The sequence below is a fragment of the Bufo bufo genome, chromosome 3 (genome assembly GCF_905171765.1).
Source record: "Bufo bufo chromosome 3, aBufBuf1.1, whole genome shotgun sequence".
NCBI classification, from domain to species: Eukaryota; Metazoa; Chordata; class Amphibia; order Anura; family Bufonidae; genus Bufo; species Bufo bufo.
Window position 1 is genome coordinate 554,313,922 of NC_053391.1, and position 144,179 is coordinate 554,458,100.

Consider the following 144,179-nt stretch of genomic DNA (forward strand, 5'->3'; position numbering starts at 1 on the left):
GCGTACAGGTCCCCTGTCTCACACGCATCCACTATAACCCACTTACACGCAGTTGTGGGCCCCCACGGACATCAGCAGTCATGGCTGTACATGCCCCGTCCCGGGGTTCACAAGGTGGCAGGGGGTGTTAGGGTACACGAGTGTGGCGCGTTATTTCCCTCAGGCACAGCTTGCACGGTTAGTCTTTCTTCCCTAACTAGTTCACCAGGGTGCATGGTACAGGCAATCGTCACGTTTAGCTAGCCATCGTGTCATGCATTTCATGTATTCTAGATGGAGCTGCCACACAACCAAGTTCCGACTGCATCCGCGTCATCCCAAGCCAGCGGGGACGTACAGTCAGAAAGAGGCATGACCACCTCCCTAAGGTCTTGGACCATATCCTGGATAACTACGGAACTGTTACGCAGAGGAATTCCCTTCCCTGCAGCTGCTAGGAAGGCGGAACTTTTTCGTTTGCTACAGTCCGAACCAGGCTTCAGTCAAGAGTTGCTTACGCCCAACACCATACAGACTTCCATCACCCAGTTACATGCGGCAATTAATAACATGGCGTCCTCCATGTCCGGCTTCCAAACCAGACTAGAGGAGATTCAAAACAGGGCTTCCACCTCCAGCGCTGGTGCCCCTACACTCACGTCTCCACCAGTCGCCTCCACGTCTGCGGCGACCCCCCCACCCCTAACTTCCCTATTGTCGCACCATCGCATTTCATTCCGGCCAACGTTAGGCAGGATATTCTAGACGGTAAGGATGTCAATTTAGCCTGTCTGCTTATCGCTACACACGAGGTACCCGACAATAGGACCATCGCCTGCGGGGAGGTGTCTGTCATCCTCAAGTCACGGGACATCAGGCTAAACCGCAAACTCAGTATTACTGAGTTTGTGCTGGCGTTTAGCCTATACCGGGACGTCATCTGTTCCGTGTCGCCCAGTCGCCGTGAAGAATTTGACCTATACCTCTACAAAGTAGTAGACCTAGGCCACAAATACCGGGGCACGGCCTTCTACGAGTATCATAGGTCTTTTTCTGCAAGGGCAGCAGCCTTGCTCACACAGTTCCAGCACACCGTCGACTGGGCAGTGACGGACACCGAGCTTTTTTGCCGCCATTTTGCTGGCTTGAGAGCCCCCGCTTGTTCCACCTGCAGTTCACACTCCCACACCGAAGAGTGGTGCGCCTACAGCAATCCTCCGTCAGGCAGCTCCCAGACTAGGCAGGCACCCGATAGCGTCATGCCCAAATCCGCCACAGGGGTCGATAAATTAGGCAGGCCCATCAAGTACCTAGGCAAATCGCAAATTTGCAACAACTTCAATCACACAGGGTGCTTCTACAGCCAATGCCGGTTGCTGCATTTATGCACCAACTGTTTCAGGGCCCACCCCAAGACAGCGTGCCCTCAGAAAAGCCTTCACCCGGCATGACTAGGCAGGGTGCATGTTGACACGCTAGCCACATTCCTGGCTGATCATCCTGACCAACAGTGGGTGAGGTTCCTCCTAAACGGTTTCACCGTAGGTTTCCACACAGGCCAGATATCCCTACCACAGACCACGTACGAATGTAGGAATTTGCTGTCTGCCGTCAGGAACCCCGAGGCGGTCAGTGGCCTCATTCAAGCGGAGGTGGCAAAGGGCTACCTGATAGGTCCTATGCGCCAGCCCCCTTTCGATTGCTGGAGAATTAGTCCGATAGGCATGGTTGTTGGCAAATTCTCCAATAAAAAACACCTGATTTACGACCTGTCAGCTCCACATTCTTCTAACGTGCCTAGCCTCAATGCTCTAATTCCCTCCGAGGAGTTCGGCATGAAATATGCGTCCATAGACGAGGCAATTCAGGTCATACTGTCTTTGGGGCAGCACACGTGGCTGTCAAAAGCAGATATCACCGACGCTTTTAAATTGCTGCCCATTCATCCCCAACTATGGCAGTGGCATGGCGTCAGGTGGGATGGGCTGTATTATTTCGCTAACTGTCTCACTTTCGGCTCAAAATCAAGCCCTTGGCTGTTCGATCAGTTTGCCAGTAGTCTACACTGGATCCTGGAGCACACCTTCAGTGCCCATCACGTCATCCACTATCTAGACGACTTTCTGCTGATCGAACCTCCGGCACGGCCTCCAGGTGATCTAGGAGTTTTGACCGAAGTGTTCAGCAAACTCGGTGTTCCAGTAGCGAGTCATAAGCTTGAGGGCCCCCACACCAGTTTGACCTTTTTAGGTATCCAACTAGACACCGTTACGTTGCAAGCTAGTTTGCCTCCGGACAAACTACATAGAATTAGAGATAAAATCCATAAGTTAGCTTGAGCAGGCATTTGTTCCAGAGCGGAGCTCCAAAGCCTGCTCGGCATGCTCAATTATGCCATGAGGATCATCCCGCAGGGCAGGAATTTCATCTCCAGACTCCTTAGCCTTCTTCCATCAGCCTCCGACCAAGATAGCCAGGTGAGGCTAGATCAACAAGCTCTGGCCGATCTAGTGATGTGGGACCGGTTCCTTTCCAACTGGAATGGTATTTCATTGTTTATTCCCTCAGTGTCCAGCCACTCCCCCGTCCTCCACGCCGATGCTTCATCAGCTCTGGGCTTCGCCGCCATTTACGGCAACCACTGGATGGCCAGCGCTTGGCCACCCGAGGTTGCTTCCATACCTGGGTTTTCTCAGTCATCCTCGTTGTTCGAGATTTACCCCATTGTCGCTGCAGCACAGGCGTGGGGAGCTCACTGGTGCAAGAGCACAGTGCTGATTCTGACCGATAATAAAGGTCTGGCAGCACTGATCAATAAGGGTAGGTCAGACTCCAGTGAAATCATCGCCTTCATGAGACAGTTTATCTGGTTGGCTCTACAGTACCAGTTTCATTTTGAATGTGCACATATTCCTGGCAAGGTGAACGTGGCAGCAGATGCTCTATCTAGAGGTAAACTGCAATTTTTCTTTCAGATTTCACCAGAGGCGGACCCCGTACCAACCCCTACACCATCGCACAACCTGTTAGTCATGCCTTGAACACGCACCTGGCCACTGCCAGGCTCCTCATGCAGAGGTCCTTGTCCGAGAACACGGCTAGGACGTACAAGACGGCGTGGTCCCATTTTTCTAGATTCCAGATTAAGTGTCCACAGCTGGCCATGGACGATATCACATATTTACTCGCATTTATAGCTTTTTGCCACTCAGACCTCAAACTAGCACACGGCACGATCAAGTCATACTTAGCCGGTATACAACACTACTGGCACATCTCCTACCCAGATAGACCCTCGCTATTCTCCGCTCACCCTGTTAAAACGATCCTCAAGGGCATTCAGAATTCAGCAGCCGTTAGCACAATTTCCAGGAGACCCTTCTCTGGGGACATGTTTAAATCCTTAGTGGCCATCCTAGATACCAACCCCTTCGGAGTTAGGACTAGCGCCTTAGTTAAGACCGCCCTGTATCTATGCTTCTACGGCTTCCTACGACCCGGGGAATTTACGTGCCCCGTTTCCCGCCATACTTTCATACAGAAACAACATTTACAACACTCAGGCTCCCACTATGTGCTCACTCTTTATCATACCAAGACGACCAGACCCGGCGAGACCACCAAGGTTAAGTATTTTCCCACAGGCAATGTATGGTGCCCGGTCGCAGTGTTTAATGAATGGTTGGCGCTGATCAAACCCGACGCACCTCACTCCCCATTGTTGGCTTACGACTCCGGCCCACTCTCTATACAGACCTTCCTTAGGTTCATCCGCACCTTACTGCCAGGAGTAGGCGTGGATCCATTGAGCATCACCGGCCATTCATTCAGGATAGGCGCGGCATCAGCCGCCTCTAAAAACAATGTACCGGGGCACATTATAAAGAGGTTAGGGCGTTGGAAGTCATTGTGCTACACTCGCTACATCCCCAACCCTAAACGCGAGATGTCTTTAGCTTTCCGTAATTTGTTACTGTAATATGTGTCAATACAGTATTTTGTTCACATTACTGTGTCGTGTATTTTTGGCCCCTTTAGGCTACCCTTTACAGCAGTTCCGCCACTACTCTACTGCTACGCTTAGGCCACGGCAGTTCTGATAGTCGATCCGAGCACAAGTGTAGGCAACGTAGTTGCCGTATTTGTGGGAGGGGAGGCTCCCGCTCTTACTATTTAAGGCACCTCTGTGCCCTCCCCCCCTGGCGGCTTCCTCCACGATTCCCGGCTCGACAGCGTGTGCCCCTCCCACCCTACCCCTTTTTTCATCCTTCCCATGGGGCGGCCCCCTTTAGGCTACCCTTTACAGCAGTTCCGCCACTACTCTACTGCTACGCTTAGGCCACGGCAGTTCTGATAGTCGATCCGAGCACAAATCTATTTAGCGGAAAATTCTAAATAATCTAAAAAAATGGGCAAGAAGTATAAAGGTATGGCTGAGGCGTGTGAGTGGTCCGGACCTGAGAGTGGGTGATTCTGTGTAGCTGTCCACAAGAAACATTCAGTTGAAAGTACCTTCTTAGAAGTTGGGCCCACGATTTATTGGTCCATATAAGATCTCTGCTATTAACCCAGTAACCTTTCGTCTTGAACTTCCGCAGGCTTTAAAAATTTATAATGTGTTCCACAAATCATTACTGAAGAGATATGTCAAACCTGCTGAACCGTCTTCCCTGCCACCCCCTCCTGTCATGGTGGACGGTAATCTTGAATTCCAGATCGCCAGAATAGTGGACTCCCGAATTCTCCGTAGATCCCTCCAGTATCTCGTTCACTGGAAGGGTTACGGCCCAAAGGAGAGAATGTGGGTTCCAGCAGCCAACGTTAATGCCAGTCGCCTTGTGAATGCCTTTCACAGGGCTTATCCAGATAAGGTCGGTCCTGGGTGTCCAGAGGTCACCCGTAGAAGGGGGGTACTGTTACGGTACCTTCTGTGATAGAGGTTAGAAGAACAGAGAGACTGACTGCACGTGAGGCTAACTGACAGCCTCTTGATTCTCAGTGTTGTTGTCTGGTAATGACCACACCTCTTGTCAGGTGCAGCTGGCAGTCATTATTGCTTCGCTATTTAGTTTGGTTTCACACTTCATAACTTGCGGTTGATATTCTCTGCTTGGATTTGGAGGAGTTGGTGTGTGGACCTTGCTTGTGTTCCTGCTCATCCATTTTCTATAAGATAAGTTGTACTGCTCTTGTATTTGGTTGTTCCCTTGTGCTTGTTGTTACTAGGCCTCAGGGAGACGCTGGTTCGTTCACCTGGGAAGGAACCAGTAGTCTCATTCCCTTTTACTACCTTTAGGGCATCTCAGGGCTCCTAGGGTTTAGGTTACGGCGTATGTATTTTGACACCTTCATGGTCTATACATACTGACAGAAGTCAGGGCCAGATATAGGGGTTTCCTAGCCTTGAGGCCTAGTTCTTTGTCCTCTCCCTTCTGTTGTCTTTTTGGTGTCCCTCCTCTCCCCATTATTCGTGACAATGAAATAACTAGGTTATGTAGGGCATAGTGCAGGGATATAATATCACTAGTTTGTCTCCATTCGAAAAGAAAAAAAGGTGAGTTTTTTTCTCCCTGGCTGTGAGGCTCTCCTCTGCAATTGGACAGTGTGGTTACAGCGTAGCAGCCTTAAAATTAGGCTGTATCTCTAGTGAGTCCATGTCATGGTCTTACCTTCTTGCTGTTCTCCTTCGTTTGACATGTGCTGGCGGCCATCTTGGTTTCTGGGTTTCTTGTAGCCTTCCACCCTGCGGCTCCTCCTTCCCACTGGGAGGAGCTGGATGCCTAGCTCATATATATAGGAGGTCTGTGGCTTCAGTTCCTTGCTTGGTCCTCCTGTGTTCACATGCTTCTAAGACTGCTGCTGCTTCTGGTTCTTGATCCTGGCTTCGTCTGACTACCCTGCTGGTTCCTGATCCTGGCTTCGTCTGACTACCCTGCTGGTTCCTGATCCTGGCTTCGTCTGACTACCCTTCTGGTTCCTGACCTCTGGCCTCTCAAGACTCTGCTTCGGTTTCACCATCCGTTTGGACTTTTGCTTTACAGCTTTATTTTCAATAAAGCTTTCTTATTTTCACTTATCTCTTGTTGTACGTCTGGTTCATGGTTCCGTGACATTAGGACCAAGCCATGAATTCTGACGGTACAGGGCCATCCTCGCTACCCATGCTGGTTGCCAGACTTGATCAGCAGGATCACCTGTTGGGTCGGTTCGCTGTGGCGTTGCAAACCCTGCTTGAACGCACGGCTCATTTCGCTTCCGTTGCCGATGGGTCGGTTGTCGCTCCTACTGCCGCTCCGGTTGTTGCGCCAGAGTCTACCCCGACACCTGTTGTTGCGCCTGCGGTGTTTCGGGGTATGTCCGGTTCTGCCCCTCTTCCACAGCGCTTTGGGGGAGAGCCAACTCAGTGCCGAGGTTTCCTTAACCAGGTGGGCATTTATTTCGAGTTGCTGCCACATGCCTTTCCTACTGAGAGATCAAAGGTGGGCTTCTTGATCTCGCTGCTCTCGGACAAGGCCTTGGCCTGGGCCAGCCCTTTATGGGAGAACAACAATCCGGTGGTTGCCGAGTTTTCCGGTTTTGTTGCTTCTCTTCGGAAGGTATTCGATGTGCCGGCTCGTGCTGCCTCTGCTGCGAAGCTCCTTATGTCCATCAGACAGGGTTCACGATCCGTAGCTGAATACGCCATTGAGTTTCGTACCCTGGCAGCAGAGGTGGGCTGGAATAATGAGGCTCTGGTCGCTGCTTTCTCTCATGGTCTCTCGGATGCCTTGAAGGATGAGGTTGCAGCTAAGGACCTACCAGTGGAGCTCGAGTCTCTTATTTCTTTCCTGATTTTGATTGACACCAGACTCAGGGAGAGACCTTCCTTTAAGGAGAGCCTGCGGAGGTCTTCTAACAGATTGGCGCCTACGTTTGCTGTCCCACCCGTGCCTCCCTCTCCTCCCACGCCTCCTGGGGATGACTTGTCTGGGGGTGAACCCATGCAGCTGGGGTTTGCTCGCCTGTCCGAGGGGGAGAGGGTACTCCGGAGACGCGAGGGCCGATGCATGTACTGTGGTCTCGGTGGGCATTTTCGGTTAGCATGTCCGAACCGTCCGGGAAACGCTCGTACCTGAGATCCTGTCGGGGGCAGATCTTGGGTGGAGTCTCCTCGTCCCCGGTTTCCCGTGTTGACAAACCACTGATCACTGTTGTCCTCTCCTGGGTCGGGGGCTCGGTGACGACCCAGGCGTTGGTGGACTCTGGTGCTGGTGGTTTGTTCATTGATAGTGTGTTCGCTGCCGCCAATTCCATTCCTCTGCAGGCTCGAGGTTCCCCACTGGCTCTTGAGGCGATAGACGGCAGACCCCGTCTGCCGCCACACGTGACTCATGAGACCCTTCCAGTGGGGATAGCCATTGGTGCCGTTCACAGAGAGTCGGTCTGCCTCCAGGTTATTTCGTCTCCACACTACTCGGTGGTCTTGGGGTACCCCTGGCTCCAGAAGCATAATCCGACTTTCGATTGGAGATCGGCCGAGATCCTCTCGTGGTCACCGCAGTGTGGGGCTAGTTGCATCCATGGGTCTGTCAAGTTGCTGTGTACTTCCTCGGACTCTCTGTTGCCTCCTGAATACGAGGAGTACCGGGATGTATTCGATAAGGTGCGCGCGGTTGCCCTACCTCCGCACCGCCCATACGATTGTGCCATAGAGTTACAACCTGGTGCCGTTCCTCCTCGTGGCAAAGTCTATCCACTGTCGGTAGCGGAGAATGAGGCCATGGAGGAGTACGTGAGGGAGGCGCTTTCACGCGGACACATTCGCAAATCCTCGTCCCCGGCAGGTGCTGGATTTTTCTTTGTGGAAAAGAAGGGCGGTGAGTTGAGGCCTTGCATCGATTACAGGGGTCTCAATCGCATCACGATCAAGAACGCTTACCCGATACCCTTGATTTCCGAGCTGTTCGATCGCCTTAAAGGGGCCACGGTCTTTACCAAACTCGACCTGAGGGCGGCATATAACCTGGTAAGGATCAAGGCGGGCGATGAGTGGAAGACCGCGTTTAACACCAGGACCGGTCATTATGAATCCTTGGTTATGCCCTTTGGGTTGTGCAATGCGCCCGCAGTCTTTCAGGAATTCATCAACGATGTTTTCCGTGACCTGTTGCAGCAGTGTGTGGTGGTCTATTTGGATGACATCTTGGTATATTCTGAATCCATGGAGGCCCACATTCTGGATGTCAGACGAGTGTTGCAATGGTTACGAGAGAACAAGCTGTTCGGTAAGCTTGAGAAATGCGAATTTCACCGATCCCAGGTAACCTTCTTAGGTTACATCATTTCCGCTGAGGGGTTCTCCATGGATCCTGAGAAGGTTTCGGCTGTCTTACAGTGGCCCCAGCCCAGTGGTCTTCGTTCCCTGCAGCGCTTTTTGGGCTTCGCCAATTATTATCGGAAGTTCATCAGGGACTTTTCCATGCTGGCCAAGCCTCTCACGGATCTGACCAGGAAGGGCAGTAATTCCCAGGTATGGCCGCTCGAGGCCATCCGAGCTTTTGAGGCCCTAAAGTCCGCTTTTGTGTCGGCTCCGATTCTGTCGCATCCCAACCCTGGGTTGCCCTTTGTCCTAGAGGTGGACGCGTCTGAGACGGGAGTAGGCGCCCTTCTGTCTCAGTGTAGAACACCAGAGGGTCCTCTGCTTCCTTGTGGGTTTTACTCCCGGAAACTGTCTTCCGCGGAGTGCAACTATCAGATTGGTGACAGGGAGTTATTGGCCATCGTGCAGGCCCTTAAAGAATGGAGGCACTTGCTCGAGGGTTCGGTGGTTCCGGTTCTCATCCTGACGGACCATAAGAATCTGACCTACCTTTCTGAGGCCAAGAGATTGTCACCACGTCAGGCCAGATGGGCTCTGTTCTTGTCACGTTTTAATTACGTGGTCTCCTACCTACCCGGTTCCAAGAACATCAGGGCGGATGCCTTATCACGGCAGTACTCCGAGCTGTCCAGGGAGGAGTCGATTCCGACTTCGGTCATACCTCCGAATCAGATCCTGGCCGCCATTCGCACCAGCCTGACCTCTCCCCTGGGTGAGCAGATGTTGGCGGCTCAATCTGGTGCTCCCTCTGGGAGACCCAACGGCAGATGTTTTGTGCCTGAGGAGTTGCGCACTCGGTTGTTGCGAACCTACCATAACTCCAAGACCGCGGGGCATCCTGGAAAGAATCAGCTGTCCTGGGCTGTTTCACGTCTGTTCTGGTGGCCTTCCCTACGTTCCGACATCGCCGCATATGTAGCGGCATGCTCCGTTTGTGCCCAGAGTAAGTCCCCTCGGCACCTTCCGTTGGGCCTTCTGCAACCCATAGCCACCGGGGAGCGCCCATGGTCACACCTGGGGATGGATTTCATTGTGGACCTCCCTGCATCCCGAGGCCATACGGTCATTCTCATGATTGTGGATCGGTTTTCCAAAATGTGCCACTGTGTTCCTCTCAAGAAGTTACCCTCTGCACAAGAGTTGGCCACGATTTTTGCCAGGGAGGTCTTCCGGTTGCACGGTTTGCCCAAGGAGATTGTGTCGGATCGGGGGAGTCAGTTTGTGTCCAGGTTCTGGCGCGCCTTTTGCTCCCAGTTGGGGATTCATCTCTCCTTCTCCTCGGCCTACCACCCTCAGTCCAATGGGGCCGCAGAACGATCCAATCAGGCCTTGGAGCAATTCATTCGTTGCTATGTCTCCGATCACCAAGACAATTGGGTTGACCTCCTGCCTTGGGCCGAGTTTGCCAGGAACACGGCGGTGAACTCTTCCTCTGGGACGTCTCCCTTCATGGCCAATTATGGGTTCCAACCTGCCGTGTTACCGGAGGTATTCTCTCCCCAGGATATTCCGGCTGTGGAGGATCACCTTTCCGTCCTACGTGCTTCTTGGGTACAGATCCAGAAGTCCCTTGAGGCCTCTGCGCAGCGCCAGAGACTCCAGGCTGATCGCAGACGAGCGCCTGCTCCTTCCTACCAGGTCGGAGACCGTGTATGGTTGTCCACCCGCAACCTCAACCTTCGAGTGCCCACTCCCAAGCTGGCGCCTCGCTTTGTTGGTCCCTTCCGAGTGCTTCGCAGGGTAAACCCGGTAGCCTATGCCCTTGCGCTTCCTCCTGGCATGCGGATCTCTAACGTGTTTCATGTCTCCCTGTTGAAGCCACTGGTGTGTAATCGGTTCACTTCCTCGGCCTCGTCCGGTCCGAGTGGGCAATCGTGAGGAGTATGAGGTGAGCAATATCCTGGACTCACGCCTGGTCCGCGGTCGGGTGCTGTTTTTGGTCCATTGGCGTGGTTATGGTCCAGAGGAGCGTTCCTGGGTTCCCTCCGCAGATGTCCATGCTCCTGCCTTGCTCCGAGCCTTCCACGCACGCTTCCCTCAGAAACCGTTTTTTGCTCCGCGGAGGAGGGGCCCTTGAGGGGGAGGTACTGTCATGGTCTTACCTTCTTGCTGTTCTCCTTCGTTTGACATGTGCTGGCGGCCATCTTGGTTTCTGGGTTTCTTGTAGCCTTCCACCCTGCGGCTCCTCCTTCCCACTGGGAGGAGCTGGATGCCTAGCTCATATATATAGGAGGTCTGTGGCTTCAGTTCCTTGCTTGGTCCTCCTGTGTTCACATGCTTCTAAGACTGCTGCTGCTTCTGGTTCCTGATCCTGGCTTCGTCTGACTACCCTGCTGGTTCCTGATCCTGGCTTCGTCTGACTACCCTGCTGGTTCCTGATCCTGGCTTCGTCTGACTACCCTTCTGGTTCCTGACCTCTGGCCTCTCAAGACTCTGCTTCGGTTTCACCATCCGTTTGGACTTTTGCTTTACAGCTTTATTTTCAATAAAGCCTTCTTATTTTCACTTATCTCTTGTTGTACGTCTGGTTCATGGTTCCGTGACAGTCCACGGATACAATCAGGACTATTACTAGTTAGAGTGCAGACCCAGCTGATAATTTTAAAAGTGTGTAGTTCATTTTGGTGTATTATTTTAAGGACAGAAATAAATGTTAAATTTTAGATAGTTTCACAACACGTGTCAACCCAGAGACAATTAATGGTCCTAGTGACCAATTGTAAATATACATTGTGTTTCAAGTCTCAACACGTGTGAGTGGGTCAAATGTAAATAAACAGATTGGTTGCAACACAACCCCAAAGCATGATTGATCCATCCCCATGCTTAATGGTTGGAGAGTTCTTCTTTTCATGAAATTCTGTGCCCTTTTCTCTCCAAACATACCTTTGCTCATTGTGACCAAAGAGTTCTATTTTATCTTCATTGGTCCACAGGACTAGTTTCCTAAATGCATTAGGCTTATTTACATGTTTAATTTTGTGGTGAGGACGCAGGAGAGGTTTTCTTCTGATGACTCTTCCATGAAGGCCATATTTGTGCAGGTGTCGCTGAACAGTTCCTGAAGGTCTTTTGCAGTCAATCAGGGGTTCTGATTTGCATTTCTATCTCTTACATTTTTCTTCCTCCATATGAAAACAGAATTTTTCTCAGCAATGCGGGCACATATGAACATGGGACCAACACAAATGGCGTCAGCTACCAAGCGCACATACAAATCTGCTGACAGATGCCCTTTAACCAGATAACCCCTTTAATCACCTAATTGTGGGAAAAATACTTAAATGGGCTGTTTGGTCTTTTTCTATTGACCTATCCTCCGACACCCCCACGATCAGCTGTTTGAGGAGACAGTGTGGTGTGGTGTGGTGCGCAGTGTCTCCTCAAACAGCTTAAACAGCTGATGAGTGGGGGTGCCGGACCCCCGCCGATCTGATATTGATGACCTATCCTGAGGAAAAATCTATAGAAATACAGTGCTGGTGTGGGCGTGTAGTTTCGGCCCTGGAGAGGCGTGCTTGGGCTCTGATGGAGGGCAGGCTGGGCACTGGAGAGGGGGTGTTCCTGGGCACCGTTGAAAGATAATAACACCCCTCTGGGCACCTTACAGCCCAATTTGCATAATACTAAACTTGGATTTCCTCGAAAATGAAAGTTACAAATGCAGAATAAAGGGTACATCGAGAAATAAGGTATTTTGTTCTACATGGCAATAGTTGTACTTTCATTTTGGTAATCCATGTGAAAAATCTACAATAAAAAAGGTGACATTTTTGGGAGGGTTTTCCCAATTTTAAGGTGATTGTTAGGAGGTTAAACTGACATGTGGGCAACAGAAACCCATCAGCAAAGGCTGGACAGACTTTTATGGGACCCCACAGCCAGATAGGTTTTATTATAGCTGGCTTCACAATTCTTAGCAAGTGTGACCTGAGCACCGCACAATGTGAACGCCTTGTGAGGACAACTTGTGGTTTATAGGCAGAGAAGTTGCACTCCCTGGTGGGAGCAGCTATTACAGGCAGACTGTCAGAGCCGGGCACTTCCGTCCTGTAGTTCCTCAGTCATGAGGCGGGGGGCTCCGGGCACCTCACACCTGCTTACATGTTGCCGCGCTCTCTCACCACAGGAAAAGTAATGAGAAAACAAGGAGGACCTGCATGTACTACAGAGGGGGCGGCCACAGCGACATGACGGTGGCAGGGGTGGTGCGGGTGGCCTCAGACGCCCCCGTGCTGGAGTCTCGGGCACATAGCTATTTGCAGGCAGGGCCCAGACAGACAGGCGCTTTATTAAATGCCGGCAGACAGCCAACCCCAGGTAGCACTGCCCCTTTAAGGCGCGTACCACACACGACCCGAATAAGCGCGACCCAGCGACTTGAAACAAAAGATTCTTCAACTCACGTCATTTGCTGCTCCTCCCACCTAGTGAGTGGAGGGGGCGTGTCCAAACGTACCACCAATGGTTGCTAGCTGTTTCCCTCTACAGCGGTGGGTGGAGCGCAGTAGCAGAGAGTTGTGGAACGCAGACTTTGCGTTCCACGGCTGGAAGGAGGCCGCGCTGTGCGGCGCGCTCCCGTAGAGCTGCTCTGTCTGGATCGCTTGTGGTCGCGCAGTTAGTGGTCGCTGTGCAGTGGTTACTATGGCGGAGCTGCCGGCCTTCTTCATCGTCACCGTCAACATCATTCTGCTCAGCGGCGGCCCCAGTCTGACAAATGGTGAGTAAAGGCGCTTTGTGTGCGGTTCCGGGCGTACAGAAGCTTGGTGTCCGCGGAGAACGGGAGGAGGTGGAGAGTGTAGACACTGAGGAAGGGGAGGAGGTTACCTATACATACACAGTGCATGCACGGTTGAGTGCTGATGGTGGGGTGTATGGACGGGAGCAATGGCTGCTGCACGGAGGAGACCTGGACGTGACCGACGAGCCCGAGAACTGTGTGCATAAGGAGGGTGTACAGGAGAGGAGGCAGGCAGCCTGGACGGTGTGTGTGTGTACAGGAGAGGAGGCAGGCAGCCTGGACTGTGTGTGTGTGTGTACAGGAGAGGAGGCAGGCAGCCTGGACGGTGTGTGTGTACAGAAGAGGAGGCAGGCAGCCTGGACGGTGTGTGTGTGTGTACAGGAGAGGAGGCAGGCAGCCTGGACGGTGTGTGTGTGTACAGGAGAGGAGGCAGGCAGCCTGGACGGTGTGTGTGTGTACAGGAGAGGAGGCAGGCAGCCTGGACGGTGTGTGTGTACAGGAGAGGAGGCAGGCAGCCTGGACTGTGTGTGTGTGTACAGGAGAGGAGGCAGGCAGCCTGGACTGTGTGTGTGTGTACAGGAGAGGAGGCAGGCAGCCTGGACTGTGTGTGTGTGTACAGGAGAGGAGGCAGGCAGCCTGGACGGTGTGTGTGTACAGGAGAGGAGGCAGGCAGCCTGGACGGTGTGTGTGTGTGTGTACAGGAGAGGAGGCAGGCAGCCTGGACGGTGTGTGTGTGTACAGGAGAGGAGGCAGGCAGCCTGGACGGTGTGTGTGTGTACAGGAGAGGAGGCAGGCAGCCTGGACGGTGTGTGTGTGTACAGGAGAGGAGGCAGGCAGCCTGGACGGTGTGTGTGTGTACAGGAGAGGAGGCAGGCAGCCTGGACGGTGTGTGTGTGTACAGGAGAGGAGGCAGGCAGCCTGGACGGTGTGTGTGTGTGTGTACAGGAGAGGAGGCAGGCAGCCTGGACGGTGTGTGTGTACAGGAGAGGAGGCAGGCAGCCTGGACGGTGTGTGTGTGTGTACAGGAGAGGAGGCAGGCAGCCTGGACGGTGTGTGTGTGTGTGTACAGGAGAGGAGGCAGGCAGCCTGGACGGTGTGTGTGTGTGTGTACAGGAGAGGAGGCAGGCAGCCTGGACGGTGTGTGTGTGTGTGTACAGGAGAGGAGGCAGGCAGCCTGGACGGTGTGTGTGTGTGTGTGTACAGGAGAGGAGGCAGGCAGCCTGGACGGTGTGTGTGTGTGTGTACAGGAGAGGAGGCAGGCAGCCTGGACGGTGTGTGTGTGTGTGTGTACAGGAGAGGAGGCAGGCAGCCTGGACGGTATGTGTGTGTGTACAGGAGAGGAGGCACGCAGCCTGGACGGTATGTGTGTGTGTACAGGAGAGGAGGCACGCAGCCTGGACGGTGTGTGTGTGTGTACAGGAGAGGAGGCAGGCAGCCTGGACGGTGTGTGTGTACAGGAGGGGGGGACAGCAGGCTGTGTGGGTGAAAGCAAATAGTGGGGATGATATATACAGAAAGGGAATTTGGAAGGCATATGGGAGAAAGATGAGGTGTGCATGGTATATTGGAGGGGGATGCCAGGGGGCGGTGGTGCTGATCGCTGCCAGTGCAGGAACATTCTCATCTGGTTAGATCAGTTTGTGTGGGGGCTTTTGCACCTCTTCACACTGTCAAAAAGTTTCTGGAAGTGATCAGTTATGTTTATTATGCTGAAAAGACTGATTGGAGCTGGTGATAAATGAATGGAGGTTGATGGTCAGACGGGCTGCATAGATTATAGTCCTGGTTATGTGGAGTGGGCCGGCATGTAGTGCACAGATGTGTATGTCATGTGTCATCAGTTCTTGTCTCTCAGATGTGCCCCAATAATAATCACCAGTGCTATAGACCTTGTATAGGGAAAGTCCATATTTAGATCCAACTTTGAAATGTGAATTAGCTGTACAATGGCTGTGCACACTTATCAATAATCCTGCTGTAGAATTCCTTCAGTCTCTCACTGACCTACCTGGCAGGTGCCGGATTATCACACGGTGTGAAATATTCCTGGGTGACGATGATGTATAGGGTGACAGGGAGGGAAGAGTTTGTCCAGCAGACAGTAGCAGCTCTCATGTGTGAGATTGCAAAAATAATTTAAAGAAACACTCCGTAAAAAACGAGTTATGCCTAATACAGGGCTGAGGGGTTGGTACATGACACCAGGATTCACCCAGCACCGGAGGTGCTGCCAGGAGGGCAGGTTCTGAAGCCAAAATCGATGAATTTTTTTTTATTCCTTTTTTTTTTTTTTTTTTTTTTTTAGGTTTTGGTTAAAAAGAAACTCCATAAAATTCCTAAATGTGTGGCAGCAACTTTCAGCACTCCAGATGCTGTGAAACTACAACTCCCAGCATGAAAACTTACTCAGCTGCTCTTGTAACTCCCACAGAAGTGAAAGGAGGGTTCTGGGAGTTGTAGTTTCACAACAGCTGGAGTGCTGAAGGTTGCTGATCCCTGATCTAGAGTATTCATTTAATGTTCTTTGACCTATTCAAATGCTGGACTATCCCAATTTCTTTGATAAAGGTGTTGTCTTTCCTAGGGGCCAACAACCCCCCCGTGGTCCTCAAATATGCCCCATTTAAAAAAACAACCAAAAAAAACACACGCCTGCGCCACTGCCCCGTTCCTGGTTGCTTCCGATCCCAATGGGACCAGATAGTGGCTTGGTCTTGTGACTGCTGAAGCCAATCACAGGCCTCAGCAGTCACATTGTTAAAGGGATTGTGCAAGGAAGGGGGAAGCCCCTCCCCCACATTGCTGAACCTATAAAGTGAAGATTACCTGCTTCCCGACACTTGGTCTTCACTCCTTCTCCCAGCCTGCGATGCTCCTCCTCGCTGAAAACATCAGTTTTGACAGCGCCGTGGTGGTGACTGTATTACCTTGCATCATGTGACCTCTGTCATGACGTAAGAGGAGTCGGTTACCGCTGCAGCCATGTCAAACTGGATGTTTTCAGCCAGGAAGAGCAGCAAAGCATGACATGCCAGGAGAAGGAGCAGGCAAGCAGGTTTCCCTTTACGGGTCCAGCCCCATTCCTGCACAAGCCCTTTAAAACAGATGTGCTATGCCTGTGATTGGCTGCAGTGGTTACAGGACCAGGGCACTTCTTGGTCTTGCAGGGTAGAGAATGGGTCGCGGCAGATCCAAGGTGACTGTAGTTTAGTTTTTAGTGGGGCTCGTGTTGGGACCCTAGAGGTTGTCGGTTTCTAGACCGAACAGCCCCTTTAAGGGAATTTCACTCCTTTTTGATTTGACGCTAAATGGTGTATTTTTGTATGTTTTTAGTTTATATGGCAGCAACATAAAGTTACTTTCTGGGCAAGTTTTAAAATAAGATATTGTAGCGATTCCTCTTCTGCTGTAAGGCCTTTGATCAGAGCTGTTGTATTTGGATGGTTACATTATTAAACAGCGTGGTACGGTAGTTTACTGCTGACCAGAGGTTTACATGTGCGCCTTCTTTGTGCTTGCTTATATCTGTATACTAAAAAACATACATTAAATCGTGAGATTTACTTGTCAATGCACTGTCCCTTGCTGGGCCTTTACGTAAAAATGATTGCAGAGGGTACTTATCCTTAAAATGAGGTATTCCTTTGTCTGCCTACACTTAGTGCTCTGGTAGATGACGCTTGGCGGCGTTACATGGGTCGACCATGAGATCAGGCTGCCTGCAGCAATTTAAAACTTAATTTTGGTGATGGATCCCAGCTAAAGTCTAGACCAGACAGACACATTTTCCCAGCTGTCATACGAGGCTTTTAAGATATCATGGTTACACTTTTTAAATCTACAGAAATGCAAAGTTGTCTCCCCTCCCCCACCTTCCCTGTGGCTTTTTTGCTTTCTGAAATCGGATACTATTTTCAATCCTGTGTTTTCTTCTTTTTTTTTTTTGTCACCTTCCGGGGGGGAAAAGTATGTGCCTAATGTCCTGCAGCAATAAAAGTAGACCACGGCACTCGTGTTTGTGATTTAGAATATTATATTTTCATTTTTTTTCGTTATCAACATCCAGGAATAGATAAATGCAAACTGGCCAACGTTTCGGTCCTAACACGGGACCTTGTTCACGGCCTTAGTTACTTTGCAGCATATTGCCCATTGGATGTGGTCCTGAAGGACCCATGTATTTGAGAGGTCTGTAGATATATACTTGCTGTACGGTTTTTAGACGCTGGAATAAAGTCAACTATACTTCACCTGAACTGGGCTGGATATTTTCTTCACAATGTCCTGTCCTGGTACCTGTTAACACAGCCCTGAATTTAAAGGGGAGCCCTATTAAACCATCCATAATGATTGGTAGGGCTGATCCTGCTGATTAAAGCTATAACTTTCATCCCTAGATCCATTGCTAGTTAATGAGCCACACTAGTCTTTAAAAATGTGCAAATTAGAGCTTAAGTGCACCGTAAGTGGGCCTTAGATGCGCTTGCACTTTAGCGCCCCTGCTCTGCCTTTCTGGATTCCCCCCTCTTTACTTGATTGACATGACCAGGCATCTAGGTGGAAGGGGAGTGTCAAGGGGTTGCAGAGAGGAGTAGCTAAGGCTACTTTCACACTCGCGTTTTGTGCGGATCCGTTATGGACGGGTCCGTTCAGATAATACAACCGTCCAGATCCGTTTGTATTATCTTTAACATAGCCAAGACGGATTAGTCTTGAACACCATTGAAAGTCAATGGAGGACGGATCCGTTTTCTATTGTGTCAGTGAAAACAGATCCCTCCCCATTGGATTACATTGTGTGCCAGGACTGATCCGTTTAGCTCAATTTCATCAGACGGACACCAAAACGTTGCAAGCAGCTTTTTGGTGTGCATCTCCAAAGCGGAATGGAGACCGAACTGACGCAAACTGAGCGGATTCCTTTTCCATTCAGAAAGCATTAGAATGCAGACTGATCCGTTTTGGACCGCTTGTGAGAGCCCTGAACGGATCTCGCAAACGGAAAGCCAAAACGCGAGTGTGAAAGTAACCTAAGGTGCTCAGAGTAGATGGGTGCACTTAAGCCTCAATTTGCATATTTGGGAACAATAGATTAGTTGAAGATATAGGTTTTTTTATGAGCAAGTTCCGCCCTACCAGGCATTATGGATGGTTTAATAGGGTTGATCCTGCTAACAGAGGGTTTTAACCCCTTAGTGACCACCAATACACCTTTTACAGTGGTCACTAAAGAGTCTTAGGCTAGGCCACTGCCTTTTTACAGCATCCCAGTCTAAGTACTGCACAGGTCACCTCATGATGGCCTGGATCAGCAGAATCGCTAATGCCGCTGTCAAAAGCGACTGCTGCATCGAAGTAATGAGATTGCGGAAGGCTGATGTCTGTACTCAATGTATGCCTGTTAGGCTGTCTGGTATTGCCACAGTTGGAATGACCAGAACTATAAACTTAGCACATAATTTATTCTACTCAGTGAACCCTGCAAAGAAGAAGAAAAAAAACTAAAGTCTGCATTGCCTCCCCCCCCCCCCCCCCCCCCCCTTCCTTAGGCTACTTTCACACTAGCGTTTTTTACTAGATCCGGCAGGGTTCAGCAAAAACACTTCCGTTACTGATAATACAACCATCTGCATCTGTTATGAACGGATCCGGTTGTATTATCTGTAACATAGCCAAGTCGGATCCGTCATGAACTCCATTGAAAGTCGTTTTCTATTGTGTCAGAGAAAACGGATCCGTCCCAACTGACTTGCATTGGGGGTCATGCCGGATTGGTCCGCATCCCAGGACTTAAAGCAAACTACAACATGTTGCGGTTTGCTCTCCGGTATGGGAACGCATCTAAACGGAACGGAATGCATTTTGGAACATTCCGTTCTGTTTAGTTACGTTTTGTCCCCATTGACAATGAATGAGGACAAAACTGAAGCGTTTTTTTTTTTTCCAGTTTCGAGCCCCTATGACGAATCTCAATACCAGAAAACTAAAACGCTAGTATGAAAGTAGCCTTATATGGAAATAAAAATAAAAAACACTGTGTGCACCCCAAAATAATACCCATAAAAGCTACAAGTCGACACAGCTCCATAGAAATAAAAAAGAAAAAAAAAGTTTTGATAGATCTATATATAAATAAAATTTGGTATCACTATAATCGTACTGACCCAGACAGTAAAGTTATCTTAGGCTACTTTCACACTAGCGTTCGGGTGTCCGCTCGTGCGCTCCGTTTGAAGGGGCTCACGAGCGGTCCTGAACGCAGCTGTCCAGCCCTAATGCATTCTCAGTGGAGGCGGATCCACTGAGAATGCATCCGCCTGCCAGCGTTCAGCCTCCGCTCCGCTCAGTGAGCGGACACCTGAACGCTGCTTGCAGCGTTCGGGTGTCCGCCTGGCCGTGCGGAGGCGAGCGGATCCGTCCACACTTACAATGTAAGTCAATGGGGACGGATCCGCTTGAAGATGACACAATATGGCTCAATCTTCAAGCGGATCCGTTCCCCATTGACTTTCAATGTAAAGTCTGAACGGATCCGTTCAGGCTACTTTCACACTTAGAAAATTTTCTAAGTTTTAATGCAGACGCATCCGTTCTGAACGGATGCGAACGTCTGCATTATCGGAGCGGATCCGTCTGATGAAACATCAGACGGATCCGCTCCGAACGCTAGTGTGAAAGTAGCGGACTGTCCACCCCAATAAAATGTAACTTTTGTTACAATGTGTCATTTCATAAAGAAACACATCACATATAGGTTGCATTAAAAACATGGGGTCTGTGCTGATATACAGTCTGGAATCATGTATCAAGTCATGTCCAGAAGTTTTGAAACTAAGGCCTCATGCACACGACCGTATGTATTTTGCGGTCTACAAAAAACGGATCCGCAAAAATACGGATGACGACCGTGTGCATTCCGTATTTTGCAGAACGGAACAGCTGGCCCCTAATAGAACAGTACTATCCTTGACCGAATGCGGACAATATTAGGACATGTTCTATTTTTTTGCGATACGGAATGCACACTGAGTACCTTCCGTTTTTTTGTGGACCCATTGAAATGAATGGTTCCACCTATGGTCTGCAAAAAAAGGAACAGACACGGTAAGAAAATACGTTCGTGAGCATGATCCCTAACACAAATTTAGTTCAAAAGTTTGCTGCTTCAGTGTTGGCCCTTCTGTTTGAAGACCTCTGCTATTCGGCCCGGCCTGCTGGGTATCGACCACCGGACCAAGTCCTGACTGACAGCCCATTCTACCCTAATCAGCACTCAGTTTATCACAATTTCTGTGTCTTTATTTGTCCACTTACTTTTTGAGAATTGACCACAGGTTCTCAAAGGGATTGAGATCTGTGGCGTTTCCTGGCCATGAACCCACATTTTCAATGTTTTATTCACCGAACCGCTTGTTTATCACTTTTGCCCTGTGACACGATGCTCCATCATGCTGGAAAGATATTGCTCATCACCAGATTGCTCCTTGATTGATGAGAGAGGTTCCTCCTGGTGCATGGTTTGATACCATTCGTTATTCCTGGCAGAATTGTGAGTGAGCCCATCCCTTGTATGAGAAGCTGCCCTGCACATGAATGGTCTCGGGATACGTGACATTGAGACTCTTAAGGCCTTGGAGTTGGGGTATGTTCACAGTCCTCCCCCCTCCCAAGCTTCGATTTACACCTTGTATCGTTTTAGGTAATAGGATTACACTAAGATGGCGCATTAAAAGCTACAACGTGACCTGCTTTTTTGCAAACCCTTGCACAGCTAAATCGACTGCAAATCAAAAAAAGTTATAGTTCTTGGAATGCGACAATGAAAAAAATTGCGAAGGTGCAAAACAGGCTGGTCACCTAAGGGACTAAAGCGCATCTGTCAGCAGATTTGTACCTATGACACTGGCTGACCTGTTGTATGTGCGCTTGGCAGCTGAAGACATCTGTGTTGGTCCCATGTTCATATGTGCCCTCATTGCTGAGAAAAAAGATGTTTTAATATATGCAAATGAGCCTCTAGGAGCAACGGGGACGTTGCCGTTACACCTAGAGGCTCTGCTCTCTCTGCAACTGCTGCACCCTCTGCACTTTTACAGGGCCGGGTGTGATTGTTTTCAATCAGAGCACTACTTTCTTCCCAGCCCCTCCGCTCTGCTTTGAGGGACAGCTTTACTGGATCGCTCCCCTCTGCTCCGGGAAGCAGTCAGTGCTGAGACCCCAGGGCACTGAACAGCAGCGACTGCCTCCTTTGTGCTTGTGATCATGTGGGTCAAAACTGCTGACAGACTCCCTTTTGAAAGTTGAATGTTAATCGAAAGAGCTGGTGGTGTTTGTATGTAAATACCTATAGGAGCCTGGGTTTTGAGATTCAGAAGTGATCCCTGGAGCAGCATCTATTGCCTGGCATGCAGCCTCTGCCCATTCTGGCTGATTACAGAGAACAGTAGATTTCATTCCACTGCACAGTAATGTAAGCCTCTGATCACGGCTTCCATCCTCCCATCTCTTTTTAAACCTATCCTGATGGATCCCAGTGACTTCCAGGTCTGGGCAGATTATATATACTCTTGGGCATAGAGCCTAAGAGCACGTATACACATTGTTTTTCACGCTTTTTTCCACGCCAAAAACACCTCCTAAAAATCCTCCTGTTCATTTCAATGGGAGGCAAAGCTTGCTTTTTTCCATGCCGAAAGAACAGCGTGGGGAAAAAAAAAAGCGACGTGCTGTATCTTGGAGCGGAATCCATTACCGTTAAATTAATAGGAGTATTAATGGAAATGAATAGGAACCGGACCAAACCGTGAAGATAATTAGCACGGGTTCCACGCTAAATATTATTATTTAAAAAAAAAATAATAATATTTTTCCTGTGCGTTTTCAAAATCCATTGCATGAACATCCCCTAAGACTTTAGGCTTTAGCATGCCATACGGATCAGGAAAAAAGATGTCAGAACCTGCTGATTTTGATGGGATTTGGCCATCAGTCTCGAGTGTATATAGGGGCCTTCCAGCTGTCCCCTGACGCTAGATGTCTGGTGAAAGAGGGATCGGGCATGATGTATTTCAACATGGCTGATCCTTTGTTACCATGGCAGAAAAACCACTGCCAGAGGGACCGTCGGCAACTTATTCCTAGTAGAAATAGAGATGCATGACTGTCGGAGAAATGGCGGTGCAGTCGGCTGTCCCTGGTGTGTGGCTTGGCTTTTTATTGATAATATGGCAGTAATTGCCGTCCACCGCAAAAACAACTTCATCATTTCCTGAAGTATTTAACTTGTAGCTAGGGCACATACAAGCCAAGCAAGACTTTGTATAATGTCATTAAATAAACATTTTGTCAGATTTTTCTGAAATGTGTTCTGCCAAGATATGTAGGAGTCTACCTTCGTATTAACAGCCGCCTGTCTCTTATGTGGGGGGTTGTATTTGAAAGCCAGAAAAATAAGCAAGACGCTGATAAGATTAGAGGCCCTGAGATTTTCTAATTATTGGTACATTTCAGGCGTCGGTCTCCGGCTATGAAAACATGGTTTTCCACCCCATCCCCATATATTTATAACTGTTTCAGTTTCTCCTACTAATGCCCATTAAGGTTAGAACAAGTCCTCCCCTATGCACCAGATGGGGTACAAGGGCCCAGTGGTCATGAGGGTGGGGGTCTAATGTCCCACGCATTAATGAAGCTCAGGTTGAGCCTCCACCACGCCATTCATCTATTTGGGCAGGCTGGAGATAACAGAGGACACTGCTTGGCTATGAATGGAGCGGTGGTGAGACTTGATCAACTGTCGCTGAGTACATGGAACCCCCTTTTTTTTTTTCAGGAGTGCGAGTGGTTAGAAGAACCCCACTGATCCAACAGGTACCCGCTATCTTGTGGGTAGCTTCCAACCGGAGCGACCTTGTGCTCTCTTCATCCGTGTGTCCGTTACGCAAAGGGTAGAACATGACCTATACTTGTCTGCAAAGTGTGGAGCACAGACCGATTGAGGTCAACGGGTCTGCAACTAAAGGTGGCATGCACATGGACCGTGCCTATATTTCGCAGATCCGCGATTTGGACTGCATGAGGCATAAATGTGTGTAAATGTAGTTGATCTACAGGGAGAAGTATCATTAGGCAGTTGTCCATTCAGGTGCAAAAAAAAATTTAAATTGGCTGCGTCAAAATGTAAAGTGTGAACTGAGCGTTGCAGAAGTGACGAAGCAGCCACAGGATGCTGAGCAGGAATAGAGCTGTCCAGGAAATCGCAAGGTTAAAGAAGCACTCAAACAAAAAAAAAAATTATTCTCTGACATGCTAGAAACATCATTGATGTAAAATGTGGTGTAGGTTGTTTAAGTAAGTTATAACCTTCCTTCTGATCCTCAGCTGTCTTATGTTACCAGCACTCTGATCTCCAACGGACACAGGACAGGAAGTTAGTTCTGACATTGAGGCTCCTATAGGAATACGTAGAGAAACTGACTTCCTGTCTACACAAAAGATGCTGTATTATTTGGAGATAAGAGTGCTGGTCACATGACATAGCTGAGGATCAGAAGGGAGGTTATAACTCAAATACGATCACTGGTAAGAAAAGAAAATTACCTTCACTGCAGTATACATCATGTACCTTTCTAATGGGCCGGAGAATAAAATGTGTGGGAGTGCTTCTTTAATAAGCTTTTCCAATCGATACCTGTGTGTCTGATATAGCACCTCTTACATATGAGCCTGGCAGCGGGTGTATTGAATTTCGGTGTAGGTTTTCTGTATGAAGAACGTGGTCACTTGCGGCAGTGTTAGTACATAGCATGGAGCTGCACACATATGGGGCAGATTTATCATAAACCAGTCATCATTTATGACTAGGCACATCCGCTGGCGGTCCGTGTGCCTCAGCTCTGAGCTGCTGCAGATTTCTCTCTTCATTTACACTAGAAAACTGACATGTTCCTGGCCCGCTGGCCTTGACCTCACTACGCCCCCAGTAGAAACGCTACTTGCGATCAAAATATTATCGCAGTGGTGTATAAAAAGTTGCAAGTACAGGTTTGGGACTGTTTTAGCTCAGAAAAGTGGCGTGAGAGCGATAATAAATTCCCCCAACCCCCCAATAGAAGTATCCTAGTGAAGATGTCCCAGACGGCAAATATTCTGAAGATCTGATGAGAGCGGTAAAGTAAAAAGGTTGTTTAGGCTGCCGATTAAATATATTCGACTGGTTAAGCGTATGGACGGCGCCATGGAAAATCTGACTGATGTGCTGATAATATCTGCAGAGCTGATACATACGAAGAATGTAAGGCCTTTGATGTCTACACGAGTTTTGGATGTTTAAATGGCCAGTTTGTCAGCCTGGTACTCTCCTGACGTCTGTTATAGAAAATAATTCTATTCCGCATCCTATAACTATTCTGGAACATCTTTTCTTAGAACCGTTATTCCTCTGTTACTACCACTATAAATTTTATGACTAAATTGGCAACTGTTACCAGTTGTGGGGTGTCAATGACCAATCGGTGATAAAATTGACCATTGGATGTTACTATTCACCTATTCAAAAAAAATCCTATATTTCTAGAAGGAACAGAGGAACAACACAACATAGAATTATTCAAAAATAAAAGTACTCCAGAGTTGTTGTCATGAAGACGAGTTCAGGAGAGGTAACTGGGCCTCTTAAATTGTTAATTATTATTTTTTTGTTTTGTTTTTGTTCTTTCTTGACGTGTGTGCTAATTGCCAACCTAACTCATACTTTGCATCATGTTTGGAATTAAAATAAATGAAATCATCTGGAATCTACACTGAGCCTTCGTGATAGATTTTCCGTAACGAGAACTCTTGCCGTCGGTGCGCAGTCATAACTATGAACATTTACAAACCACGGCGATCGTTCCGATCTGCATGTATAAAAGATCCATCTTCTGAATGATAGATGACTAGGTCTGTAAGTTGCCTTTGTAATGTACATGGGTCAATAGTTAGTACAGACACTTAACTGGTCAATACAATGATTGTTACACATTAGGGCTCATGCACACAGCCGTACCGTATTTTATAGTCTGCAAAGCGCGGATACAGGCCACGGGCGTTCTGCTTTTTGCAGAACGGAAGGTCTGGCCCTCAGTAGACCAGTCATATCCTTGTCCGTGATACGGCCAAGAATAGGACATGTTCTATATAATTTTTATTTTTTGCAGGGCTGCGGAACAGAGTTGCGGACAGCAACATTCGTGTGCATGAGGGAACATATGAATTAGGAAAGCTTAGCACAGCAACACATAAAACACTGCTGTTCTCAATAAAAATTATAAAAAATAAATAAATATTAAAAACCGAATAAGGCTACTTTCACACCTGCGTTAGCTGCGGATCCGTCTGGTATCTGCACAGATGGATCCGCACCTATAATGCAAACGCTTGTATCCGTTCAGAATGGATCCGTTTTCTATTGTCAGTGAAAACGGATCCGTCCCTATTGACTTACATTGTGTGTCAGAACGACTGAACGGATCCCAACTGATGCATTCTGAGCGGATCCTTTTCCATTCAGAATGCATTGGGGCTGAACTGATCCGTTTTGGACCGCTTGTGAGAGCCCTGAACAGATCTCACAAACGGAAAGCCAAAACATGAGTGTGAAAGTAGCCTAAGGGCTCTTTCACACTTGCGTTGTCCGGATCCGGCGTGTACTCCATTTGCCGGAATTACACGCCGGATCCGGAAAAACGCAAGTGAACTGAAAGCATTTGAAGACTGATCCGTCTTCAAAATGCGTTCAGTGTTACTATGGCACCCAGGACGCTATTAAAGTCCTGGTTGCCATAGTAGGAGCGGGGAGCGGGGGAGCGGTATACTTACAGTCCGTGCGGCTCCCGGGGCGCTCCAGAATGACGTCAGGGCGCCCCATGCGCATGGATGACATCATCCATGCGATCACGTCATCCATGCGCGTGGGGCGCCCTGACGTCACTCTGGAGCGCCCGGGGAGCCGCAAGGTCGGTAAGTATACTGCTCCCCCGCTCCTCTCTACACTTTACCATGGCTGCCAGGACTTTAGCGTCCTTGCAGCCATGGTAACCATTCAGAAAAAGCTAAACGTCGGATCTGGCAATGCGCCAAAACGACGTTTAGCTTAAGGCCAGATCCGGATTAATGCCTTTCAATGGGCGTTAATTCCGGATCCGGCCTTGCGGCAAGTGTTCAGGATTTTTGGCCGAAGCAAAAAGCGCAGCATGCTGCAGTATTTTCTCCGGCCAAAAAACGTTCCGGTCCGGAACTGAGGACATCCTGATGCATTCTAAACGCATTTCTCTCCATTCAGAATGCATGGGGATAATCCTGATCAGGATTCTTCCGGCATAGAGCCCCGACGACGGAACTCTATGCCGGAAGAAAAGAACGCAAGTGTGAAAGAGCCCTAAAGCTGGTACTTTTAGAGGGCTTCTTGAGGTCTGGTATGTAGAAAACACCCTAAAAACTAGGCCATTGATCAAGTATCTACATGGCTTCAGCGGCGTGTCCAGCGCTGCCTTAGGACTGTCCGGAACATTGTCCATGTACACAAAGTTCTGATGGGTGTTACTTTTTTTTCATCTTGAGGATGTTTGTATTTTTTTGTACTTTACGGCTAAAAATGTTTTTGCACTATAACAGTAGTGCAGGTCACTGTCATGTGGGTAAATCCTGTGATTAATTCATTTGCAGGTTTCCGTAGGTACCACCCAAGCCTTGTGATTTGGTACTTACTGGAGTACATACTGACCACCGTTACTTCTTTGCCTATATCCTGAAGGATTCAAATTTACTACGTTCTCCTGCAGACCCACTGACCAAAAACAACCGAGATAATGCAAAAGATATGGGCCAAGATTTACTAATGTCTGCCCCAAAATTGTCTAAAAAAATAATAATAATAATTTGGCGCAATTCATATAGGGTTTTAACATATATTTTTTTTTTTCCCCCATCATGTTTGATAAAGTGGCGGGCTTAGCGGAAAGTGAGAATGGGGGTTAAACCTATGGAGCACCATTTTGCGCCAAAATTCCTGTATAGAATCGGAGAAAAGCCTCTGTCCCTGCACCGCATTTACCATCCAGCCTGAGCCCCTGTGATAAATCCGGTGCAGGTCTAGACAGCCGGTCTTTGCAAAGTTTGCATTATCAGAGTAATTTTTTATTTTTTCAAGGGTGGTCATCTTGTGGCACTTATCTCAAGATGGCATGAGCCAAGAGAAAAGTTGTCCAGACGCTTATACTTTTTTTTTTTTTTTTTTCTTTCTTTTAAACGGCATACAATGTACTCACTCTAACGATCCAGCACTGCATATGTTCTAGCGCTTCCTAGGGCAAACACTGGCCACAGCAATGACCTCTGTAACGTTGACATGTAACTGCTACAGCCATGGATTGGTTGCAGCAGTCAAATGTCCATATCAACATGTCCTTGCTGGAGCTGTAGTAATAATCACTTATGAAGGTAGCTGTAATTTTGTGATGTATTTATTTTACCTTTTTTTTTTGCTCCCGTCTTCCATTGTGGGCTGTGGTCACATGATCATGTCCATGCAGCTCGCTCTTATTTCCTGTGATGTAATGTCCAGGGGTGTGTCCAAGAAGGGGCAGTGATAGGGGAGCGTCTCTGTAACTAGCTGGGTGGGAGGAGCTATGAACTAGCTGGGCATTTGAGGCGGTCCTGGAGCTGTGTCAGAGAAAGAACTGCATCTTGGGTTTGGTTGGATACAGCAACAGGAAGTGCTACAGACAGGATGTGAACAAACTATGTTTACATGGTCAGGTTGGGTCAGGAGAGTCCAAATTGAAAAAGAAAAAGCAGGAGAAAAATGTACATGAGGTAAGCAACTACTTAAAGGGGTTATCCCACTTTGCGTTTTTATACTTACCTGCTGCCACCGCGCCGTTCACTTCCTGGATGCTGGGGGCGGGCTTCATCTTGATTGAAGTCTTCTCCCGGCCGGGCCGCGCGCTGGACTGAACGCGCACGCTGCCTCGCATGCGCTATGTGACTTATTTCTGGCCAGTATAGTACAGAGCCGGCGTGCGCGTTCGCAGCTCTGTACTATTCTGGCTGGGAAGAAGTCACCGTCGCGCATGCGCGGCAGCTTGCGCGTTCAGGACAGCGAGCGGCCCAGCCGGGAGAAAAGGAGTCTTCTGAACAAGCGCGACCATTGGGATTCTGGAGAAGAGCGGTGGCCGTAACCAGGGGAGACCGAGTCACAACAATGAGGTAAGTGGGGATGAATTTTATCCTAAACGGTGGGAATTTGTTAATCAAGTATATTTACAAAAATGATCACTGTCAAATCATTAACTGATTTAACAGTGATCATTATGATGGGATAACCTCTTTAAGCTGATCTGTTAAAAACCATAGTAATCCTGGAAAACCCCTTTAAGAAAGGGCACATCTGTATTGCTCCTCAAATCTAACCCAATATGTATAGTCGTTTCAAGAAGGCAAGCACGGAATACTGTGAGCGATCGGCTCACCCCCCTCTGTTTGATTTTGCTTGTCATAAATACCTTGCGTGTAGGCAGCACAACAATGTGAATTCCTTACATTTGCCAAGTTTATTTTTTTTGGGTCATGTGGGGTGCACCTGGGATCGTCTGGTTTTATGAGGCTGTCTATCTGGTGTCGGGACTGGAGTAGCACCTGCGTGTCTTTCATAATCAGTGGCTCAGGGTGATATTCCTCTTGCCATAAATACCGTACTCCAAAACTGAGCAGAACAAAGCAGCCATTCTTTGTCTGGAAACCTGACGTTCAGACAAGTCAAAGCAGGTCCCTGAAGGTCTGGTTTCAGACGCAGACACGCCAGCCATGATCTGTAGACTAGAAGTTGGCTGGAGTCTGGTAGACAGATGTTTACTTCTCTGCTGTGATTTCCCCGAGTACAGTAAGCTGGATCCTGAAGGAGCTCATAGTGGTTCCTATGTATGCGGTGTGCCCCACTTGTACACGCTTATCTGCACATGCCACCCCCCCCTTCTTCTCCCGTCTCCTAATTCTTGTCCCACAGACATATCTGGCTAGACCTCTCCCTGGAGCATAAGACTGAGAGAGGAACGCTCTGGCCTTGGTGTATCCATTTCAGTCATTGATCAGAGCTTGATGTATAGGCTTTGTTGGTAGGTGGATGGCGCATAAGCCGTAAACATGCAAACGAATGCAGCGTAATCTCCTGTCGCCGAATATCCATAGTCTCTGCCGCAATGTAATTACAATGGGCACCTATGAACCTTGCGGGGATGTGTAATTATTTTGCTGACTCTTCAGAAAATGGAGGCGCTATGTTTCAGGCTGCTTAGCGGGATCTATCAATGATCCATTGGTGTCGTGATGTAGTATAGATCTGGTATCGTAGCGGACGTGTAACCGATTGTGTTTCCTGCTTTTATGCATTGATGCATTGAGCTGTGTATTTTGTCTGCTTAGGCCAACGTGTTAGTGGCGAGAGATTGATAGGCGTGCTGTGGGGCTGCTCAAATATATTCGAGGCCCGAGTTTGGCCGCAGGCAACGCAGTTTTGGCTAAGGCTACATTTGTCATCAGCAGGTGGGGTGTAAAATCTGTACCGCATTTTAGGTGACGTTTAACTAGCTCGGTTTTTGATGAAAGGTCTTGGCACAGCAGTCAAAGTATAAAAATAAATGCAAAAAGTCCAAAATAAGCATAAAAACAGGCAGACGTACTAGAAGTGCGCCCCCATAACTTACTGTCAAATAGAGGCACTTAGGCTCGGACAAAGCTTGCTGCAAGAGAAACTCCCCCAGGAACAGCTACTGATGTATTTAGTCACTTGTCTACATAAAAAAACAAATAAAAAAAAAAACAAATATATATATTACACATACATACATACACACACACACACACACACACACACACATACATACATACATACATACATACATACATACATACATACATACATACACACACACACACACACACACACACACACACACACACACACACACACACACACATACACATATACATACACACACAAACATACACACCAAAAGTTTGGACACACCTTCTCATTCAAAGAGTTTTCTTTATTTTCATGACTATGAAGGCATCAAAACTATGAATTAACACATGTGGAATTCTATACATAACAAACAAGTGTGAAACAACTGAAAATATGTCATATTCTAGGTTCTTCAAAGTAGCCACCTTTTGCTTTGATTACTGCTTTGCACACTCTTGGCATTCTCTTGATGAGCTTCAAGAGGTAGTCCCCTACGGAACGGAACGGAACGGACCCATTTTGCGGATGTGTGAATAGACCCTTAACGTGTATGTTGACAGCTTTTTCCGAAATACAAGCTTGGTGTACATCACTATCAACATGTGAACAAACGCTTTGAGGTTTCCACGTAAAAAGTTGTTTTGGCAGACAATTTCTAAGGCTACTTTCACACTTGCGGCAGAGTGATCCGGCAAGCAGTTCCGTCGCCGGAACTGCCTGCCGGATCCGGCAATCTGCATGCAAACTGACAACATTTGTAGACTGATCCGCATGTCATCTGGAGAAACGGATCTGATATATACATATATTTTTTCACATTTTTACTGGTCTGCACATGCGCAGACCGGAAGGACTGATCCGGTATTTTTAATGCGGCACTAATACATTTCAATGTAAATTTAATTCTGGCAACTGATCCGGAATTTTGGGCGGAGAGAATACCGCAGCATGCTGCGGTATTTCCTCCGTCCAAAACGCCGTTCAGTGACTGAACTGAAGACATCCTGATGCATACTGAACGGATTTCTGTCCATTCAAAATGCATGGGGATGAAATCCCTAGGACGGAACTCGGTGCCGGAAAAGAAAAACGCTAGTGTGAACGTACCCTAAGTGTATGTCAGTCTTGGTTTGTGTTTTATTTCAATCATTCTATGAAGGTGCTGACAAAAAATTTGAAACGAGAAGGTGTTGAGATGAATGAAATACTTGTGGCTTATCAATAGATCTCGTTGTGTCTAGGATCACGAGAATGGGATTTAAACTGAACTAGATATCATCTACTGGGAACTTAACCCCTTAGTGACCAGCCTGCTTTGGGCCTTAAAGGGGTTGTCTCACCTCAGCAAATGGCATTTATCATGTAGACGTTGATAGATGCTAATGTATTGTGATTGTCCATATTGCCTCCTTTGCTGGCTGGATTAATTTTCCCATCACATTACACACTGCTTGTTTCCATGTTTACGACCACCCTGCAATCCAGCATCGGCGGCCATGCTCGCACACTATGGCCTCTTTCACACGGGCGTTGCGGGAAAAGGTGCGTTGCGGGAACATGCGCGATTGCAAAACATTCTGAATGCATAGTAAAATAGCGCTGGAGGGGTTAAAAAAAAAAAAAATATTATAATAATTAACCTCGCCTTAGTCCACTTGATCGCGCAGCCGGCATCTCTTCTGTCTCCTTCTTTGCTGATTGCAGGAAAAGGACCTGTGGTGATGTCACTCCGGTCATCACATGGTCCATCACATGATCCCATCACCATGGTAAAAGATCATGTGATGGATCATGTGATGACTGGAGTGACGTCACCACAGGTCCTTTTCCTGCAATCAGCAAAGAAGGAGACAGAAGAGAAGCCGGGCTGCGCGATCAAGTGGACTAAGGTGAGTTTAATTACACTGCTCAAAAAAATAAAGGGAACACAAAAATAACACATCCTAGATCTGAATTAATTAAATATTCTTCTGAAATACTTTGTTCTTTACATAGTTGAATGTGCGGACAACAAAATCACACAAAAATAAAAAAATGGAAATCAAATTTTTCAACCCATGGAGTTCTGGATTTGGAGTCACACTCAAAATTAAAGTGAAAAAACACACTACAGGCTGATCCAACTTTGATGTAATGTCCTTAAAACAAGTCAAAATGAGGCTCAGTAGTGTGTGTGGCCTCCACGTGCCTGTATGACCTCCCTACAACGCCTGTGCATGCTCCTGATGAGGTGGCGGACGGTCTCCTGAGGGATCTCCTCCCAGACCTGGACTAAAGCATCTGCCAACTCCTGGACAGTCTGTGGTGCAACGTGACGTTGGTGGATAGAGCGAGACATGATGTCCCAGATGTGCTCAATTGGATTCAGGTCTGGGGAACGGGTGGGCCAGTCCATAGCATCAATGCTGACAGACACAGCAAACCTTCTTGCCACAGCTCGCATTGATGTGACATCCTGGATAAGCTGCACTACCTGAGCCACTTGTGTGGGTTGTAGACTCCGTCTCATGCTACCACTAGAGTGAAAGCACCGCCAGCATTCAAAAGTGACCAAAACATCAGCCAGGAAGCATAGGAACTGAGAAGTGGTCTGTGGTCACCACCTGCAGAACCACTCCTTTATTGGGGGTGTCTTGCGAATTGCCTATAATTTCCACCTGTTGTCTATCCCATTTGCACAACAGCATGTGAAATTGATTGTCACTCAGTGTTGCTTCCTAAGTGGACAGTTTGATTTCACAGAAGTGTGATTGACTTGGAGTTACATTGTGTTGTTTAAGTGTTCCCTTTATTTTTTTGAGCAGTGTATTTTTTATATTTTTTTTTAACCCCTCCAGCCCTATTTTACTATGTATTCAGAATGCTATTATTTTCCCTTATAACCATGTTATAAGGGAAAATAATAATGATCGGGTCTCCATCCCGATCGTCTCCTAGACACCGTGCGTGAAAATCGCACCGAATCCGCACTTGCTTGCGATTTTCACGCAACCCCATTCATTTCTATGGGGCCTGCGTTACGTAAAAAACGCACAAAGAGGAGCATGCTGCGATTTTCACGCAACGCACAGGTGATGCGTGAAAATCACCGCTCCAGTGCACAGCCCCATAGAAATGAATGGGTCATGATTCAGTGCGGGTGCAATGCGTTCAACTCACGCATCGCATCCACGCGAAATACTCGCCCGTGTGAAAGGGGCCTATAGGAAAAAGAACCAGCCAATGTGCGCTCCCACGGTCCCAGCCGCCAGAGAGGCCAACACCTTTTCCTATAGTGTGCAAGCGCGACCAACGCTGATGGATTGCAGGGTGGCTGCAACCCCTGGAAATAAGAAGTTTATAATGTGATGGAAAAATGAATCGAGCCAGCAAAGGAGACAATATGGACAATCTCAATACATTAGTAATTGCCTTGTATTTCTCTACATGATAAATGCCATTTGCTGAAGTGAGACAACCCCTTTAATGACAAAGAATTTTTTTTTCATTCTTTCCATCATCGCCTTTCAAGAGCTATCATTTTTTTTTATTTTTTGTCTGTGTAGTTGTATGAGGGCTTGTTTTTTGCTAGACAAGTTGTAGATTTTAATGCTGCCATTTTGGTGTGTTCTTAAGGCTTCGTTCACATCACCGTTAAGCCTTTCCATAGGGCAGGAAAACGGAAATGACGGATTCGGCACATAACTGAGCCGAACGGAGCCCACGGGCCCCATAGACTATAATGGGGTCCGTTAGGTTTCCGCTTAGATGATTTTGGAGCGGAGACAAAAGTTGTGCATGCAGGACTTTTGTCTCCGTTTCAAAAATCATCTTCTGAACGGAAACCTAACGGACCTCTATTCGGCCCGTGGGCTCCATTTGGCTGTTATGTGCCGAATCCGTCCTTTCCGTTTTTCCTGCTCCTAAACTGGGCAGGAGAATGGAAAGGCTGAACGGTGATGTGAACGAAGCCTTACTTGCTGATTAACATTTATTAACTGTTTTTGAGAGGGAATTTCGAATAAACATCAATACGGTCACTGAGTTTACGTTATAAATTTTGTAACATTCATTTTTTTGCCATAAATAACACTGGGTCATTACAATTTCAACAAGGCCAAATTTATTTTATTTTAATGTTTTGCTACTTTTAAAAAAATTGGTATCATTTTGAGGTACCTAACGTATCGGCATGGACATGGCAATACCAGACGTGAAGATTTTACTTATTTCAATGGAAATTTTTTATTTATTTTTTTTGTTTAATAAACTTTATTTTTTTTATTTTTTTTTACCATTTTAATAGTCTCTTCTGTATTTTACTGTACTTGCATTCACCAGCCGGCTGCACCAGAGAGGCGCTGCCTGCTGGGACATGCTGGAGGGAGGCCTGAGGCCTTCACGGACATCGGCACCCTACGATCTTATTCGTGGGGTGCCAATGGTGGACTGTTAGTTCTGTAATTGCTTAAGGGTGTATTAGACACCCCAATAACGCAGATGATTGTCGGGATGGAACACTTTCAATCATCAGATAGCTAGCAGAGAGGACAGTGATGTCTTCCGTGGCATGGGGAGGAGTGATCTGGCAGTCTAAGGGTACCTTTTACATGTGGCAAATTTTGTCAGAAAATTCTGCAACAGAAAATTTGTTCCAGTCACCTCAATGGGGCTTGCAGAAATCTATGCACTTGCTGCTTTATTGAAATAAATTGAACGGATTCAGGGTCTGAATTGTCTGCCACAATCTGCCGCGTGTGAAGGCACCCGAATATACCCGTGACATGCAATAGTGCCTGTGGCACCTAAGGTGTTAAACAGCCCAGATGATTACCCGAGGTGGTAATCGTACTTACCGATTGCGTATGTGTTTAATGCTTTCATTGTATGTTGGCGTTATTTAATACCGTTTTTTTTAAAACTATCAATGTGTTTTCCAGTACAGCTCTAGATGGGCACAATTTACAAAAACACTGCTCCGCCGGGTTAATGGTGCTACAAATGTTTGTCTCACCTTAGGTGAAAGCCTGTCTGCCGGAATGACGGTAACACGGGCACACAATGCACGCCACTATTGTTGCCGCTCATACCTCAGCGGGGAAAGAATGCAGGCGCTCTTCCAGAGCAAAGATGTATTGTGCAACCTGCAAGCAAAATAATGGGGTGAGGTTGAAAAAAGGAAAGGGCAGACAATATGTCTAGAAGAGTCTGTATTTAGATCTACAGTACCTCACATAAATGAGGACACCCCTCACGTTTTTGTAACTTATTTATTATAGGACGACACTGAAGATCTGACACTTTGATTCAATGTAAAGTAGTCAGTGTACAGCTTGTATAACTGAATTTGCTGTGTCCTCAAAATAACTCCAAAACACAGCCATTAATGTCTAAACCGCTGGCAACCATTAATGTCTAAACCAGTCCTCTTAAAAATATTTTAAACTTAAAGGGAACCTGTCACCGGGATTTTGGGTATAGAGCTGAGGACATGGGTTGCTAGATGGCCGCTAGCACATCCGCAATACCCGGTCCCCATAGCTCTGTGTGCTTTTATTCTGTAAAAAAAAAACGATTTGATACATATGCAAAGTAACATAAGAGTCATATCTTACTTGTGTGACCAGAGAAGAGTCATATTTTCAAGCTCTGACTCATCTCAGGGTAATTTGCATATATATCAAATCGGTTTTTTTACACAATAAAAGCACACGGAGCTATGGGGACTGGGTATTGCGGATGTGCTAGCGGCCATTTAGCAACCCATGTCCTCAGCTCTATACCCCAAATCCAGGTGACAGGTTCCCTTTAGGGTACTTTCACACTAGCGGTTTTCTTTTCCGGCCTAGAGTTCCGTCCTAGGGGCTCTATACCGGAAAAGAACTGATCAGTTTTAGGCTACTTTCACACTGGCGTTTTGGCTTTCCATTTGAGATCCGTTCAGGGCTCTCACAAGCGGTCCAAAACGGATCAGTTTTGCCCTAATGCATTCTGAGAGGAAAAGGATCCACTCACAATGCATCAGTTTGCCTCCGTTCAGCCTCCATTCCTGGTGTCCATCTGACGAAACTGAGCCAAACTGATCCGTCCTGGCACACAATGTAAGTCAATGGGGACGGATCCGTTTTCTCTGGCACAATAGAAAACGGATCCGTCCTCCATTGACTTTCAATGGTGTTCAAGACGGCTCCGTCTTGGCTATGTTAAAGATAATACAAACGGATCAGTTCTGAACGGATGCAGACGGTTGTATTATCTAAACGGATCAAACGTGAGTGTGAAAGTAGCCTTATCCTAATGCATTCTGAATGGGGAGCAATCCGTTCAGGATGCATCAGGATGTCTTCAGTTCAGTCTTTTTGCCTTTTCAGGACTGAGATAAAACCGCAGCATGCTGCGGTTTTATCTCCGGCCACAAAAACTGGACACTTGCCTGAAAGGCATTTTTTTCCATAGGAATGTATTAGTGGTGGATCCGTTCAAATTGACGCATCCGGTATTCCAGTTTGCGCATGCGCAGACCTTTTAAAAATGTGAAAAAAATAAATACCGGATCCGTTTTGCCGGATGACACCAGAAAAACGGATCCAGTATTGCAATGCATTTTTCTGACTGATCAGGCAGGCAGTTCAGGCAACGGAACTGCCTGCCGGAATCGAACAACGCAAGTGTGAAAGTACCCTTAATGGCCAGTGTAAAAAAATATTATATATATATATATATATATATATATAATATATATTATATATATATATATATATATATATATATATATATATATATATATATATTGGAATAGTGTCTAGGAAAATTGGTAAATCGGCAAAAATGGTAAAATAACACTTGACCTAAGAAACGTGGCCATTTTCTGATGACCCTTTCCGTTAAATATATACATGAGGCTCACTATTCCTTGTGAAATAATGAACAATTTTGGATCTTTTTTCTTACCTCTGTTGTTCCTCCTAGAAAGTTATGAATGAGTTGACAACTGGCTGTTACCATCCCGCTTTTTAAAGGACTGTGCCCCTACACAGTTGGGCACTGATTGGACAGTATCGGAGTGCGCAGGGACATGCCCCATGTGGTAACGCCCAGTTGTCAGTTTATTCATAAATTTGTCTAAAACACTTTGCTATTCACTAAAACAGGTATGAGGTGCATGTGCGTATTTTTCTTCTGCAGGGGTAACATGTTAAAGGGGTTTTCTGGGCGTTTGATAAATCAATGTGGTAATTGTCTATGCAGTTTTTACAGGTTAAACACATTAACATGTTTCACCTGTAGAAAGAAAGAAAAACAAACTTTACTGGTAAAAATGCTTACTTTTTTAAATAACAGCACAAAAGAAACATGTAAAACCGCCCTAAGCAAGTGGCCCTCTTAAACACCTTGAAGACAACAGAATTAGTCAATGTGTGCGCCGAGAACATGTGGGCGTCTGGAACATTAGCTCTGATTCTTCCTGTTGCGGATAATTCTTTTCATTAAAGATTAGACCTATTAGCAGTATACCACAGACCTTGTAGTGCTGCATTATTCCAGGTATCTCCAACGGCCGTGTTCAAACATGGCAGAATTGCAGTAGATCTACGGCTGTTCCATCAAAATGGAGTTTGAAACAAAAAAAAACTTCCTGCAGAAAAAAAAACAAAAAAAAATTGGGCAGTGCTACGATATCAGATGGGTGGGTGTCCAACTCCCGAGATCCCTGCTGACCAGCTGTTTGAAGAGATCACAGTGCTCGTGTGAGCGCTGTGCGCCATCTAGCTTATAGTGGTGGTTCGGTGTAATTACAACTGTTTGACCCTTTCAAGTGAACTGGGTGAGCACTTGTAATTACCCCGCACCGCTGCTACAAGCTAGCACTACACGAGCACTGTGACCCCTTCATACAGCTGACTCCCAGGACCCCCGCCGACATTGTGCCCACATTGCTGAGAAAAATGAAGTTTTAATTTTATGCAAATGAGGCTTTAGTAGCAACAGGGGCGTTCCCTTTACTGCTAGAGGCTCTGCTCTCTCTGCAACTATTGCAGCTTCTCCACTTTGACAGGACCAGGCAGTGAAAACATGGCCCTGTCAAAGTGCAGAGGGCGCAGCAGTTGCCGAGAGAGCAGAGCCTCTAGGTGTAATGACCACGCCCCCGTTGCTCCTAGAGGCTCATTTGCATATATTAAAACCTTGTGTTTCTCAGTAATGCAGGCACATACGAACATGGGACCAACACAGATGTCTTCAGCTGCCAAGCGCCCATGTACCAGGTCAGCCAGTCTCTTAGGTAAAAAATCTGCCGACAGATGCCCTTTTAAAGGTGTACGGGCACCATTAAAGATTTGTCATAGGTGTTAACTTGATGACTTCGCACACGTCTTGGAGATCTAGCGGCTGCACTTTGATGTGTATCCCATCTCGCGCCTAGCTAACCTATAGAAAGGAGATGAGAAATAGATATTAAAATACAATTTTTTTTTTTTTTTAAACGGTTAGTAAAAAAAACAACCTGATCTCATAAATGCAAATGAGAGCTAAGCCAGGGGTCCTTCCACTATTTTGGCAGGTAGGTGTGCTGGTTGTATGTGATACATTTTTGTCTCGCTCCTTTCCCATGAATTAGATGACTGCGTACAATGTAATGTTCCGAGAGTATGTTCTCCCGCATTAGTCATAGAGCGGCCGGCTTCATTTCTGCCTGACACCTCCCGGGAAGACGCCAGTAATTAATGAATGTGATCCAGTACGTAGAACGCTGCTTCATTTCCCACTGTTTCTTAGCAAATAGACGTCGTGTTCATTTATATCTGCTGCCACTGTCGTGTAGAATCTGCTCGCGTCTGCCCACGTCATCTCCAGTTTTGGTTGGGACAGTAAAAGGCACCGAAATCTGTCCCTTTCTTCCTTCCTTGTAGAAATGGATCTGACGCTTCATTCCCAGCCAAGTGTGTGAACTGAGCGGACCCGCTGCGAGATGTCCTGAGGATAAGACTTCACCATAGATATTAGACAAGTAGGAACATGTAGAGGTTGTAAGAGAAGATGCAGCCTGACACTTGTAAATGAAGCGGCAGCTCCCTGGTGTCCTACCACCCGTCTTTAGTCCAAAATATGTCTTTTATAATGGAGTCCATTAGTTTGCTGTGTTCTTGTCTAAAGGCCTTGGTACTGACATGGCAGGGAAATTTAATTTGTAGGAAATTTTTGAAGTTGAGGGTGAATGACAACATTTTGGAATAAATGGCACTTTCCGTTTTAGGAAGCAGGTTCATTACCTGGTGCATCTGGTATGTGGCATGTGGTCGTCTTGTGGCCATGCAAGCCAAAGGATCATTGTATTGAAGGGGTTGTCCGGGCTTTTTAATATTGATGACCTGTCCTCAGGATAGATCATCCATATGAGATTGGCGGGGGTCCGGCATCCGGCACCCCCACGATCAGCTGTACGGGGAGATGACGCACGCGCTGTCTCCCTTCCTGTCCGATACTATGTCTATGGAACAGCAGCAGCGGACAGGAAGAGAGAAGGGAGATGGCACGTGCACGCACAGTCTCCCCATACAGCTATTCGACGGGGCTGTCGGACCCCTGCTGATCTGATAATGATGACCTATTCTGAGGATGCAAAGAAAAAGGGGGTCAGTCAGCACATCCCAGTGCGCAGGTGCACGCTGCCATGGCTAGAAACACAAAGAAAAAAACAATACAACAGCACTCTGCAAAACAAATAAAGTACAATAATGCCATATGGCACTATCCTTAGGATGGTCATCGCTATTAAAAAGCCCAGATAACTTATTTAATGTAGAAAAATAAAAATCATACATGGTCTAGTATGCAACAACCTCTTTCTAACAAAGCTAGAACCAGCCCTGTACCTCACATGGATCCAGGGATATCCCCATTGAGGCTCGGTGAGCAGGACTTAGAAAAAGAGCAAACAGCAGGTGGCGCTATGCAGATATTTCAGTGAATCACTCTGTATCCATTATACATATTTAATTACATGCCACTACAAAAGTATTCAGATCCATGTGCTGGTTTGAAAACTGTAGAATATTATTTGTTGGCCAACCCCTTTAACTTCCCAGCTTATCGCAGCCTTATGTGCCCAGGCTAGGGTAAGGTTTGATTTATTACTGTAGGAAAAATCTGCCATACTATAAAGCATAAGCCTTAGGACTAGATGACAACTTGTGGCCGTGTGACCACTCAAGTAGCAAGTGTCATGCTGGCAGTCATCTAGGAATAGTGAATGGGGCCCCATTAAAATCGAACAGGTTTGGATTTCTGCTGACTATTGTGTCACCGCCACTGTAACTTGTAGTTCGAAATGTAACCACATTCACTGTCATTATGTTTGACCTTACAGTTGTGCGACTACACGTTGCCTTGTAGCCCTAAGCTTAGAGAAAAATGGTTGTCTGTGAATTTTGACAGAATTGGCGTCAAATCTAATTTATTTAGCGGCAGGCTACTGACTGTACACCGAGGTTTGCGTGATGTGCGGCCATACCACAGTGGTTAGGCAGTGCTGTGCATGGCGGCTGTAGACAGACAAGGGCTTGTTTATGTGCAGTCCTTCAGGTCACGCCAAGATTTCCTGCTGTGACCGAGGCAGAGGGAGCTGCTGCTTTCTATGTCTGACGTAGACCGTTTACTTGGTGCTAAAACAAATGTGAAGCCCTCCTATTTTTAAGTTGTGGACCCTTTCATTTTATAAACCGGATGCAGTAGTCCTACCATTTACTCGGTATGTCTCTCCAGAGAGACTTTGTTGTGATCAGATACAGTATGATTTCTGGCCGGACTGCGGCTGTGTCTTGGTACACATGATATAAAGAAGTTCAGATGTTGGCTCCCTATTCAGGAAAATGCATTACAGCCTTAGACCTAGTTCATACTTGGCGTTATGAAGAATGTGATTTACGTGATTCTGCAGGAAACCACACCTTTGCCATACTGAAAACGGGTAATATGAGTTGGGCATTGATAAAAAATAAACAAAGCATTAACTGTTTATTCCCCGATGTTCCAGCCACACTGCTCCGGTCCGCCCCGCCAGCCTCTGTTTACTTGGCTGCAGCAGTGACTTATTTAAACCTACCCAATTTGATGGCCTCAGTGGTCTTATGCCAAATAACATCGAGGACACTGATTGGCTGCAGTGGTCACATAGGTGCATTGACATGCCAACACAGCCTTAAAACAGACCGGTGGGGGTTGGGATAAATGGGTAAAGCCTCAGGCACATGACCGTATTCTTAATCCGTTGGCCATCTATGTTTTTTGCAGCTAGTACACAATTTTTATTTTATTTTTTTATACTTTTTTTTCCTTTTTTTTTTTTTTTTTTTTTTTTTTTTTATTCCACAAATTATAGAACATGTCCTATTTTGGTCTATTTTGCAGACAAGAATAGCCACTTCTGTTGATGGGAGTGAGAGAAACGCAGAATGCACAGACATGTGCATGAAACCTGAGTAAAGCTGCTTTTATCGTTTTAGCTGATTTAATCACATTCTATCACAGCTTTTTGCCTGGCTTGGACAACCCCTTTTTTTTGGAAGACCTTCTACAAAATGTTTCCTTTTAAAGGAAACCTGTCATCAACGTTATGCTGCCCATACTAACGGTAGTATAAAGTAGGGACAGGTGAGTTGATTTCAGTGGTCTGTCATTTTAAAAGTAAGTGGTTGCTGAGAACCAACATCACAATCATTGCAGACTGGGCCTGGAAAAAGTCCTGACCACCTGAGAAGAGTCCTGGTTATTCATGAAGTCCTGCTCTCCGGCCCACCTGCTGATGACTGACAGTCTTCTACCTAGTTTTCTCTCTTTTTCTCTCTAGGAGAGAACTGCCAATCATCAGCAGATGGATAAGAGAGCAGGAGATATGAATAATTATGACTCTTCTCAAGTAGATCTGACTCTTCTCAAGGCCTGGGCTGCAATGATTATGATGCTGGTTCTCAGCAGCCACTTAGTTTTAACTCATGAGTGACACACAGCTGAAATTAGCATTTCTGTCACTAATTTGTGCTGCCCTCAGTGAGGGCAAAGGAAAACGATATTGCAAACACACTGCTATGTATGAGGTGGTTTGTCTTCATGGAGTCTGGGGAATGCTAAAAACGTGGACAGCAAATGTTGTCCAAGGCCTCATGCACACGGCCGTTGTTTTGGTCCGCATCAGAGCCGCAGTTTTGGCGGCTCGGATGCGGACCCATTCACGTCAATGGGGCCGAGAAAGATGCAGACAGCGCTCCGTGTGCTGTCCTCATCCTTTGCTCTGTTTCGTTGCCCCGCAAAAAAAATATAACCTGTCCTATTCTTGTCCTCGCTTTGCGGACAAGAATAGGCAGTTATATTAAAGGCTGTCCGTGCTTTTCTGCAAATTGTGGAACGCACACGGACGCCATCAGTGTTTTGCGGACCGCAAAACACACTGGCCGTCTGTATGAGGCCTTAAAAGCAGCAGATGAAACTTAAAACCCACACGTTGGTCAGTAGTAGGATTGTTGAATGGATTTTTTTTTTCAAGACTTTCACTGCTCAAGTATTCAGTGCTTATATATTTAATTAGATTTCTTTTCTGTTCATTTGGTTGCTATAAAAAGTGATGTTGTGAAATGGCCGAATGAACCTTAGATTTCAGAAGGACTTCCAACCATCTGATTTGTATAGGGCCTCCCTACTCTCCCACTAGAGCTTGGTCGACTGTTATCTTGTGTATGGCCGGCTTAAGTTTTTTTTTTTTTCCAGCTCTTAGATCTAGATGAACTATCCTCTGTATAGCTCCTCAATGTCAGTTTGCTGGGGTCCAATACCTGGCACCCCTAATGAACAGCTGCTTTTTTGGCAGGGGCTATAAACTAGACATTGAATGGAGCCAGCATCCTGCAGCTCAGTTCCCATTCAAGTAAATCCACTACACAGCGGACAGAGCCTTCTGCTTCCAGCTGTGTCCACTGTCTACTTTCCTGTGCCAATGGCTGCCGAAAACAGCATTTATTATGTAGAGAAAGTTAATACAAAGCACTTACTAATATATTATCCATATTGCCTCCTTTGCCGGCTGTATTAATTCTTCCATCATGTTACACACTGCTTCTTTCCCTGGTTACAACCACCCTGCAAACCAGCAGTAGTGGTCGTGCCTGCACACTATAGGAAAAAGTGTTGGCCCCTCTGGTGACCAGGACCATGGGAGTGGACATAGGCTGGTGCTTTTTCCAATAGTGTGCAAGCACAGCCACCACAGCTGGATTGCAGGGTGGTCGTAACCAGTGTATAATGTGATGGGGAAAAATGAATCCAGCGAGGAAAGAAGGCAATATGGACTATCACAATACATTAGTAAGTGCCTTGTATTAACCTGATAAATGTGACTTGTCGAAGTTAGACAACGACTTTAAGCTTCTGTTTGATAGCAAAACACGGTGAATCCCCCATGTTGAAAGTGGTCTTCTGGGGGGGGGGGGGGGGGGGGGGGGGGGGTGGCCTTCTCAAAGAAGATGGTTGGTGTACACAACATATGCTATGCATTATAACTATTGGTCCTACTACATTCAGGTATTAGGAAATTGCATTGCCCTGCGTGTCTGCCTGCAGTATTACATCAATGAGAGGCCTCTAAGAGAGGTTTGCACTCCTTGATGGGAAATATGATCTTGCATATTTCCAGTAAACTGACTCATGGTTATGCAATCCTTTTTGTAAGCATATATGGATTAACACATTACCACAATTTTCACCACTTGATCAAATGTTTAATCACAGGAAATCCCATATTCGTGACCTATAAAGTCCCATAAATCACCCTAGAACTCGCTGTCCTGGTACTATTGCCAGCGCTGTATATAGTGATGTTAAATGATGCACTGTATATGTAGTCCTTGATTATATAGATGGCTAATCCTTACTTCCCCTTCACATACCTTCATCCATATCAGTCATTTGGTCTCTCCAAAATCAGCAGGTTTGGACAACTTGCATCTAAGGCCGTGTTCACATCACGTTTTTGTCCTACGCCATATACACATGACAGGCGTTACATGGATGCCATACAGCGACATAATCACCATAGGGTTCCATTGTAAAAAATAATAAGTGGAGGTCCCAGGTTTCAATACTGATCCGGTGCCTTCTCAAACTGATCGGCCGAGGTCCAGGGTGTGGATCCCCGACTGATCAGATACTGATCACCTCTCCTCTCGATATGTCATTAGTATTTGATTGTTGGGGGTTCGACACCCATGACCTATGCCGTAAAGTCTTGGAAACCCCCTTTTTTTTTATTTTTTTATTTTTATTTTTTTTACTTTCTTTTATAAGACTATCTGCTCCCTTTTTATTTAAAAAACTGTCGCGCAACCCCTTTTAAGATCTTCCAGTGTGTGTGACATGCCATGTGTCGGGAAAGAGATTCCTCACACTGTTGATCTGAATTTCTACATTCTTCTCATCATAGAAAATCATTTTCCTAGAGGTGTCCATTCTTATTAAAACATGTAAGGAATTGCTATGTATGCATTTCACAAGTTTACAGGCTCCAAGGTTGGCGTTTCACATCAACATATCTGTAAAGATTCTTCTTCTGAATGATGCACTAACAGTCCTTTGTAGGCCGCACTTTCCTTGTATTTAGATGGGGCGTCTGAGGGAGATTGGCTGGGAAGGCCAAGTAACAATTCTTGAAGCATAGACCAGGTTTTCCATGGTTTATTTTTCTATCTTTTGTCTTCCAGCCTTGATTTGTCTTTGCTCTAGTTGCATCAAAAGCAACTACACGTGTGAAACCGACGGTGCTTGCATGGTCTCCATTGCCAACATAGATAAAGTAGAGCATCACATGCGGGCATGCATTTCTGCAAGCGAACTCGTCCCGGCAGGAAAACCGTTTTATTGTCTTAGTTCAGAAGATATCCGCAACACTGAATGCTGCTACACAGACTACTGCAACAAAATCGACCTCCTGGTCCCAAGTGGTATGTATTAAGCCCCAGCAGATTGTGTGCCTGGTCTGCTTCCAGTTGTAGGCTGGAATCGCATGTGCGGTTTTAGTGGGAGTGGATGCAGGGGTATTTTGTTTATTTTTATAATTTTTTTTTTTAAGTGGGAGTGGATACAAAACAGGAAAAGTATCAGTTTCTTTTATACTTTTCCTTCATTTTGGGTCCACTTATGACTTTTCTTCAAAACCAACTTCATGTGTGATTCCACCCGAAAGGGTCCTATTAGACTGTCTGATATTTGGGCAGGATGAGCACGATAAACACGTCCATTGGCATTGATTTATGCACTTTATTAAGCAGGCTGATGCAACGTGGATGTGGGAGGACGGATTGCTGCAGCACTTTCTCCCTCATTTAGTTCTATTGATTATCGTCAGCACATGTGAGATTACACAGAGAAATGCTCTGCTGGTAATCCATGGAAATCAGCCGAGAATAGTAGTAGCTACGTGGACTCTGTTTTTTTTTTTTTTTTTAGATTAAAGGGGTTCTGCAGTTTTTTTTTAAACTGATCTATCCTCTGGATAGATCGGCAACTGATCGGCGGGGGTCCGACACCCGGGACCCCCGCTGATCAGCTGTTTGAGAAGGCAGCGGCGCTGGCAATAGCGCCGCAGCCTTCTCACTGTTTATCGCTGGCACAGTGACGTCACGACTAGTATCAATGTCCTGGGCGGGGCCAAGCTCTGTTCACTTGAATAGCGCTTTGCCGCACCCAGTCCAGTGATACTGGATACTCTAGTCCAGTGATACCCTGTCCAGTGATACTCTACTGGACTATGATTTATGTGAAAATACATAGATTAAGTGATTACCGTAGTTGAAGTCCTACTGCTTTCTGCTTTAGGTGTCACAAAGGAGAATCCACCTTCAGGCTGGGGCCCAGTAGAGCTTGTAGCTGTCATAGCTGGTCCTGTATTTCTCATTGGCGTTATCATTATCGTGGTGGTCCTTTTCCACTGCCACCAGAGGGTTTATCACAACCGCCAACGACTTGACTTGGAGGATCCGTCATGTGAAATGTATCTGGCAAAAGATAAAACTCTTCCAGACTTAATTTATGATCTGTCTACATCTGGATCTGGCTCAGGTATAGTTCTTGGTAATACAATGCACTTTTGTATGTGGGTGTGTATCCATAAATGTATTTTTAATGACTCTAAAGAGTTATGGATTGAGTTAGAGGTCAACTTGAATTTTACAATTGAAGGTTGACTGTGAGGAGCATGCATTAGGGAGTCTGGAGGTGGGTGGATCGCAACCTGCAGCTTCTGAACTTTCCAGGCTCCTGGCTTACGGCAGACTGCATCAAATAAAATGTGAGTTTGGTCAAACATGAGACTCTGTTGAAATCGGCATGCCTGGCACTACTGCATGCCACTCCCAGAGAGGGCAATATGAAGTAGGTGCCAGGTTCCATCTAAGGCAGGCATCCTCAAACTGTGGCCCTCCAGCTGTTGTAAAACTACAACTCCCACAATGCCCTGCTGTAGGCTGATACCTGTAGGCTGTTTGGGCATGCTGGGAGTTGTAGTTTTGCAACAGCTGGAGGGCCACAGTTTGAGGATGCCTGCTCTAAGGGCTCATGCACACGACCATGAAACACGGTTCATATCTCTGCCACATCTCCCAGGCCAACAGGGCTCCCTGAACTGAACTGACTGTATCATAGGGGGAGATTTATCAAACTGGTGTAAAGTAGAACTGGCTTAGTTGCCCACAGCAACCAATCAGATTCCACCTTTCATTTTCCAAAGGAGCTGTCAAAGATAAAAGGTGGAATCTGATTGGTTGATATGGGCAACTAAGCCAGTTCTACTTTACACCAGTTTGATAAATCTCCCCCATAGTGTTTTATGAGACTGTTCGTGGATCACTTGTACAGAGCTCACAGTTCGGTACGAGACCCGTGATCAGAAACAAACACTTTCATAAAACACTATGATTCAGTCAGTTCAGGAGAGCCGGGGACGGCCCGGGAAATCCGGCAGGCATCTTGTAGGGGTCACAGCTCTCTAGGACGTACCGTTCCTGAGATTCCCAAAAAGTGATCTGCATTAGCTAATACAAGCCTGCAAGTCTTTCTCTTCATATCCCACCTGCCATACACACGGTCACATGTACCTTAGTCTCCACATACACACAGTTTTACTCCAGGTTTCCATAACAACCCAGCCATTTTTCTTCACTGCTGTAGGTCAGCTTTAGGCTAGGGCTACACGGCAACAATAAGTCGCACGACACATAGGGCACAATTACACTGTTACAAGTGTCGCGCGACAATTTTTATAATGATAGCATATGGTGTTGCACTGTGACATGCTGCGACTGCAACGCAACAGTCGCAGAAAAAGCCATCTTGGATGGAATTTTTGCAACTGTCGTGTCGCAGCATGTCATGTCACAGTGCGACACCATAGCCTATCATTATAAAAATTGTTGAAACAAAATGTTGCACGACACATGTTGTCTTGTAGACCTAGCATTAAAGGAGCAGGGGGCCGGGGCCGCTATTAAAGGGGCAGCTGCTGTGGAGGTCACTGTCAAGGGACTGGGGTGCTTTAAAACGCACTGTTAAAGGGGCGGGCTGCTGTAAAGGTCAAAGTTAAGGGGATGGGCTGCTGTGGAGATCCCATTTTAGAGTGGCGGGGTCAGTATTAAGGGGTGGGGTGCTGTAGAGGTCACTGTTATGGGGGATACTGTATCTTTTAACGACACGCTCAAACATTAAATGAAATAGATGAAATATACCTATGTGAAGCCGTGTCTTTCTGCTAGTCTGTGATAAAAGCCTGTTGGTCAGGGCTCACTTTTTACAGTTGACAAGTAGACTTCATGTAACTGTTTATCTCCTGTCCACAGGACTTCCACTTTTTGTCCAGCGCACTGTAGCGAGAACAATCGTGCTTCAAGAAATCATCGGGAAAGGGCGCTTTGGTGAAGTATGGCGCGGGAAGTGGAGGGGAGGGGACGTGGCAGTCAAAATCTTCTCATCTCGAGAAGAAAGGTCATGGTTCAGGGAGGCCGAGATCTATCAGACTGTGATGCTGCGTCATGAGAACATTCTGGGATTTATCGCAGCAGACAACAAAGGTATAATACCTCAAACCTCTCTGATATATCTGTATGGATGCCTCCTTTTTTTATATTTCTGCCGAGCTTGTTCATATATTCAATCATTATTAGAAGCCAGTTTTCTGACCTGATTTTTAATGTTCTCTCTCTTGCAGACAATGGGACGTGGACGCAGTTGTGGCTCGTGTCCGATTACCATGAACATGGCTCTTTATTTGACTATCTGAACAGATATACAGTTACCATAGAGGGGATGATAAAGCTTGCCCTCTCTGCAGCCAGTGGCCTTGCCCATTTGCATATGGAAATAGTTGGAACTCAGGGTAGGTCTCCCTTCAACCCCTTCTCTCTGATTTCCACCAAGCAGTCTTCATCAACCATTACATTTTTTAAATCCTTTTTGTTAAATAGGAAAACCTGGAATAGCACACAGAGACCTCAAGTCCAAAAACATCCTGGTAAAGAAAAATGGCGTGTGCGCCATTGCAGACTTGGGTCTTGCTGTCCGGCATGACTCTCTGACCGATACAATAGATATCGCTCCAAACCAGAGAGTTGGGACCAAACGGTAAGAAACCTCCTCTACCCCTGGTGCACCTTTCTGTGTATATATATATATATATTTATTTATTTTTATTGTGATGATCAGTTTTTGGTTATATACTATTAGCTAGATCTTTGCTTATGACAACAAAGACTATATTAGTAAGTGCCATATACTCATCGTACCTGCATGTTGGTCTAAAGTAGCCAATCCCTTTTAAATATCATATAGTAAAGCAGTTGAATGCACTAATTTTCAATTTTAAAAAGATTTTGTGCAATGTGGGTTAAGCAAATGTATTGGTTTTGCTATACTTTCGTCTTCAGTTGCCATTTCTGATAATCAAGAGGGGGGGACACTGGCTGAATGATAAAGGTCTCTGCGGTTGGCTTGGGAGGGGACCATAAAACTCACTAGCTTCCTTCCTTTCATAATGCAGATACATGGCTCCAGAAGTCCTGGATGAAAGTATAAATATGAAGCACTTTGACTCCTTTAAGTGTGCAGACATTTATGCTCTTGGCTTAGTGTACTGGGAAATTGCTCGTAGATGCAGTGCTGGAGGTAAGACTTTTTTATTTATTTTTTTCCATTAATTCAATAAGCTTTTTATTGAAAACGTGTGAAGATCAATTCGTAAAGTGTTGGTTCACAGTTGATCTTGTACATATTAGATGACTGCAAAATTGTCAATAACTTAAAATACCTAGAACTGTGAATGGTCAAATGCTTTCACCCTGATGGGCAGACGGTATAAATTGCCTGGGGTCATCTCTTGTACTTATTCTGCAATTAGATACACACTGTATTGCTTTTACCTGCTTATGCAGTTTACTAAAGGCTCCTTTACACTGCACCATTTAGCAGACAATTGTCGGGAAGGAAATGTCCCTTCCCAACAATCGCTTGCTAACGCCAGTCACAGGTATTTAACCCATAATGTGGCTTTACCCAGGAGGGATGCATTCCCAAGACTTCAGCTTCCCTGCAAAGCGATTTGGAGAAGCCGTTGGATGTCTCTGAAAGCTCTGATCTCTGAAGAAACCAGGGCTTTTAGAGCTGTAGTTCCTATGGAGTACAGCAGGTGGCAGGGCTCCATAAGAATATAGCAAATCTGCAATGAATTGGAAGAGCAATTAAATACAGTGGGCCAGATTTATCATTACTCTGACAGCTCACTCCACTTTCACATATGGCTAAAGTCAGTTTTAGCCAAGTCAGATTTATGATCGGCCCTTTAAGATTGTAATAAATGTGGTTTGACGGTAGTAGTTTATCCGTCAGTAAGCAGCTTTACAAAAGTCGCACATCTTTACGAAAAAGTTGCATGTTCTATTAAAAAGTCTCATAAGATGAGCATGGTCCTCACTGGAGTGAAATTGCGCATTTTTTTACGACTTTTTTGCGACTTTTTAAATAGTCCCAATAGTAAATCTGTCTAGAGATTCCTTTACATAAGAAAACACGCCCACTTTCAGAAAACTGGCGAGCATAGTGCAGAGCAGAAAAAAGTCGCAAATGTTTTTTGCGACTTTTTCACTCCGTTATTCTGACTTGAGCTAATGATAAATCTGGCCCAATGTGTTGTAGAAGCGATCTAACAAGTTCTTATTATAGATATGAAAAGGTTAATAAAAACCCCAAAAGTTTTTAAAAATAGTAAAAAATATACATCGTAGACATCACGTGTTCCAAAATGTCTATACTATTAAAATATAAAAATATTTATCCTGAAAAGCGCACCGAAAAAATCAATATGGCAGATTCGCTGATAAAGTGATCAGTCATACACACTCCAAAATGTTATCAATAAAAACGTTCTAGATCCTCTTGCAAAAAAATGAGCCAGATCCATACACATAACTATAAAAATGTTATAAGTAGAGATGAGCGAATTTCTCAAACTAGGCCGGGTCGCCAAATTTTTTGAAAAAATTTGGATTGATCCGAATGTGTTCGCAGCGAATCACATTGAAAATGGCTACTGTATTTTTCGCCCTATAAGACGCATCGGCCCATAAGACGCACCTAGGTTTTTGAGGAGGAAAATAAGTAAAAAAATATTTTTAACCAATAGGTGTGCTTTTGGTGGGTTTTGAACTAATTGTGGTCTGTGGATGGCGAACTGTTATGGGGGATCTGTGGGTGACGCACTGTTATGGGGGATCTGTGGGTGACGCACTGTTATGGGGGATCTGTGGGTGACGCACTGTTATGGGGGATCTGTGGGTGACGCACTGTTATGGGGGATCTGTGGGTGACGCACTGTTATGGGGGATCTGTGGGTGACGCACTGTTATGGGGGATCTGTGGGTGACGCACTGTTATGGGGGATCTGTGGGTGACGCACTGTTATGGGGGATCTGTGGGTGACGCACTGTTATGGGGGATTTGTGGGTGACGCACTGTTATGGGGGATTTGTGGGTGACGCACTGTTATGGGGGATCTGTGGGTGACGCACTGTTATGGGGGATCTGTGGGTGACGCACTGTTATGGGGGATCTGTGGGTGACGCACTGTTATGGGGGGGGATCTGTGGGTGACGCACTGTTATGGGGGGGGATCTGTGGGTGACGCACTGTTATGGGGGGGGGGGATCTGTGGGTGACGCACTGTTATGGGGGGGGGGGATCTGTGGGTGACGCACTGTTATGGGGGGGGGGGATCTGTGGGTGACGCACTGTTATGGGGGGGGGGATCTGTGGGTGACACATATATAGCATCTTATGCTATGTGTCATCCACAGATCCCCTCCATAACAGTGTCCCTGTAGTGAATGACCCTCAATACAAGGGGTAGGGGTCGCATCTGCTTTTAGAATGACAGCGGGGCCCGTGCAGTGACTGTATTCTACTACACGGGCCCCGCTCACTGTATAATCGTATTTGTATTCTGTAATAGTTAATTGTGTATATAATGTAATCGCATTATCAGCGCTACTTACAACTACAAGCGCTCAGTAGGTAGCAGAGAGGAGGGAGGAGGCAGGCCGGGAGGACGTGCGCTGGCAGCGTGAGTCACTATGTCATGCGCCCACGCCGCCTGCTTCATTCATAAAGTGGGTGGCGCAGGCGCGTGACGTAGTGAGTGACGCGCCGTCCTCCCGGCCTGCCTCCTCCCTCCTCTCTGCTACCTACTGAGCGCTTGTATCATTGAAAATACGGCAAAATCAGCAGCATTCGCCCCATAAGACGCACTGCTATTCCCCCCCCCCCCCCCCCACACACTTTGGGGGGGGGGGGGAGTGCGTCTTATAGGGCGAAAAATACGGTATTTGCTGGCGTCAGAGAGCCTTTATAGTGATATAGATCACTGTGCCTTTCAGTAACACGCATAGTGAGTCTGGTAGTGAAACAATACTGTGAGTCAGTATGACATGCAGATGACAGGCGTCGCTCTTAGAATCAATGCACACTTCACTTATTTGGGCAGTTACTGACCAAATAACTCATGAGTGAACTCAGCCTTACAGGTCAATGTTAGCATCAAGAAGAAGCGCACTCCTTTTACACCGTCAGCAGCTGATTCCACATAGATGTCTACAGAACCTGTTCTATTAAACCAGTGGTTCTCAACCTTTCTAAAGCCGTGACCCCTTAATACAGTTCCTCATTACATTTTTTTCCTTGCTACGTCATAACTAATTTTGCTACTGTTATGATGACCCACCAAAAACACGCACAGACACCAATACACCAAATGTTAATTCAAATACACAAGTATTCATTCATAACCACAGAACTTTAGCATAAATACAAAATATTTGTAAACAAAATAAATAACTTTAAAATAAATAATAAACCACAAATACCCCCTAAAAAATAAATCAGTGGTGCGCACAGTACCCCTCAAATAAATAACTCAGTGGTGCTCACAGTACCCCCCCCCCCCCCCCCCAAAAAAAATAAATCAGTGGTGCGCACAGTACCCCTCAAATAAATAACTCAGTGGTGCTCACAGTACCCCCCCCCCCCAAAATAAAAATAAATCAGTGGTGCTCAGGGTACCCCTCAAATAAATAAATCAGTGGTGCTTCAAGTCCCCCCCCCCAAATAAATAAATCAGAAGTGCTCAGGGTCCCCCAAATAAATAAATCAGCGGGGCTTCAGGTCTCCCCCAAATAAATAAATCTGCGGGGCTTCAGGTCTCCCCCAAATAAATAAATCTGCGGGGCTTCAGGTCTCCCCCAAATAAATAAATCTGCGGGGCTTCAGGTCTCCCCCAAATAAATAAATCTGCGGGGCTTCAGGTCTCCCCCAAATAAATAAATCTGCGGGGCTTCAGGTCTCCCCCAAATAAATAAATCTGCGGGGCTTCAGGTCTCCCCCAAATAAATAAATCTGCGGGGCTTCAGGTCTCCCCCAAATAAATAAATCTGCGGGGCTTCAGGTCTCCCCCAAATAAATAAATCAGTGGTGCATCAGGTTTCCCCCAAATAAATAAATCAGAAGTGCTCAGGGTCCCCCAAATAAATTAAGCCTTGCTCAGCCAAATAATTAAAATAAAATTAGCCAGGCTCAATTAAATCATTGGTGGCAGTGGTGCTCAGTGGCGGTGTCATTAACGAAAAAACTCGGACCTCAGCAGACAGGCGGCCCGACTTACCCGTCCAGACGTCAGGCTCCTTCAAGCACAGGCAGTGATAGGACATCACTTCCTGTGCGCGAGGATAAGGGGCCGCTGCCGTTGTGCGGGCGACCCACAATAGGAAGCCTCAGGCGACCCCCCCCCCCCCCCCCCCCCCCCCCCCCCCCCCCCCCCCCCCCCCCCCCCCCCCCCCCCCCCCCCCCGGAAAGGGCCGATCGACCCCCAAAGGGGTCGTGACCCCTAGGTTGAGAACCGCTGTATTAAACACTTATACAAGTAGAGCCCCCCTTCATTTGGTCATCCGCCTTCATTCGGTCAGCATTTGGTCAGTAATCATCAGTATTGCTAATGCCAAAAAAAACTGGAGTGGATCCAAAACAGAGATGACACGTGAATATTGGAATATTTGCATGTCTTCTGTGTTTTGTACTCACTCCTGCTTTTGGCCACCATAATCATAATTCTGATGCAAAATGTGGACCATGTCATGCAGGCCTCACAGCTGTTACTTAGACAGCATCCGTTGTGCGTCTCATTTTATCTTCCTTCTGACAGATCAGAAGAAGGGTCAAATAAATGATGTCAGTCAGGCCAAAAGGCAAAATAGTGGCCCAGTCATGAAGTGGGGAGTGTGTGAACAGCATGAGAAGTCCACAGAGTGGCCCTATGACATAGTGGTGAGGTGGAAGCAGCATCAGGAGACCACAGAGTGGCATGGTGACATACTGTGGAGGTGGCAGCATCAGGAGACCACAGAGTGACCCAGTGACAGTGGGGAGGTGGGTGGCAATACCAGTACCAACTGAAGATGGTGGGTGAAAGAAGGAGCACGTGGCAGCATCAGAATAGTAGCTGAGGCAGGTAGCCAGAAGAAACCGGTCTCTTTTGTCAAACTGTTGTTGTGGCACCATGGATGATCTAGACTGATGCATTGGTGGGTGGAAATCCTGGCTGATCCACGCCTGATTACTTCTTGACAAATGTCAGTCTCTCCACATTTTGGGTGGACAGGCGCATTCTCCTCGGGGTAACGGCCCCCGCCGCACTAAACATCCGCTCTGATGCCACACTACTGGCCGGGCAGGACAGCTTTTCCAGGGCAAACTCTTCCAGTTGCGGCCACAAATCTAGTTTGGCTGCGCAGTAGTCCAGCCGATCTTCAATGTGGGATGGCAGGGTGCTGTCCAAGTATGTCACCACCTGCTGGTTCAGGTCCTGCTCCACGTCTAGCTGCTGGCGAGTAGTTGGTGCAGATAGGCAGCGGCCAACTGACTACATAGGATGTCTCTATAGTAGTTCAGTTTGTCTTCCCTCTCAGCGGGTGTAAATAAATAAAGGCCCACATTTTGGACCGGTAGCAAGGGTCCAACAAGGTGGAGAGCCAGAAGTCATCCCTCTGTCGAATGGTGACAATTCGGCTGTTTCTACGCAAGCGAGCATGCATCGGGCCATTTGTGCAAGTGACTCGGAGGGACTCTCTTCCTCCATCTCCACTGCATACTGCCACAGTGTGTCTGGGACCTCTGCCTCGTCTTCCTCATCGCCCTGTAGCTCCTCTTGCTGTTCCTGCTCTTCCTCTCATGTCATCTGTGTACAAAAACCACCTATTTCGTTACACATTGCATGTGCTCCAATGTCGTGCTCCTCCAGTTCAGCCCCCACAGGGCTCATATGGCTTTGAGATCTAGGCACCACGTCTCTAGTCCCCTGACCAGCCAGATTTACCAGCATCTGTTCTACGACATGAAGCAGTGGAATGACCTCGTTCATCCCGTAGTCCTGGCAACTGACAAATAATGTGGCCTCCTCAAAGGGCCTGAGCAAACGGCAGGTGTCACGCATGAGCTGCCATTGGCTGACATTGAATTTACTCAGAGGAGTACTCCTGTCCGCTTGGATCATCAAGAAATCGTTTATTGCCTTTCTCTGTTCATATAGTCGGTCCAAAATATGGAGGGTGGAATTCTAATGGGTGGAAATGTCGCATATCAGCCTATGTTGGGGGATGCTGTTCTGCCGCTCAAGGAGGCTGTGCAGGAACCACATTCACCCAGTGGGCCATACAGGACATGTATTGTCCCTGACCGTAGTTACAGCTCCACACGTTGGCGCTGCCGTGCACTTTGGCAGACACCAACAGGCTCAAGGACGGGCCCACCTTCTGTTCTACATATGTGTGCAGGGCTGGTACTACCTTTTTTCAAAGAAATGACAGCTTGGGACTCTCCACCTCTGCTTCTGCACAAGCCATCAATTCTCTGAAAGGTGCAGAGTCCACCACTTGGAAAGAGGTACTAAAGCACCAGCAACTTGGCCAGGAGCACATTCAGCTTCTGCGCTGTTGGATGAGTGCACACATACTGTTGTCTCTTGGCAATTGATTCGGTGATCAATTGCTGACTGAATACTGACGAGGAGCGGGAGCATCAGGACCAGCAGATGATGAGAGGGACAGACAGCTCCCTTCGGCTGAGGTAGTGGAGCCTTGACTGCCTGAAATCGGGTGCGTGCCACTGGGTGATGCAGCGGTTGCTGCAGCAGGCTGGACCACCACATCGGGGCCATGGTTCTCCCAGGCCACTTTATGGTGACGCTGCATATGTTGATGCAGGACCATGGTGCCAACATTGGCACCCTGGCCACACTTCACCTTCTGCCCACAGATTCTACAAATGGCCATGTTCACCTCCAGCGGCTTAACAAAAAACTGCCGCCACACCGAGTAGGTAATTTTACCCCCAACACTCTGCACTGACTGACTGCTACCGCCGCTGCTCCCGTGAACCCCTGCACCACTACTTTCTGGGCAGGTAGGCTCCGCCGAAGCGGGTTGTCTACCCCGGGCACGTTTGGCTCCTGACCTCCCACTGCTGCCACTCTGCTGACTCTCGCCCACACTAGCAACTAGCTGGCTCCGCTGCCTCACAGGCAAGCCACCCTCTTCTCCCGATGATGATGCCCCTAATTCACCTGGCTCCCTAATTCACCTGGCTCCCAAGTGCGATCAGCTACATCATCATCATCGAGTACTGTCTGCACGTAACTGATGTCCTCCTCAACGGTCTCTAGGTCAGGAGCCTGACCGCTCGCAACACTAACTCCCACGCCTCATCACTACTTTCCCGCCTACCGGAGGAAGCAGCGGATGTCTCCTCCACATCTTGGCTGGCCAGTAGCTGCTGACTGTCCTCTAGTAGCTTGTCCTTGCTGTATAGCGGAGCTGAGCCCACAGCATATAATACTTCTCTGGCTTAGGGAACAGAAAGGGACAGGTGTAGGGTGAGGGCACAGGGCCTGCTCCCGGGCCATGCCAACTAAGGGTTGTCTGATGAACCCACCGACTCTTGGCTGAGGGTGTCTGATGTCACTTGGGACGAAGTGGATGAGTAGTCAACCATTCAAGAGCCTCTGGGTTACTGGTCAAGACACGACCGCTAGATGACACCGGGAGCACAGGCCTCTCGCTGCGACTCCTGCTGCCACAGCCCCTTACTCTGCTGCGACCTGTGCCTGCGCCAGAAACATTTAGACCTCTGCCACTCACCTGTGCAGGGCCTGGCACTTCTTTGTCTGGCATACTGTTCGATGAAATAAATAAATAAAAAGGAAATTGAAACACCCCAAAAAAGTCTGTAATTTTCTCACTTCACCACACAACGGCTTAACCTCTTCAGGACACAGGGCGTACAGGTACACCCTTATGTCCTGGTACTTAAGGACACAGGGCGTACCTGTACGCCCTGTGTATTTCTGATCGCCGCACAGCGGGTGGTGATCGGAAGCCGGTGCCTGCTCAAATCATTGACCCCCCCCCCCCCCCATGTCGGCGATCGCCGCAAACATCAGGTCAATTCAGACCTGCGGATTTTCTAAGTTGCGATGGTGGCGGTGCCATCGGGTCCCCATGCGGCTGTGAGGGGGACCCGATGGCATGGAAGGCTGCGCGATGTCTAAAGAAGGGCACATATGGGGTGTTTCTGTAAACTACAGAATCCGAGCCATAAATATTGAGTTTGGTTTGGCTGTTAACCCTTGCTTTGTAACTGGAAAAAAAATTATTTAGATGGAAAATCTGCCAAAAAAGTGAAATTTTGAAATTGTATCTCTATTTTCCATTAATTCTTGTGGAACACCTAAAGGGTTAACAAAGTTTGTAAAATCAGTTTTGAATACCTTGAGGGGTGTAGTTTCTAGAATGGGGTCATTTTTGGGTGGTTTCTATTATGTAAGCCTCACAAAGTGACTTCAGACCTGAACTGGTCCCTAAAAATTGGGTTTTTGAAAATTTCTGCAAAATTTCAAGATTTGCTTCTAAACCTTGTAACATCCCCGAAAAATAAAATATCATTCCCAAAATGATCCAAACACGAAGTAGACATATGGGGAATGTAAAGTAATAATTATTTTTGGACGTATTACGATGTATTATAGAGGTAGAGAATTTGAAACTTGGAAATTTTCAATTTTTTTTACAAATTCTTGCTTAATGTGGTATTTTTTTTATAAATAAAAAATATTTTTTTTAAACTTTATTTTACCAGTGTCATGAAGTACAATATGTGACGAAAAAACTATATCAGAATGGCATGGATAAGTCAAAGCGTTTTAAAGTTATCACCACTTAAAGTGACATTGGTCAGATTTGCAAAAAAATGGCCTGGTCCTTAAGGTGAAATAAGGCTGTGTCCTTAAGGGGTTAATGAGCCCATTTATTTATTTATTTATTAATTTATTTATTTTCCACACTAATACATGCCAAAAAGAGATTTAGAACATGCATGCCAAAAAGAGATTTAGAACATATAACTGCACCGTTGAACGGCAAATATATATATATATTTTTTGCCCCTACTACACGCCAAAAAGGGTTGTAATTTTCACTTCACCACACAACGGCTAATGAGCCCCCTTTTCCCACTAATGCACTCCAAAAAATGCTTCAGAACATATAACTGCACCGCACAAGGGCAAATAAGATGTAGAAATATTTCAATAACAATAACAGTTTGCTGGAATTACAGAGCTGTATAATGGCAATTTGGATCTGCAGTCAGTGCAGCAAGGTGTAATAGGATTGTTCCTATTACCCAAGCTGTAAACTCCCCTACTGAACCCTGTTCTAGTTCAATACTGTGGAATGATTCCTATCCTTTCCCTGAACTTCTATACAGCAAAATAAAAGTTTTTAAGTCTTTTCTAGCACTGTCCCTAGCACCTGCTGACGTCTCTCCCTGCACGAAGTACACTGGAAAATGACTGAATCCAAGATGGCTGAGGCTATTTATAGGGCAGTGATATCACACGGCTGGCTGCTGATTGGCTGCATGCATGGCCTTGTGGGTGACCCTCGCAGAGTTCCTTGCTCCATGTCATAACACGTACAGCAGCCATTTTTTGCAGCCAAAATGTGATTCGTTACCACAAAGCGTGAGGAAATTCGGAGCAATCAAATTTTTCTATTTCACTTCGTCAACTTCGATTCACTCCTCTCTAGTTATAAGGGTCAGAATATGGCAATAAATTTTTTATTTTTTTTTCCAAAGTTTTTCTTTTCCCCAGTGTGTGTGTGTGTGTGTGTGTGTGTGTGTGTATATGTATATATATTTTTTTTTTTTTTTTTTTTTTTTTTGTATCAACAATTTTTATTGTTTTTTAAATATTAATACATAGCTTAAAATGGCAATTGAGAAATAGTACAGGTGTACATGGTACAAGATGAGAAAGTGTGTTATTACATCATACCGTTGTAACATGACTGTACAGGTCAAGAAATGAAGGAACATAAATTAACATAAAAGAAAAGATAACTTGATGAAAGAACCAAACGTATGGTATAAATCTGGTTAGGTTCATGTTATAGCTCCATTATGCCTCAACAGGATATGTTAGTGAGCCAAGAGTATAACCATATTTGGAAATTTTAAAAGAAAGGGAGAGTTTAAGGAAGGTTGTAGAAAAGAAAGTGTGAAAAATGTAACTCAAGGGAAAGCTCTATAAGCCTTCCATGGAGCCCATATGTCAAGAAAAACTGCACGAGTGCGGGTTTCCCAGTGGGAAAGTTCCTCCAATCTGAATATTTGGTCGACCTTTTGAATCCACCTAGCTTCATCTGGGGGGTCTGTGGATAACCATGCGCTAGCTACTAGAATTCTAGCTGCAGCTAAAAGAATAAGTAGCAAGGACCTGATTTTCCTGTTAATCTTATCCAGTCCTAAACTAAGGAGGGTCATTTCTGGGGAGCATATAAGAGAGGAACCACAGACTTTATTACATATGTTTACTATGGAATACCACCATTTCTGAATAATTGAGCATTCCCACCATATATGATAAAAAGTGCCTTTAGAGGTATTGCACCTCCAGCAAATATTAGAAACGTTAGGGAAGTATTGTGCAATATTGTCTGGCGTTTTATACCACCGCATCATAATTTTATATCCATTTTCTTGGATTCGGATGCATCTTGAAATTTTATGCGTAATAGTGAACATCACTTTAATCTCAGTGGGAGTCAATGAGCGACCTAGATCTTTCTCCCAGACACCTACTATTGCTGGTTTGATAACAGTTACTGGGGACTTTAACTTTTTATATATGGATGAGATTAATTTCTGAGGCGCATGTTTAGACCCAATTAAATCGTCGAACCAAGGGGTTGTAGGTGGTATCTGAGGAAGATTCTTAATAGAAGACATTACAGACTCAATACCTTTATATATAATATTGAGCGACAAAGACTCTTTTAGACTGTTAAACAGTGAGGGAAGGGGGGGGAAAATTACCATATTCCTTAATTATTTCAGAAATGAGTAGGTTAGAGTGCCTGATCATAGGGCTACATGACTCTTTAAGATCTAAAGGCGCTAAATCAATAACATCTTTTAAAGTCAGGAGTGGTGAAGGGGTAGTAAGAACTTTGTTATAAGAGGAAAGCCAATCCCATATTGCAAAAGAGCATCTTATCATAGGATTTTGAATTTGATGAGATGGCGGGGAAGGTTTTCCAGCAAGCAAAATAGCCCTGGGAGAGGAGGGGAGAAAGTTGCTTTCCATATTAACCCAAAATTTATGGGGGGGAGCTCGAATCCAATCAACTACTCTGGCTAGATGTATGGCCCTCATATACATTTCAGGATCTGGGAGATTAATACCTCCTAGATGCTTAGGTTTGGTAAGAGTGTCAAAAGAAATTCTTGGCCTACGACCCTTCCATATAAATTTACGGACCGCTTTGTTGAACCCATTGAAGAAGGATTTCGGAATTTTGATAGGCAAAGCCTGCATGAGGTAGGTTAATTTGGGTAGAATCAAGGCGGATACTATGTTTTTCCTGCCAAACCATGACAGGTAAGGAAGGTTCAATGAGTCCATCTGAGCAATAACCGAGTGTAGGAGTGGAGTATAGTTCAGTTTAAATAAGTCTTTAGTGTTAGGAGAGATTTTTACACCTAGGTAAGTTAACAGCTGTGTAGACCAGTCAAAGGGAGAGTGAAGTTTAAGAGCCCTAATTGTTGAAGGAGGGAATCCACTATGTAAAAGTTGTGATTTGGCAGGATTTACTTTAAAGTTGGAAAGTGAACCAAATAGATCTAGTATGGATAAAATAGAAGGAAGGGATTTTTTGGGGTTAGTTGTGCAGATTAATAAGTCATCAGCAAAGGCTGCCAACTTAATTTCTAGTTCGCCAACTCTGAGTCCCATAATATCTGTTTGTTGTCTCAGGGCTTGTAGGAGCGTCTCCATGACTAGGACAAAAATAAGCGGGGATAGAGGGCAGCCTTGTCTTGTGCCATTACGTATGCGGAAACAAGGTGATAAGGTGTCATTAACTAGCACTGATGCTGAGGAGGAGTGATACATAGCCTTGATTGCATCTGTAAATTGGTCAGGGATATTAAATTTGGCTAGCGTAAGGCTAATATACAACCAATCTATTCTGTCGAACGCCTTCTCAGCATCAGTACCCAGAAGAACCATTGGTATCTTGTTAAGAGAGGCGTAATATAATGCATTTAAAATCTTCATAACATTATCCTTACCCTCTCTACCTTTAACAAATCCAACCTGGTCTGGATGTATTAGAGAAGGAAGAAGTTTTTGTAGTCTAGTAGCCAGCATTTTAGCCAGCAATTTAAGGTCAGTGTTAAGCAAAGATATAGGACGGTAGTTTGAGCATAATGAATGATCTTTGCCCGGTTTGGGAATGATTGTAATTGTAGCTCTGGACATATCGGGTGATACAGGGGAATTTTGTAGGGCATTATTACAAATTGGAAGGAAGTAGGGAAATAAAATGTCAGAGTAAGCTTTATAATAAGTCAAAGGTAACCCATCTGGGCCCGGGCTTTTCCCAATTGGGGAAGACTTTAGAGCTTCTTGAATATCTGATATTGTAAATGGGGCAGCCAGTTGGTCATGTTGGCTATCTGAAAGAGTTGGAAGTTGAAGTGAACTAAGGAAGGCGGAAATGTTTTGTGTCTTATCCAAGTCAGGGTTTGGAAGGTGAGATGGGGGAAGGTTGTATAGGGACTCATAATATTGTTTAAACTGTTCTGCGATTTCTTCTGTTTTGAGCAACATAGATCCTGATGGAGAGGCTATTTTATGCACAAAACTAGTCGTTTTCCTACGTTTAATTCTTTGCATTTGGTATTTTGTTGCTTTGTCACCGTGGGCATATATTTTTTGTTGTGAACTAAGGAAGAACTTCGCAGAACGTTCATTTAATAAATTCTTTAGCTCAGTTTTGAGTAAAAGTAATTCAGATAGGTGGAGCTGTAACAGGGAAATTTTATGAGTCTTCTCAAGAGTATTAATCTGGAGTAGAAGGGAATTTATTTTTTTGTCCGATTCTTTTTTCAGATAGGAGCATAGACTTATCAAATGACCTCTTATGTAGGCTTTGTGGGCATCCCATAGGGTGTTTGGAGAAATTTCTGAATTTTGGTTTATTTGAAAGTATTCTTTTAAAAGGGCCAGTATTCTTTTTTTATGGATGGTACTATCTAAGATGGACTCATTGAACCTCCAGCATGATTTCTTACCCGTTCTCTGTGGAGGAGAGATGGAGCAGAAGATAGGTGAATGATCAGACAACGTCATTGGTCCCATCTTCGCTGAGGTGCAAAGTTGTAGATGTTCTTTGGAGATCAGTATATAATCGATTCTGCTATATGAGTTGTTGGCTGCAGAGAAAAAAGAATAATCAATGCTATTAGGATTGAGGCTTCTCCACACATCAATTAGGCCCAGATTGAACATTCTAGCCAGAGTAGCTCTGATTGCCTTCGCTGGGAGAGTTGATTTTTTTGAGGACGTATCTATAAGGGGATTTAAAGGCATATTTAGGTCACCTGCTAGTATTAGAATGCCCTCACTCTGTTCTTCGACTAGGGATAGAAGATTGGCGATCCATCTAGTTTGTCCAACATTAGGGGCATAAGCATTGACAAAGGTATATAGGGTCTGTCCAATCTTTCCTTTTAATAAGATATAACGACCTTCAGGGTCTTGGGTATGACTTAAATATGTGAATGGAGTATTTCGCTTAAATCCAATGCTGACCCCCCTAGATGCTGCACCATCTGCTCCGCAGTGGTACCAAGTGGGGTATTTAGAAAACGAGAGGTCTGGGAAGTTGTCTTGCTTGAAGTGAGTTTCTTGTAGGAAAATCACTGTACTTTTTTCTTTCCAAAGGAGAGAAAAAATCTGGCTGCGTTTAGAAGGGGATCTCAGCCCTTTCACGTTGTAAGAGACTACTACTAGGTCAGACATAACTTGACTAAAGAGAGATAAGTGGCATATCGATGTGTATTGAGCATAAGAGTTTTTGAAAACCAAGCGTTATACCATAATAACGTAATAACCATAACTTGAGACCACATTAAGTGGAATATCAACAACATGGATAGTCACTCGTACAGCAACTATTAAAATGGATAGGGGGAAAGTGAAACAAGTTCACAGGTAACCTGCATCGTGGAGGGAACAGGTTTGCTTATTAAAATATAATATTGTAAGAGACATACCATTAGACCAAGGTATAAAAGAGTGAAGGTGACAGTATATCAATAATGGAATAGAAAAAATATTAAAGAGCACATTAGAAGGGGGTGTAGGGTGAGAGATTGGCATACCAGTAGGAGGATATAGGATAAGGGCAGATGAAAAGTATATTAATATAAGATGACATAAGACAATTGAGAAAATATATAAGAGAAATTCAGATATGTCTATAACTATAGTTCACCCGGGAGTCAGGGTGAAACAACAGTCAAGACAGAGAATTCTATCATATTAAATAATATATTAAAGGAGAAAAGACAGCATGATTCAGGAATTGTCTTGGGTGAAGTGGGTCTTCTTTGGCGTTGAGACCTCTTTGGACTTCTTAGATCTCGATTTTTTCGGCGTTGCTGTGATCTCCCAAGGCTGAGGGACAGGTAAGGCAGGTAAATCTATGATTTCTTGAACTTTGTCCCAGTCCGGGACAATATATGTATATATATTAACAAAAAGTATATAAATGTGGTATCGTTGTAAGCATACTGACATGGAGAATGAAGGGAACAGGTCAATTTTAATGCATAGGGAATGCGTAAAAACCAAATCCATGAAACTGTGGTAGGATTGTTCCCCAACCTCCAAACCCGCCCCCCTTCGATTCCACCCCATTTGGAAATTGGTTTCCAGCTTCCCACTTCATCTTAGGCAATATTAAATGGTGCCATTTAGAAAGTACAACTTGTCCCTCAAAAAACAAGCCCTCGTATGTCTGTGAATGGAAAAATGTAAAGTTATGGCTCTGGAAAGGCAGGGAGTGAAAAATAAAAATGCAAAAACAGAAAACCATCTTGTAATGAGCTTGAGCTAGTGGCCTTCTGCAACCGGATGCATTCTGTATGCTGTTGGGGTGGCCATCTCTGCTCTTACTGAAGTGCGTTGGAGGCACCCATGTGATTCCACTAGCCTGACTGGGCAACACTATTGGCATGTGCAGTGCACACTACTTTGTACTGTAACTATACTGCTAAACCCTTTTTTAATCTTGCTTATTGATCTTGTGCATATTGCAGTGCATGTATCTGAAAACCTTAATTCTCATATCAGGCTTCCATGAGGAATATCAGCTTCCATACTACGATCTTGTACCATCAGATCCTTCGATTGAAGAAATGCGAAAAGTTGTATGTGACCAGAGGTTACGGCCTAACATACCCAACTGGTGGCAAAGTTATGAGGTTGGTGCCTGTCAATGTAACGACGAATGCTGCTGATTTCTACAGCACATTTGAGTATGTCAAAGATCAGATGATAGGATTGCTGCCTGTGGTGCTGCAAAAGAGGGAGGATTCTGCTTCTTGGGGTGCAAGATTTATAGACAAGTAAGGGTACTTTCACACTAGCGGCAGGATGGATCCGACAGGCTGTTCACCCTGTCGGATCCGTCCTGCCGCTATTTCGCCGTGCCGCTGGACCGCCGCTCCGTCCCCATTGACTATAATGGGGACAGGGCTCAAGTGCAGCACGGCAGTTCGCGGTGAGAGGCTGCCGGACTAAAAAGTTGGACATGCAGTACTTTTAGTCCGGTGGCCTTTCGCCGTGCTGCGCCGGAGCTCCACCCCGTCCCCATTATAGTCAATGGGGACGGAGCGGCAGGAAGGATCCGACAGGGTGAACAGCCTGTCGGATCCGTCCTGCCGCTAGTGTGAAAATAGCCTTATACATGGGTATTCAAGGAAATCTTCACAGCAGCATTGATGAGTTATATCTGAATGCGTAGAAGTAGAAAGAAAATGAGTCTTGTTAAAGGAGTTATCCTGGAAAAGCTCATTATGACTTATCCTCAGGATGGGTCATCATATCACACTAGTGGGGGTCCAAGTCCCAGCATCCCCGCCAATCATCTGTTTCAGAGAGCCACTGTGCTTACCGAAGTCTCCCAGTAGCTTTCCAGTGGCAGTGCTTGGTGTTGAAGCTCAACACCATTTCAAGTCGATTTTAAATTTTTCCATGAACATTTTTAATTGCTTATCCAACTAGGTGATGATTGGACTACGAAGGCTTGACCACTGGGGAACCAGTTCTCCCCTTCAAGAACTCCTCACTAGTGGGTATTTCTATCCACTGCCCCATTAACTTCTTTGCAGCTGGCAGAGGTAGTGCTCAGGCTCATAGAAATAAAGCAGTGGACTAACGCTAGTGTAACACATGCAGCACATTGATCCAGCAGGCTGTTCCGACAGAACATCCTACTGGATTTCTCTGGATCTGGCCTAGCAGGATAGTGCCATGTGCTTGGTGGACTCCATTGACTATTATGGAAACTGACGTGGATCCAGCGAATCCCAGCATTTATGCTGGGGAGTGTCTGGACCCCTACCAATTCCCATTATAGTCAGTGGGGACCACCAGGGAATGCGGCACTATCCTGCTATGCCGGATCTAGAGAACTGCTGTGGTGCCTGTGGGAATCTAGCCTAATGCCACTGCTCCATTCAGAAAGGACTGTCAGGGGTCCCAACTGTCACCCTGGGGATAACACCCTTTAGTAAAACATTTTAAAGGGGTTGTCCAATGAAGAGGAGGCAGCACTGGCATGCCGCGCTCCTACTCTTCAAACAGCTGATCGGCAGGCGGTGCCGGGTGTCTGACTCCCACCGATCTGATATTGATGACCTATCCTGAGGATAGGTCGTCAATAAATATAACTTGGACAACCCCTTTAACTCTTTTGGGGAGTGCAGGGCTTCACTAGTGTATACTTGTATGTACGGTAACTACCACGCTGGAATGTACATGGGGCCTGTTTTTTTTTTTTTATTATTATTTTTTTTTTTATTGCATAGAAAATTAAGAAGGATGAGTTTTCAGGTTTCTCTCTTCTCCCCGACCAGGCACTTCGAGTTATGGGCAAGATGATGAGAGAGTGCTGGTATGCGAATGGGGCAGCTCGTTTGACAGCTCTTCGCATCAAGAAAACCCTGTCACAGCTCAGTATACAGGAGGATGTGAAGATCTGAAGCCTCTACCAATGCTCCTGACAAAATGTGGAAAATTCATACAAGCTGCCATGATGTAGTACATAAGTATGAGGCCTACCTCAACGTTTCTTCCCAGACAACTGCCAGTTGAACAATGGGGCCTTTTGGCCGAAATGGAAGAGAACAGCACTCTTAAATTAATTCTATGTTTGGGTCTGAAACAGAAACTTTTTTTTTATTTTTTTTTTATATATATTTCCCTTTTTCTTTTTCTTAGCATGAAGATATGGTATCGGATTCAGGTGATTACCGCATTGCCTGACTTTTTAATATTTTTTTTTTTTCAAATGAAATTCCCATGGTGGCACCCATCTGGGTAGGGTAAAATCAACGTCATGAAACCTGCTTAAAGTGGTTCACCCGACCATGCTCATCTACTGGTTCAGGTCCTAGTGGGCAAATTGAGGTTTCCGCTTGGATTTACCCTAAACACAAAGAAGTCTCCCTTGAAAGGATTGCGTTCAGGCTTTTGTAAAATGACAATGGAGCTTGAAAGCAAACACTACACTGTCCACGTAAGACCCGCGTCCATGCATGTGCAGGGGTGTGTGTAGCTAATTTTTGACCTGTGTTTTGTAGGTGTACATGTGAGCTTGTCTGCATGCGCCAATATAAAGCTCCACTTTTTTGAGGTGTCGGTATGTAGATCACTTTGAGTGACGCTTCATGTAAAGTTTGCATACAGGGCCACTTTTTACCTTAATTTTTCTATATAATTTTTTCTTTTTTTTCTTTGCAAAAACAAAACCCAAACTCTTAGCTTGTTTGAACATAACACTAACATCCGCTTTCCAGGAAGAGGAGATTCATGCTGGTGAAATCTATTGGCAATAGAAACATGACAATAAAAGACCCTCAGCTTGTGCTCTCCGAGCGGATGTGAAGCGAGGAGGACAACCTGCAAAAATCCATCGTCATTTGTAAATGAATCTCAGGTGTCAAGCATTTGTCAACAGCAGGGATTTTAGATGTTTGTGCTCATTAAATTGACCGGCATGGGTGTAGAGGTCGATCCTTTCCAGCCTGCCTTCTGGGGGAACTGACGTGGGAAAGAGCGCGTGGTATTTTTGATGCCGACCAGCAGCTTGAGAGACTGTTCTGGCTGCCCGGGCCAGGCTCCAGGAGCAGGTTGGAAGTGGGGATTGAAATTGATGATTGACACATTATACTTTAATACAGGACCTTAGTTGAATTGGGAGATTTTTTTATTTTATTTTTTTGTTAAGCATCTACAGTACAATAACTCTGAAGCCATAACTTTTAAACTGGAGTGTTTTTGTTTGTTTTGTTTTTCCTTTTAATTCTTGTGACGATTTTATTATATTTTTTTATTTTTTTTGTCCGGGAGGGGAGAGTTGGGATTTTAACATTTTTTTTTTTTTAAAGTATTTTAATTCTTTGTAAAAAAGAGAAACCACAAAAAAAATCAGAAGTCTCTCTATATATAAATATATATACACATACATATTACAGTATAAATATTACCTCTGTCTATTGTTTTGTATAGAGATCACAACAAAAATTTAAAAAACCAAATGCGCCAAGCTATATTTACACTGGAACTATTTGTACTTGTACATGGAATCTTCTTCTAGACGCTGGATTGATCCTCACGGTTCCATGTCACATTTTTATAATGCCATGTCGTCATTGTCTGTTTCTTCAGGTGTACACCATTTTCCTGTGTGTATCCTTCAGGGGTTTTAGTGACGTGTCCAAAGTTCTATAAATATATCTATTTTTTTTCTGCTTTCTGTGCAGAACTGTTAATAAACTCCCAGTTTCTCTCGTCCGAGGTGCTTCTCAGTCTCGTACAGCTCACTACCATACTAATGTGAAGCTGGCTTGTGCATTAATGGGGTGTATGTAAACTTTTAGTGTTCTGGGGCTGGGGTGTCGCTCTGTCACTTGGACTGTTGTATAAAGCATTAGTCATTCTAAGTCTGCTGTGCAATCTCTTGGTAAGACATTTACACATATATGCAATATATCATCTTCCTAAAGTCAAATTTGGTCAAATTTTACAAAGGCTATGAACGGCTAGGGTTACATATTGAGCGATTGTGGTATCAAAATGGCGTTGTGTAGCCAGGGAAAAGTTGGACATGAAAATGAGTGGAATGTGTACGAGTATTACGAATAGTACGAATTCTAGATAGTAGCACCAGGCTTTAGCTCTTGCATTTTATTGACTATGCTCTATTGATTTGCAATGGATATGTTTTCTTATAGGTCTTCTATAGTAGGCATATTACAAGCATAAGAAAGATGAGTAGTCTTGCTGCTTACCTATTTTGCGTGTCACTAGTGCAGGAGTCATCTTGTAAATGGCAACCAAAGTTAATGGGCGTCTGTCAGCAGATCTGTACCTATGACACTGGCTGACCTGTTACATGTGCACTTGGCAGCTGAAGGCCTCTGTGTTGGCCCCATGTTCTTATGTGCTCGCATTGCTGAGAAAAATGTTTTTGTATATGCAAATGGGCCTCTAGGAGCAACGGGGGCGTTGTTGTTACACCTAGAGGCTCTGCTCTTTTTGCAACTGCCGCTCCCTCTGCACTTTGACAGGTCAGGCATGATGCAGTTTTCAATGCCTGGCCCTATCAAAGTGCAGAGGGTGCGGCAGTTGCAGACAGGGCAAAGAGTCTAGGTGTAATGACAACGCCCCCGTTGCTCCTAGAGGCTCAATTTATTATTTTTTTGCCTTCCTCTGGATCAACTTGCAGGATGACAGGCCGAACTGGATGGACAAATGTCTTTTTTCGGCCTTATGTACTATGTTACTGATTGCTTAGAAAAATGGTGTTTTAATATTTGCAATGAGGGCACATATGAACATGGGGCCAACGCAGATGCCTTCAGCTGCCAAGTGCACATGTAACAGGTCAGCCAGTTTCATAGGTACAAATCTGCTGACAGATGCACCTTATGCATGTTGCACTGGCAATGCGTTAGATGACGAGAGAATTGTCATGTAGTCATCAGCTTGGCAATGTATGGCTATATACATGTTGCATACTGATTTCTGATACAGGCAGAAACGGATGATTGTATGTTCTCTATAACATAATGCTTTATTTGAATCTTCCTGGAGTGGAGGCCTAAGGTGTCCAACCAAGACTGCTTATGCTTGCCTTATGTGGGCCAATGATATGTGCCAACCCTCCCATTAGCAAGAGTGTTAACCACCTGTTGCAAATAGTGTCTTAGGCCATAGACAGATTCCTTCTAAATATATTTATTTTGTGTAAACTCAGTGGATTCTATATTTAAAATTAAAATAAAAAGGCCATTTTATCTAACGGTGGTTGATGACCACACTTTTGACATTTCTTCCATTGCTTGGTCATTCAGTGCCTATACAGGAACATAAATCATCCCATGCAATGTAACCATCCTGAGGGTGGATGCTTCAACTCTGTTGGCGTACCCCTCACTATGATAAGTAAAAAGGCACTTATATTCCTGGGCGCTATTCCGGGTAATTTTATTTTTTTGTTTGTCCCATGGATATGTGCCTTCTTCATCTCATGTGCATACATTCACAAAATGCATTTACTTGTGTAACCACTACTTATTGGGAGGTAACCTTTTTTTCTGGAATAATTCATCTCAGACTGCTGTGTGTTTGAAGTTTTATATATATTATAGTTTTGATTTGCTAAAGCATCAAATGGTAGTTTAATGGCCCTTCTCTATTTTTATTATTTCTCTTTTGTATTGTATATATGGTGACCAGCTTTCGGCTGATTGGTAGTTTTAGGCCATAAGCACATAATTTAGTGGTGGTAGAATTACACCTTTAAGTTGAATTGTAGCATGATTTCTAATCATTTCTCAGGATGTCCAAAATGTTTTACAGTAAGCAGAAGATACAGAGGTACACGATCAACAGGGACAGCAAAACTTCCCATGATTTGCTTTATCTGCTTAGACTAACTGCCAAAAAAAAGGGGATCTAGCCTTCCCTTTTGGAAAAGTAGTTAAGTCTACACTGAATTTTATGTTTGATCCCATGGTCCAGATGCAACAGGCGTGGATCAATAGAAAGTATTGAAAAGGAAGAGAATGTGACAACCTGGTTTTCAAAAGGGTTTTCCTGCACAATTTACATATTGATGACCTTTCCTCAATATGTGATTGGTGGGGGTTCAGCTCCCGGCAACCTCGCCGATTGTTGGTAGGGGCTCTGGCCTGTCCTTGGCCTGTGTCATCACATGGCCTTTGTGCGAGTGAATGGGATGGAAAAGCAATATCAAGCATAACCGCTATACAATGTACGATGCTGTGCTTGGTCAATCAGCTGCTTGAAGATGCCGCATCCACCCAAGGCCCAGCGCTGCAACCTCTTCAAACAGCTGATCGGCGAGGGTGCAAGAAGTCGGAACCCCATTGATCAGATATTATTGACCGGTCCTCAAGACAGGTCATCAATATATTATTCCCGGAAAACCATTTTAAAGTGGTTTTCCTGACACATAACATTTATTGCATATCCATTTGAGAGTGCTTTGCTGTATCCAAATCTCCCATAGACTATGGAGAGTGACGGCAAAGGCACTGCGAACAGGGAACCAGGCGTACTTGTGTCTTGGTGTCCAGATATTGGCTTCCCTACTGATCACATATTCATGGCATATGAAATCGATTATGCCAAAAATGTTAATTGTAGGAACCCCTTTTAAAGGGGTTGTCAGATTTTTTTTTCTTTTCATAGAAACTCTGGACGAGTGGTGCTGTTTCCAAGGCGGAAATGGCTAACCCTTTTAATTACATGGACAAACCCTACACATTTGGGTTCATAAAAAATGTCAGGGATGGTGTATGATGTTTTAAGAGATGTATGGCGTTGTGCCGTTCAGAATGTAGAAAAACGCATTGGCTCACGTTTACGAAGACCTGTGCAAGTCAGTTTATTAAATAACAGATGTTTGCACCTTGCTAGACCTTTTTGTAAAATGTCTAGGCAAGTTGGCATGGTTAAGTGGATTGGTAAAATATGCCAGAACTGATAATGTCCTGCGTCAGTCATTTTGGTGCATAAAATGATGTAAGGTTATACTAGCCTTGAGCTGGCCTGAGTAATAAGTGTCTAAGTTCTAGAGATGCGCCAAATCTATCCATAGTGTGCATGTCATGAGTTTGGCGACTATAGGCTTTAAAGGGGTAATCCAGTTGATAACAATTTGAGGGGGGTCCTACTGCTGATCACGAGAACAGGTGCCCCGTACCCCCTGCACCCTCCCTGAAATGAACAGTGACCGGTCGCTTCATTCATTTCTATAGGATTTCCGGAGATAGCCAAGCACTGTTATTGACAGGAAGACTGCAGGGAGTACTGGGCCCCCGTTCTTGTGATCGAGAACTCGGCTATCTCCGGAAGTCCCATAGAAATGAATAGAGCAAGCCACGTGCCTGTGCGACCAGCTGCTCGGTTTGTTTATTTCAGGGAGGCTGCAAGGGGTATGGGGCCTCCATTCTCGCGATCGGTGCAAGCCCCAGTAGTAGGACCCCCACCAATCTAATGGTTATTCCCTATCCTGTGGATAGGGGATAACTTGAAACAACCGGAATACCCCTTTAAGTTTATGTTGTTGGTTAGTAAATGTGGGCCATTGTTTCAGAAATCCAAAAAAATTCTACATATGTTGTGAAAATGTAGAATGAACGGACCTGTCACTTCTTGGACTCATGAGGAAACCATTTTGTGAGTTGCAACAAGATTATTATTATTTTTTTTATTCTTTAAAAAATTCTTTCTAGATAAGTAGTGTAGATTACTTATGCAGATTTGACCTTCAAAACTTTTATAAAGACCCAGTTTTATTTTTATTTTGGGACTTCAGAAGTCTTCCATAATTTTTCTTGTGGCTATTAATCTCAGTGGAACAAAGGGTGCACTTTCCTGATCTACAGCCTACATTTGAGGCTTGTTACTTTGAATGTATATGCACCAAATGTAAAGCATTCATCCTAAACCCTGCAGACTTCTCATCATGTATTTCTGATAGCCATATGTTTGAGCTTGTTTTGAACAAATCTGCATTAAATCTGAAGTTCATGCTGATTTAGGCTAGTTTCACATATGCGATTATAGTATCCGGCAGGCTGTTCCACCAGAGGAACAGTGTGCCGTAGTTCACCATATCCAGCATTGTCGGATACGACCGTTCAGCACCAGAGCCCATTGACTATAATGGGATCTGGCTGATTGTGCCAGGTTTCACCCGCACAAAAACTAGTGCAAGCAATGTTTTTTTGTCTGCCCGACTCCCGCCACTCATGCCGGAAACTGACTGGATCCCATTATAGTCAGTGGGGTCTGGCACTGCATGGGCTATTCCAATACGATGAACTCCGGCAGGCTGTTCCTCTGCCGAATACTATAAAGTGTATGTGAAACTAGCCTTAAGTGGCCTTTTTATAACCTTTTGCTTTGAAGGTTCAAACCTGTTTCCTCACAAGCGTGTTCCCTTCTGGTCTAGGTAGGTGACATCAGTCATAAAATTGCAGTGGTAAGTTATTGGTATTTAAAGCTATCCTTCCAGAGCCAGAGAACAGTGCGATGAATAGTGGTCAGGTTTGGCTCTAGAAGAGATGAATTTGGTACTTGTCTGTTCATCCAGGTTTTCATTGTATTGGAAAGGACTGTAAAAGAACCACTTAGACACTTTACCTCCTCAGTATGCAAATGTAAATACGTTGTATGATAAAAAAAAAATCTTTTGTTAATATAAAAAGCTGTCCAATTTCTGCTGTACATTAAAAATTTGTTTTATTCATGTTATTTGTGTGTGTGTTCTGGATTTGTATGAACTTATCGTCATCTACAGATGGAGGGTGCATTTTACTGGATATCTTTCCTCTACAACAACCACCACCCAAGGCTGCTAATCCTATAGAAGGATTTGCGGGTACTACATATGTTTGTAGACAGAGCATGTCTGCTGCTCTATTACAATTACAGTTTAGTACCTTGAAGAAACTATAAGAGATCTGGTGGCTCAGCCGTTGCACACTGGATCCCTTTTCAGTTTTCATCAGTTTTGGGCTAAATTGTAATCTGGGTCGAGTTATCTTGTGAATTTGATAATATTGGACCTGTATTATCGATGTAATAAGGGTTAAAGGGGCAGTAAGTGATAAAGTCCTAAATTACCCGCTGCTTCTTGCGCCATGCTCGGGTCCTCCCCACTGGCGTTTGTTTTATGTAAAGGCCTGTACCTCTACATAAGTTCGGCGGATCCACCGCCAGCTATAGGGGTTAAGACCGGTGTCTAAAATGCCGGTCCTAATAAATGACCCCAAAGTATTTAACATAATATTAAGGTCTTGCAGCGCTGGGGTCCTAGGTTCGAATCTGACCAAGGACAACATCTGCATGGAGTTTGTATGTTCTCCCCGTGTTTGCATGGGTTTCCTCCGGGTACTGCGGTTTCCTCCCACACTCCAAAGACCTATTGATAGGGACCATAGAGTGTGCCATTGGGGTCAGTTGGATGCTAATGTCTGTAAAGCGCTGCGGAATATAGTAGTGCTATATAAGTGCATTAAATAAATAAAAGGCGCCAATCTCTCTGGTGACTGGGTGTGCGCATAGGCCGCTTTTTCCTGCAATCCATGCAAGCAGTATAGCTTGGATTGCAGGGTGGTCATAATTCCTGGATATGAGCTGTGTATGCGGTGATGGAAAAATGAATGAATGAAGACAGTAAAGGAGGCAATATGGACAATCACAATACATTAGTAAGTACCTTATATCGACTATCTAAATGATAAATGCTTTAACACCTATGTAGCATTGGAGTAGCCAGGTCTTTTATGTAATTCCATCTCCAAAACAAAATATTGCATTATATTTCCACTACTGTGCTTCTATATTCTATTAATACTGCCAGCCACTTTTATTTTTTCTTCCCTACACCGGACAGTGTTTATATGTCAGTATTGCAGGTGAGATCACCAGAATTAAACCGTAACAAACCTGATTCATAGCAAACACTCTCCTGGAGCATTTTGAAGTACTAAGGCTACTTTCACACTTGCGTTCCGGGCTCCGCTTGTGAGCTCAGTTTGAAGGGTCTCACAAGCGGCCCCGAACGCATCCGTACTGCCTCCATGCATTCTGAGTGGATGCGGATCCGCTCAGAATGCATCAGTCTGGCAGCGTTCAGCCTCCGCTCCGCTCAGCAGGCGGACACCCGAACGCTGCTTGCAGCATTCGGGTGTCCGCCTGGCCGTGCGGAGGCAAACGGATCCGTCCAGACTTACAATGTAAGTCAATGGGGACGGATCCGTTTGAAGTTGACACAATATGGCTCAATTTTCAAACGGATCCGTCCCCCATTGACTTTCAATGTAAAGTCTGGACGGATCCGTCTGAACAACTTTCACACTTAGGCCTCTTTCACACGGGCGTTGCGGAAAAATGTGCGGGTGCGTTGCGGGAACACCCGCGATTTTTCCGCGCGAGTGCAAAACATTGTAATGCGTTTTGCACTCGCGTGAGAAAAATCGCGCGTGTTTGGTACCCAAACCCGAACTTCTTCACAGAAGTTTGGGCTTGGGATCGGTGTTCTGTAAATAGTATTATTTTCCCTTATAACATGGTTATAAGGGAAAATAATAGCATTCTGAATACAGAATGCTAAGTAAAACAGGGCTGGAGGGGGTTAAAAAAAATAAAAAATCATTTAACTCGCCTTAATCCACTTGCTCGCGATGCGGGCATCTCCGTCTGACTCTTTTACTGTATAGGACCTGTGGAGAGCATTAACTATAGTTTAAGGACCTGGGATGACGTCACTCTGGTCATCACATGGTACGTCACATGATCTTTTACCATGGTGATTCACCATGGTAAAAGATCATGTGATGTACCATGTGATGACCGGAGTGACGTCATCCCAGGTCCTTAAACTATAGTTAATGCTCTCCACAGGTCCTATACAGTAAAAGAGTCAGACGGAGATGCCCGCATCGCGAGCAAGTGGATTAAGGTGAGTTAAATGATTTTTTATTTTTTTTAACCCCCTCCAGCCCTGTTTTACTTAGCATTCTGTATTCAGAATGCTATTATTTTCCCTTATAACCATGTTATAAGGGAAAATAATAAGGTTCGGGTCTCCATCCCGATCGTCTCCTAGCAACCGTGCGTGAAAATCGCACCGCATCCGCACTTGCTTGCGGATGCTTGCGATTTTCACGCAACCCCATTCATTTCTATGGGGCCTGCGTTACGTGAAAAACGCACAAAGAGGAGCATGCTGCGATTTTCACGCAACGCAAAAGTGATGCGTGAAAATCACCGCTCGTGTGCACAGCCCCATAGAAATGAATGGGTCAGTATTCAGTGCGGGTGCAATGCGTTCACCTCCCGCATCGCATCCGCGCGGAATACTCGCTCGTGTGAAAGGGGCCTTAGAATTTTTTCTAAACTATAATGCAGACGGATCCGTTCTGGACGGATCCAAACGTCTACATTATAGGAGAGGATCCGTCTGTGCAGACACCAGACGGATCCTCTCTGAACGCAAGTGTGAAAGTAGCTTAAGCCATCAGTTCTTTATAAAAAAAAAAAAAAAGCAGTAATCCACTGGCATTATACAGGGAAATGAAAATGTATCCGCACTTAATACCTTCACCAGGGATTGCCCTGGAAGAGGCGTCCCATGGGTTTCAGTGGTGAATGTAATGTAGCCGTCTTGCCAAGTGACCTCACTGTTAACAGGCTATGGTGTCCCTGTTGGGATACTAGCCCATCCGATGTGGTCTGGAAACTGCATTCTTCCTCCCCTCCAAATAAAAAAAATTTGCTCACATTTTGTAGTGTGCCTAGACCTCTTAATAAAACGCACAACCATTTGGCATTTTTAACTATAAAACTTGATTGCACCTAGGGGCTGTGCCTTAAGGGGGATTCTTTGCTAAATTTTTGGCATGACATTTTGCCACAAAATCAACTAATAGTTAAAAAAAAAAAAATAATAATATTTAGACTGAAGTGTCTAGCCATGCACCAGATTTATCATCCAGCCTGAACACTGATAATTTTGGCGTATCCTTAGATTGCCTATCTAGTTTAAACCTTATGCAGGATTTGTATATAAAGACATTATTTTCTTTTTTTTATGTACCGATTGTGATCCTTTTCCAATATGCCTAAATAAACAGTTGACAACCTTAAACCATTGAGTCTAAAATTCAAGCTGGTGTATGTAAGAGCTGCTAACGGCATTGCACAGAATACATTTGAGATCCTATTAGGATTGTAAGGGAAGATCTTATACTACATACAGCAGAATCACACTGACGAGCACTGCAGTCAGCCTCTTTCCAGACTGAAATGGCTGATGAAATACACTATATGGACAAAACTACTGTCTGGGACACTTACATGAGCTTTTGTGACATCCCATACTAAATTCATAGGTATTAATATGGAGTTGGTTCCCCCTTTGCAGCTTAAACACCTTCTTTGGGAATTTTTGCCCATTCATCCAGAAGAGTATTTCTGAGGTTAGGGTACTTTCACACTAGCATTTTTGTTTTCCGGTATTGACTTCCGTCACAGGAGCTCAATACCGGGAAAAAAACTGATCAGTTCTATCCTAATGCATTCTGAATGGAGAGCATTCCGTTCAGGATGCATCAGTTCAGTCCCTCTTACGTTTTTGGACAGAGAAAATACTGCAGCATGCTGCAGGTTTCTCTCCGCCCAAAAATACTGATCACTTGCCGGAATGCCAGATCTGGCATTAATTTACATTGAAGTGTATTAGTGCTGGATCTGGCATTAAGTGTTATGGCAAAAGGGATCAGGCTTTCCTGTCTGCGCATGCACAGACCTTTTGAAAAATGCAAAACAAAAAATTAATACCGGATCAGTTTTTCCGGATGACAAATGCCATCAGTTTGCATCCGGATTGCTGGATCCGGCAAGCAGTTCCAGCGACTGAACTGCCTGCCGGAATCCTCTGCTGCAAGTGTGAAAGTAGCCTTAGACACTGATGCTGGATGAGAGGACCTAGCCTAGTTCATCCCAAAGATGTTCAATGGGGTTGAGATCAGAGCTCTGTATGGGTTAGTCATGTTCTTCTGCACTAAACCATGCCTTTATGGATCTTGCTTTCTGCACTGGGGCACAGTCGCATCGGAACAGAAAATGACCTTCCACAAATTTGGAAGCAAACAATTGTCCAAATGTTTTGTATGCTGACACATTTAGATTTCTCTTTAGGCTCAGTTCACACCTGAGCGTTTTACAGCGCGTTCCTACGCGCTGTAAAACGCTCAACAAGGAGAAACCAATGCTTCCCTATGGGCATGGTTCTCACCTGGGCATGTAACAGCGCGTACGATCGCGCTGTAAAACGCCCAACGCTCACACAAGTACAGGAGTGTTTTTTTGGGCGCATGTCGCGCGTTCCCGTACATAGACTTTCGGGAACGCGCGACACTGTGTGCACACTTGTCTCTGTATGCGCGCTTGTAAACGCCCGTACAATCGCGCATACAGAGCGCTCCTTTCAGAACGCTCAGGTGTGAACTGAGCCTTACTGAAACAAAGGGCCTAGGCAAACTCCAGAAACCCCATAGCATTATCCCTCCTCCACCAAACTTTATAGTTGGCTCAAAGCAATTAGGTAACGTTCTCCTGGCGTTCCTCAAATCCACACTCTTCCATCAGCCTGCCATCTAGAGAAGTCAAGCTCGTCACTCTACAGAAGATGTTTCTATTGTTCTAGAGTCAAGTGGTGGCTTTATACCACTCCATCCAGCATTAACCATTGGAGATGTAAATCTTGCAAACTGCTGCTCGGGTGTGGAATCCCATGCCAAGAAGCTCTTGTGCTGATAATGCCAGAAGAGGTTTGGACTCTCCAGTTATTGACTCAGTAAAGCGTTGGTGTCATTTATTCAAAATGCACTGGGTGACCTAACATCTGTTGGATCTCCTTTCAAACATTGGACCTATTTGGAGCCCTGGCTGGGGCTGAATCCACCTCTGCAGGAGAGCCAGATATACACTTTCTTATACTCCATGACCCCGCTCTGTAACTTTATATGGTCTACCACTTCATGGCTGAGCTGCCATGGTACCTAAACACTTCCACTTTGCAATAATACCACTAAAAGCTGATGGAGGAATATCTAGGAGGGAAGAAATTTCATGAACTGACTTGTTACAATGGTGGCATCCTATTACCGGACTGTGCTGGAATTCAGAAAGCTCTTAAAGAGGACCTTTCGCTGCTCCTGACATGTCTGTTTTAATAGCTTCATGCATTTCCCATGTAATAACAATTCTGGAGCCTCTAGTCTTATGGCTCTATGTTATGCCATTCCTCTGTTATTTCTACTAGAAGTTATGAATGAACTGCTATTAGCTTTCAGTAAGGGTACAGAGGGGAGGTAACAAGTTGGGGGGGGGGGGGGGGGGTGTCCCTGCACAGTCACTCTATCCAATAAGTGCTGCCATTTTCTGACTGTGCAGGGACACCTCCCCAACTTGTTACCTCCCCTCTGTACCCTTACTGCAGACTGCTAGCAATTCATTTATAACTTCTAATAGAAATAATAAATTAATGGCACAACATAGAGCCATAAGAATAGACGCTCCAGAATTGGTATTACATAGGAGATGCATATAGCTATTAAAACAGACATGTCAGGAGTGGTGAAAGGTGCTCTTTAAAGAGGACCTTTCACTAGTTTAAAAACTAACTATATCAGTGGGCAGAGTGGCGCCCAGGGGTCCCCCTGCACTTACTAGTATGTCTGGGCGCCGCTCCGTTCGCCCGGTATAGGCTCCGGTGTCTGCAGCTCCCAGGGACTCCCAGGCTATGAGCTGTGCGCTACGATTGGCCAGCGCTGCAGCAAGGGACAACCCTAATACAAAAACTCCACCCAGTACAACAGAGGGAGCTGCACACATCGGAGCCTATACCGGGCGAACGGAGCGGCGCCCAGACATACTAGTAAGTGCAGGGGGACCCCTGGGCGCCACTCTGCCCACTGATATAGTTAGTTTTTAAACTAGTGAAAGGTCCTCTTTAAGAAGGAGCCATTCTTTCACAAATGATTGTAAAGACAGACTGCATGGCTGGATTTTATACACCTGTGACAATGGTAATGAATGAAACACCAGAATTCAGTGATTAAGAGGTGTATTGTAGCATTCACAGCTGATCATGGGTGCTCAGCGATGTTAATTAGAACACTTGTACAGGATTAGAAAAAACATGGCTGCTTTCTTTCAGAAACAGTGCCGCACCTGTTCATGGTTTGTGTCTGGTATTGACGTTTAAAACAGAGGATAAAGGAGCTGTCTGATCTAGGACATTTAGACCAGATCAATAGAATATGCCATAAAAGTGCAACAGGTGCAGGTCCCACCCAGCCTGTTCCTATATCAAAAACTGGGCCACACTGGAAATGGATCAGAGTCCTCTTCATTCATTGTTATGAGACTGACAAAAATAGCTGAAGCAGCTTTCAGCAAATTCAGAAGTCCCATAGCGGTGTATGGAGGGGCGACCCTGCATGCGTTGCTTGCTCTTTATTCAGTTTGATGCCTGTTCTTGAGATAGGATCAGGTCCCAGAGTTGGTATTTGCATCTATTGAACATTATATATGGCATATTCTATTGTTACCCCATAAATGTCCCGGGGGGAACACCCCTTTAATGGACCTCAGTTGCAATACCACGCACAACCTGTGGACAGGTGTGGTGCTGTTTTTGGAATATCGGTTTTTCTACCTGTACAATATCTTTAATCAGTTATCAGCGCGCACTGCAGCTGCACCGGCCAATTAATTCTGGTTTGTGCAGCCAGGAGCAGAGGAGGACTGGACAGGACCTCATGAGTGGGCTGCGGACTGCTGCGGCGGTGCCAGTCACAATGACAGCACTACTCTTCTGCCACTGGCCAGTGCCCACCTCTAACTACACAGTGCCACTCACCCAATCGCCTCGCCTCTCTCTCTTTCTGCCAGCCAAGCCAGCCAGTCAGCGACGAGTCTACTGAGCCTTCACCAATCACTAGTGCCACCTCCAGCCAGAGGCAGAGCGCGCCGCCCACAGTGAGCCCAGCCAATGTGGCCTTGGTAACTTATTATTATATATGAGCTGGCCAGGTATAAGTTACACATCTTAAGATGTATAGCTGTACATATATAATCGTATAAGGAGATACCCAGGTTATAGTATATATGGCCGACATCACTATATACAGAAGATGTATACCTTACCAGCTGTACATATATAATCATATACAGGAGATACCCAGGATATATCATCAGCGTGGTCCATATCGATATTATACCGTATAACATCTTGTATATAGTGCTATGGACCATGCTGGTATAACCTGGGCATCTCCTGTATATAATTATATATGTACAGCTGGTATAAGTTATACATCATCTTGTATATAGTTACATAGTTAATACGGTTGAAAAAAGACATAAGTTCATCAAGTTCAACCAAGGTATAAGTGGGGACGCGAATCCCAGAAGGAATTGAGACTCAGATTTCTACACGTTTTCATAAGCATTAATGTTGTTTACTTTTAAGAATTCATCTAAACCCTTTTTAAAACTGTCCACTGTTCCTGCTGTGACCACGTCCAGAGGAAGTCTATTCCACAGACTCACAGTTCTTACAGTAAAGAAGCTTTGACGCTTCCGGAGATTTAACTTTTTCCTCTCCAATCGGAGGCAGTGCCCCCTTGTCTTTTGAGCTCATTTTACATGGAACAGTTTTTCACCGTATTTTCTGTATGGCCCATTTATATATTTGTATAGGTTAATCATGTCCCACCCTTTAGACGTCTCTTCTCAAAACTAAATAAATGTAATTCTTTTAATCTTTCTTCATAACTAAGACCCTCCATGCCCTTTATCAGTTTAGTCGCTCTCCTCTAAACTTTTTCCAGCTGTAGTGCATCCTTTCTATGGACTGGTGCTAGAACTGAACTGCATATTCCAGATGAGGCCGCACTAACGCTTTGTAAAGTGGTAATATCACATCCCTGCCCCGCAAGTCCATGCCTCGTTTAATGCAGGACAATATCCTGGTGGTCTTAGAAGCAGCTGATTGACATTGTATGCTGTTATTTAATCTACCATCCACAAGGACACCCAAATCTTTCTCTATAAGTGACTCTCCCAGTGTTACATCCCCTAGGACATATGATGCAGGGAGATTATTACTACCAAGATGCATAACTTTACATTTGTCCACATTGAACCTCATTTGCCAAGTTGATGCCCAATCACTCAGAGTGTTCAAGTCAGCTTGTAGTATATGGACATCTTCCATAGACTGTACAGTACTACATCGCTTAGTATCATCTGCAAAAATAGAAATGGTGCTATTAATCCCGCCCTCAATATCATTAATAAATAAATAAATAATAGCAGGCCCAGCACTAAACCTTGGGGTACACCACTTATAACCCGGGACCATTCTGAATACGAATCATTGACAACTCTCTGGACACGGTCCTTCAGCCAGTTTTTAATCCAATTACAAACTATACTTTCCAAGCTTATAGACCTTACTTTACCTATTAAACGTCTATGAGTTACAGTATCAAAAGCCTTTGCAAAATCCAGAAACACTACATCCACAGCAGTCCCTCTGTCCAGGCTACAACTTGCCTCCTCATAAAAACAAATCATGTTAGTCTGACAACGTCTGTCCTTGGTAAACCCATGTTGGTTATCACTTATAATATTATAGTGATATGGACCATGCTGGTATAACCTGGGTATCTCCTGTATATAATTATATATGTACATCTGGTAGAAGTAATACATCTTCTTGTATATAGTGATATGGACCATGCTGGTATAACCTGGGCATCTCCTGTATATAATTACATATTTATGGCTGGTATAAGTTATACATCTTGTATATAGTGTTATGGATCATGCCGGTATAACCTGGGTATCTCCTGTATATAATAATATATGTACATCTGGTAGAAGTTATAAATCTTCTTGAATATAGTGTTATGGATCATGCCGGTATAACCTAGGCATCTCCTGTATATAATTATATGTACAGCTTATGTATTCTCCATCCCATGCAGTAATGCTCACACAGAGCGTGTGTTTTCTATGATGTCTTCAGAGTGGGGAAATAAGAGAAACCGTCTGGAGGTGGACAGCGTAAAGGCAGAGCTTCAGATCTGTGTGAACCTTGTAGAAGAATGTACAGAAATTCCTGGCTAATGGCAAACTCTTGGAGGCAGCGAGGAAAAGAGTGCAATATCGAAAGTAGAAGCTAGGTTTGGTGAGTACTACATTTCGTACTGATTTCTTTTATTTAGCTGATAATGTAATATAGATTAATGTTTACATTCTGTTCATAATAGTATCTGTATAATGTAGTATCTTACATGGTGTAGTATTGAACTATTCTGCGCCACTGTCCCCTGTACCATGTCCTCCTTTTCGGGGTGTGGTGTCCTCCTTTTTGGGGTTCTGCAAGTGGCCACCCTAACCCCTAACCCCAATCAACAAGTATCGTTTCTGTAGACCAGGGTCCATCAACCTTGGGCCCTTCAGCTGTGGAAAAACTACAACTCCTAGTATGCACACTTTCTCACAACTCCCATAAGGAGTGAATGAAGCATGATGGGAGCCATCATTTCACAACAGCTGGAGCACCAGAGGTTGCTGACCCCTGATCTAGACCTTACCAACCAGGTACCTAAAGATTAGCAGTACAACACGTTTTATTCCTATGTTTAATGTCTTCAAGACTGAAATATCTTTAAAGACAAAAGGAGTTTTTGTTCTTTTACATGAGTGATTCTCCTTTTCTCAGCTAACATGGTTCTTGACAATAGTAAGATTTGTGTGTGCTCATGTCTGTGATGGATTACCGGTCAAAGTTTAGTCTTTTCTGGTAAGTTTGTTTTACCATATATTTTTTTTGTCTTCAAGACAAAATTCCCAAATCTACCCTACTTTATCAAAGTTGTCAATGAAATGTGTTTGTGTGTTCAGAGACAGCCTCTAAATATCTTACAAAAAGGTTTGACGTCACTGTGTTCATGACAACTAAGAAGTTGTACAACACGTTTCTTGTTCACTATAACTGACTTGAATATGTGCAACGGACCGGGTCCTACCAGGGGTCCCTTAAAGTGGAAGGGTCCCTGGCCTGTCATAACGCCACTTGCTTTGCAGCGGGCGACTGATAGCGTCTGGGGTATCCCTTTCTCCTTAGGAGATTTATACAAAATATGTCCCTCTTATAGAGAAAGTAAACGTTGCAGTTGCGGTTGAGCAACGAGGACATGGAGTCCCCTTTGTAGATGGTAATGTTGGTACCCAGGTTAGGATTGCCAGAGTGGTGTAGAGTGGCCTACAATATATCTGTAGATGTTGTATACACGTGTCACGGTGTTCCTACCTGGATATCCTTGGATCCCAGACGTGGTGTAGTCTGAAGCAAGTGCAAAAAGGGTAGTTGAACTTGGATGATGAACAAGTGGAATAAATGGAGTCCAGACTTAGTAGTAACGTTGAACAGTTGCTTTTACTTGGCATAAATGGTATTCCAGTTTTCAAACAGTATCTTGGTCATCAGCAGGTATTGGCATTAATGGAAGGCAAATGCTTCTCTGCAACAATCTCAGCTCTGCTATGCTAGCTGGAGTAAATAGGAACTCTCCTCTTCTGCTGGAACTTAGTTTAGCTGTAGTCTGTCTGTTACTGGAATTCTAGGAACTTCTTGTCCTGGCTTTGGAGTACCTCAAGCTCACTTATGCTTGGGTGTGCACAACCTCCAGTGATAAGGCTGGCGTAGAACTAACAGTACCTGTCCAGACAGAACCAGGCCTGTTGCCTTCCCCTAAGAGGGGTTAAGTCGGACAAGACTCCTCACACAACCTCTCCCCATGAGGGGGTAGGGTAGACTGACCAATCACCCACCTAAACTCCTCCCTCTCTAGAGAGGGCTGGAATGTAACTAGAAGGTTCCTCTCCAGGGAAACTAACCTTGCCAATGCTGCCGCCATCTGCTGGTAGACCAGGCAATTACATGAACATAACCAGTTTCATAAATGAATATGCACATTATTAGGAGATGACAAGAGGTACATTAGGTAATATAAATTAGCACATTGGAGACAGTAGCAAGGTGCCAAAAAGAAGTGGTAATGGCACTTCGGGACATTACATATGCTTGTGCTGTTCTGTGGCCTACCTATCATTTGAACATTGGATGATTGGTAGCTACATTTTTCTGGTAAGCTAGCCATACACAGTAGCTAAATGTTGGCAGAACCAGCCAATTTCTGCAGAACCACCTGACCATCAAATATGTATGGAGCCTCTTGACTCTTCCGCAATAGCAGATGTCAAGGGAGGTAAGGATAAAGTGCTTGGATTTCAACTAGCGATGATTCTAAGCAAATCAGATTGAAGCCAAATTTTGTAAAATATGAGGTGAATCTGAATTTTTGGTAATTAATTTTTTTTGCAAATTTTGTAGAGAGTGAGGGAGAGGAAAACAATTCTTAAAAAATATTGAAATAAAGTGAGAAATTATAGAGAAAAAATGAATCCTAGGAGACCTCAGAGTGGCATACATACATTTTCAGGCCAATTGCAGCACTTTCAATTCGGGTAGAATGGTTTTAGACCTAAATCGGTTGACCGATTTAAATTTTCAGTGATTCGCTCATCTTTAAATTCAATTGCCCGTCTTTTTGTTCTTATGAAGATAAGCTCACTGATGAGAGGTATCTGGCAGCAGCTGTCTCCTCGTTTGGAACAAATGCATACATCCACAGAGGGGTGAAGTTCAGCCGACAGCTATCTAAATATGTATGGCCAGCCTTATGGGCCCTTTACACTGGGTAGCAATTGAAACGAACATTGCTAACCAGCCTTACTAGTAACGCTAGTTAGTGATGATCTGGTGGTGTGAATGCACCGTCGATTTACCCAATGAACGTGCAAAATGCTTGTTCATCGGGTAATTGTATCTTTTGTACAGCACAAAAGATCATGGTTTCCCAGTGGCAGATTGTGCTGTGTAAAGACGATCTGCTGCCGGGAAGCAATGAGAAAGTATGGGCAACAGTGATGGCATTAGCGATCGCTCCTCCCCATACTCTGGAGGAGATCGCTGCATGTAAATGCAGTGGTCTCCTCTGCTAGCGATCGACAGATTGTTGGGAAGGAACGCTTCCTTCTCGACAATCTGCTAGATCGTCTTCCCATGTAAGGGGAACATTACTTAGTATTTTATAGCTGTGTGACATGGAAGATTTAAAAATGTCTGCCTAGAGTAGGTATCAGCAACCTCCGTCTCCGTTGTGAAAACACAACTCCCAGCATGCTCCATTCACTTCTGTGGGAGTTCCAAGAACAGCAGAGCAAGTATGCATGCTTGGAGTTGTAGTTTCACAACGAGTGCTGGAGGTTGCTGACCCTTGGCCTGCAGCCACTACTAAAGGAAGCTCTGCAGGCATCAAAGCTTCATCTTTTAACTCTGACTGAAAAAAGGGAAGCAAGAGTTTTGGAATTCAGTCACAGAAAAGTAGCGCCAGCTCCTGTAAAAATATACTTCTAAGGCCTCGTGCACACAACAGTATTTTTTCACGGTCCGCAAAACGGGGTTCCGTTGGTCCGTGATCCGTGACCGTTTTTTCGTCCGTGGGTCTTCCTTGATTTTTGGAGGATCCACGGACAAACGGATCCGTCCTGACTTACAATGCAAGTCAATGTGGACGGATCCGTTTGACGTTGACACAATATGGTGCAATTGCAAACGGATCCGTCCCCCATTGACTTTCAATGTAAAGTCAGGAGTTAATATACCATAGGATCGGAGTTTTCTCCAATCTGATGGTATATTTTAACTTGAAGCGTCCCCATCACCATGGGAACACCTCTATGTTAGAATATACCATCGGATTTTAGTTAGATCGTGAAACTCATATCCGACAGTATATTCTAACACAGAGGCGTTCCCATGGTGATGGGGACGCTTCAAGTTAGAATATCCTACGAACTGTGTACATGACTGCCCCCTGGCAGCACCTGATCTCTTACAGGGGGCTGTGATCAGCACAATTAACCCTTCAGGTGCCGCACCTGAAGGAGTTAATTGTGCTTATCATAGCCCCCTGTAAGAGATCAGGGGCTGCCAGGCAGCAGGGGGCAGACCCCCCTCCCTCCCAGTTTGAATATCATTGGTGGCCAGTGTGTGTCCCCCCCCCCGGCCCCCCCTCCCTCCCTCTATTGTATTATCATTGGTGGCCAGTGTGCTGCCCCCCCGGCCCCCCCTCCCTCCCTCTATTGTATTATCATTGGCGGCCAGTGTGCAGCCCCCCCTCCCTCCCTCTATTGTATTATCATTGGTGGCCAGTGTGCGGCCTCCCCTCTCCCCCCCCCTCATCATTGGTGGCAGCGGAGAGTTCCGATTGGAGTCCCAGTTTAATCGCTGGGGCTCCGATCGGTAACCATGGCAACCAGGATACTACTGTAGTCCTGGTTGCCATGGTTACTTAGCAATATTAGAAGCATCATACTTACCTGCTGCGCTGTCTGTGACCGGCCGGGAGCTCCTCCTACTGGTAAGTGACAGGTCTGTGCGGCGTATTGCTAAATGATCTGTGTCACTTACCAGTAGGAGGAGCTCCCGGCCAGTCACAGACAGCGCAGCAGGTAAGTATGATGCTTCTAATATTGCTAAGTAACCATGGCAACCAGGACTACAGTAGTGTCCTGGTTGCCATGGTTACCGATCGGAGCCCCAGCGATTAAACTGGGACTCTGATCGGAACTCTCCGCTGCCACCAATGATCGGGGGGGGGGGGGGGAAGGGGAGGCCGCACACTGGCCACCAATGATATTAAAACAATAGAGGGGGGCCGGGGGGGCGCACACTGGCCACCAATGATATTAAAACAATAGAGGGGGGGCCGGGGGGGCGCACACTGGCCACCAATGATATTAAAACAATAGAGGGGGGGCGCACACTGGCCACCAATGATAATACAATAGAGGGAGGGAGGGGGGCCGGGGGGGGCCGCACTGGCCACCAATGAAATTAAAACTGAGGAGGGAGGGGGGTCTGCCCCCTCCTGCCTGGCAGCCCCTGATCTCTTATAGGGGGCTATGATATGCACAATTAACCCCTCAGGTGCAGCACCTGAGGGGTTAATTGTGCAGATCACAGCCCCCTGTAAGAGATCGGGTGCTGCCAGGCAGCAGGGGGCAGTCATGTACACAGTTCGTAGGATATTCTAACTTGAAGCGTCCCCACCACTATGGGAACGCCTCTGTGTTAGAATATACTGTCGGATATGAGTTTTCACGAAGTGAAAACTCAGCTCTGAAAAAGCTTTTATGCAGACGGATCTTCGGATCCGTCTGTATGAAAGTAACCTATGGCCACGGATCACGGACGCGGATGCCAATCTTGTGTGCATCCGTGTTCTTTCATGGACCCATTGACTTGAATGGGTCCGTGAACCGTTGTCCGTCAAAAAAATAGGACAGGTCATATTTTTTTGACGGACAGGAAACACGGATCACGGATGTGGCTGCAAAACGGTGCATTTTCCGATTTTTTCACGGACCCATTGAAAGTCAATGGGTCCGCCAACAAAAAAACGGAAAACGGCACAACGGCACAACGGCCACGGATGCACACAACGGTCGTGTGCATGAGGCCTAATACCTATATATCCTGTAGACATGCCTTAAATGTTTGATATGGGAATACCCCTTTTTGAACGATAATTCAAACTGATCAAGGAACTCAGTGGTGGTAGCCAACATTTGGCATTTTGCCCATAGCTAAATAGTTACTTTGGATATGAATTCTCTTCTCTCTAGACTTCGTTTTAATGCTCTACGGAGATCCTTCTTCCGTACAGTGTTAAAATGTATGCGCTCTGGTGAGGTGAAGTGAATTACTTTGGTGAATAACTTCGGCATTTGGTTATTAAACTTGAAAAACATTTTAAAACACGTATTCGAAGTCGACTTCGGTACCAATTGGTACCTTGGTAACCAAGTTTTAAAAAAGTTGAAAAGTAAAAAAATCAAATCCCGAAGTTATTCACCGAAGTTCCGCGAGACTTCGGTGATGACTCACTTCGCCTCGCTAGAGCGCATACATTTTAATGCTGTACAGAGATAGATCTCCATACAGCATTGAAACGAATTTTGGAGCTAAACGACTTCGGATCTTGTTCGTGTTACGATCTTGTTCGATGTGGGCCAAAAACATGTCGTGTGAATGGGGCCTTTGTTAGATGAATTATACAACATGAATAGATTAATTATAACCCTCAATGCCATTTGATATTGGATAAGCATCTAGTCCTTTTTTTAAATGCTGACATAGTATCTGCTATTACCACCTATTGGGATAAGGCATTCCTTAGTTTGACTGCTCTAACTATAAAGAATCCTTTCCTGTATTGATGTCTGTATTGCCTTCCCTTCACATGTAATGAATGTCCCCCGGTCCTTTGTAAAGTCCTTGGAATGAATCAATCATGTGCCAGTTCCTTGTATTGACCAGACATGTACACATAAATGAGATCCCCTCTGTCTTTCTTTTTTTTTTCAAGCCCAATTCAAGCATTTTATTATAAGGGTAGGTTCACATCTGGGGCAGGTAAATTCGCAGAATGTTCCAGCAAAGGAGCAGATGTAACACTCCAGAGTTGTGTTACCAAACTCTTTTACCCCGCTACAACCTGTTAAGTGTATTTACATTGTCATCTTGTGTAATTTCACATAATATCCTCACAAATGTTCATTGAAAGCCTTGTTAAAATGTATTTGCTGTAATTTCTATGTTCACCAGCAGGTGGCAGCAATCGTTTTAGCAGGGACTTAGCTACAGTTTAGTGTTTCTGAGCTGGAATAGTACATTCCAGTTCAGCTCCCCCTTCTGTGAGCAGAAATGGGCTGCGCCCATATCCTGCCTCATGGGGAGAGAAGGAAGTTTAAGTTAGTGTGCCAGCCACCCCGGCTTGGGGAAGGCTGTATGTAGGAGCTCCCAGATATAGGGATCCAAAGCCAGGATCTTGTCACGGCTGAGACAATTGATCATCATCCCCAGCCTGAGCCTTGCAGCCTCAGCTGGAAGAAGCAAGCAGACCACTCCAGAACTCCAGGAAGAAGCATACCCTGTGGAGATAGCTGTGAGTACCGTCCAGAGACCCAGGAGAAGCCAAATTCCTCCTCAGCTAGTCAGTCCCCTTACAGAAGACGATAGTCAGTGCAGAAGCCAAATTCCTGCCACATTACAGAGCAACAAGCAGACGTCCCTTTCCTGCAAAAGCTACAGGCACATGATAGAGCAGAAGATATATATTCCTGCCACACATTGCCAATACCTGCTGGGACCAAAGACTAATGCTGTACCTTGCTTGGATGAAAGCTACTTTAAGTAAAGACAAGTTTGAACTTTACCCAAGGTCTGGATCTCAGTTTACTGCTGGAAATCCCTCATTTACTCCTACTAGCACCACACTAATTTTATTGCAAGTAAGCCAGGATCCAGAAGTCCAGCCGTACCCAGGTAGGAGACACCGTTGACACAATTACTACTACCACACAGAGACATTACACCACTCTGGCATTCCTAACCTGGTACGTGAGTTACAACACCTTAAAGGGCCCTGCAACAGTACCCTGCACACGCTGCAATTGGCGTCACGAACAAACTATAGACTATTACACCCATATCCTGACCCACTGCATAATTTGGCGTCCGTGTAACCATACCACGGTCCTGCTCATTGCACAGACTACCAGAGTTACCATATTCGGGCAACGCCAGATCTCCATTCACTATAGTGGAATCTGGCGGGTTTCCAGCATAAATGCTTGCATTCTACTAGGAAAATACAACTGCATGCTATGCCAGTTATGGTAACTCGTGTAGTCTGCCGCTCTGCCAGTACAGACTACCGAATTTACCTGCTATATATGAACCTCCCCTAAGAAAGACCTTCTATCCCAGTTAATCAGGGTTGGACTGGCCCACCAGAGTACCAGAATTTTTTATTCCCCTAAAGTGGGGAAAATTGGCTTCTACATCACTTTTTTTTTTTTTTTCGGCCTTATGTACTATGTTACTATGTTACTCCTGTGACAGGTCTTAGAAGGTCTGAAAAATTATCTGCACATTAGTGATCTGACAGCCTCTTTCGGTTTCCCTTTATCTGTGTGTTCAGGTATGGATCATGTGACCTTTACCCATCCCTATTTAGTCTGACTTTACCCATCACTCCTTGCTCTGGATAGCTTAATTTGGTTTTGGAAGAGCTGGAGTGTGGTTCGTGTTAAAGTCCTGTTCATCCATCATCCTCAGAAGTTAAGTGTCCTGCTTGTTGTGTTTTGTATCCCCCCCCTCCCTGGTTGTTTTCTAGGCCTCAGCGAGACGCTAGTTCCTTCACCAGGGAAGGAACTGGTTGTCTCTGCCCTGTCATTACCTTTAGGGCATCCGAGGGTCACCAGGGTTTTCTAGGTTCCGGTGTATGGGCATCTCTACCATTGAGAGGTACCCATACGGATAGGAGTTAGGGCCAGGAACAGGGTTTTATAGGTGGTGACCCTTTTCCTTCCCTAGTGGTGAGGCCTAGTGTCTTTACCCTTCCTTCTTGTTGTCTTTTGGTGTTCTCCCCTATTACGTCCGTGACACAGAGTCTCTGAAGTCTTAGTGGGCCCCAAAGTCCAGGAGAAAAATCCCATTTGTAGCTACCTTTGGAGCTAATCAATTGGCACCAGGGTCTATTTATTTGATTCAAAACCTATTAGGGCTGTTTCACACGAGCGGATGCCGTGCGTGACATCCGCTCCGTGAATGACAGCCAAGACCCGATGCAGACTGCAGAAGCACGGAGCATTGACATGATTGATAATGCTCCGAGCCTCTCTGTGATCTCTTTACTACGAAATCACAGTGACAACTTTATCTCACTGTGATTTCGTAGTAAAGAGATCACAGAGAGGCACGGAGCATTATCAGTCATGTTAATGCTCCGTGCTTCTGCAGTCTGCATCGGGTCTTGGCTGTCATTCACGGAGCTGATGTCACGCACGGCACCCGCTCGTGTGAAACAGCCCATAGACTTTATTGATGATGTAGGGGTTGAGTCCCAAGAATATGTTCCTCTGGTGGGCTCAAGTAAACTTAACCTAAGGCTACATGCATACGACCATAGTTTTGGTCCGCATCCGAACCGCAGTTTTTGCGGCTTGGATGCAGACCCTTTCACTTCAATGGGGCCGCAAAAGATGCGGACAGCACTCCGTGTGCTGTCCGCATCCGTTGCTCCGTTCCGTGGTCTGCAAAAAAAATATAACCTGTCCTATTTTTGTCCGTTTTGAGGACAAGATTAGGCAGTTATATTAATGGCTGTCCGTGCCATTCCGCAAATTGCGGAACGCACACGGATGCCATCCGTGTTTTGCGGATCTGCAATTTGCGGCCCGCAAAACACACAACGTTCATGTGCATGTAGCCTAACATTTAAGAATCTGATTGCCCATCTCTGAACCCTTTCTAGCTCTCCTATATCCTTTAGGCCTCCTGCACATGACCGTATGGCTTTTTCAGTGTTTTGCGGTCCGTTTTTCACGGATCCGTTGTTCCGTTTTTTGTTTCCGTTGTGTTTCCGTTCCGTTTTTCCGTATGGCATATACAGTATACAGTAATTACATAGATAAAATTGGGCTGGGCATAACATTTTCAATAGATGGTTCCGCAAAAAACGGAACGGAAACGGAAGACATACGGATGCATTTCCGTATGTGTTCCATTTTTTTGCGGACCCATTGACTTGAATGTAGCCACGGAACGTGGTTTGCGGGCAATAATAGGACATGTTCTATCTTTAAACGGAATGGAAAAAACGGAAATATGGAAACGGAATGCATACGGAGTACATTCCGTTTTTTTGCGGAACCATTGAAATGAATGGTTCCGTATACGGAACGCAAAAAACGGCCAGTAAACGGGGGAAAAAACGGTCGTGTGCAGGAGGCCTTATAGTATATGGAGCCCAAAACTGAATCCCATATTCAAAATGTAGCCTAATGAGGGATTTATAAAGTGGTAATGTTACACTGGGATAACATGTTTTTCTCTTTCTTTCTCTCTTTTATACCACCTAAAATCTTCCACATTGTTGCCAATGCCACTAGTATATCTAGGTATTTCTGTAACATTTTGCCAATCAAGGGTTTTCCCTTGAATTTAACACTCATTTAAAATAATCTTTTACTCATCTAGAGGGCTTTTCCCTTGCCTGTGGGCAGACAGCAACTAATCAAGCACCTCATCTCCCTTAATGCATTGCAATTAGCTCTTGTTAACCCTTTGTGACTAGACTGTTTTGGGCCTTACTGACCAAGCGCTTTTCTTTATTCATAGTCTTTAACTTTTTTTTTATTTTTCCGTCTATATAGCTGTAAGAGGGCTTCTTTTTTGCGGGACAAGATGTCGTTTTAATGGTGCCATTTTGGGGTACACATACGTTTCTGATAAAGTTTTATTAACTCTTTCTGGGAGGAAAATGGGAAAAACAGCAATACTGCCTTTGTTTTTATGTTATAAATTTTACGGTGTTCATTTTTCGGTATTAATAACATAGTATCTTTATTCTCTGGGTCAGTACGATTACAGAATTACCAAATACATATATTTTTTCAGTTTTACTACTTTTGTTAAAAAAAAAAAAACTTTTTTTTTTTTAAAAAGGAAGAAAATCTTTTTCTGCATCGCCGCATCCCAAGACCCATAACTTTTTTCTTTTTCTTTCTATGGAGTTGTGTAAGGGCTTGATTTCTTTGGGACAACTTGTCGTTTTCTTTGGTATAATTTTGGAGTAAATGACGCATTTTGATCGCTTGTTATAAAGTTTAAGTGACAACTAAGTATAAATTTGCAATTCTTTCCTTCCCTCTTAAAACTTCTAGAATCTTTCACTAAAGCTTCAGGCCTCTCCATTAATCACACCAAATCTGAAATGCTCTTATGTAATACCCCTTCCTCCACTAAATCATCACTACTTCAAAATTTCCCATTCCAGCTCAGACCTCAACACATCTCTTATCTAGGAGTTATGTTGCCCAAGGCTCTTGACATGGTCTATAGTACTAATTACATACCTATGTATAGAAAAATACGGCAGGATTTGGTGACCTGGCAAACCCTACAGACCTCCTGGGTGGGTAGGATAAACATCATCCGGATGGTGGTCCTTCCAAGACTCCTCTACCTATTCAGGGCTCTACCAACCCCAGTCCAAGTGAAAGATCTGAGATCTGTTCAGAGAGATGTGATGAAATTTATCTGGGCTAATAAGCGTCCTCGTATTTCCAAGACAGTCGACAGTCATGTGTAGCCATAGGTCTCAGGAAGGGGGGGGGGGGGGGGGTGTCAGTACCAGATTTTTTTAAATACTATCAAGCTGCTAGACTTGCCCAGATGTTCTTGACACATCTGGATTCACGAAAACACCCTCTATGGATCTCACTTGAGCACTCCTATCTTAGCCCCTACACATGGAGGGCTCTGATATGGAATACCGCACCAATCCCCCCAGCCTTGCGTGCCAATTCCCCCCTGTCATATTACTCGCTCATTCTCTGGAGATCAGTCAGATTCAAATTTGCTCTCCAATCCAAACCATCACCGCTATTGGGCCTTATGGGAAACCCAGCTTTCCTACCGGGTCTACAACATCACAACCTCAATTGGTGGTCGACTAATCAACTGTGTACGCTGCATAAGTTCCTTACTAGAGGTAAACTGATATCCCTAACAGACTTCAAAGAGAGATACTCCCCCCCTGTTAGAGAATATCTTCTCATGAATCAGATATTTTCTTATTTAAGATCTATTCAGATACCCAGCCAAACTGTGGAATTTACACCTTTCAAACGTTCTATCACCTACTCACTATATAGACAGGGTCTTCTCTCAAGAATATATGAGGTCCTCAACACCATTCCCGAAGGCCATAAACATCTTATATAAGAGCCTGGGAGGAAGACATACAACAAGAATGCTCACACTCCAAATGGTCCCAACGCTCACAGACCCTTACGAAGGGCTCATGGCAAGTTACACTGGCAGAAACCTCAATAAAAGTGCTTCACAGAACCTACATGGTCCCAACACGACTACATTGCATATATCCCGAGATTTCCCCTATGTGCTTTAGAGGATGTAATGAGGAAGGGTCAATGTTACATACTTGGTGGTCCTGCTCTGTTGTAAAGAGGTTCTGGGTTCAAATAACAAATCTGATATCGTCTGTATTAGGCCGCAACTTTCCTCTAACATTGCCACTATGCCTATTAGGGGACAAACCTCATTGGCTAACCTACGCCAGATTTAAGCTTTTTCAATATATACTACTAGCGGCGAGAATCCACATCGCATTTCGATGGCGATCTGACTCACTATCCTTCCAAGCTGTTGTAGATAGGGTTAATAAAATCCTGATGTTTAAGAAATTGTCGGCTATCCGCACTGACACATTTCCCACTTTCGAGAGGGTGTGGGAACCTTGGCTATCCTCCTCCTACTCACCAGATTTACGTTATAGTATTTCCCTCTGAACCTTGTATTTCTTGCTTGTACTCCTGAGCAATGTTGATGACTGATTGTACTTTCTCCTCGAACTCAGAAAAAGTGTTTACCCTGTCGACGTAGCAAGAGAATGTTTCTTTCGATATGTTTAACTCCAAGAAATGTTTTTGTTTCTGTATAATATATTCTACCATTTACTGCTGTAAATGATTGTCTACCTATGCAATAAACCCAATAAATACTCTTTGAAACATAAATTGGCAGTTCTGTAATTTTTTTTTCTTTCATTTTTACGACGTTCCCCATAGGGGACAATTTACATCATATTTATGTAGTGCAGGTCTTTACGGATGCGGTGATACCAAACATGGGGGAGATTTTTTATTTAATTGAAAAGCGTATTTTCAATGGAAAAAAAGCGTTTGTTTTTTTTTCTGGAATTTTTTTTATTTAGTAAATGCTTCTTTTTTTTACAACTTAATAGTCCCACAAGACTATAACAGACAACATTTTAATTAATTTTCAAATACAATGCACTATCCCTATAGTGCATTGCATTTTGTCAGTGCTTTACTGACACTGACCAGCAGGCTGCGCCAGAGAGACACAGTCTGCTGGAAAATACTCAAGGCTGGCTTGGGGCCTACATCGGCACCCCACGATTGCATTTATGGGAGACAGAGGGAGTCGGCTCCCTCTGTCAGCGCTTTACATGCAGCGGGCGCCATTGCCGTAAAAAAGCGGCGGCCCAGCCTAAGACTCCTTAGTGACCGCTGTAAAAAGGCATATGGGTGGTAACTAAGAGGTTAAAGTGAACCTGTCACCATGAAAATGCACTGCAGTCAGCATTTTATAGAGCAGGAGGAGCTGAGCAGATTGATATGTAATTTTGTGGGAAAAGTAATTTTTTCATTTAAACCTCTGCTCATTTTATGCATCGGAGTCATGTGGGTTGACAGCTTTCCCTGTTTGCTTAGTCATCCAGCATTAGCTGTCAATCACTGAGTAGCACCACCCACATGACTCCGATGCATAAAATGAGCAGAAGTTTAAATGAAAAAATTACTTTTCCCACTAAATTACATATCAATCTGCTCAGCGCTGCCTGCAGACTGCACTGCATTTTCATGGTGGCAGGTTCCCTTTAACCCATATGTCTATCATAGGAAACAGTCCCTCACAGGTACATATGGTATGTAATGCACCCACATTTTCCCTCTACTCTGTCTAGAGACATATAGCTATATACCTCTATGAATTTAGTAGTAGAAATGAGTGAAATGTATCTTGGCTGCTTCACTATGAGATTACTGTGCTATCTTTAAAGGGGTTATCTAAGGCTAGAAATGCAACCCCCCCCCCATGCCCAGGCCCCTCACACTGATTCTATTTAACTGGCTCCCTGCGCCACTCCTGGTTCCCGCACAGCCACCACTGCTTCTCCTTGTGCGTGGATGAAAACATCCCGTGCACTGGGGGGACAGCTGGTGGCACTGGGGGGGGGGGCAGCTGATGGCACTAAGGGGGCAGCTGATGGCACTAAGGGGGCAGCTGATGGCACTAAGGGGGCAGCTGATGGCACTGGGGGGACAGATGATGGCACTAAGGGGGAGCCTGATGGCACGAATAGGGAGCCTGCTGGCATGGGGGGGGGGGGGCAGCTGATGGCTTATGAGTTTTTATAAAGAAAAACGTTATTTTAATAAGTTTTTTGTTATTAGAGTACTCGATTAATTGTTGGATTAATTGTTAGAATACACAAATTTTGTTTTTACAGCATTCACTATACAGTAAAACTGACTTGTGCTTTTCATTCTCCAAGTCAGTACAATTACAATAATACCATATATTTATAGTTTTTCTCATTTTAATACTGAAAAAAATAAAAACCTTGGAAAACCTTTCTTTTTATCGCCATATTCTGACCCCCATAACTTTTTTTTTTTTTAGAGAAGAAGCAATAAAAAAAATTGACGAATCAGACATTTTTATTTTTTTTTCGTTACGCCATTCACCTTATGGGATAAATTTATTTTATATTTTAATTAGTACTGGCATTTTCAAAACATCGATGCCTATTATGTTTTTACACTTTTTTAAGTCACCCTAGTGCACTTAAAGGGAACCTGTCACCGGGATTTTGTGTATAGAGCTGAGGACATGGGTTGCTAGATGGCCGCTAGCACATCCGCAATATCCAGTCCCCATAGCTCTGTGTGCTTTTACTGTGCAAAAAAAAACGATTTGATACATATGCAAATTACCTTGAGATGAGTCCTGTCCCTGAGATCGGGGAGCAAGGAGGAGATTCTGAGGATGCGGGGCGGTGCTGGGCTCCTTCACGCTGGACTCATCTCAGGTTAATTTGCATATGTATCAAATCGTTTTTTTTTACACAATAAAAGCACAGAGAGCTATGGGGACTGGGTATTGCGGATGTGCTAGCGGCCATCTAGCAATCCATGTCCTCAGCTCTATACACAAAATCCCGGTGACAGGTTCCCTTTAAACATGCAATCATTGATTGCAATTTGTATAATGGAATGGAATGTTATAATTGGTATAGTCCAATGCAATGCTGCCACCTGCAGGCCTACATTGCAATATACCTGTAAAAGGCATTGGAGCCTCAGCAGGCCCTGACGTCACAGACAATGAAGTTTCCCTGGTCACTGCGTGGGAAAGCTGTTCCAGTTGACCATGGCATCTGAGGGGTTAAATGTCGGCAATTGCCATTTTGCCAGTCGAAGAAATTAGCCCCTGGTGTTTTCTGTGTGAAACAGCAGGCACCCAGCGGCTATGATGCCTGCTCTGCTTCGGTGTCGGCGGCATCTTTAAAGACCCATCATTAAAGATGCCACCCACTATTACGTCACATGTTGGGCCTTTAAAAATGTCCCCACCATTACCATTACAGTGCCTTGTAAAAGTATTCATACCCCTTAAACTTTTCCACATTGTTTCACATGCACACCAGAATATGTATTTTGCGGTCTGCAAAACACGGATCCGCAAAAAATGTGTATGACGTGTGTGTATTCCGTATTTTGTGAAACGGAATAGCTGGCCCCTAATAGAACAGTCCTATCCTTATCCGACAATAATAACACATGTTTTATTTTTTTGCGGAATGGACATACAGAAACGGAATGCACACAGAGTAACTTCCGTTTTTCTGCAGACCCATTGAATTGAATTGTTCCGCATATGGTCTGCAAAAAAATGATTCAGACATGGAAAGAAAATAAGTTTGTGTGCATGAGCCCTTAATAAAATCCAGTTTAACCAATTGCCTTCAGAAGTCACCTAATTAGTAAATAGAGTCCACATGTGTGTAGTTTATTCTCAGTATAACTACAGCTGTTCTTTGAAGGCCTCTGAGGTTTGTTAGTGAACATTAGTGATCGGAACACATCCGACAGGTCAGTGATAAAGTTGTGGAGAAGTGTAATGCAGGGTTAGGTAAAATATCAAGTTCTGAACATCTCACAGAACACTGTTCAATCCATCATCCAAAAATGGAAGGAGTGTGGCACAACTGCAAACCTACCAAGACATAGATAGCCGTCCACCTAAACTGACAGGGAGATCACTAATTAGAGAAGCAGCCAAGGTCCACAGGACAACTATTAGTTGTGTACTCTACAAATCTTGCCTTTATCGAAGAGCGGCAAGAAGAAAGCAATTTTTGAAAGCAAGTCATAAGAAGTCCTGTTTGCAGTTTGCCACAAGCCAAGCACATGACACAGCAAACATGTAGAAGATGGTGCTCTGGTCAGATGAGACCAAAGTTGAACTTTTTGGCCTAAATGCAAAACGCTATGTGTGACGGAAAACTAACACTGCACATCACCCGGAATACAGAATCCCCACCAGGAAACATGGTGGTGGCATCATGCTGTGGGGATGCTTTTCTTCAGCAGGGACAGGGAAGCTGGTCAGAGTTGATGGGAAGATGGATGGAACTAAATACAGGGCAATCTTGGAGTCAAAACCTGGTAGAGGCTGCAAAAGACTTCAGAATGTGACAAAAGTTCCCCTCCCAGTAGGAAAACATACAGCCAGAGCTACAATGGAATGGTTTAGATCAAAGTATATTCATGTGTTAGAAAGGCCCAGTCTAAGTCCAGACCTAAATCCCATTGAGAATCTGTGGCAAGACTTGAAAATCGCTGTTCACAGATATTCTCCATCCAATCTGACTGAGCTTAAGCTATTTTAGGCTACTTTCACCCTAGCGGCAGGACGAATCCAACAGGCTGTTCACCCTGTCGGATCCGTCCTGACGCTATTTCGCCATGCCGCCGGAGTAAAAGTACTGCATGTCCGACTTTTTAGTCCGGCAGCCTCTCGCCGTGCACTGCCGTGCTCCGCCAGAGCTCTGCCCCTGTCCCCATTATAGTCAATAGGGACGGAGCGTCAGTCCGGCGGCACGGCGAAATAGCGGCAGGACGGATCCGACAGGGTGAATAGCCTGTCGGATCCGTCCTGCTGCTAGTGTGAAAGTACCCTTAGACAGAAGAATGGGCAAAAATTTCAGCCTCTAGATGTGCAAAGCACATACTTGCTACTTAGTGTTCGTCTATTACATAAACTCGCAATAAAATAAATTTAAGTTTGTGGATGTAACGTGGAAAAAAATAGGAAAATTTCAAGGAGTATGACTACTTTTTCAAGGCACTGTATGTCACCTATCAAGAAATGGTTAATGTAGTTAGCAATTAGTTTTTTACATTTCCTATTGAGCTCTTTGTAAGTCTGGAATGCTTTTACTGAGCCCTCAGCCTTCAATGGTTCAAATGTTTTTGTATTTTTCATGTTCAGTACATCTCTTTTTAGCCACATTGGGTTGCTTTTATTCCTGGACATTTTGTTACCCATGAGTATATAGATGAGCCAATTTCTTGAAAATCCGATTTGGCTGATTCGCCGAATTTCACAAAAACAATTTGCTTCGGGACGAATTACTTCGCCACGAAGCACATTTTAGTAGCGGGTGCAATGACAGGAAGCTGCGATAGCGCTGCCCCCGTCATTGTACCCTTCAGATGCCGCGTTCATACATGATCGCGGCATCTGAGTGTACAAACAATGTGAAATTAACATAAAAAATAAAAAAAAACATTACATCAAACTTACCGTGTTCATTTGGATGCAACTGACCGGCCTCTGCCATCCTACTTGAAGATCTCGGCTGAAATCACGTGCGGCGCGAGATTACGTCATCACGCCGGCCGGCGTGGTGACGTATGACGTCATCACGCCAGCCGGTGTTATGATGTAATCTCGCGCCGCACGGGATTTCGGCCGAGATTTTCAAGCAAGATGGAGGCTGGCGGCCCTTCGCGCGCAAATGGAGGCGGTAAGTTTGAATTTCAGGATTAATCGATTCGCTGACACGAAGCACAAGGAAATTTGGCTTCTAGACGAATCGAATAATTCCTGAAATTCGGATCGAATTCCACTTCGTGGGATTCGATTCACTCATCTCTAGTATTACCTAACTACACGATTCATGTAATGTATCTTTAAAAACTCCCCATTTAGCTTCAGTATCCCCATTTACCAGAGTATGTTCCCAGACTGACTGAAGTTAGCTTTTCTAGTTATTATTATTATTTATTATTAAAGCGCCATTCATTCCATGGCGCTGTACATATGAAAAGGGGTATACATACATAATACTAAGCAAATGCAATAGGTATGAACAAGACGAGTTACAAACTAGTACAGAAGGAGACAGGGCCCTGCCCGCGAGGGCTTACAATCTATGAGGTATGGCAGAAGGACACAGTAGGTGAGGGTAAAGCTGGTCATGGTGGTATAGCAGCAGCAGGGTCACTGGTTGTAGACTTGTCAGATGAGGTGGGTTTTCAGGTTTCTTTTGAAGTATTTCACTGTAGGTGAGAGTCTGATATGTTGGGGTAGAGAGTTCCAGAATATGGGGGATGCACGGGAGAAATCTTGGAGGCGATTGTGGGAAGAAATAAGAGGAGAGTAAAAAAGAAGGCCTTGTGAAGTTCGAAGATTGTGTGGAGATGTGTTGTGAAAGTAGCTCAGAGGTGTACGGGGGGAGGGGGGGGGGGACAGGTTGTGGACGGCCTTATATGTATTTGTATTTTACTGAACTGAATTCGCTGGGCAATGGGGAGCCAGTAAAGTAATTGGCAGAGGGGAGAGGCAGAAGAGTAAAGGGGGGAGAGGTGAATTACTCAGGCAGTAAAGTTGAGAATAGATTGGAGGGGTTCGAGGTTAGATGGAAGGCCACAGAGGAAGATCTTACTGTAGTCTAGATGGGAGATGATGAGGGCATGTGCAAGCATTTTTGCAGACTCCTAGCTGAGGAATGCGCGGATGCGAGAGATATTTTTGAGTTGGAGGCGGTAGGTGGTGGAAAGGTCTTGGATGCGTGGTTTGAAGGACAGGGCAGAATCTAAGGTTACTCCAAGGCAGCGGACGTGGTTGACCGGGGAGATTCTGCAACCATTGATCACGATAGATAGGTTTATTGGGAGGAGGGGAGATGGAGAAAAGATGATAAATTCAGTTTTATCTATGTTAAGTTTTAGAAAGCGAGAGGAGAAGGAGGAGGATATAGAAGATAGGCATTGTGGGATTCTGGATAAGGGGTTGCATATATTATCTGAACCACGAGGTGGATTATACATTCATTCATAGGTCCCTACAACATAACGACTGATAGCTTGAATGTTATCCACCAATAAGCCCTATTACAATGGGTTGGGTGTTGTGTTTTTCATTTTTTCTATTTTGTGTATCTATTTTTTGGTAAGCACTTTCCCTTTTTACAGGATATTATCAATATACTCACCCTCTTTTTTTATACCCCTCAGGGTCTTTTGAGGGTAATAATAGCCCAGGTTCGAGGACAGGGAGTCCCCACCATTAGGGTCCGTCTCTGGGCTAAGGGGAAGAGTAGGGAAAGATGAGGGACAGATTCCCCATTTCCCTTACAATATATGTATGTAGGTGCTTACCTTTGGTCTTCATCGATCAGATCTTCATTGACTATTGTCTGTCTTTTTTTTGGGAGACCTATCCCCATATTTTAATTAATTGAAATAAAGTATATTAGATTTTAGGATTATATTTTGCTGGAAATTGGTATTTTGATAATTAACCTAGGTAGATCTAAGTATCTGCCATTCAGCTGGATTTGACTTTGGTAAGGGCAGTTTCAGTTGAGTGGTGGGGTCGGAAGTCAGATTGTAGCTGGTCAAAGAGGGAGCAGGAAGAGAGGTGAGAGGACGGTTCAAGATGGACATGTTCAAGTAAATTAGTGGCATATGGGAGAAGTGATATGGGGCAATAGCTAGACAAAGAAGATGGGTCAAGGAGAGGCTTTTTGAAGATGGTAGCATGTTTAAAACCAGAGGGGAAGACACCATTGGTTATTGAAAGATTCAAGAGATGAGTTAGGGCTAGGATAAACACTGTGGTGAGGTTGGGGATGAGGTGGGATGGGATTGAATCAAGTGCACAGGTGGTGAGATGTGATGTGGAGTAGGGTGGAAAGGTTTTCCTTTGTAATGGTGGAGGTGCAGGTTTTGGGGGAAGAGGACTGAAGAGTTGTGTAGAGGGGCTGTGGGGACTGTGTGCTTAAGCTTTCTCTGATGTCAATCTTTTATTTAAAGTATGTGGCAATGTCCTCAGCTGAGTTGAGAGGTGGAGATGCTGGGGGACTGAGAAGAGAGTAAAGTGTTAAAAAGTTGTTTAGGGTTGTGAGACAGCGTAATGGGACCATGCCTTTAAATACACAAAATGTAGGTATTGTAGAAAGGTCAGGAGCTACCTGGTTGGCTGATAGCTCTTACCTTTCTCCATTTACAGATTAAATTAATTTAATCTGGCCATTGTCAACTTTACACGTTGATTTTTTAAAAAAAATAATGGTTCAGGAAGGAATTAGAAAGTGTAACCGCATTTGACCACTAGGGGGCATGTATTATGTTAATGAGGATCTTTCACCTCTCTTGACGTGTCTGTTTTAGTAACTAATCCTATTATCCTGAACAGATGCATGGTGAATGGTTGGGCTAGAAGGAGGAAAAAAGGGCTTAAAAACCCCAATAATACCCTGCCCCTATCAAGCCCAATAAAACAGAACTTAGGTTAGGTGTTCAGAAACCTACGGTATTATTGCACATACACAAACAGTGCTATTTTAAAAGAAAAACAAGTGTAATGGGACACACTCGGACTCTGTATATGGGTTCCGTGTCTCATCATTATTAAGCAGCCATGAGCATCATCCTCCTTGGTGACGTGTTTTATTAACTACTTGCACTCCACATGTACTAACAATTCTGTATCATCTAGTCTTATGACTCTATGTTGTGTCATTCTTTTATTATTCCTCCTAGAAGTTATGAATGAATTGTGCCCTCCTGAATTCAACTGTATCGCCGTCCTCAGGATGATAATACAGCTTCATACTGTGGCGGGGATGGCATTATTTTGTGCTGCATTGTGATATTTGGTTCTGCTGGGGCAGTATTTTGTGCTGCACTACGATATTGATGGTCCCGCCTACTTATGTTGACCCCTCCTACATGTGTTTCTCTACCTTCTGTCAATTTGGGCCCGCCTATAATATGGGGCCACTTTTATTTATTTTTTTCCAGGGCCACTTTAAGTTTCCAGTTCACCCCTATGTTTAGGGACACATCTCCAACTGGTAACAACCATCTGGACCTTTATTACAAACTGCTGGTAATTCATGTATAACTTATAGCAGGAATAATAAAGGAATGTCACATCATAGTCATAAGAATAGATGCTCCAGAATTGTGTGTCCATCACAGGACCAGAATAGATTTTTATCCACTGAAAGCACACAATGAAGGTTTCCACTGAATGACTGCAAGCAGAGATTTTGAAAACCATGACCTTACATTGTACACTGTTATTGCTGAAACTACAATATCCCTGTAAGTAGTTTGGCAGAAATGGAAAGTGGAAGGAATAAACAATAGCGATTCCATTGGCAGTCCAGGAGAATTACAGCTGCAATCAAATCATTCAACCCCCGTTGCAAATTAGGGTTATAAACGTTCAACTATTTGCAATAAAGCAATCAAACAAGAACCATTTAAAATAGCTCAAATCAACTAATATAATGTGGTTTCTCCAAATTCAGGACAAAATTTTAAAGGGGGTTTTCCAAGATTTTGATATCCTCAGCCCCATTCACTTCAATGGCGCAATACCAAGCACAGCCACTATACAGAGTATGGCGCTGTGCTTGGTAAGCATGGAGAAGGCCACAGAACTCACAGGCGCAGGGGCGTAGCTAAAGGCTCATGGGCCCTGGTGCAAGAGGTCAGCTTGGGCCCCCTTTCTCTCAGTGCTTTGTGGCAAAAATTGAAACTGCACCCCCCATCATGCCAAATTCTTGATCTAACCCCTTCCCTCCAGCCAGAGGTGTAACTTGACCAACATGCACTTTCTATTAAACAGGTGTCTTCTTATGTGGTACAAGGGTCTTTGGGGCCCCTCAGGCTCCTGGGCCCGGTAGCGACTGCTACCTCTGCACCCCCTATAGCTACGCCCCTGCACAGGCGCCTTCTCAAACAACTGATTTGGAGAGGTCCTGGGTGTCAGACCACCACCTTTAAGGACTACTGCAGTCTCAGAATTTTTCAATCCCCTGAACAGAATTCCATAAGCGTACACATTTGCCTCAAGCACATGAAGGGCTTAATCAGTTGCATCAAGTGTGATTGAGTCAGAACACTTCAAATACATGGACTGGCTAGGGGTATGCCACATGTTAGAAATATGGCTAAGTCAAGAGAGTGGTCCAGAAGCTTAAGAGAAAAGATAATGGCCTAGGACAAACAAGGAACAGGATAAAAAAAAAGATAGCAAAGACTATGAATGCTCCTTGAGATACAGTTGAAAGTGTAGTTCACAGGTTCAAAATTAAAGGATCACTGGCTATAACATCTGTATGTGGCAGAAAGAGGAAGCTATTATTGGCTGTCATTAGATTCCTGAGGAGGCAGGTGGTCATAAACCCAGGGGTGCACCTAGTACCTCCGCTAACCCCCCTCCCCCCCTCTTGCCCCTACCTGGTGCTCCATGAGGCGATTGCCTCACCTGGCCTCATTGGTGGTACATCCCTGCATAAACCCTCAAGTGACTGCAAAAAACTTACAGCAAGATCTGGTGGCAGCAGGAACTGAGATTTCAGTATGCACAGTAAGGGGAGAAATGTATCAAACCGGTTTAAAGTAGAATTGGCTTAGTTGCCCATTGCAACCAATCAGATTCCATGCCTGAACTCCAAGACATACACCTCTACTTACCCAAAAGCACCAGAAACATTAGCTAGAATATGCATAAAACCATATAAATAATCCACATAAGTTTTGGGGTGTTGTTCTGTGGAGCAACCAAGCAAAACTGGAACTTTTCGGGCCTATGGATCAGCGGTATGTCTGGACGAGAAGGAATGAAGCATACTCTGAAAGGACACCATGCATACAGTGAAGGCATTGTGTGGCTCAGTGTAGCTCCAGGGCTCCTCTGCTTCCTTTGGCACTGGATACCTGCCGCGTGTGGAGGGCAAGATGGCTTCAACCAAGTATTACAAATTCCTGGAAGGAAAAAAAAAATCTGAGAGGAAGCTGAAACTTGGGTGTCACTGGGCTTCCAACAGTACTATGATCTGAAATATACAGTGCCTAAAAATGTCCACCAAGGCCTGGTTTCGGAAGAAGTCCTTGAAGATTCTGGAGAGGTTGTCACAGTTGCCCAACTTGAACCCCATAGAAAATCTTTGGTGGGAGCTGAAGAAGGCAGTTGCAGCACACAACACTCTGTAGTGCTTCCATGGGCTTCCGATCTGTGCCTCTGTTCCGCACCGCATCTCCCGGATTGTGGACCCATTCAATTGAATGGGTCCGCATCCGTGATGTAGGGTGCACACAGGGTGCACACGGCCGATGCCCGCGTATTGCAGACCTGCTGTATGTGGGCCGCAATATGGCCATGGCTGTGTGCATGAGCCCTAAACTGGAGGCCATTGCTCGTGAGGAACGGGCTGATTTCTCAAGAATGTTGCCAGAAGCTGGTGTCTGGCTATGCATCACGTTTGCAGCAAATGACTCATAACTGCAAAAAGGTGCTCTACCACAGGAATCGGCAACCTTCGGCACTCCAGCTTCTGTGAAACTACAATTCCCAGCATGGACATTTACTCCGCTGTTATTATAACTCCCACAGAAGTAAAAGGAGGATTCTGAGAGTTGTAGTTTCAGCTTTAGTGCCAGAGGATGCAAATCCCTGCTCCACTAACTACTAAAGACACTTGTCATGAAGGGGTTGAAAAATTCTGAGACAGCAGTAGTCATTAACAGTGGCATTTTGTGTTGAATTTGGAGGAACCACTTGTTATATTACTTGTGTTGAACAATTTAAATGATTCTTGTTTGGTTTATTGCAAACAGCTGAAAGTTAGTAAAAGTCGCTAATAAACCTAATTCGTAATGGGGTTAAATAACCTCTGGACAACCCCTTTAAATAGAGAGAAGGGTTTTATATATACCATTGTTCGTATCTGTGACTTATTGTCAGCATTACAATATGAAAAATGTCTGAATCTGCTTATAGGCGCACTGTAGATAGTGCACAGGCAGAGGGCGCTAAAGTACCACAAAGGAGGACTCGTGAGGCAAACAAAGCTCATTGATCATTAGAGCGTGACGGGTTAAGTGACGATCATGTGACGGATTATGGATGGAGTGCTTCAGTTTTATTAAAATAAAAAATGTTAGAAAGAGAAAAATGTTAATGTTAAATGCAGAAGTGTACAAATACGGAGGAACTGAAGTTGCTGATGATACAGGCTTTAAGTTTAGGTCAAAGTTTAATATGAATCCTAATTTAAACCCTAATTCTGTCCTCTGATTGACATTTGCACTCTAAGTTACATATCAGATAAACTCGTCCATATACTGTACATGAATTTGGGCCTTTTCCTTACATTTAAGAGAGCAATCTGTCTCTTTGGTATGAGCTCCTCAACTGTGTTCTACCACAAACTTACTGTGGGTCATTAAGACCATCTTTTTTGACTGTCTTCATACTTCATTTTTCGGCAGCTTTGCTACTGAAAAATACTCCTAATTTATAATGGGGCATGTGCCTCATTATAAATTAAGCGCATCTTTGGTAGTCCATGCGCCTTCGGGAAGATCTACGCTTGGGTGGCGTAGTATTTCGGCAACTTTTACTCCTCTTTCCTGCTGTAAAATTAGTAAATTTGCTGGTGTTGAAGTCCAGGGCCCTAGCCCTGCCCCCCCCCCCCCCCCCCCCCCCACACTTCACCCCCATCACTCCCCTGACACCCCTTTATGTTTGACCTGAAAACTGTGCAGTCTAATAGGGCCCTTAGCTTCTGTAGTGGTGATTGACCTTTTTTTATAGGTGAATAGTAGACTATAGAAGCAAAGTCATAGTAAGTGGATGTCTAACTGTGCTCATGAAATATTAATTGCTCCGTGCATTCTTTAAATACGACGAGGTAAAACATAACCACCATTTTATATATTGTAGACACCAGCACCATCACTACACTGAGTACCTAGACCATGTGACACCAGAGGCACCTGTAAAATGTCCCAAATTGAAGTGCTCAGGAGACCTCCTTGGTGGTTCCACAATACAGATATTCCATACTACAAAGTCCATATAGTCATGGAGGCAAGATAGTTGTGCAGCTACATGGATTTAGTTCTAAAACTGCCGTTCACATTGACCATACATATGCCTCCAAGACAGTTCCTCATATAATATTGGCCTCCTCAAAGACAGTTCCTCATATAATAGTGACCTCCTCCAAGACAGGTGCTCATATAATATTGGCCTCCTGAAAGACAGTTCCTCATATAATATTGGCCTCCTCAAAGACAGCTCCTCATATAATATTAGCCTCAAAAACAGCTCCAGATATAATTTTGGCCTCCTCAAAGACATCTACTCATATAATATTGGCCTCCTCAAAGATAGTTCCTCATATAATATTGGCCTCCTCAAATACAGCTCCTCATATAATATTGGCCTCCTCAAAGACAGCTCCTCATATAATATTGGCCAACACTACTTTTTACTATTAGGGATTTACACATGTGCCGCAAACCATCAGCCACTAAAAAGTAGCTAAGTAGCAGTAAATTTCTTCCTTAGTACGTACAGTCCACAGTAACAGCACTGGAAAAAACATCCAGCAGAGGACTGAATTCTTTGCATCTGTAATCGTGATGTAATATCATGTACTTTATATTTACTATAGTACCTTGATGTATTGATTAAAAAATAAATCATTTTAGGTTTTATTGTCTTTATTTGAAGACTAGTGCCCCGCCTGGACTACATCAACTCCAGCAGATATCGCTTCCCAGCTCCCACATACTACAAAGCACCCTTTGTCCACACCTGTCCATGTACTTGCAGAATAAACCAGGTGCAGTACATATACCCAGAGCAGATGGTGGATGTGAGATATATTGTATTGTAAGGATACTGTCAACCCTTCATGTATGTGTGGACGAAACAGTTTGGTTTCCATGACAGTTAGAAGTGCGTCCATTGTTGGAACCATCAAAAGTAGCTATTTTGTGGCCAATGAGAAGTGGATACATGTGAATTGATAGGGTGTTTGCCCAGAAATAATATGACTTATATATCAATGGTTTATGTATAGTATAGATTCATGGATACCCAACCTGCGGCCCTCCAGCTGTTGCAAAATTACAACTCCCAGCATGCTCGGACAGCCTACAGCTATCAGCCTACAATACAGCACGGTGGGAGTTGTAGTTTTGCAACAGCTGGAGGGCCGCAGGTTGGGCATCACTGGTATAGATCATCTTAGCGAAGGCTGGACAGTTTTGAAAAAGGCACTGCACACCATGCAACCTCTCCTGACCTGTCTGTTTTAGCAATTACTGTACTTGCATCCCCCTTGTAATGACAATTCTGGAGCGTATGTTGTTATGACTCTGTGATGTGACATTCCTTTATTATCCCTGCTAAAAGTTATAAATGAATTATTAGCAGTTTGCAGTGAAGGTTCAGCTGGGTGTTACCAGTGGGGAGTGTATCCCTGCACAGTCTGACACTATCCAATCATTGCTGCCAGTGTCAGGCTGTGCAAGGATCCCCCAAACCGGTAACACTCTGCTGGACCTTCATTGTGAACTGTTAGCAATTCATTTATAAACTTCTAGTGGGAATAATAGAGGAATGTCACAACATGGATTTATAAGAATAAATGATCCAGAATTGTTATTACATGGGGAATCCTAGTAATTACTAAAGCAACCATGTCAGTAAAGCTGTCATGTCAGTTCTCAAGCCAGCACCTGGATCTGAATACTTTTGTAATTGCATATGATATAATTATAAATGTATTATAGCTACAGAGTTATTCGATGAAATCTGTGTGGAGGCTCACCTCACTTTGTTATTTTTTTTAGAAATAAAAGCAAAGTATTGGATCTGTCAAGGTAAAATGGTGTCATTGATCAATATAGATGATGGCAACATATTTGCTTTCCGTGGAACAGTTACATAGAGTTAACCAAGTTATTCCATTAGGGAACCGTTCATGTTGTTATATAACCGGGCTATGGATGATTTCTGGCAGTACATGTAACAACGTGGCCCATAGGACCAGGAGACAGAAGGTAGCTTTTGTTAAAGGTCTTAATGTAATGAATCTTTAATGTTTTCCAGTGGGATTGTGCGTAGAATACAAAAGCAGCCGCCCACAGGGGGTAAGTAGTCCCACAATGGGCAGGGAAGTAATGAATGACGACAAAACAGAATAGGAATATTCAAGAGCATCTACCACAACACAACATTTCACATGCAAACACTATGAAGCCAGTAAAGAATGCGTTCTGCTTATGCTGTTCCACATATACTCTTTGTCCGCAGGCCATACATACAATGATATGGTGGACTCACTTATTTTTGTAGATGGAAAACCAAAAACAGAATGATTCTGACTTTATATTGAAGAGCACAGCAGGGTGGAGGATGGGGGAGCCCCAGTCATCATTGTACATGACCACTGACCATAGCAACTAAACAACAGAAGGATCAGGGACCAGAGGGACAAAAAGAGACCTTTGATTGTCATCATCAGACATGCTGCAGATTAGGTTCTGCACTCAGAAGTGTGGGCTAGGAAGCAGTGTGAGTGGATGTGATCCCTAAAATCTGCTTTTAAATACTATGAAAACCTTAAGTCGCCCTTTTTCCTATGGTCATCAATATCAGATCAGCAGTGGTCTGACTCCCGACAATCCCTGCCAATCAGCTGTTCGAAGAGCATGCAGTGTTCGTACGAGCGCAGCCTTCTCTCGCAGCGGCAAGCAGTGTAATTACAGCTCGCCCCGTACCCATTCACTTCAATGGGAAGAAGCAGACGGAGTGTGTTACTGTTCCTTCCCATTGAAGTGAATGGGGACGGAGGAGCTGTAATTACACTGCTCACCGCTGCGATGTCGACGGTGAGCAGGTAAACAGTGAAGAGAAGGCAGCGCTCGCACGAGCACTTGGAAGCTCTTTGAACAGCTGAGGATAGGTCATCAATATAGGAGACAGGACGACCCCTTTTCATTTTTCCCTGTTTTACCGAAGCCATAAGTTTTTTTATTTTTCCATACGCATAGTTGTATGGGGCTTGTTTTTCGCGGCACAAAATCTAGTGGGAAGATGGGAAAAATGTTCAAATAGGGTGGAGTTGGGAAAAAAAAACTTGCAAGTCCGCAACAGTTTTATTGGTTTTGTATTTATTGCATTCTCTATACAGTAAAACTGACCTATGCCCTTCATTGTCTGGGTCAGTACGATTACAGCAGTGCTTCTCAATTATTTTCTGTCATGCCCCCCCTAGGAAGAAGAAAACATTTCGCGCCCCCCGCGCGACTGTAAATAGTATCATTTGTCTATAAAATTGTTATAAGTACACCTCTGCATAACACTGTATCCTTATTAACGTATAAGAGAATAAAAAAAGAAAGAAATGTAGATCGGACACACACTAATGGGGGGATCTGTGGACGACGGACACTTATGGGGGGATCTGTGGATGACGGACACTTATGGGGGGATCTGTGGATGACGGACACTTATGGTGGGATCTGTGGATGACGGACACTTATGGTGGGATCTGTGGATGACGGACACTTATGGGGGGGATCTGTGGCTGGCACTGTTACAGGGGGATCTGTGGCTGGCACTGTTATATATGTGCCATCCACAGACCCCCCACCCCATAACAGTGCCATCCACAGTGCCCCCCCAGCCCATAACAGTGCCATCCACAGACCCCCACCCCTTAACTGTGCCATCCACAGATTCCGTGTGCCCGCCGCCGTTTAAAGTTATTAAACATGCCCCCCTCACTCCTAATAGTACCGTATATCCGAATTTCTTCTGTATAATGCCGGCAGGCAGGCCGGGCGGCCGGCGCGTCCCTCAGTGACGTCACTTGTCTGCGCCGCCTGCTTCATTCATAAAGCAGGCGGCGCAGGCACGTGACATCACTGAGGGACGCGCCGGCCGCCCGGCCTGCCTGCCGGCATTATACAGAAGAAATTCGGATATACGGTACTATTAGGAGTGAGGGGGGCATGTTTAATAACTTTTAATTCAATAATACATTTTATATTAGTATACCGGAGGGAGCGGTGGGGCGGGGCTATAGTACAGTGACCGCACCGCCCCACCGCTATTGCCGGCCCCCAGCTCCTCCTCCCAGTCCCTCCCCCAGCCCCCGCTCCGTACATCGCGTCCAGCGCCTGCGCCGGCCTCTGATCAGACGGGAGATGAGAGCTTCCACAATGGAAGCGCTCATCTCCCTGCCGCATATTACACTGCGAGCTGTCGGCCGCACGGCGCCCCTGTTGCTATGGCGCCATGTGTGGCCGCACAGCCCGCACACCCCAAAGGCCGGCCCTGAACGAGCCCCCCTTCACGGAGCCTGGCGCCCCCCCTGGGGGGCGCGCCCCACTATTTGAGAAGCACTGGATTACAGTAATACCACAATTATATAGTTTTTCTCGTGTTTTAAAACTGAAAAAAAAAAATAATAAACTTAATAATTTTTTTTTTCTTTGCATCTCCATATTCTGACCAGAGGGACTGAGGCTACCACAAGGAACAAACAGCTCCCCCTGGTCACCGAGTGGGGGAGCCGCGTGGGCCCCAGGAACCAGGGCTGGCCTCAGGTGTTCAGGCGCCCTGTGCGAGCTAATCTTGTGGCGTCTCCCCCCTGTTCACCTAAACATACACAAAGAGGAAAACAATTTTTGTAACAGTTTTTTTTTAATTACAGATAATTTAAGTGCAAACAAGTACAATCATACCCAGTGTCCCCCATAGCCAGTCTCCTGCCCCCCTTAATCATACCCAGTGTCACCCAGAGTCAGTCCCCTGCCCCCTTAATCATACCCTGTCACCTTTACCCAGTCCCCTGCCCTTCTTAATCATACCCAGTGTCACCCAGAGCCAGTCCCCTGCCCCCCTTAATCATACCGTCACCTTTACCTAGTCCCCTGCCCTTCTTAATCATACCCAGTGTCACCCTTACCCAGTCCCCTGCCCCCTCAATTAGACCCTGCTCCCCTTAAATTAAGGGTGACAGACACTGGGTATGATTAAGGGGGCAGGGGAATGGATAAGGGTGACACTGAGTATGATTAAGGGACAGGGGACTGCCTTTGGTGGACACTGGGTATGATTAAGGGCCTTATAATGTGCCAGTAAAAAGGGACCCCCATAATGCCCCCCAATAATGTGCCAGTAAGTGTCCCCATAGATGCCCCCCATCATGTGCCTGTATCAATTGCCTCTCTCCTCCCCCTCCCATGTCCCAGTATCAAAGTGCCATCTCGCCCCCCCCCCAAAAGTGCCAGTATCAAGTGCTTCTCTCCTTCCCACCCCCCATGTGCCAGTATCAAGTGCCAAACCCCCCCATGTGCCAGTATCAAGTGCCTCTCTCCTCCCCCCCATGTCCCAGTATCATAGTGCCATCTCACCCCCCCAAAAGTGCCAGTATCAAGTGCCTCTCTCCTTCCCACCCCCCATGTGCCAGTATCATAGTGCCAACCCCCCCATGTGCCAGTATCAAGTGCCAAACCCCATATGTGCCAGTATCAAGTGCCTCTCTCATCCCCCCCAATGTGCCAGTATCATAGTGCCATCTCCCCCCCCAATGTGCCAGTATCAAGTGCCTCTCTCCTTCCCACCCCCCATGTCCCAGTATCATAGTGCCAAACCCCCCCATGTGCCAGTATCAAGTGCCAAACCCCCCATGTACCAGTATTAAGTGCCTCTCTCCTCCCCCTCCCATGTCCCAGTATCATAGTGCCATCTCGCCCCCCCAAAATCCCAGTATCAAGTGCCTCTCTCCTTCCCACCCCCCATGTGCCAGTATCAAAGTGCCAACCCCCCCCATGTGCCAATATCAAGTGCCTCTCCCCCCTATGTCCCAGTATCATAGTGCCATCTCGCCCCCCCAAAAAGTGCCAGTATCAAGTGCCTCTCTCTTTCCCACCCCCCATGTGCCAGTATCATAGTGCCAACCCCCCCTTGTGCCAGTATCAAGTGCCAAACCCCCCCATGTGCCAGTATCAAGTGCCTCTCTCCTCCCCCCATGTGCCAGTATCAGTGCCATCTCCCCCACCAATGTGCCAGTATCAAGTGCCTCTCTCCTTAATACCCACCCCCCATGTGCCAGTATCATAGTGCCACCCCCCCCCCCCAATGTGCCAGTATTAAGTGCCTTTCTCCTTCCCACCCCCCCATATGTGCCAGTATCATAGTGCCATCTCCCCCCTCCAATGTGCCAGTATCAAGTGCCTCTCTCCTTCCCCCCCATGTGCCAGTATCATAGTGCCAACCCCCCCTTGCCATGTGCCAGTATCAAGTGCCTCTCTCCTTCCCCCATGTGCCAGTATCATAGTGCCAACCTATGTGCCAGTATCAGGTGCCAACCTCCCTCTCCCCATGTGCCAGTATCAAGTGCCTCCTGCTCCCCCCATGTGGCAGTCACAGTCAGGTATTTAAAAAACAAACACATACCTCCATGTCAGCCTCTTCCTGTGTCCCGCGCTGTATGTCTATATATGGAGTCAGTGCTTGTGTATTCTAATTTCTCCTGTATTTCAGAAAAGTTTCTGCTGGGACTCAAACCCACGACCTTCTGTATCAGAGGCAAGGCACTTAACCACACAGCTATAAGAGCTGCATAGCCACTGACTGAAAAAATATGAGACTTCTACTGTAGACTCGTTTATAGCTTTGATAGCTAGTGTACATCCATACACATGACAGCTGCCCCAGCGCACTCAGCCAGCTATATCTCTATATATGATAGCTGCCCCAGCATACCCAGCTCTGCTACATCTATACACATAACAGCTGCCCCAGCACACCCAGCTCTGCTACATATATACACATAACAGCTGCCCCAGCACACTCAGCTCTGCTACATCTATACACATGACAGCTGCCCCAGCGCACTCAGCTCTGCTATATCTCTATATATGATAGCTGCCCCAGCATACCCAGCTCTGCTACATCTATACACATAACAGCTGCCCCTGCACACCCAGCTCTGCTACATTTATACACATAGCTTCCCCAGCACACCCAGCTCTGCTACAGCTATACACATGACAGCTGCCCCAGCACACTCAGCTGTGCTATATCTCTATATATGATAGCTGCCCCAGCACACCCAGCTCTGCTACATCTATACACATAACAGCTGCCCCTGCACACCCAGCTCTGCTACATCTATACACATGACAGCTGCCTCAGCACACTCAGCTCTGCTATATCTCTATATATCTATCTACTGTATAGTAATACTTATAGATATATAGATATAGCAGAGCTGAGTGTGCAGGGGCAGCTGTCATGTGTATATATGTAGCAAAGCTGGGTGTGCTGGGGCAGCTGTCATATATAGGGATATAGTAGAGCTGAGTGTGCTGGGGCAGATGTCATGTGTATTAGATGTAGCAGAGCTGGGTGTGCTGGGGCAGCTATCATATATAGAGATATAGCAGAGCTGAGTGTGCTGGGGCAGCTGTCATATAGAGATATAGCAGTGCTGGGTGTGTTGGGGCAGCTGTCGTGTATAGATGTACACTGGCTATAACAACTATAACAGAGTCTACAGTAGAAGTCTCATATTTTTTCATTCAGTGGCTATGCAGCTCTTGTAGCTGTGTGGTTAAGTGCTTTGCCTCTGATACAGAAGGTCGTGGGTTCGAATCCCTGCAGACACATCTCTCCCTCTCCTGAGGACGGCAATACAGATGACTATGCCTGGGATTAGTCGGATTCGAATCTCGTAATTGAGAACCGCGTGCAAGTTGTGTCTATAAAGCAGTAAGCACAGTCGGGCGCCCCTGTTGCCATGGCGCCCTGTGCGGCCGCACAGCTCGCACACCCCAAAGGCCGGCCCTGCCAGGAACACACCAATTGACCACAGCATCGCTGTTATCCCTGATCGCAGACAGTGTGAAACAGCAGAAACTTAGCAGCTATGGTGGCCGAGCAGAGATGGGGAAGGGGTTAAGGTTTTGTGTTTTTTTTTTTTTTTAAGAAATTCCTTGGATTTCCTAGAATTTCCCTAGCACAGTGATGGTGAACCTTTTAGAGACCAAGTGCCAAATGGCAACCCAAAATCCACTTATTTATTGCAAAGTGCCATCACGGCAATGTTACCCGAATACTACAGTACAGTGCAATATAGTATATTGGCCTGCGCTGATGAATGGCAGGAAATGTCTAAGGCATATTGGTACACAATAGACTTTTTCCAGGGTGTGGATGCCCACAGAGAGGGCTCTAAGTGTTGCCTCTGGCACCCGTGCCATAGGTTCGTCACCACTGCCCTAACATGTTTCAGCTAATGAAAAAAATCATACTCACCTATTCCCCACCGCCCTAGTCCAGCGTCCTGGCTTGTTTACTTCCCCAAGAGACACATCGCTACTGGGTGATGTGCAGCTTGAGGACAAGTGACTGCTGAGGCCAGTCTTTGGCTGCAGTCATTTTAAAATCCTCACGTCAGGTTTGCGAATACAAAATACCCAATGAGTGCAGGAGATTTGGCGAACATCGTTCCCTTTGCTGGTACTGTATTACACTGTGGTTTTTCTGCACCAAATTCTGCTCAGAAAAAATGCATCCACGTGCAATTACTCTTGAAGAACTACAGAACAGTTTTACACAACTCATAGTAGTGAACAACGTGCCGTGACTACTAACGTCATATGTACATAATCTTCCCTTAATGAATATTTGCTCTCTGTGGAAGGCTGTGTATTCCGCTCCACGGGGAGTGATACCTGTTTTCTCAGGTACAAGTATCCTGTGAATTACAGCGATCTCTGCCTTTCTTTCTCTTGTTTGGTTATTGGATTTTAGGCTTCCTCACAACAAACACAGGTTAATGAGATTTTTGCTGTCTGCAGGTCATAGGATTGCTGCCTCGGAGAGAGGCACCTGACTGTGACTCGTTCCAGATTAGGCTGCGGCAGCAGAAGTAAGGACCTCTTTACATGCGCATACTGACCAGATAATTATCAGGAATGGAAGCGAATTGAAAGAAATGGGAGTGAGCGAAGGTAAGCCTGTATTACACCAGGCGATTGTCCGGCCAATTATCGCTAACAAGCGTTCGCATGAATGCTCGTTAGTGATAATCTGGCAGTGTAATACTGCTGCCGATTACCCAAGGAACAAGCAAACGCTTGTTCATTGGGCAATCCAAATCTTTTGACAGGTTTGCCAGCGCCAGATCGTGGTGTCTAATCATGATCTGCTGCCGGCAAACAAATGGGCAGCATGGGGACGAGCAATGGCATAACGATCGCTCCTCCCCATGCTGTGGAGGAGATTGATGCATGTAATAGCAGCGGTCTCCTCCACTAGCGAGCAGGCGATTGCCGGAAGTGAACCTTTCCTTCCCGACAATCTCCGTCAGAATCCGGCTGTCTAATACAGGCTTTAAAGCTGCATTTTCACATAGTAATCATCTCCTCTGCATGGGAACCAGCGACCACTACTGCGGTCACTTCTCTCGATACGGAATAATTGTTTCCAGGCGAGCAGATTGATTACACAGCACAATCTGCAGCCCAGAAATGGTGATTTTAGTGTCTACATCAACAATGCTTCCACCCCATGAATGAGTAAAAAGTGATTGGTGGCTCCTTTACACAGGGCAATTATCAGTTCCTTTGGAAAATGTAAGGTGGAATCTTATTGGTTGCTATGGGCAACTAAACCAGTTCTACTTTACACCAGTTTGATAAAAAAGCCCAAGTACGCTCGTGATTTTTTTTTTTTAAGGCAAAGTGGTGAAATATTCTGCAATGACCGAGTCATTCACCAGATCTCAACCCGATCGGGCATGCATTTCACTTGCTTAATAAGAGAAAACTTAAAGAGGTTCTCTCACTTCAGCAAATGGCATTTATCATGTAGGGAAAGTTAATACAAAGCACTTACTAATGTATTGTAATTGTTTATTTCCATCACATTATACACTTCTTTTTTGGCCATGCTTGCACACTGTAAGAAAAAGCGCCTACCTATGAGTGCTCCCGTGGACCTGGCCACCAGAGAGGCTAGTGCTTTTTCCTATAATGTGCAAGCATGGTCACCACTGCTGGATTGCAGGGTGGTCGTAACCATGGAAATGAGCAGTGTATAATGTGATGGAAAAATGTATCCAGCCAGCAAAGGAAGCAATATGGACAACCACAATACATTAGTAATTGTCTTGTATTAACTTTCTCTACATGATAAATGCCACTTGCTGAAGTGAGACCAACCCCTCAAAGGCAGAAAGACCCATAAACAAGCAACAACTTTAGACAGCTACAGTAAAGGCATGGCAAGGCATCACAAAGGAGGAAACCCAGTGTTTGGTGATGTCCATGGGTTCCAGACTTCAGAGTCATTGCCTGCAAAGTATGTTCTACAAAGTATTAAAAATTTTGGTAATTTATTGTTAATGTTTTAACTTGTCCAATTACTTTTGAGCCCCGGAAATGAGGAGGCTGTGTAGAAAAATTGTTGCAATTCCAAAACGTTTCACAAGATATTTTTATTCAACCCAACAATGTGCACCATTGTATTCCACATGTACTATCTGAAAATAGCAGAAAATATATAAAGTTACTCTAAGTGGCTCAATAGAATTAACATTATTGATTTTTTCAGCTTTTGACACCACAGAAGGTCAAGAGGTGATGTTTTATAAAACTAGTGTGCTTTAATCATATGATCCCCAGTGTATTGGTCGATTTACTGTGCATAATGCATTGAGGAGTGATCATCAAAAGGGTTAATAGTGGGCCCAGTAGAGTTAGGTTCACACCTAGCACAGTGCTGCAACACTACTACACTGTAAAATTACACTCCTTTAAAAGAATGTTTTAGATTTATTAAAACTAGGTTTATATGTTTTGATTGTAGTTTTTTTTCTTCTGGACATGATTATGGAGGCTGCTTTTTTGCCTGATCTGTTTTTAACAGTGCTCAGAGATATGCTTGTTACAAGTAGATGTGGATCCACTTGAACAGATTTGGCTTGGAGTAGTTTCTGTTCAAGTGACAACTAACCCATAGGGGTCAAGAGATACTGGTTCAGAGTGCCAAGAGATCAAGCAAAAGGAATAAGCCAAGGAGGGTGCCGCGTCCCACTGCCAGCGTCTGGGGGATCCCTTGCCCCTTAGGAGGTTTCTATGAAATATGTCCCTCTTCTAGAGCAAGTAAATGTGACGCCAGTTGCGGTTAAGCAACAAGGACACGGAGTCCCCTTTGTAGGTGGTAATGTCGGTACCCAGGGTAGGATTGCCAAAGTGGTGTAGAGTGGCCTACAATCTCTGTAGATGTTCTATACACGTGTCACGGTGTTCCTACCTGGATATCCTTGCATCCCAGACGTGGTGTAGCCAGAAGCAAGTGCAAAAAGGGTAGTTGAACTTGGATGATGAATAAGTAGTATAAATGGAATCCAGACTTGTAGTAACGTTGAACACAGTTTTACTTGGCATAAACGGTATTCCAAACAATTTCCAAACGGTATCTTGGTCATCAGCAGGTATTGGCTTAATCTGGCAGGCAAATACTTCTCTGCAACAATCTTGGCAATGCTATGCAGTAGCTGGAGTAAATAGGAACTCTTTCTTCTTCTGCTGGAACTTAGTTTAGCTGTCTGTAGTCTGTCTCTTACTTTAACCCTAGGAACTTATTGTCCTGTATTTGGAGTACCTCAAGCTCTAGCTTCAGCTTGGATGAAGGCAATGCAAGCCCAGGAGGGGACAAGCAACCATGTAGACTTCAGAGGCAGGGTCTCTGGGCCTAGCAGAGCAGGCATCGCTCTGCTAGCCAGCACACAACCTCCCCATAAGGAGGGTGGACTAGACTGCACACTAACTAACTAACTCTTCCCTCTCTAGAGAGGGCTGGAGTAGAACTAGAAGTTTCCTTTCCAGAGAAATTATCTCTGATCAAATTTTCTGCCACCCGCTGGTGAACCAGGCACATTACATGTTAACATAACATTTGCAAGGAAATGAATACACACATTGCAGGAAATTACATTAAATATGTATATAATGACACAAGATGCACCAACCAAGTGGGGGTACAAAGTAGGTGGTTATGCCCACTCTGGGGTATTACAAGGGCAGGCAGAGTTTGTGTGATCTGATATACAGTCTGAGGTCAGGGCAAGCAGCTCAGGGTCATAACGGAAATCAGGCAGAGGTCAGGTAGTGATGGGTCAAAATCCAGGGAAACAGACAGAAGTCGGTACATGGGCAGACAAACCTAGAACAGCACACCTTAGAACACTAGCAGACTAGAACCTATTTTTCAGGCACCTTCCTGTCTGGGAAGGTGCCTTAAGTACCCCAGGGTAGCCAGTCATTAGATGGGGAAGAATAGGGTGTGCATGGTGGCCTTTTAAGAGGCAGAGGAATGCATGCACCCTACAGACAGAGAGAGGGGTCTAGCCAGCAAAGCGGTGTCGGCCACAACCTGCCACTGTAACAATGCTTTACAGCAGCCACATGCACATAGACACAATGGAGAGGATATGTCCATTGACTTCAAAGGGAGAGTTTTCTAGGCATGCTCTGTGACCTACGCAGTGGTCTTAGTACAGGAAAGGGGAGAAGATAAAGTGTCACGTCCCTTATTGTGAATGGTGAATCCTATAAAGAGGTGTTATCTGCCATTGTAATCCTGCCTGTGATGATAATGAGATGACTCCTGAAAAGTGATCTGTACAGAACAGGAATTGTTAGCCTATTATTAGGCTTAGTGGCCAGTGCAAAAATGACATTTTAGAATTTTATTTTAATATAGTGACATGGAAAATTTAATAAAAGCATAAAAAAAATATAAAAAATTATGTTTAGCATAAAAACTCAATTTAAAGATTAGTTAATTTTTGATGACACATTGGGGGACATTTACTAAGCATGTTGCGCCAGAATTATGGCGTAAAATGCACCAGAAAGAATGGCATTTTGATTAGTGCCAAATATATTAACTGTTTTCTCTAGAATTGTCACCATAAAGAATGTATTACGCCAGAAATGAGTTATAAATGTCAGTGGGCGGGGCTATCAATTTGGCGCATATAACACCTCAGTTATCATCCTCTTATCGACAGAAATGGCTCAAATTGTTGCGGACAATTTAGTCAGCTTATGTGGTGGTGTTTTGTGTAAAAAGTCACATTTATGAAAAGAAAAATCAATTCCTCGTGGGAACAAGTGATAGGTAAGTATTAAAATAGGATACATTTATTTTTATCTAATACAAATGACAAAAACAAAACATTAACAAAAACTTCCCAAGTTTGAGACCATTTACCACTGGAAATGTTGCAAATATGCTTCAAAAGTCGCAAATGTGTTTAAGAAAGTCGTAAGTGAGGTCTGGCAGGGTTGGCTGAAATGGTGCATTTCTGTTTAAAAAAGGCACATTTTAGTGCTATTGGCGTTGAAATGTCACAAACAAATAGGCGGATCAAGTTTAGAAAAAAGTCACATTTTAAAAGTGTTGTGCGCCTTTTGATATGAGATGAAACAAATCACTTTTGATTTGTAATGTTAGTAAAATTAGACCACCACCTCCAAACAATATGTAATAAAGTGCAGGTGCATGGCTGACATGCAAAACGGGGGGGGGGGGGGGGGGGGGGGGCTGGCTGGCTGACCATTGGATATGTATGAGGGCCTCCCAGCTCTGGACTCACTTGGGAGTTGTAACAGCGACTGCTGTACGCCGCTGTTCCCCTGCTTACCGCCGTGGTCCTGGGCGCTGTGCTCAGCGCTGATCCTTCCATCCACCGCTGTAGTCCTGGATCTGTCGCTCTACGTGCTGTGGTGCTGAGGATTCTTCTCCACAGGTTCCCCTTAGCTCTGGCCACAGCATGCTTGCTGCTGGTTTCCTGTTACACTGCCCTAGGGGAAGAGCGCATCACTCCCAGGGCTGGATGGGTTGCGTCATGTGACCTCGTTGACCAACCCAGGCTCTCCTGCATGTACTTAAGTGGCTCAGCCCCCTACCAGATGCCTCAGTGTCAAAGCCCTTGTGTTTGCTAATTTCCTGATACTCTCGTGTGCCCCTGACTTATACTTCGTTCCTGGATTCTGCTACTCGTCTGATCCCTGCCTGCTTGCATTGACTCTCCTGTTGCCGACCCGGATTGCCTGACTTGTTCCTGTGATGCCTGCCCTGACCTTTTGCCTGTCTGACTATGCCTCTGCCTCATCCTTCGGTTCTGCTCTGTTGCACCTGGTAACGACCCCGCCTACCTGACTATGCTTGTACTTCTAGTACCTACCCAGGTATCTCCTGGTCCGCCTGGACCATCTGCCACTGACTCGGGGATTGCTCTGGAGTAGCCTCTGGCAACTACCCTAACCGCTCAAGTCTATCCTTACCATCTGAGGCTCTAGTGAAGACCAGGTAGTTGCTTAGACACGCCCCTCCAGAGTATAGCCAGTCAGTGGCGCAGTGGGTTCACACCCGCTGATCCGTGACAGGAGTGATAGCTGTTGGCCAAATAAGTGTTTGTCTGATGTCTATCTTTTATTTCTGGCCTTACTCTTCTGGCACAAAGAATATAGAGCAAAAATATAAATTTTTTCATAATCTAAACATTTGATATAGTGGATATCAATTGTGGGATTTTACTAGTTTAGCAAGGAGCCAAGAATGAACTCCAAACAGTAGTACTGATACATTGAAATGTCAAGGTTAACGTAAAAGTCAACAATCTATACTATATCAAGAAATAGCACAAAAAATGCAACGGGGAGGGTGAGACAAGTGGGTGGGACAATACTCGCCTCCGCGTCTTTCATAAAATCATGACTTTACGTCATAAACTAGTAAATCCCACAATTTTATATCAAGACACGGAGGCTCATATTGCTAGTTCAAAGCCGATTCACAATAGATGAAAACACATGCGGACCCGGTCTGAAATAGAACTCCCTGAAAGTAGAAGCTAGAGACCAGTCTGCCAGTCTCATGATGTCCTCCAACTTAGCCCCCGACAGGGTCAGGGACGTGGCCGAAGCTCCTCGAACCGAATGAGCCGTGAAAATGGAGGTGTCAATGCCAGACAGGGATAGGATCCATTTCACCCAACGCGACAAGGTGACCGGAAGGTGGGGCCGGCGAAATGAAATGAACAATTGCGAATGAGACGCAGTCCGCAGAGGCGAAGTCCGAGCCTCGTATTCCTTAAGGCATGCCACCGGATAAAGGACTCCGGAAAAGCCGGATAATCCACTGACCTAATACTGGTTTTTGTGCGACGTGAGATATTAAAGGTCACGCCTTCCGGGGTGAACGAGCGAGCGTCGTAGTCCAACGCCCGCACGTCCAACACCCTTTTACAGGAGACGAGACAAAATAAGGTAACTAACTTGGCCGACAGCTGGCGTAAGGACAGCTCCTGATTGACCGGCCAGGCCGAGAGAAAAGATAAAACTGTAGAAACGTCCCAAGAACTCGAGAAACGAGGACGGGGAGGATGGGTAAGGCGAGATCCTCTAAGCAGGCGACAAACTAGGGGATAGCGCCCAGCCGGGCAGCCCTCGAACCCCCTATGGCCCGACGAAATGGCCGACCTAAAAACATTAATAGTACGATAGGCCTTACCGTCCTTGTACAAGGAAGAAAGAAAAAGGATAATATTTTTTACTGAAGCCGTAACGGGATCCAGGTACCTAAGCAGGCACCAATCAGACCATGACTGCCATGCAGACTTGTAAGCTCTTCTGGTCCCGGGGGCCCATGCGCTCTCCAGTAGGAATCTAGCCGTCTCCGAAACATCTGAGGGTAGACTGGCATTCCCGAAATCCTGCACGCCAACAGGCGCAAAGAGTCGGAGACGACTAGAGGGTGCGGTTGACCCAACGGCCCCTGTAACAGGGTCGCCGATTGAGGCAATAACAGGGGTCTGTCCACCAACAACTCCAGGAGTTGCGGGAACCAAGATTGTGTGCTCCAAAATGGGATCACTAAGACCATGTCCGCCGACTAGTGGCGCACCATGGCCAGAACCCGTGGAATAAGGGAAAAAGGTGGAAAAGAGTACGTCAGGCTCTCCGACCACTGTTGTAGGAACGCATCCACCGCTTCCGCGGATGGGTCCGGCCTCTAACTGAAGTACCTGGGCAGCTGGGCGTTCCATCGAGACGCAAAAAGGTCGATGGAGAACGGACCCCAGAGGGATAACACAGGGGTGAAGGTTCCCTCGTCCAATTTCCAGTCGCTGGAATCGGACATGAAGCGAGAACTCCAATCGGCTCGAGTATTGTGGAGCCCCGGCAGATATTCCGCCACCACCGACACATTGTTGGAAAGGCAGAAATCCCAAAACTCCTTGGCCAGATGTGTTAACATCCTGGATCGGGTACCCCCCATGGAGTTGATATACCGGACTGCTGACACGTTGTCCATCCATAGACGAACACACGCCCTGGCCCTCCCCTTGGCGAAACTGCGGATCGCAAAGGATCCCGCCAGGAGCTCCAGAGCATTGATGTGCAGACTCGACTCGGAGGACGCCCAAGGGCCTCCGGTGGATACCCCCTCGCAATGGGCAGCCCATCCCAGGAGGCTGGCGTCGGACTCCACGACAAGGTCTGGACGAGGGCCGAAAATGGCCCTGCCATTCCAGGCTGAGAGGTTGGCAATCCACCAAACCAACTCGTCCCGAGTGTCCGAGTCCAATAGAATCAGGTCCGCGTAAGTTGCTCCCGCCTGCAGGTAGGCAATCTTTAGGCGCTGTAAGGCCCGATAATGCAGTGGGGCTGGAAAAAAAGCCTGAATGGAGGATGATAAAAGACCTATCACCCTGGCCAGCTGGCGAAGGGACACCTGAGGCAAAGACAATGTGCGACGTAATTCCTTGTGAATCGCACGCACCTTTACTGGGGGAAGGCTGAGAGTCAAAGCCTCTGAGTCCACCAGGAACCCCAGGAACTCTATGGTCCTGGACGGGACTAAGCAGGATTTTTCCCTGTTGATAATGAAGCCCAAGTCGGTGAGAAGGGACATTGACAAATGCAGGTGATCCTGGACGGTGGAGTAATCCCTGGCCATGATCAAAATGTCGTCCACGTAGACTATGAGCCTCACCCCCCGGCTGCGGAGTCAGGCCATGACTGGGCGCAGTAGCTTGGTGAAGCACCACGGGGCAGACTACAGGCCAAAGGGAAGACACGTGAAACGCCACAGGGTGTCCCGCCAACGGAACTGTAACAGGTCCCTTGAGGATGGGGCAATCGGTACTGTGAGGTACGCATCTTTTAGGTCTAGTTTCACTAGCCAGTTGTGTGGGAGGAGCATATCCCGGAGGAGGTGGATGCCCTCCATTTTGAAATGACGGTATCTTACGAAGGAACTTAAGGCCTTTAGATTTATTACTGGCCGGAATTGACCCCCTTTTTTTTCTACGAGGAACATGTTGCTGATCACCCTCAGCGAGACCTGGGAAGCTAGCTCTATGGCCCCCTTTAGGAGCAATTCGTTTAATTCCTCATCTATATGGGATTGGGCAGACAGTGCCGTACAAGTGAGCTGCGGAGTCACCATGGAATATGGGGTCGATACCAGTTCTATGTGAAAACCTCGGATCGTGGACAAAATCCACGGATCCGAGGTGATCGCGGCCCACACATGCGAAAAGAACCGGAGTCTGCCCCCCACACCCTGATCCGAAAAAGGGAGAAGAACCGGTTGACTTACCAAAGGGACGTCGAAGGTTCGGCTGTCCTCGATCTACCCCGCCCAAAGGAGCCTCGCGATGGGAAGAAGGATGGAGGTTGCCTCGGGTCCTGACCGGAGGACCGGAAGGATGATGAAGAGGGGCCTCGTCCCGAGCCTCGGGACTGAAAAGACGAACGGCCTGCCAGACGGCCCCTTGTACTGCTGGCCCTGGAGGAAACCCGGTTATTGAAAACCTTGCGCATAGAGGTTTGCACCTTATCAAGGGCAGTAAATGTGCCCACAAATTTCCCCAGCTCCTTAATAAAGGGGTCACCAAATAGGAGCCCCTGGGCGTCTCTGCCCGACTCAGTGAGGGCCATGTTGGCCAATTTAGGTTCCATCTTTATCAGGATGGCCTTCCTGCGCTCAATGGCAATAGAGGTGTTGGCGTTGCCCGCCAAGCATATGGCCCGTTGGACCCAGCCTCTAAGCTCATCGGGGTCCACCAGTCGGCCTTCAGCTTTCGCCGTTTCCGCCAAGTCAAAGATCTTGGCCAGCAGACCCATAATGTCCAATAATTTGTCCTGGCAAGCCCGAAGGGCTGAGTCCAGACCTCTGCGGGGACTAAATCCCGATTTGGATAAAAATTGTACGACCTTAGGGTCGACCGCAAGAGTTTCGAACACCCTGTTTGGTATTGCCGGACGAGGACATTCGGCCCGCAGTTTGTTCCTGGCCTCCTTGCTAAGGGGCTTGCGGGTCATGGACTCTATGTAGCTAGCGACATGGGGGGCCGGTAGCCACTCAGGTGACCTGGGGTGATGGAGAGAGTCCGGGTCAAATAAAGGGGAACCGGATGGATCCGTAAGGGATGCCTGCGCATCGGTCGTCGCAGACGACTTAGTCGCAGTCGGGCGGGAAACCGGTCGGGGTTGCCCCTCATCCAAATCAAACTCTTCTCCCTCAGAGTTCACTGGGGAATGCAAATCAACCTCCTCCTCAGACTCCTGAGAGTCAGATTCTGGTTCCGACTGGGATCTAGCCGTTTTCCAGTTCCGTGCACGTTCTGCCTGGCGCGGACAGGCTCTTTTGCGCGACCGGAGCGCGCTGTCTGATGATGGGACGAGGCCATCGGTCAAGGAGTTTCTGGAGGTATTGGGTAACGATACCGTGGTATCGTGAGTCATGGTTAGTGTCTGGGCGCAGAGGACCTGAGACAGGGAGCTGGTGAGGGCTGAGGAAACGGAGCCCATTGCGGACAAAATGGCGTCCGAAATGGACTGCTGTAAAGCCCTAGTCTGGGCATCTGCCGAAGGAGGAATAGCTCCCATGGGAGGGAGCACCGCCTGGGGTACGGCGGCAGCAAGGTTAGCCTCCAGAGTGGGGCTGCTTATGAGCAAAGCAGAGGGGGCTGCAATCAGGGACATGTTGCAAAAACCCAAGTGGCGTTCTGTCAGGAACGGGGTAAACTGAGCAACTATACCGTATATAGAGAGGGTAAATACTCAATTGCGTTACCCAGAAGCTAATTTAGCTAACCGGACAGGAGCGCGGCATACGAGGTGACCGTTGGCAGCAGGCACTATGGCGTCCAAAATCTCGCGAGATCTCGGACGCCGAAGGTGACCAGAGCACAGAGAGGGAGAGAGCGCCCAAGATCCCGCGATCACGAGACTTTGGGCGCAATCCAAGATGGCCGCCGAACTCTCGCGATACCAGGATCGCAGAGAAAGAAGGCCAGAAGAAGAAAAGATGAAGAGAAGATGGCGCCCGGGAATCGCGACCGCAGGAAGAAACGCGGGACCCGCCGTGAGACAGTTAAGACCCAGGTGCCGGAGAGACTGCCCTGACACCACCGGAGGGAGAAAACTTCCCCCCAGGAAGGATAAAGGGTCGGATAAGAACCGGAAAAGTATAAGAAGGAGATATGAGGGTAAAAACAACCCAATAAAGGAAAATAAGGGGGGAAAAAAACCCACAAAGAGACCAATCTCAGAAGGGAGGAGTGGCAGTGTAAAATAACAAAAATAAGCTATAGAACATAAAATTATTAATATAATCAGACAAAATTCCCACCCACAGCCCCAGAGGACTGTGATGGGGTACTTAACTGAACAGCAGCAGTAAAGAAAGAGGGAGTGGAGATATGAAGGAGGTCCCTTTATGTGGGACGTAGGGGAGGGACTTAGATCCTCATTGGAGAAATGTTTTTATGATTGTCTTCTTTGCTGCTGTTGTTTCAGTAAAGAAAGAGTTAAGCAATATGAGCCTCCGTGTCCTGATATAAAATAGCAGGTTGTCAGTTTTGTTATTGATCTGACATAGCAATCAGGGCTGGGACAAGGTCCACCACCAACAGAGGCTGAGCTGCCCAAGTGCGCCCCCCCCCCCCCTTGCCTGCGCCCAGGGCCGGTGCAAGGTTTTTTACCAACACAAGCGAACCTACATTTCGGTAGGTTTGTCCCATAAGACGCACCTAGGTTTTAGAGGAGGATAATAGGAAACAATATTTTTCATTCCACCTCAGGTCAGACCCGCAATGTTAATTAGACCTCAGTTCGCAGGCACAGCCCCAATGCCTCAGATCAGACCCCCATGTCAGCCATCAGCCCTCCATGTCATATTTCTCCCCGTCCATGGCACAGACAGACTACAGACATTGTCTCCGGCCCATCATGTAACCCCATCCTCACCCATGTCACATTTCTCCCCCTCCATTTGATTGCTCTAACACCTAAAGAAAATTATATATTTTTTTAAAACCTGATGTTTCTCCAGATGATCTTATGCTAAAAGTAGTGGTAATAGAGTCTCAAAGGTCTATAGAAGCAGGTACACTATTTTTACAAACCTTTGAGACTCTATTAACACTACTATCAACATCAGGTCATTTAGAGAAACAGCAGGTTTTTTTAATTATGTTTTTCCTTTAGGTGTTAAAACATAACTTTCATTTGATTGCTGTAACACCTAAAGGAAAAATCTTTTTAAAAACCTGCTGTGTCTCTAGATGACTTTATGTTGACAGTAGTGTTAATAGAGCCTCAAAGGTCTGTAAAAATAGGGTAACTGCTTCTATAGACCTTTCAGACTCTATTACCACTGTTATCAACATAAGGTCATCAGGTTTTTTATTTGTTTTCCTTTAGGTGTTCAAGCGATCAAATAAGTTATGTTTTAACACCTAAAGGAAAAAAATAATTTAAAAAACTTTCTCTTTCTCTAGGTGACCTTATGTTTATAGTAGTGTTAATAGAGTCTCAAGGGTCTATAAAAGCAGTTACCCTATTTTTACAAACCTTTGAGACTCTATTAACACTACTATCAGCATAAGGTCATCTTCTAGAGAAACAGCAGGCTTTAAAAAAATCCCTTTAGGTGTTAGGGTAGATTGCAATCAAATGAACGTTATGTGTTAAGATTAGGGTCAGAAGCAGACAAGCAGGGCTTTGGTTAGCCTCTTGGGTATCTTAGTTTTTACATTCATAAAGCTCCACATTGAGCTTCCAGCAGCAGACAGATGCCAGGGCACTTCTGTGGTCACCTCACCTGGGCACATGGTCTTTGCTCAGCAGAGTCCTGCCATACATGCTGGGTAGATGCTAGAATGGATTTGTTAGAAGGAGGTCTGTGACGTCACTGGTCACATGCTCCTTCATGGTCACATGATGCACTGTGAGAACGTAGGCTTCCTGTCTTCAAAGTTCACACCCTCCTGCTGTTTTCAGCTCCAGAGAGAAGGGGGTGTGAAAGGATGGACCAATGGCAGGGCAGCTAGCTGATACTGGCCAATCAGTTGCCTCCTGCTCCTATCTACAAGCGCAGCTTAGAGTGAACACTGGCTGGGGAGGGCGCCTGGCAGCGCTGCGCTGCTGGCAAGTAAGTGATAAAAAAAAAAGAAAAGAGGTTTGTTTTTCTGCCCACCCCAGGCTGCGCCCTGAGGCTGGAGCCTCCCCAGCCTCTGTGTCGGCCCGGCCCTGATAGCAATAGCATGAATGGGCATTTGGGATCTTCTATTAATATCCATAATGAAAGTATCCTAGCTATGGCTACAGACTATAGGGCAGATTTACTAGTCCTAATAGACAATGTGAGCTTAAAGGGATTGTTTCACCTTGCATAAAACATTAATATATGGCACTTACTATTTAGGAAGTGTCAGCAAAAGTACCTACTTCCATACTTTTTCTTCCTTCATTTGAATGGGATGAGCATTTGTATGTATAATGTAGATGGTGAGCAGTTAAAGGGAACCTGTCACCATGAAAATGCAAAATAATCTTCCAACATCATGGTATAGAGCAGGAAGAGTTGAACAGACTTATATATAGTTTAAATTTCTGCTCATTCCATTTTTTGAAGTCAAGGAGGCGGTCCCGTCAGTGATTGACAGCTATCTGTATGCACAGTCATAGAGGGAAGGCTTTCAATCACTTCAACTTCACTTCAATCACTTTAACCTCCTTGACTTCAAAACTTTGAATGAGCAGAAATTTAAATGAATAAAAGACAAGTTTTACAGAAATTTTTCCTACAAACGACTGTATTTTTCAGATGATAAGACATACCTTTTTTCCACGTACCTGCACACTATGATCTGATGCTGTACAATGTCAGGTCACAGTTTAGTGCAGGCCGTAAGAAGCGGCGGTGTGCAGGGAACGCAGAATAGTAGGGCTGCCTGCAGCAAGCAAGGTAAGTTGCTGAGACTGATGAGGGTCTGATCTGAGGCTGATGGGGGTATGGTGGTCGGATCCTGACATTTCTGCTGTGGACCAACATGCTTCTTCTCACTTGTTTTGGCTTGAAAGCAATTAGGGATCACTGCCATACTCACCTGCCAATCCTGAGGCAATGGCAATCTGAATGGCTCTTTTCTTTAAAGAACTTGTGACTTGCCTGGCAGTTGGAAATGTAGGATGACCTGAGCGTATTCGATATGCGCTTTTTACAGGCGTTTTTATCGGGTGTTTGTATCGGGCGGAAACAAGCAAACGCCCATTTAGGCGCGTTCCCGCTGAAGTCTATGGGCGGGAACGCGCGACAATACGCCCCAATGAAGCTCCTGTACTTCTTGAGGCGTAGGGCATTTTACAGCGCGTTCGTACGCGCTGTAAAACGCTCAAGTCTGAACCCAGCCTTCCTCTGACTCTGTTCCTCTCTGCTCCCTGATATCTCTATCATAGTTTCTACAATGAGCAATTTCAGACCTCCTTCTGTGTCAACATGAACAGCTCCACTCCTATTACCACTCTCCTGCTGCCGCACACAAACATATAGGCAACTTTCCCAGTGCTGTTGCCTCTTCTATGTGGCAGGATACCCTTCATGCTTGCTCTCATCCCTGCTAAAGCAGTAGCTGCAGCAGGCATCTCTGGCATACTCCTCCGGCAAGGGAATGCATGCTGCTATGCAGATGGCACCTACCTGCCACTCTATACAGCTCCTCTTTCTGTCTCCTAAGTGCTCATGCACACGGCCATTGTCCGGGCCATAGCCGTATTGCGGCCCGCATACAGCGGGTCTGCAATACACAGGCACCTGCCGTGTGCACCCCGCATCACGGATGCGGACCCATTCACTTGAATCGGTCTGCAATCTGGGAGATGCGGTGCAGTGCAGAATGGAGGCACGGATTGGAAGCCCACAGAAGCACTGCGGAGTGCTTCCATGGGTTTTCTGTCCGTGCCTCCGCACTGCAAAAAAGTAGTGCATGCACTACTTTTTTGCGGTGCGGACCTACGGATACGGATCGTGGACCTTGATCCGCATGCGGTGGCCCCGCGGTCATGCCCATGCATTCTGATAAAAAATTACTTGGGACCGATACTGCAAGAAACAACACAAGATAGGCCGTCAATGTCACAAAAACTCATTTAAGCTACCCATAGTCATATTTTCAACCAGCAGATATCAATCATCTAAATTAAGCCTCTATGGAGAGCGAGGCAATGCATAAAAAAATGCAGTCTGTGGTTTCTGCCGGCATCTATAAACATTGGTTTGCTGACAAGTGTATGGGCCTGAACATGGCAACTTCTACATGTTTATAGGGATGTCGCCATTAGGGTATGGCTACACGGTGACATGCGTCGCGCAAAAGTTTATATAATGTATTTCGATGGTGTTGCAATGCGACAAGCTGCGACTGTGATGCAACATCTAAAAAAATCCATCCAATCTGGATTTTTTGCGACTGTCACGTCATAGTCGCAGCATGTTGCACGTTGCCATGTAGCCATACTCTTTTGTGTTGTGCAACACATGGCACTATATAGCTGTACCCTTAAAGCTGCATAGTTATGCAACAATGTTGAAGTGGGAGTGTTTGTGCAACACTGCATTGCTAGGTAGATTTGCCTCCAGTACTACGGGAAAAGTGTGGGATATGTAATGGTGGCAATTTTTATTACATATATATCAAAGTAATAGATAATACTAAATAATCACGCAGATTTATAACTTGAAACGTTTACAAGTGATTTTTGATTGAAATTCTGCTTTACACGTTGAGCTGTAAATTGCACGTTTATGGGAAACGTTTTACAGCAGAAACTTGTACTGTTATGAAGTGTCAGCTCCGCTAGATGTGAGCATAATGCCGCAAGCTGCAGGACAGTGACACGCTAGTAAATCTACTATATGTTCTACTTCCATATCATTTTTTTTACTGACTACAGGTGAAGTCATTGTTAGAGATGAGCAAATAAAAAAAAAAATGGATTTGGCCGGTTCGCCAAATTTTCTGAAAAGATTCGATTGGATCTGAATTTATTCGTGGCGAATTGCGTTAAAAAACAGCTATTTCCTGGCTTCAGAGAGCCTGTATAGTGGTGTAGAACACTGTGCATTAACTCGCATAGGGAGTCTGCTGTGGTAGTAAAACAATACTGTGAGTCAGTACGACACGCAGATGACAGGCGTCAATCTTAGAATCAATGCACATGTCACTTATTTGGGCAGTTATGGGACCAAAACTGACCAAATAACAAGTGTGAACTCAGCCTTAGGGCTCTTTCACACTTGCGTTGTCCGGATCTGGCATGTACTCCACTTGCCGGAATTACACTCCGGATCCGGAAAACCGCAAGTGTACTGAAAGCATTTGAAGACGGAACCGTCTTCAAAATGCTTTCAGTGTTACTATGGCACCCAGGACGCTATTAAAGTCCTGGTTGCCATAGTAGGAGCGGGGAGCGGGGGAGCGGTATACTTACAGTCCGTGCGGCTCCCGGGGCGCTCCAGAATGACGTCAGAGCGCCCCATGCGCATGGATGACGTGTCCAATGCGATCACATGATCCATGCGCTTGGGGCGCTCTGACGTCACTCTGGAGCGCCTGGGGAGCCGCACGGACGGTAAGTATACTGCTACCCCGCTCCCCGCTACACTTTACCATGGCTGTCGGGACTTTAGCGTCCCGGCAGCCATGGTAACCATTCAGAAAAAGCTAAATGTCGGCTCCGGCAATGCGCCGAAACGACGTTTAGCTTAAGGCCGGATCCGGATCAATGCCTTTCAATGGGCGTTAAAACCGGATCTGGCATTGCGGCAAGTGTTCCGGATTTTTGGCCGGAGCAAAAAGCGCAGCATGCTGCGGTATTTTCTCCGGCCAAAAAACGTTCCGTTCCGGAACTGAAGACATCCTGATGCATCCTGAACGGATTTCACTCCATTCAGAATGCATGGGTATAATCCTGATCAGGATTCTTCCGGCATAGAGCCCCGACGACGGAACTCTATGCCGGAACACAAGAACGCAGGTGTGAAAGAGCCCTTACAGGTTGATGTTAGCTTCAGGAAGAAGCGCACTCCCTTAACACCGTCGTCAGCTGATTCCACATAGATGTCTACAGAACCTGTTCTATTAAACGCTTATACAAGTAAAGCCCCCCGACAGATTGGAGAGGGTGTCAGTAGTAGGTTTGTGTTGACGTCACTTATTATTTTGCCCTTCCTCTGATCCGTCATAACAATAACCCCCAAAAAACGGATTCTGTCTGTTGAGCATCCGCCTTCACTCGGTCAGCATTTGGTCAGTAATCCATCAGTATTGCTAAAGCCAAAAGAAAGTAGATCCAAAACATAGATGGAATATTTGCATGTCTTCTGTGTTTTGTACCCACTCCTGTTTTTGGCTACCAAATCATGAGCCAATTCTGATGGGACCATACAGGCCTTGAAGCTTCTACATAGACAGGATCCATTTTGCATCTCATTTTTCCTTCCTTCTGACAGATCAGAAGGGTCAAATAAATGATGATGTCAACCAGGCCAAAAAGGCAAAATAGTGGCCCAGTCATGAAGTGGGGAGGGTGGTAACAGCATAAGAAGTCCACAAAGTGGCCCAATGACATAGTGGTGAGGTTGAAGCAGCATGAGGAGACCACAGAGTGGCCCAGCAACAGTGTTGAGGTAGCAGCACCATGAGGGGGCCACAGAGTGGCCCAGTGACATAGTGGTGAGGTGGCATCAGCATGAAGAGACCACAGAGTGGCCCAGTGACATAGTGTTGAGGTAGCAGCAGCATGAGGAGACTACAGAGTAGCCCAGTGATATAGTGGTGAGGTAGCAGCAGCATGAGGAGACCACAGAGTGGCCCAGAGTTGTGAGTTGGCAACAGCATGAAGAAGCGACAGAGTGGCACAATGACAGAATGTGGAGGTGGCAGCAGCAGCATGAGGAGACCACAGAGTGGCAAGGTGACAGCAGGAGGAGAGGAGACCACAGAATGGCAAGGTGACATCAGCATGAAGATTTAACAGAGTGGCAAGGTGACATCAGCATGAGGAGACTATAGATTGACAAGGTGACATCAGCATGGGGAGACCACAGAGTGGCACAATGACATAGTGTGGAGGTGGCAGCAGCAGCATAAGGAGACCTGAGTGGTGAGGTGGCAGCAGCCTCAGGAGACCACACAGTGACCCGGTGACAGAGTGGGGAGGTGGGTGGCAATAACAGCACCCGCTGACGATGGTGAGTGTAAGAAGGAACACTTGGCATCAGATGTGTGGCATCAGGCGGGTGGCCGCATCAGAATAGTAGCTGAGGCAGGTAGCCAGAAGAAACCGGTCTCTTTTGTCAAAGTGTTGGTGTCACGGCGGGCGTGCACTCAGAATAACAGAAAACCTACCAACCAGGCTCTGGGCGAGAGACAGGGGAAGGGTCACCTCCTAGCTAATCCCTGACCTCTTTCCCTGCACTGCTCAGCCCACCTGCAGACCTTTAAGGTAGGTATGAGCTGTCCCCGTGCCTGGGCTGACAAAACCCTAACTTCCCTGAGATGGTGAAGAGGGGAAATAGGAGCAGCCTGCTCGCACAGAACCTGGATGGAAAAGATGACACAAAATAACTAAACCAGAAATCACACTTATCTCTCTGAGCTGGAACAGACAGAGAACCTTCCTTCCTAGCTTCCAAGACCACAATGATTTGTATAATCCGCTCAGAGCACTGGGCTGGTGAGCCCTTTAAACTAATGACCCCACCCAGTGCACCTGATGAGAGGCGGATCCAGCACGGCTCCAAAACAAACACTAAACTCATGCTGCAATCCTGGCCGACCTCCGCACATCGTCAGAGTGGGGCATGACAGTTGGTGTGGCACCATGGATGATCTAGTCTGATGCATCAGGCATTGGTGTTTGAAAATCCTTGCTGATCCACGCCTGATTCATTTTGACAAAGGTCAGTCTCTCCACATTTTGGGTGGATAGTCGAGTTGTCCTTGGGGTAACTATGGCCCCCGCCGAACTAAATACCCACTCTGATGCCACACTACTGGCCGGGCAGGACAGATTTTCCAGGGCAAACTCGGCCAGTTGCGTCCACAAATCCAGTTTGGCTGCCCAGTAGTCCAGCGGTGTACGAGTGGCTAAAGTGCATGCAAAGTTTCCTGGCCATTTTTAGCATGTCTTGCAGATGGGTGGAAGACTTCAGGAACCTCTTGACAACCAGATTGAACACATGCGCCATGCAGGGTGCATGGATCAGCCCTGCAGGGGGCATAACAGTACCCCCCCTTCTACGGGTGACCTCCGGACACCCCAGACCAACCTTATCCGGATGGGACCTATGAAAAGCCCTCACCAGTCGGCTGGCGTTGACATCCACCGCCGGAACCCACATCCTCTCCTCAGGACCGTATCCCCTCCAGTGCACCAGGTACTGAAGGGAACCCCGAAGAACTCTCGAGTCGAGAATCCTGGAGATCTCAAACTCCAAGTTTCCCTCGACCAGAACAGGAGGAGGAGGCAATGGTGATGGTTCCACCGGTCTCACGTATTTTTTTAGTAAAGACCTGTGGAACACATCATGGATCCTCCAAGTCTGCGGAAGATCCAGCCGAAACGCCACAGGATTGATTACCGCAGAAATTTTATACGGACCAATAAATCTAGGACCCAGTTTCCAAGATGGCACTTTCAATTTGATATTCTTAGTGGACAACCACACCAGATCACCCACACACAGGTCCGGACCAGTCACACGTCTCCTGTCAGCCATTCGTTTATACCTCTCACCCATCCTCTCCAAATTCCCTTGAATCCTCAGCCAGATGGAGGATAAGGCAGAAGAGAATCTCTCCTCCTCTGGCATCCCGGAGGAACCAGACCCAGAAAAGGTACCAAACTGAGGATGGAAACCGTATGCGCCAAAAAATGGCGACTTACCCGTGGACTCCTGCCTACGGTTATTCAACGCAAATTCTGCTAAGGACAAGAATGAGGACCAGTCCTCCTGATTCTCAGCCACAAAGCACCTCAAGTAGGTCTCCAGGTTTTGATTAGTACGCTCCGTCTGACCATTCGACTGCGGATGAAAAGCCGAGGAGAATGAAAGTTGAATGCCAAGCCGAGAGCAGAACGCCCTCCAAAACCTGGAGACAAACTGTGTGCCCCTATCAGAGACCACGTCTGAAGGAATACCATGCAATTTCACAATATTATCTACAAAAATCTGCGCAAGAGTCTTAGCGTTAGGCAGATTCGTTAGTGGTATAAAGTGAGCCATTTTACTGAAATGGTCAGCTACCACCAAAATCACTGTTCTCCCGGAGGAACTCGGCAGATCCGTAATAAAGTCCATAGACAAATGCGTCCAAGGACGAGACGGAATAGACAATGGAAGAAGCGAACCAGGCGGTCGAGTATGAGCAACCTTTGACCAAGCGCAGGTTTCACAAGCTGTCACGTAATTCTCAATGCTCTTACGTAACCCTGGCCACCAGAACCTCCGGGATACTAGATTACAGGTGGACTTACCACCAGGATGTCCAGCGAGAACAGTATTGTGATGTTCCTTGAACACCTTGTATCGTAGGCCCTCAGGAACAAACAACCTCCCTGGGGGACAAGAACCAGGAGCCCCCTCCTGGGCTCCCAACACCTCCATCTCCAATTCAGGATACAGAGCAGAGACCACCACCCCATCCGCCAAAATCGGAGCAGGATCTTCTGAATCACCTCCCCCAGGAAAGCTGCGAGACAAGGCATTTGCCTTGACATTCTTGACCCCTGGGCGAAAGGTAACCACAAAATTGAACCTGGTAAAAAACAGTGACCATCTGGCCTGCCTAGGGTTCAGACGCTTGGCAGATTGCAGGTAAGCCAAATTCTTATGGTCAGTATACACCGTAACGGGGTGAGACGCCCCCTCTAACCAGTGACGCCATTCCTCAAAGGCCAACTTGATAGCCAACAACTCTCTATCTCCAACATCATAATTCCTCTCGGCGACCGAGAGCTTCTTGGAGAAGAAGGCACACGGGACCCACTTGCCAGGAGATGAACCCTGAGACAGCACCGCCCCAACCCCCACCTCTGATGCATCAACCTCCACTACGAATGGTTGAGACACATCTGGCTGCACCAGAATGGGAGCAGACGCAAAACGCTCCTTAATAGCCGAAAAGGCCTGCAATGCCTCATCCGACCAGACAGAGACATCGGCGCCCTTCTTGGTCATATCAGTAAGAGGTTTTACTATGGTAGAATAATTCGAAAAAAAAATTCTATAATAATTCGGAAACCCTAAGAACCGCATCAAAGCTTTCTGATTCTCTGGTCGGTCCCACTCCAGAACCGCCCGGACCTTTTCGGGGCCCATACGAAAACCGGAATCAGAAAGCATGTATCCCAAGAACGGAAGCTCTTGCACTGCAAACAAACATTTCTCTAATTTGGCATACAACTTATTCTCCCGAAGGATCGTCAAAACCTGTCTCACATGATCCTGATGGGTCTTCAAATCAGGAGAATAAATCAAAATGTCATCCAGGTAAACTACTACGAACCTCCCCACCAAGTGATGAAAAATTTCATTGACGAATCGCTGAAATACTGCTGGCGCGTTCGTCAACCCAAAAGGCATCACCAGGTTTCCAAAATGACCCTCGTGCGTATTGAAGGCCGTTTTCCACTCATCCCCTTCCTTGATTCTGATCAGATTGTAGGCCCCCCTCAAATCCAGCTTGGAGAACACCTAGGCTCCAACAATCTGATCAAAAAGATCAGAGATCAAAGGAAGGGGATATGGATCCCGGACTGTAATACGGTTCAATTCCCGGAAATCCAAACACGGTCTCAGTGATCCATCCTTTTTCTTTACAAAGAACAAACCTACTGCCACTGGAGACTTAGATGGTCTAATATGACCCTTTGCCAAACTCTCGGCGACATACTTTCGCATGACCTCTCTTTCGGGTTGAGAGAGGTTGTAAAGCCGAGACTTTGGCAACTTAGCCCCCGGAATGAGATTAACTGGACAATCATAGTCTTGATGAGGGGGCAATTCCTGAGCCCCACCCTCCGAAAAGACATCCGCAAAATCCGAGAGATACTGAGGTAAAGCCGTAATGGACACACCAGAGATAGATGTGCCAAGACAATTATCCGAACAAAACTCACTCCAACCAATGATTTGTCTCGCTTGCCAGTCTATAATTGGGTTATGTCTAGTCAACCATGGCAACCCCAAAACTAAAGGAGCTGGCAAATCCTTCATGACAAAACAAGAAATAATTTCAGCATGTGAATCACCCACCCTTAAATGAATACCATGAACAATGTGAGTAAGGCTCCTTTGAGAAAGAGGGGAAGAATCAATTGCAAAAACACGAATCTCATTCTCCAAAGTGCAAGTACTTAGTCCTAGGTTTTGAAGGAAAAGAAAGTCAATTAAGTTTACCCCAGCACCACAATCAAGGAATACATCAACAAACACATTTTTTGACTCTAGCGCCACCATAGCTGGAAGGAGAAAACGGGAACTGCAGGGAGCTTGCATACCCGTCTGCTCCAACACCCCATTCATACTACCAAGTGTGAGGGAAGTTTTTTTTTCTTTTTTCTTTTTCTCTTCCACCTGTGGTTTAACATAAGGACAAGAAAAAAATAAAATGACCCCTCTTTCCACAGTAGTAACATAGATTGTGCACTTTCCTAAAGTCTCTACTATCAGAATGGCAAGATATCTGACCTAACTGCATGGGTTCCTCCCCTACCCCAGAGTTATAAGTAATATCTCCCTGGGCAGCAGGTGAGACAAAACCACACGCAGGAGGGATCCCCTGCACGGAGGGACTCTTACACCTCTCTCTGATACGTCTATCCAACCGTATAGCCAAAGACATAGCATTCTCCAGAGTATCCAGGTACTCATGAAAAGACAGGGCATCTTTCAACCTTTCAGACAACCCCTGACAAAACTGACTACGTAACGCGGGGTCGTTCCACCCCGACTCAGTAGCCCATCTCCTAAACTCTATACAGTAAACCTCTGCAGTACGTTTACCCTGTAGTAAGTTACGCAATATCTTTTCTGCCATCGAGACCCGATCCGGATCATCGTAAATCAATCCCAGGGCTTTGAAAAATTCCTCCACCGACCGGAGGGCCAGAGAACCGGGCGGCAGAGAAAAATCCCAGGATTGCGCGTCCCCTTTAAGCAGAGACATGATGATACCAACCCTCTGATCTTCATTACCTGACGAAAATGGACGCAGTCGAAAATACAATTTACATGACTCTTTAAAACTGAAAAAATCATCCGCCCCCCCTGTAAATTTCTCGGGAAGAGCGACTTTAGGCTCCCCACCAATTTGACCTGTACCTGATGCCAGAAACCTCTGACACTGTGTGACCGAACTACGCAGATCCGCAACCTCTAGGGATAAACCCTGCATGCGGTCAACCAGTGCATCAATTGACGCCATCACAAAACCACTGAGTGATGGCAGTCACAGTATAGCGGATTATAATGTCACGGCGGGCGTGCACTCAGAATAACAGAAAACCTACCAACCAGGCTCTGGGCGAGAGACAGGGGAAGGGTCACCTCCTAGCTAATCCCTGACCTCTTTCCCTGCACTGCTCAGCCCACCTGCAGACCTTTAAGGTAGGTATGAGCTGTCCCCGTGCCTGGGCTGACAAAACCCTAACTTCCCTGAGATGGTGAAGAGGGGAAATAGGAGCAGCCTGCTCGCACAGAACCTGGATGGAAAAGATGACACAAAATAACTAAACCAGAAATCACACTTATCTCTCTGAGCTGGAACAGACAGAGAACCTTCCTTCCTAGCTTCCAAGACCACAATGATTTGTATAATCCGCTCAGAGCACTGGGCTGGTGAGCCCTTTAAACTAATGACCCCACCCAGTGCACCTGATGAGAGGCGGATCCAGCACGGCTCAAAAAGCAAACACTAAACTCGTGCTGCAATCCTGGCCGACCTCCGCACATCGTCAGAGTGGGGCATGACAGTTGGTGTGGCACCATGGATGATCTAGTCTGATGCATCAGGCATTGGTGTTTGAAAATCCTTGCTGATCCACGCCTGATTCATTTTGACAAAGGTCAGTCTCTCCACATTTTGGGTGGATAGTCGAGTTGTCCTTGGGGTAACTATGGCCCCCGCCGAACTAAATACCCACTCTGATGCCACACTACTGGCCGGGCAGGACAGATTTTCCAGGGCAAACTCGGCCAGTTGCGTCCACAAATCCAGTTTGGCTGCCCAGTAGTCCAGCGGTGTACGAGTGGCTAAAGTGCATGCAAAGTTTCCTGGCCATTTTTAGCATGTCTTGCAGATGGGTGGAAGACTTCAGGAACCTCTTGACAACCAGATTGAACACATGCGCCATGCAGGGTGCATGGATCAGCCCTCTTTGACGCAGCGCCGTAACCATGTTCTTCCCATTGTCGGGCACCATGGTTCCGATTTTGAGTTGTTGCGGAGAAAGCCAGGATTCGATTTCTTGACTAAGGATGCAGAGAAATTCCAGTGACTCCATTCGCCCAGGCAAACGAGGTGTAGAACAGCGTGACACTGCCGTGCCATGTGGTATGCTGGAGGGGCACTGTGAATTGTCCCTGCAGTGGAGGCTGAGGACACGGTGGAGGATGAGGAGGCGGACATTGTCGCAGGACCAATGACATGAGACAGGGGCGTAGCTAAAGGCTCATGGGCCCTGGTGCAAGAGTTCAGCTTGGGCCCCCTACTTTGTGGCAAGGGACAGGGAAACACATAGCCTTCGTGCCACCTAAGGCAAAAATTGAAACAGCACCCCCCCCCCCCCCCCAATCCAAATTCTTGACCTAACCCCTTCCCTTCAGCCAGAGGTGTAACTTGACCAGCATGTACTTTCTATAATAAAAGTGTCCTCTTATATGGCACAAGGGTCTTTGGGCCCCCTCAGGCTCCTGGGCCCGGTAGCGACTGCTACCTCTGCATCCCCTATAGCTATGCCCCTGGCATGAGAACGTGGAGCCGGAAGCGGTGTCACCTGGCCAAATTGCTGGTGTGGCTGGGCAGGAACCACATTCACCCAGTGGGCCGTAAAGGACATATATTGTCCTTGCCCATAGTTTCAGCTCCACATGTTGGCGCTGCTGTGCACTTTGGCAGACACCCACAGGCTCAAGGACTGGCCCACCTTATGTTCTACATACATGTGCAGGGCTGGTACTGCCTTTTTGGCAAATAAATGATGGCTTGGGACTCTCCACCTCGGCTTGTCACAAGCCATCAGTTCTCTGAAAGGTGCAGAGTCCACCACTTGGAAAGGGAGGGACTGCAGCACCAGCAACTTGGCCAGGAGTATGTTCAGCTTCTGTGCCGTTAGATGACCACACACGTATTGTTGTCTCTTGCCAATCGCTTCGGTGATTGACTGCTGACGAAATGTGTGAGGAGGACTAGGAGCTGGAGCATCAGGACCGGTAGATGATGGAAAGGACAGCTCCCTTCAGCTGAGGTGGTGGATCCTTGACTGCCTGAAATCAGGTGTGTGCCAGTGGGTGACGCAGCAGTTTCTGCGGCAGGCTGGACCACCACATCAGAGCCACGGTTCTCCCTGGCCACTTTATGGTGTTGCTGCATATGTTGACGCAGGGCTGTGGCCACGCTTCAACTTCTGTCTACAGATTCGGCAAATGGCCATGTTCACCTCCTCCGGCAGCTTATCAATAAACTGCCACATTGCAGAGTGGGTGATTTTACCCCCAACACTCTGCACTGACTGACTGCTACCGCCGCTGCCTCCGTGAACCCCTGCACCACTACTTTTCGGGCAGGTAGACTCCTGTGAGGCGGGTGGTCTATCCCGGGCACGTTTGTCTCCCGACCTCCCACTAATGCCACCCTGCTGACTCCTGGCCACGCTACCGATTTGCTGGCACCGCCGCTGCCTCACGCGCAAACTGCCACCCTCTTCTCCCAGTGAAGATGAAGCCCCTTCGTCACCCGACTCCCAATTTCGATCTGCTACATCATCATCAAGTACTGTCTGCACGTCACTGATGTCCTCCTCAACGGGCTCTGAGCCAGGAGCCTGACCGCATGCAACACCAGCTCGCACGCCACTCTCCTCATCCCTACTTGCCCGCCTACCGGAGGAAAGAGGCAGGTTGAGGACAGGTGAGGGCACAGGGCCTGCTCCCGGGCCATGCCAACTAAGGGTTGTGTCTGACAAACCCACCGACACTTGGCTGGGGCTGTCTGATGTCACTTGGGACGGAGTGTCAACCATTCAAGAACTGCTGGGGATACTGGTCAAGACACGACCGCTAGATGACACCGGGAGCTCAGGCCTCTTGAAGTGACCACTGCCACGCCCCCTTACTCTGCTGTGACCTGTGCCTGCGCCAGAAACATTTAGGCCTCTGCCTCTCCCCTGTGCAGGGCCTGTAACTTCTCTGTCTGACATACTGTTAGATCAAATAAATAAATAAAAAGGAAATTAATACACCCCAAAAAAGGCTTTAGAACATATAACTGCACCACTGAACGGCAAATAATACTTTTTTCCCCACTAATACACCCAAAAAAGGCTTTAGAACATATAACTGCACCGCTGAATGGCAAATAAGCCACCCCCCCCCCCCCCCCCACTAATACACCCCAAAAAAGGCTTTAGAACATATAACTGCACAGCTGAACGGCAAATAATAAAAAAAATTCCCACTAATGCACTCCAAAAAAGGCTGTAATTTTGTCACTTCACCGCACAAAGACTAATAAGCCCTTTTTTCCCCACTAATACACCCCAAAAAAGGCTTCAGAACATATAACTGCACAGCTGAACGGCAAATAATACATTTTTTCCCACTAATACACCCCAAAAAAGTAGGAAATAAAAAAATAGCAATCTGGACTTAATGGGGCATATTTACTAAATTACTTATGACACTTTTAGATGTTAAAAGTGTTGCAAGTCCCCTTTTCTGTCCGGCTGTGTCACAATATTTAGTTGCACAGCAGGTTTTATGCTGCATACGCCAGATGCGCATGATAGGGGGAGAGCGGGACCTGTCTGGGTCCCAGCCCCGGCAAATTTACTTGCATTTGTGCCTGGAAACAGGCGCAAATGAAAGCGAAAAACTACGCCAGCTATGTTTTTATTCCGGGTCCACGGATACCCCTGGTCATAAATTAGATGGATCTTATGGCAGCGCAGAGGGGAAAACTAAGACCAGTGTAAAAAAGCCGGTCTTAGTAAATGTGCTACAATATCTGCAGTACTATTCATGTCTTACTGTAGATAATGGTTCAAAATCTGGGTGACAGATTCTCTTTAAACCACGTTTAGTAAAACATATATATTTTTTTGCATTTCCTTTTTTTTCCATGCTGCTATCTATAAAGACTATGCTTAAAGGGGTTGTGCAAGAATGGGAGGAGGGGACCAGTGGAGCAGTCATCTGTCATTGTAAGGCCTTCCTCCAGCGATAAGAAGGCAAATCTGATAACCCACCCTAAACTGCACAGCACTGGTAAAAATGAGATGCAGGAAGTGTATCTCTTGTGAATGCTGCAGTGGCCTAGGTGAAAACTATAGTAGTTAGGCTACTTTCACACGCGTTTTTTCTGGATCCGGCAAGGTTCAGCAAAAACGCTTCCGTTACTGATAATACAACCATCTGCGTCCGTTATGAATAATTCCGGTTGTATTATCTGTAACATTGCCAAGACGGATCCGTCATTAACTCTATTGAAAGTCAATGGAGGACGGATACGTTTTCTATTGTGGCAGAGAAAACGGATCCGTCCCCATTGACTTGCATTGGGGGTCATGCCGGATCCGTCTTACTCCACATCCCAGGACGGAAAGCAAACTACATGTTGCGGTTTGCTCTCCGGTATGGGAATGCGACTGAATGGAACCAAATGCATTTTGTAGCATTCCGTTCTGTTCAGTTATGTTTTGTCCCTATTGACAATGAATAGGGACAAAACGGAAGCATTTTTTTCCAGTATTGAGCCCCTATGATGGATCTCAATACCGGAAAACTAAAACACTAGTGTGAAAGTAGCCTAAGGCTACTTTCACACGAGCGTTCGGAGCGGATCCGTCTGCTCCGATAATGCAGACGTTTGCATCCGTTCAGAACGGATCCGTTCTGAACGGATCTAAGTCAGAAAGTAGCCTGAGCGGATCCGTTCAGACTTTACATTGAAAGTCAATGGGGAACGGATCCGCTTGAAGATTGAGCCATATGGTGTCATCTTCAAGCGGATCCGTCCCCATTGACTTCCATTATAAGTCTGGACGGATCCGCTCGCCTCCGCACGGCCAGGCGGACACCCGAACGCTGCAAGCAGCGTTCAGGTGTCCGCTCACTGAGCGGAGCGGAGGCTGAGCGCTGGCAGACGGATGCATTCTC

The 144,179-nt window shown here is 45.8% G+C and overlaps 1 protein-coding gene across 1 annotated transcript; it reads left to right on the forward strand.

The window, feature by feature from the left end:
* The first annotated feature begins 12,890 nt into the window (after positions 1–12,890).
* ACVR1B (activin A receptor type 1B) lies at positions 12,891–68,529 on the forward strand. The gene is made up of 9 exons (XM_040425469.1): positions 12,891–13,058; positions 44,583–44,822; positions 45,697–45,939; positions 47,712–47,942; positions 48,080–48,247; positions 48,336–48,492; positions 48,908–49,032; positions 64,166–64,296; positions 65,953–68,529. Exons 1-9 carry the CDS (start codon positions 12,983–12,985, stop codon positions 66,076–66,078), a joined length of 1,497 nt encoding a protein of 498 aa, XP_040281403.1. The 5' UTR covers positions 12,891–12,982; the 3' UTR covers positions 66,079–68,529.
* Positions 68,530–144,179: the final 75,650 nt, after the last annotated feature.

Bases quoted from the DNA above. Each gene is read 5' to 3' on its own strand.
- ACVR1B (XM_040425469.1), top strand. From the start codon at position 12,983: ATGGCGGAGCTGCCGGCCTTCTTCATCGTCACCGTCAACATCATTCTG. The intron at 44,823-45,696 runs GTATGTATTAAG...TTTCTGCTTTAG, and splicing joins CGACCTCCTGGTCCCAAGTG to GTGTCACAAAGGAGAATCCA. The intron at 45,940-47,711 runs GTATAGTTCTTG...TCCTGTCCACAG, and splicing joins TACATCTGGATCTGGCTCAG to GACTTCCACTTTTTGTCCAG.